Source organism: Brachyhypopomus gauderio, chromosome 9 (assembly GCF_052324685.1).
Source record: "Brachyhypopomus gauderio isolate BG-103 chromosome 9, BGAUD_0.2, whole genome shotgun sequence".
NCBI lineage: Eukaryota > Metazoa > Chordata > Actinopteri > Gymnotiformes > Hypopomidae > Brachyhypopomus > Brachyhypopomus gauderio.
The window spans coordinates 26151310-26295488 of NC_135219.1; the positions used below are offsets into that span (position 1 = coordinate 26151310).

The 144179-nt window shown below is 42.2% G+C and overlaps 5 protein-coding genes across 7 annotated transcripts; all 5 read right to left on the minus strand.

Annotated features, from left to right (window-relative positions):
- Positions 1–11863: 11863 nt before the first annotated feature.
- LOC143523591 (cholesterol 24-hydroxylase-like) lies at positions 11864–19441 on the minus strand. Of its 2 annotated transcripts, XM_077018147.1 has the most exons (15): positions 19199–19439; positions 18954–19031; positions 18695–18776; positions 18535–18608; positions 18030–18116; positions 17805–17943; positions 17365–17478; positions 17108–17264; positions 16877–16948; positions 16139–16211; positions 15936–16020; positions 15723–15833; positions 15123–15211; positions 14958–15024; positions 14579–14840 (listed from the first exon to the last, which is right to left on the minus strand). In XM_077018147.1, the coding sequence occupies exons 1-15, from the start codon at positions 19345–19347 to the stop codon at positions 14688–14690; spliced, it is 1530 nt and encodes a 509-aa protein (XP_076874262.1). In that variant the 5' UTR covers positions 19348–19439; the 3' UTR covers positions 14579–14687. The 2 variants fall into 2 exon arrangements, with proteins under 2 accessions (XP_076874263.1, XP_076874262.1); XM_077018148.1 differs by lacking the exons at positions 14579–14840; positions 14958–15024; positions 15123–15211 and adding an exon at positions 11864–13210 and having other exon boundaries at positions 19199–19441.
- Positions 19442–23770: 4329 nt separating this feature from the next.
- On the minus strand, positions 23771–25048 carry LOC143522602 (uncharacterized). Its single transcript, XM_077016314.1, has 2 exons — positions 24730–25048; positions 23771–24540 (listed from the first exon to the last, which is right to left on the minus strand). The coding sequence occupies exons 1-2, from the start codon at positions 24916–24918 to the stop codon at positions 23890–23892; spliced, it is 840 nt and encodes a 279-aa protein (XP_076872429.1). The 5' UTR covers positions 24919–25048; the 3' UTR covers positions 23771–23889.
- Positions 25049–27000: 1952 nt separating this feature from the next.
- Positions 27001–47723, minus strand: sptlc2b (serine palmitoyltransferase, long chain base subunit 2b). Of its 2 annotated transcripts, none has more exons than XM_077018149.1 (12): positions 47491–47723; positions 43191–43385; positions 41991–42145; positions 41544–41692; positions 39450–39574; positions 34463–34556; positions 33227–33332; positions 32723–32942; positions 31839–31965; positions 30166–30301; positions 29827–29956; positions 27001–29064 (listed from the first exon to the last, which is right to left on the minus strand). In XM_077018149.1, the coding sequence occupies exons 1-12, from the start codon at positions 47608–47610 to the stop codon at positions 28945–28947; spliced, it is 1677 nt and encodes a 558-aa protein (XP_076874264.1). In that variant the 5' UTR covers positions 47611–47723; the 3' UTR covers positions 27001–28944. The 2 variants fall into 2 exon arrangements, with proteins under 2 accessions (XP_076874264.1, XP_076874265.1); XM_077018150.1 differs by lacking the exon at positions 47491–47723 and adding an exon at positions 47201–47329.
- Positions 47724–63216: 15493 nt separating this feature from the next.
- Positions 63217–70092, minus strand: snw1 (SNW domain containing 1). Its single transcript, XM_077018151.1, has 14 exons — positions 69935–70092; positions 69258–69411; positions 68637–68798; positions 68455–68550; positions 68172–68278; positions 67976–68080; positions 66786–66855; positions 66627–66692; positions 66392–66508; positions 65985–66126; positions 65459–65561; positions 64948–65065; positions 64588–64751; positions 63217–64257 (listed from the first exon to the last, which is right to left on the minus strand). Exons 1-14 carry the CDS (start codon positions 69946–69948, stop codon positions 64065–64067), a joined length of 1611 nt encoding a protein of 536 aa, XP_076874266.1. The 5' UTR covers positions 69949–70092; the 3' UTR covers positions 63217–64064.
- A 37245-nt stretch (positions 70093–107337) lies between these two features.
- LOC143523594 (intelectin-like) lies at positions 107338–117705 on the minus strand. Its single transcript, XM_077018152.1, has 6 exons — positions 117032–117705; positions 116632–116879; positions 116344–116502; positions 109712–109832; positions 109495–109598; positions 107338–109403 (listed from the first exon to the last, which is right to left on the minus strand). Exons 1-6 carry the CDS (start codon positions 117213–117215, stop codon positions 109251–109253), a joined length of 969 nt encoding a protein of 322 aa, XP_076874267.1. The 5' UTR covers positions 117216–117705; the 3' UTR covers positions 107338–109250.
- Between the last annotated feature and the right edge of the window lie 26474 nt (positions 117706–144179).

Below are 144179 nucleotides of genomic sequence, written 5' to 3' on the forward strand. Positions count from 1 at the left end.
TACTGTATATATCAGACCCTGTATCATGCATTCCGAGATTACTAGATCTGTTTGGTGAATTCGGGAAACTTTCTGGTTATAAAATACATTTCTCCAAAAGTGAACTGATGCCAATCAATCAACTCACCAAGAACATTTCTTTTAACACAACTCCCTTTAAAATTAGTACCACAAAATTCAAATATTTAGGTATATGGATCACACATGATTACAGTACAAAGATCTTTATAGGTCTAACTTTCTCCCTTTGATATCTAATCTGAAAGAAGATATTAGACGCTGGGAATTGCTACCTCTCTTTGGGAGGGAAGATCAATGTGATTAAGATGAATGTATTACCTAAATTCCTCTATTTATTTCAGAATCTTCCCATTTTCTTGACCAGCTCATTCTTTAAATTCGTAGATACTCTAATATCGGCTTTTATCTGGAATAAAAAAATCCCACGTATCAGAAAATGTATACTACAGAAGCCTCGCTCCCAGGGCGGCATGGCACTCCCAAATCTCCGGCTCTACTACTGGGCAGCTAATATTAGAGCTCCTTTGCACTGCAGGGAGAATATGGACGGTCCTGCCACCCTTAAATGGGTAACCCTTGAAAACTCTTCATGCAATTCCACCTCCTTGTCAGCATTACTGTGCTCTAAACTCCCATGGGAAAAACCAGTCTCTTACTAAAGCAACAATCCTGTGGTTATACACTCAGTTAAAATTTGGAACCAATTCAGGCGATCATTCAACCGTAACAAACCTTCTATATTTAGTCCAATAACTAATAATCACATGTTTACTCCCTCAACAATAGACATTTACTGAATTTTATCAGTAAATGACGTCTATCTCGACAATACGAATACGAATACGAATACTTTAATGTCATTGCACAATGTACATGTACACTTGTTCAACGAAAATAGGATCCAGCCTCCATCATGGTACATATTAAATACAATGGTACAATATGCTATATACACTAAAATAATAAAATGTTATCACTAATATAATAAAATGGATTTAAGAACCAAAATAGAATAGTCGGAACCAAAAAACAAACAAAACAGAAGAAGCAGCATGTTATTGCACTTGTGAATTAAGTTGTACATTTCCCATTAAAGTTATCATCTTAAATTGAAATTGAATCTATATATTGCGCAGTGCCCGAATAAATAATTTAAGAGTTTAACAGAGCGATAGCCCTGTTGTAAAAACTGTCCCTTAGCCTATTTGTCCTTGCTTTGAATTGCCTGAACCGTCTGCCTGATGGCAGCAGTTTGAATATGTGATACCCTGGGTGTGTTCTGTCTTTTATTATTTTATGGGCCTTTCTGCGACAACGGGTGTTGTAGAGCTCCTTAAGTGATGTAAGAGGGTAACCAATGATTTTCTGGGCGGTGTTGATGACCCTCTGTATGGCCTTCTTGTGTTTAGTGTTACAGCTGGCGAACCACACAGAGATGCAAAATGTTAACACACTCTCCACGGAGCAGCGATAGAAAGCCATCAGCAGTTCTTTCCTCAGGTTAAGCCTCCTGAGGATCCTCAGAAAGTGGAGGCGCTGTTGGGCCTTTTTCACTACCGCTGAGGTGTTTGTGCTCCATTGGAGGTCTGCGTCCAAATGCACCCCCAAAAACTTAAAGCTGGCTACCCTTTCCACACACTCCCCATTGATCCAGATTGGTCTCAGGTCGGATTTTATCTTCCTGTAGTCCACAATCAGTTCTTTGGTCTTTGAGGTGTTAACGACTATGTTGTTGTCTGCGCTCCACTCCACAAGCCTATGGACATCCTCCCTATATGCCGATTCATCGCCATTAGAGATAAGCCCGACTAAAGTGGTGTCATCCGCGAACTTGATTGTGACATTGTTCTGGTGTTTACTGACACAGTCGTAAGTGTACAGAGTGTAGAGTAGTGGACTAAGTACACACCCCTGTGGTGTCCCAGTGTTAAGTGTGAGGGCTGAGGAAAGATGTGATCCTACTCTGACCTTCTGTGTCCGGTCTGAGAGAAAGTCTGTAATCCAGTTGCAGATGTTGGTTGAGATACCCATGTCCATTAGTTTGGGAGTCAGTTTGTCCGGGATAATGGTTTGGGTGGGAGACATGACACGATGTGATGTTTTACCAGCTTCTCGAAACACTTCATGACTGTTGAAGTCAAAGCTACAGGTCGGTAGTCATTAAGGCTGCTGATGCTGGTCTTTTTTGGCAGAGGTATGATTGTGGCTGCCTTCAGACATTGTGGGATCGAGGACTGAGAAAGAGAGGCATTAAAATTTTTGTAAAAATCCCAGCTAACTGATCAGCACACTCTTTGAGGACCCTCGCAGGCACTCCGTCAGGTCCGGCAGCTTTCCTGGGGTTTACTGCTTTCAGTGTACACCTCACCTCATGTTCCTCTAACACCAGGTTGTAGCTGTTGCAGTTGGATGGCAGGGCTGCTGCTGTTACTGGTCTCACCACATCAAAACGTGCAAAGAAGTGGTTTAACTCTTCCGCCAGTGCTGGGTTGTCTACAGCCATTGTGATGTTGCTGGACTTATAGTTGGTGAGGTGCTGAACTCCCTGCCACATTTGCCTGGTGTTGTTGCTCTCAAAATGGTTCTCAATCTCCATTTTGTATTCCAACTTGGCCCTTTTGATGCCTTTCTTCAGTTCAGCTCTTGCGGCACTGTACTGCCTGCTGTCTCCAGATTTAAAAGCAGTGTTCCGTTGTTTCAGTAGGACCTGAACTTCTTTGGTCATCCAGGGTTTACGGTTGGAGTATGTCCTAATTTGTTTGTCCACAGTGACATTTTCAACGCAGAAGTTGATGTATGAGAGCACAGCTGTGGTGAAGTCCTCAAGGTCCTGATGTTCAAAAACACACCAATCAGTGCTCTCAAAACAGTCTTGCAATTGAAGTGATGCTCCTTCTGGCCAGATTTTAACTGTCTTTTTGGCTGGTGGAATCCTCTTTCTGCAGGGTGTGTATGTGGGAATCAACAGTATGGAAATATGATCAGACAAACCCAGATGTGGTAAGGGGGTTGACCTATAGCCTTTGCTGATGTTGCTGTAAACTTTATCTAGAATGTTATTTCCTCTTGTAGCACACTTAATATGCTGTTCGAATTTAGGGAATACTGTTTTTAATTCGGCGTGATTGAAGTCCCCCGCAGTTATGTGCACTGCGTTTGGATACAAGTTTTGTTGAATGCTTATGGACTTGTGTAGCACTTCCAGAGCTCGGTTAGCATTAGCATCCGGTGGAATGTAAACAGCCGATACCATAGCGACGGCGAACTCACGAGGTAAATAGAATGGTCTGCATTTAACAGTAAGAAATTCCAGGTCCGGGGAACAATGACTGACTACAGTCTTTGAATCAGTGCACCAGTTGTTATTTATGTAGATGCATAGTCCCCCTCCTCTGCTCTTACCGGATGTGTCGATGAGCCGTGTAGCATGCTAGCTCGATAGCCGAGTCCGGTATGGTGGGTTGCAGCCAGGTTTCTGTAATTACCGCAATGCTGCAGTTCCGTAAAAGGTTATTGTTGGCAAACTGTAGTCTTAGCTCGTCAATCTTGTTTTGCATCATTCGAACAACTGAAGGATAGATTCAACATTTCTAGATCCCATTTCTTCAGATACCTACAAACACAGAGTTTTGTCACAGAGCAATTTGACTGCTTTCCACTGCGCCCCCCCAATTCACTATCAGATTCTATTCTTGAGCTGGAAGTAAATTCCAAGCAAATTGTTCGCAAAATATATATACTACTCAGCACATACAATTTGGCCACTCTGGATGATCTCAAAAGCAGATGGGAAGGAGATCTGGGCAATCAGATTCTGGTAGAAATCTGGCAAAAAATTATTCAGAGGATACATACATAATCTATTTGTCAACGACTCTCGGTTGTGCAGATTAAGGTGGTACACAGACTCCATTGGAGCAAAGTCAGACTATCTAGATTTAGATCAAATTTGGACCCCATATGTGATAGATGCAAACAAGACCCCGCAAGTTTATTACATATGTTTTGGACATGTCCAAGATTACACAAATTTTGGAAGTCCATTTTTGACACCCTCTCGAAAATTCTGGAAATTCAATTGGACTACTCACCTTATATTGCACTTATATTTGGTGTCCCTCCATTAAATGTTCAACTAAACTATGGCGTTAAATTAGTATCTTTAATATGAGAGCGCAAAGATAATGTTAAATCGAGCAAGTCAGACACATTGAGCACGCAAAATCAAGGAAACCGAGCAAAAACAGTGACAACGAGAGCAGAGAATCAAGAATTGCGTGGTTAAGCGCGCTCGTTTCTCGCAGCCACGCGAGCGCTTCACTGTTTTCAGCGCGCGTTTCAGTTTTTTGCTCGCTTCTAAAACTTCTGCTCGCTTCGTAATTACAAGCGGGGATACGTCACAGATTGACGATGATCCAGGCTTGGTAGAAGATTACCGGAATCATCGATCGAAATTGCCAGTGAGCCTTATGGAACAGGTAAATTCAGAGTGCAATGTGTTTTTTGTTTTTAATTGATATGTTATTTCAAAGTAGGTTTCAGTGTGTATTTTATTGTCAGTGTTGGTTGGTGTTATATATCACATTATAGTTAATTATTCAGCACCCCCGCCGTGAAATGCATCCCCTTCTTGTGAACGCGCACAGTACGGTCTGCTTTCGAAAACGGGTACAATCCGCTTCGATATCGATATTCTTCCTGCAGGCAGGTCAAAACCTGTTTGTCTTATATGCTTAGAAAGGGTTGCATTAATTAAAAGTGGAAATGTGAAACGCCACTACGAAATGAAGCACAGCTCTTTTGAGCAAAGTTATCCGCTGAATCCGAGCAGAGAGCACGCAAATTAACTGAACTGCAAGCCCATTATGACAGATCCCGACTCATCACACATACTTTTACAGCCCAGCAACGTGCAAACGAATGTTTACTTTTGGGGCAACATTAAAAAAATATTTAATAACGGGATAGACGTGAAGGAGTGCTTAAATGCTGTTGCTGAGACATTATTTGATGGAAAACAAAAAGATGATATATGTGAAAAATAAAACAAATCCCTATATCAGCTTCAACAGCAACCAGAAAATCAGAAATATTAGCAGGTGATGTACTGGCTCAGATTGATGCAGCTATTCAGAGCGCACAATGCATATCTCTGGCCATTGATGAGTCTACAGATGTTACTGATAATGCCCAGTGTGGTGGAATTGATGGCACAGAATTCGAGGTCTTATAGTATATTAAGCAGTATTTATTTGATAGCAAGAGTTACAATATAAAAGTATGATGTGAAGCTTGCGCTTCATGCAGTAACTCTGAACTGTCTCTCAGTCCAGATTCTTATAGTCAAAGTGTGTGTGTAGAAAAAACTAAGGATGCTGCTTCCCAGGAGCAGTTATCAGTTTCCCTGGGATTCAACCTTGGGTGCTTAGAAATGGATAAGCAATATTATCACCAACTCTGCTGCTGCACAGAAAACTTCAGTCTTACAGAAAAACATCTTCGATATGGTTACAGTTAATTACTAAGCAGTACTTTTCACACAGACTGTGCTATAGTGTCTGCATGGACATGATTAACATGAATCACACATGAATATAATCAATATTTCCTTCACACCAGCTTTTAGTGTATGTGAGATTTTATCATAAAGATAGGAAGGAGCTCTGTGAGGATCTGCTGGGTCTAACCACTGGAAACACATACAAGAGGAGATGATATATATGCAGCAATAAAAGAGATGCTGAGAATAAGACACATAGATCTGAAGCAGGTTGTTTCTGTTCACATGACATCCTCCTCGACAGACTCTCTTCTTTAGGCATTGCAAATATACCTCTTCAATGGTTCCACTCTTATCTCTCTGGCCGCACTCAGTTTGTTCAGTTAAAATCATTTATATCTCACTCTGTTTTGGTTACCTCAGGTGTTCCTCAGGGCTCTGTCCTGGGACCCTTGTTATTAATTATTTATCTTCTTCCCCTGGGATATATTTTTCGTAAGCATGATATTCAGTTTCACTGCTACGCGGATGACACCCAGCTGTACTTTTCAACCAAACCTAATGCTACACTCCCACCTTCATCTCTTACTGATTGTCTCCTTGAAATAAAACATTGGTGTACCCTCAACTTTCTTAAATTGAATTGCAATAAAACAGAATTTCTACTGATTGGCACTAAATCAACATTAAGTAAATGTCATAATCTCTGCATTTCGGTTGATAATTATTCCATATCTCCCTCTCCTCAGGTTAAGAGTCTGGGTGTCATCCTTGATAGCACTCTTTCTTTTGTTTCTCATGTTAATAATATCACTCGGTCAGCTTATTCCGTCTTCGAAATATAAATCGTCTTCGCCCTTCTCTTAATCATCACTCTACTGCTATCTTGGTTCATAGTCTGGTTACTTCTTGTTTAGATTACTGTAATTCTCTTTTGTTTGGTCTACCTCAGAAAACCCTTCATAAATTACAATTAGTACAAAATTCAGCCGCTCGTATCATTTCACAGACCCCTACAATGCATCATATCACTCCTGTTTTACAGCAGCTTCACTGGCTTCCCATTTCTCATCGCATTCATTATAAAATACTCCTTTTAACTTTCAAAGCTCTCCATAATCTTGCCCCTTTATATCTTTTAGACCTCCTTCATATTGCTACACCAGTTCGCACCCTTAGATCTTGTTCTTCTATCTATCTCACTATTCCACCTGTCCGTCTTGCCACTATGTGGAACAGAGCATTTAGTTGTGATGCTCCACGCCTTTGGAACTCACTTCCAGCTGATCTTCGCAACACAGATTCATTACCACATTTTAAAATCAAACTTAAAACTCACTTGTTTAAAGTTGCCTATGACCTGTAAATTTTACTTGCACGGTTTCTTTTTTGTACTTATTTTTATTGTGTATTTTTAATTTGTTTGTTAAATTATGTAAGGTGACCTTGAGTGCCAAGAAAGGCGCCATTAAATAAAATTTATTATTATTATTATTAACTTTTTTGTTAACTTTTTACTTGAACTGTAAACCTTCAATTCTCGAGGCTTGGACTTCTTCATTTTAAGAGAAAAAATTTAATTAGGTTCTGTTTGCACTTTTAAAATGTACTTGATTTTGAGGTTTCTGTTTTCTGAAATAAAGGTTTTAAAGTTATTTGCCTGGGACTATTTTATAGATTGTAAAATAGCTAGTTGTATACCTTAGTGCCATTTGTTAACAGTAAACATGTAAACATACAGGTGAACAAGACCATAAGGCAAAAGTTGGACTTTTGTTCGGACCTTTTACTAGGAAGAAATTTTAGCTCTGGACCTCAGTGTGTTTTAATTGAGTACTCCTGATCTATATACTTCTAACTTAGAATTTCGCCATTTATGCTCTAAGATTTGCACGGCTCGTTTGAGACGACGCATGTGCTCGCTGTACCAAGGCCCCATTCTTCTCTCACTTAGTCTCTTATATATCGCAATTGCGCCAGCTTATCAAAAGCTGTATGGAGAGAAGTCTTGACATGCTCGGTAATCCGCTGTAGCCCTTCCAAAGCTACAGGTGGATCACTGTTTGTCAGGTCTGGTAAAGTATTAATGAGAACAGCTATGGTAGTAAATGTAATAGTTTGTTTAATCTGGTAGCGGGGCGCCTGATGAATACCGTCGTTCTCAGGGTGCTCAGCCTTATGGCTATGGCACCAAAACGTCACCCATTTGCCCCGCTACGAGGGCTCTAATGCTGGGGGCTCGCTTGCTACGGCTGTGGCAACCAGGCCTGCTACACTAGATGCTGCTTACTCTCTAGGACTGTCTAGAGCCCGGATGTGCTCCTCTAAACAAGAAATCTTCTTCGTCAGGCTAATGATTAATCTACACTTTTCACATACAATATTACCACTACTGAAGGAAGAAACCCTTCTATAGCCCTTCTATCTTGTAAAACTATACACTCAGCACAAGCAACAAGGAACTCAGACATGATGAAATATTTAGCTTTGGTTAAGTTGTACGTTGATGTTTTTGAAGGCAGAAACGGTCTTCCGATGGCTCGTGGACGTTGCTGGTATCAGAGTGATGAGTAGATATATCCGAAATTCTTAAGATTTTCAAAATTTATAAGTAAAGCAGAGCCGGAGTGGCTAATCGGGAGATTCGGGAGGATTCCCCATGGGCCGGTTCATGTTAATCTCTAGTTTGGGCCGATTGGGAGGGAAAAATAATTTTGGGCCGGATTTGGTCATAAAACTCCCGGGCTGAAAAAGTGTCCCACTCCGGCCCTGAAGTAAAGTAACTAGTGTTGTTTAGGTGGTAACACTAAAAGTAACTCATTTAGCAGTATGGCAACACAGTGGCATTCACGAATAACGGATAACACAGACAAACACAAACTACAACACACACACAGCAATGACCAAACATAGATGAACATACACACACATGCCCACCTGGAGAGAGGGGTCAGGGGCTGTACCGTGATACTATTGATGTGTATTTTCCAGACATGTGAACAAGTCACTAAGTTGCAAGTAACAAGTAAGTCTCAAGTCTTCACAATCAAGTCTCGAGTCAAGTCCCAAGTCAATACAATCAAGTCTCGAGTCAAGTCTTAAACTTCAAGTCCTAGTCAAGTCACCAGATGTAATTTCAATATTTAACACAATTGATGCAGTCGATTAGTAGTATATTAAGTTAGTCAGACTAACTAACGTTAGGCGTTTGAGTGTTTCAGTTCGCTTGAGTGAGATGTCGTCGCAATTGTCATCACCTACAGCCCACCCCCCCCTCCCCTCCTCAGTGACTTTCGTTAATTCGTTCGTTTTTCCATCCGTTCCCCCCAGTCCCCACTTTAGAATTATCGTTGGTGCGGACCGCTCACACAAGTCAAGTTGCTCATGTGGACCCTTGTAAAAGTTTACTTTCAAACCCTGAGTTATCACATCCCAGCTTCCTAGCTAACCGTTATAGCATTATGTTAAATATACATAGCAGAGACTTACTTTTGTTTGTGCAGCCTCAAATGTCGAATAAAGTTTGAAGTGGTTGCATCTCCATCTCTTATCCTGACTCCACATGTCTTGCATGTCTCAGTTCTTCTTTTATTCACAACAGCATAATCTTTATAATTGAACAGGATAATTTTTGGGAGCATTTTGCTTGTCCTCTCTGCACAAAGTTGGTGGTGTGAAAGGACCACCAACATTCAAAAGTGACCAAAACATCAGCCAGAAAGCATAGGTACTGAGAAGTGGTCTGTGGTCCTCATCTGCAGAACCATTCCTTTATAGGGGGGTCTTGCTAATTTCCTCTCATTTCTATCTGTTGTCTATTCCATTTGCACAACAGCAGGTGAAATTGATTCACAATCCGTGTTGCTTCCTAACTGAACAGGTTGGTTTCACAGAAGTGTGGTTGACTTGGAGTTATATTGTGTTGTTTAAGTGTTCCCTTTATTTTTTGAGCAGTGTATATATCATATAATATAACCCATCTCTGCATTCAAAATTGCTCCCTATCACAGAAATAGTGTACTATTTACCATTAGCTGACACATTATAGTGAACTATTTCTGTAGTAGGGGGCGAACGCAGAGGAGTGATCTTGTGATCTGCCATGCTTAATTTCTTATGCAATCATGTAAAAGTGAGTCGTCATTTCCTGGTCTCAGGGATGAGATCGGTCTCAGAGAGGAGGTGGCCTGAGAGGAGAGATTTACGGCCAGACGCTATTGCAAGATTAAGCAGCTGTAGCGGATACATATGTTAGTTTATGGATTATGAACGGGGCACCATCCTGATTGCTCAGGAACCAGTATTGTGATAATAAAATAGGTGGAATATGGTTTAATCAGTCTCATTACTAAAGGATTAAGTTCTGGTTCCGCGCAGTGACCTAATACCATCGACCAAAATATGTATTTACCACCATGACCAGATTAATGAATAAATGTCCAAATTTATTAAATGGTTAATATTACAATTGATATGAAGAATAGCATATGGAATGATTTGGCTCAAAATGAAATAAACCTATATGTGAATCTACTAATCAAAGACAACAAAGAATAGAAAATTAAACAACAACAGCGAATGATAAACAACTGTCGGTGATCAGTGGCGTGCATACATAAACATCAGGTGGTGCTAAAGCACCACCAACTCTGCCCTTTATCAACAAAAGTGCCCTTTTGAAACTTCGGTTTTCATTTTACTGAGGTCGGTTTGAAATGATCTTTTGAAAATCTGAGCGACTAAAAACAATGCCCTGAAATGCGCCACCACCTCGCACACACCCGACCTCCCGACCTCTCTCTTCCTTTAACACCAGATGCGCTGCAGCAGCAGTTCAGTTCAGCGAGTGGAAGGAAGCGTCTTCAGCACAGCACGCACGGTCACAGATAGACTTCTACTCCTGTCCCCACCAGCCAGGTCACATACACATCAAGTCAAATCGTACCGTTTGCACTCTAAGCCCAACGTGAAATCATTTTGTTGTGCAGTAAAATGTCTCATACAGCACCAAACTACTAAGCATTTTTAGCTGACTGGTCACCTGATAAACTAGTCGCTCTAGCCCAAATCAATGATAGATAACGTGAGGACGACCACATACAAATAATTAAGGTAGCGTTTGCAAATCTATGTGTTAAGCTGAACGTTTTCTGATGTATAGGTTTTGTTAGGCAACATAAATTAACACATTCATTTGTGAAAGAAGAAACGGGAAGTTCCCCATTACCTGTGAAAAATGCCCATCTGCATTCATGTAATGACAACACTCAGTAGCCTATAACTCCTTCTCGTACTTTTTGGTCCTTTAACTGTCTTAATTGTAGGCCTATATTGATTTACTATATTACTATACTATACTATATACTTGCCCCCCAAAATGTCTGTGCACGCCACTGTCGGTGATCATTAGATTTAAATGGATTATATGACTACCCTAAGGCTTTCCTAACTAACCTAGGACCCAGGGACGGACATGAGAGAATAGAGAGAGAATAGAAAAGGCGAAAGAGAAGGTTTGAGCAGGTTAATGGTAACAGTATTTACTATTTCGGACTCTGGGAGAAATAGAAGTTGGCAACCCCAAATCAGCATATGAACTGAGAGTCTTATTTCGAAGAAGAGGCGTGGTTACGAGGACCAACCGGTGCGCGTTCACGGTTCGTTTCTTGAGGTGACTAAGTCTGATGGAGCAGGTCACGTGAGACGGCTCGAATCGTGGAGACTTAGGGGTGACGTCACACCGCTGGAGGGCACAGCCAACTTGTGCAGATAACTTTACTGAGAAAGAAAATGCGCTCGACTTGAAAGACTAGACGAAATAAACGTAAAAGAAAGAAAATAAAATATAGAAGAATCTTCTGTTGGACTCAGTAAGAGCTTGTTGCTGTCTTTTGGCTTTGCTCCGGTGGACTCTGCGGTGTTCGGCGTGAGTCCAGGACTCTGTTGGTCGCGATGATTTGGCGTGTTTCCAACGAGTTCGAGTCTCTGGGTCTCGGCGAGTCTGGCGAAATTCTCCAAGTCCTTTCCAAGTCTACCAGGCTGCCAAGCTCCTTGTCTGTCTTCGAGCGAGTGCTCTTAAAGCAACTTTTGGGCGTCATCGTAAGGCACTTTCACGTCATTGACCATTGGGCCTGTATTATTGAATATTCATTACCTATGCCCGGACAGGGAAGAGAGAGAGCGAGGGGGGGTCCGTCTCTCCAGGTCTAGTTAATGACTTAACCAAAGAAGACAGATTATCACAATTTGAAGACAAAGGGAATTCCCTATTCCTAAATAAACTGGCTTACATACTCTGCCTAAATAAGTATCAATTTGGTTCTATTAGTCTACACATTGAGCCATTCTTAATTTCCACTTTTGGACAATAAATGACACATAATGCACAGACAGGCATGAATGTGAGGTCACATAAGCACACATGAGAATGATTACATTCAATGAGTAACATACAAACTAATACATAGATATGCATATGCCTAATATAGCACATTACATGTTGATATTTGGTTATATATAAATCTAAATTAATATTACATTGGAATACAAGTGTATTTATATATCTAAAATAATGCAGCACAGGAATATGTGAGTACACAAGTCTCTATGACTAACACACAGAATTAATGAGCATGTATGTTTAAACAGCAGAACACACAGTAATATACACTGCTCAAAAAAATAAAGGGAACACTTAAACAACACAATATAACTCCAAGTCAACCACACGTCTGTGAAACCAACCTGTTCAGTTAGGAAGCAACACTGATTGTGAATCAATTTCACCTGCTGTTGTGCAAATGGAATAGACAACAGGTAGAAATGAAAGGCAATTAGCAAGACCCCCCCTATAAGGAGTGGTTCTGCAGGTGGGGACCACAGACTACTTCTCAGTACCTATGCTTTCTGGCTGATGTTTTGGTCACTTTTGAATGTTGGTGGTCTTTTTACACTCGTGGTAGCATGAGACGGACTCTACAACCCTCAGTGGCTCAGGTAGTGCAGCTCATCCAGGATGGCACATCAATGCGAGCTGTTGCAAGAAGGTTTGCTGTGTCTGTCAGCGTAGTGTCCAGAGGCTGGAGGCGCTACCAGGAGACAGGCCAGTACACCAGGAGACGTGGAGGAGGCCGTAGGAGGGCAACAGCCCAGCAGCAGGACCGCTACCTCCGCCTTTGTGCAAGAAGGAACAGGATGAGCACTGCCAGAGCCCTGCAAAATGACCTCCAGCAGGCCACAAATGTGCATGTGTCTGCACAAACGGTTAGAAACCGACTCCATGAGGATGGTATGAGGGCCCGATGTCCACAGATGGGGATTGTGCTCACAGCCCAACACCGTGCAGGACGCTTGGCATTTGCCAGAGAACACCAGGATTGGCAAATTTGTCACTGGCGCACTGTGCTCTTCACAGATGAAAGCAGGTTCACACTGAGCACGTGACAGATGTGACAGAGTCTGGAGACGCTGTGGAGAGCAATCTGCTGCCTGCGACATCCTTCAGCATGACCGGTTTGGCAGTGGGTCAGTAATGGTGTGGGGTGGCATTTCTTTGGAGGGCCGCAGAGCCCTCCATGTGCTCACCAGAGGTAGCCTGACTGCCATTAGGTACCGAGATGAGATCCTCAGACCCCTTGTGAGACCATATGCTGGTGCGGTTGGCCCTGGGTTCCTGTGTGTCAGCAGTTCCTGCAAGATGAAGGCATTGAAGCTATAAACTGGCCCGCCCGTTCCCCAGACCTGAATACAATTGACATCATGTCTCGCTCCATCCACCAACGTCACATTGCACCACAGACTGTCCAGGAGTTGGCGGATGCTTTAGTCCAGGTCTGGGAGGAGATCCCTCAGGAGACCATCCGCCACCTCATCAGGAGCATGCCCAGGCTTTGTAGGGAGGTCATACAGGCACGTGGAGGCCACACACAATACTGAGCCTCATTTTGACTAGTTTTAAGGACATTACATCAAAGTTGGATCAGCCTGTAGTGTGTTTTTCCACTTTAATTTTGTGTGTGGCTCCAAATCCAGGCCTCCATTGGTTAATACATTTGATTTCCATTGATGATTTTTGTGTGATTTTGTTGTCGGCACATTCAACTTTGTACAGAACAAAGTATTCAATGAGAATATTTCATTCATTCAGATCTAGGATGTGTTATTTGAGTGTTCCCTTTATTTTTTTTGAGCAGTGTATATATGCATGACTGCATTCACTATAGAGTTCAAGACTACAAGAACAGGTATATCTAACTACTGATACACAAAGTAATACATGAATATGCATCAATGTGGTGTGTTTATACAATAACCGGTATTCTAATAAGATCAATTAATACTGAATACATGAAAGATCATAAGTTGTGTCTTTATCAACCACATGGCACAGTGTTCACATTTAGAGGCACATGGTCCTGTGGTCCTTTGTTTTTAAGGGCTGGAATGTTGAATACTGGCCTTCAAGAATAATTTGCCCTTTCCCTGGTTGGAATGTTTGGTCTTTTTAGACTCAGTTTGCCGATCTAGTTCCAGTAGGCTACGTCCCAATTTCATGTACAGTTCGGATTTGGAGTTACAGAGATCTCGTAACGTAACACTCGTGACGGAGTGTTTTTTCAATAGCCCTGAAATAAATGCTCCGGTTTAAAATTAATTCTCCAGTCAAAATAAAATTTTTTTTTAACAATTTATTCTGGGTCCGTATGGGACCGGATTGGGTCCGTATCCGGACCGAGGTCCGTTGGTTGCGGACCACGGAAATAGAAATTTGCAGAGTTAATCAGGAATGAGATTGGGTCCGGACAGGACTGCGTTCGGGTCCAGATCCGGATCGCGGTCCGCCTATTAGTGACCTCTGCTATACTGTATATTTATATTTTGACTGATATGTACAACTGAATATCATCAGCATAGCAATGCTGCAATACATGCATAGCACCTAATTGTTCTTTAAAAGTTATAAAGTATACTGTCATACCGGACCTGAACCAGCTGGTGGCGTCATGGAGCGATTAGAGGGTGGACACTGAGACACTGGGCCTTCTGAGACCAAGTCACTTGGTTTATTTACAGCACAGGAATACTAATCTTTTTTTTTTTTGGAATATAATGCCAAAAATCTAAAGAGTAAATACAGTGCACAGGTTAGTTCCTGAAAGCACACAATTTAAGATGTACTTTTAAGACAGTGTTTGATAGTGCATAACACTCCACTTCGAGGGCGAAGGGTTCCTGTGTCTTTTATGTCAAAGGACTGCCCAGGCACAAGACTGAAGTCAAATCTCTGAAGAAACTTGGCGAGCACGACTTTAGCCTCCATCTAAGTAGAAAGAGATTAGTGTGTTGGTGTTGATTTGTCAATGCACATCTTGGCCTGATTGCTTTTATTATATAATAATATGAAAAGAATATGAATGCATATGATGTGAGATCTCACTTGTGAGAAAGTCTGCCCAAGACATGAGCGTGGCCCGAGAGCAAATGGATAGTAGCAGAAATACGGCCTTTTGCAATGAGAATACAAGTTCATATTATCATATTCAATAGGCCTAAGGCAAATCATTATTTGGACAATAATAAGAATAATAATAGGAAAACATACTTGCTGGCATTTGGATTAAATCTTTCTGGATCAAACGTCAAAGGATCTTTAAAGAATTTTTCCATCCTTGATGTGATGTAAGAACTGAACTAAAGAGGGAGAGTAAATAGGACCTCTTACCTACACACTAATTGCCCAGAAGAAACACTCATTAGAAATACTTTGCAGTTGTAGAGTGTGAGACTATAGCTCATCTGTTGCCATGCAAGGTCATGCTCCGCCTCTTCTCTAGTCATCAATAGGACCAGTGTTGGCTCATGTAAGAACTCCAGCAGCACTTCTGCAGGAGACTCGTACGTTTCTGTGCTTGTCGGAACTGCCGCCATGTCACAAATATGTTTCAACTAATGTGTGTAAGTGAGGAACTGAAACTATTGGTGACTATAGGTTAGAGCAGGGTAATCACCTCAGCATCGCAACACCAGCACTGCAACATCACCATGTATTGCACCACAGTGAAAGTTTTAGATCACTTACTGATAAATTACAAAATTTTAAAACATAAAAAGGCAATCAATAAAAACAAGATAGTTCCAAACAAAAAATCTAATATATGCTAAATATTACTAATACTAATATCTGTCACCAAAACACACTCACAAGAACAGAACATCCTGCTGGGATTTTAAATCCACTGATGACCATATCCTCATGAAGCCAACGAGATGTTCCAGGTGCAGTTGGGTAAACACGGAGGGTTTCCTTCAGAACCTAAGCCACAGACACAAAGAACATGTTCTGATTCCCACAAATAATTTTGTCGCCAGAATATGGTCTCTCAAACGCAGATTAGAAAACTACTCATTGACTAACCTGAGTCAAGTAGGTGAGTTTACCAAGATCCTCATACTGTATATCATGTCTTGTACCGAGAACCTCGTCCACCTCCTCCTTAGCCCTAAGGATTTAGAGCAAGGATGCTATATAGCTAGCCTTCCAACAGCTGTAAACCTATATATGATGTTATTATTTAATAATCTAGTTTGGATTGCTTTGGATAACCATTCTTATTTTACCTTTTCAGTATCTCTGGATGCCTGCCTAACTCCATAACGGCAAAGGAGAGTTGATTGGCTGTTGTTTCTTGACCTAAACAACATAATCCCAAATGGTTTAATTAGCATAAGCAGACAAAAACAATATCATACTATGTCAAATAGTAAGTAATCACACTTAGCCCTGACCCCACCTGTCTGTCATGTCTTTGTCTGTCAACACAGAGACACATTTCCCCCTTGGTGGCTCACACTACGCCTCCTCCCCTTATCACACTACGCCTCCTCCCCTTATCACACTACGCCTCCTCCCCTTATCATTTGTTATGGGAAGCTTGTGTGGCAACCTGTTTCGCATTTGTTATTGTTCTGTGTCTGAGTGCCTACCCGATACGAACTCTTGGACTGTTTAAAGGACTCTGATAAGAGCGAGATTTATTACGGGCAAATCCATGACCAGTGTTTCGTCTGCCTCAATACTGCTCAATAACTAAAGCGTCACAGCAGTTGCTATACCATGTCAATTTACCTGTATTTAAAACATTACAGTAAACATAATACAATAAATATTAGATACACATTTACAAAATAAAAGACAGTAAACTATGAATATGATCAGTGGAACAGTTAAAGTAAAGTTAGTAAGAAGTGGTGTAGTAGGACCTCACCTTTGACACCACTGTAGTGGTACTGGAGTATTACTAGGCTACATAACATGATTCAACATTAACTAATGAATTGAGTTAGAAAATAACTTACCGGCAATAAAGAAAGTTACAAAATTGTCAAGCATCAGTTCATGGTCTTCCTCACCATCAACTTTAAGCTCCTCTGCAGGGTAATACATAAATCAGTGCTGCAAGGTGTTGCCAGCAAAGTCCTGAATTAATTATATTTATATCAAATTTGGAGAGCTCTCCAAGATTGAAAAAAAATTATTATTGACTACAAATACTATGCAAAAGGCTTGATTCACTGGGATTTGTTTACCAGCTGTTTTTAGTATCTGGGTTAGAATGTCTTTTGGGACATCCTCGCCATTTTCCACAGCTTTTCTCCTTTGGTTAATCCACTTGGCTCCAGTTGTGCGCAGTAGTTTGACAGCATCTTGTATCTCCTGCACTTTCTTTTTGTTCCAGGGGGAAAGCTGCAGACAAAGATGAAATGTATTACTTTATCATCATCTTAATAAATTTTGGAATGACAGGATCTTGTGTCAGGTTTTGAAAAATAAAGGTTGTTCTCACTCTGAAGAAAGGATCTCTAAAGTAGTGCAACATGCCCTGCAAACAGAGCTCTATGGCGTTTGGGAACGGGGAGTCGGGATTTTTCAGTAAGTCTAAATCAACCCCAAAGGCCACCTGTGAATTAAAAGCAGATAAAAAATTATTTAGTTATTAAGGAACAGTAGAGAACAACTCCTTGTATGTTGATATATGTCACTGGGGGTAATTTGGTAACTTCGTAATTTGGGTAACCTGCTGACTTAAAAAAAACAAACAAAATAATAGATCTGATCCCCCTGTGCTGGAGTATTTATCGATCATCATAAAATCAAAATCATATCCAAAAACATATACAGAAAGAAAAAAACAATACATTTCCTTCTATGTTACTGCTTTGCCAGGAATAACTTAAATAATTGGCAATATTGGGTGTTGGGAGAGAGTGCAAATAACTTCAAAACCTTGCAAATAACATCCAACGTGACGCAGTTGACCAGCCGGTGCATCTTGGCAATTGTACCCTCTTCAGCTATCTCCTCCAGATGCTGCATTAGACACTCAGCCCTCTCATTGAAGGTGTCCATTAAACCTCGAAGATAACTGTAAAGTTTGACAAGATCAGCTATGGTGCATCTGCCTTGCACACTCAGGCCATGATAAACAGAGGAGTGAAAAGCAGGACCCACGAGCTGCTGAAGGCAGGGTCCATGATCCTGCGCTGCTTATACCACACGTCATGGTCCATTGCGGTCACTAGTCCATTTCCTAAGAACCTGCAACAAGACTGTTCTGAATTTAGCTTTCTCCAGGACTGATACTCTGACCCAGCTGCTATTCACACCGCACTCACCCAGCTCACGTAAACCGAGTTTGGAGAAAATGTGTTATATAATTTGAACTAGCAATCAAACATTAATGGCATAAGAAACTTATCACATTTGGATTTGGTTATGGAAAGACTAAAAAGCCTACATATGTATTAACATCAAAGCAACAGATGAGCAATGTTTACATACAATAAATTCAATAGATAGACAGTCTGCATTAATAAATACACATTTAAGCCAATCCATATTATATGAAGCATCCCACCTTAATCCAAACAAGTTGAATACAATAAATTCAATAGATAGACAGTCTGCATTAATAAATACACATTTAAGCCAATCCATATTATATGAAGCATCCCACCTTAATCCAAACAAGTTGAATATGCGTTTGTAGACAAGGGGGTCTTTGGTATACTTGGGAGACATTAAAATCTCCTAAAGAGACAAAACAGAGAATGTGTGATGTTGGGTTTACACTGTGATGTTTGTTAAGTCAGGGTAAAATGTGTAGTAATGTTCACCTTTGTAGTTTCAGGGCAGGTAACCACTATTGTCACATAATGAAAGCCATAAAGTCTGTACACTGGGCCATATTTTTCTGTCCTGTAAAATAAGAAAAATAAGTACAAATTACAAGGTGCTTTTACAGATAAATTAACAGAAATGAATAAAACTGCAACTTTTAGGTCCAAACACTCTTTTTCTCCCTCTGTGTGTGTGTGTGTGTGTGTGTGTGTGTGTATTATGAAGTGAAAGTGCCTTCGTAAACAATGAGTTTACCATTCGAGGAATCTGTCATGTATAACAAAATCCGACGTTGTTGCTTTCCGCAATGTTGGTATATGGCCAAGGAGAAAACTGAAAAATGTGATTTAATAGCCTGTTAACATTGCACGTAAAAGGCTGATACTGCATTATACTGATCCTGACAAATGGACAAAGCGTATGAGCTAATTAACAACATAGACATTTTAAGATCCCGTCGTGATCTATAGCCTAAGTAACAGATGAAAAAGAATTCTTACTTGTCCCTTGGCGGTCCAGGTATGTGGTCATATTTCGCATGAATATGTCTCACATAAAGACAATATGCAATAAATGCAATAAAAACTGTGCAAATCGCGTAAAAAGTTAGATCAGTCGACCATTCCGCAACTGCCTGATAGATCGCCATGATCGATGTGAATGACGCTCCAGAATAATTCTACACCGACCTACTTGCGTTATATATTTGATGTCGAAAGTGTCTGGACTTCCGCATAGGCCAGATAGGTTACTAACAGCAGGGGGCACTGTTTTACAAATCGTGTATCTTAAAGTTACAAAAGTGTATATATATATATATATATATATATATATATATATATATATATATATATATATATATATATATATATATATATATATATCCATGCTGCTTCAAAGCCAACGCCATCGTCCCAATACTCAAAAACTCCAACCCATCAAGACTCAACGACTCCCGCCCGGTAGCCCTCACCCCCATCATCACAAAGTGCTTTGAGCAGCTGGTCCTAGCACACCTCAAAGCCCGCCTCCCCACATCACTGGACCCCCACCAATTTGCTTACCACCAGAATAGGAGCACTGAGGACGCAGTCTCCATAGCACTGCCCCCTGTCCTCTCACATCTGGACAATATAAACACCCCTGTACTCTCACATCTGGACAATATAAACACCCCTGTCTTCTCACATCTAGACAACATAAACACCTGTCAGGATGCTGTTCATAGACTTCAGTTCAGCATTCAACACAGTCGTCCCCTCAAACTAATCCCAAAACGTACAGACCTAGGCATCAGTTCCCTCATGTGCAACTGGTTACTTCCTGACCAACCAACCCCAACATGTCAGGTTGGATAAACACTGCTCATCTACCATCCTTATAAACACTGTGTGGCGAGTCCCTTCCTCTACTCCCACTTCACCCATGACTGCAAACCTGTTGATGCTTCTAATACCATCATCACGTTTGCAGATGACACCACAGTGATTGGCCTCATCAAAAACAACGCCTACAGGGAGGAGGTGGATCATCTGGTTGAGTGGTGTGACACTTCTGCTCAACACTGAGAAAACCAAAGAGCTCATCATGGACTTCAGAAGAAACACTGACCCACATCCACCCATCCACATCAAAGGGACGGTGGTGGAGCGTGTTAACACCTTCAAGTTCCTAGGTGTCCACATCTCTGAGGACCTCACCTGGATGACTGCCTGCTCCAAGCTGGTAAAGAAGGCTCACCAGTGCCTCTTCTTTCTGAGGACTTGAAGGAAGAACCACCAGACATCCTGGTGAACTTTTATCGCTGCACCATTGAGAGCATCTTGACGAACTGCATCACAGTATGGTACGGGTGCTGCTCTGCCTCAGACCGGAAGGCACTGCAGATGGTGGTGAAAGCTGCCCAACGCATCACCAGAGCAGCACTTCCTCCCATAGAGGACATTTATGGGAAGCGGCGTCTGAAAAGGGCTGGGAAAATCACCAAGGATCCCAGTCAACCAGCATACAGACTCTTCACCCTCCTGCCCTCTGGGAGGCGCTAAAGAGCCTCCAGACTAAGAGCACCAGGAACCGGAGCAGCTTCATTCCCACAGCTGTCAGACTCCTGAACTCTGCCTCCTGATATCAGAACAATAACCATGGACTGTGTCCTAATACACACCCATAACACACGGACTTAAACACAACTCACAGACTCTTTCATCTGTTGTATATACTGCCTGCTATTGTATATACTGTGTAAATATGTTCATAAGTACATACTTATATTATTTATTATACTTTTTATACCTTTCATATTTATAACCTGTCCATAGCCTGTACATTCACAACCTGTACATACTTATACTTCAGAGAATACTCAAGCTGTACATTTGTAATATACATATTTTTGCTAGCCCTTCTGGATGGATGCAAACTGCATTTTGTTGCTCAGTACTTGCAACATGTGCAATGACAATAAAGTTGAATTCTATTCTACAAACCAGATTCCAAAAAAGTAAACAAATAGTGAATAAAAACTGAATGGAATGATGTGGAGATGGCAAATGTCAATATTTTATTAGTAATAGAACATAGATGACAGATCAAAAGTTTAATCTGAGGAAATGTAACATTTTAAAGGAAAAATATGTTGATTCAAAATTTCAACAAATCCCAAAAAAGTTGGGACTGGAAAAAGGAAATTGAGCATATAACAAACAGCTGGAAGACCAATTAACACTAATAAATATTTTTTTTTAAAAAAGAGCTTCTCAGCGTGTCAGTGTCTCTCTGAAGCCAAGATGGTAAGAGGATCACCAATTCCACCATTGTGCAGAAAGATCATCAACCGTGCAAAACATCATCAAAAGATTCAGAGAATCTGGAACAATCGCTGTGTGTAAGAGTCAAGGCCATAAAACTCTACTGGATGGTAGTAATCTCCAGGCCCTTAAACATCACTGCACCTCAAACAGGAATGCCACTGTCAAGAAACAGACATATAACAGAATGGGCTCAGGAATACTTCCAGAAAGCATCGTCAGTGAACACAACCCACCGTGCCATCCGCTGTTGTCAGCTGAAACTCTACAGTGCAAAGAGGAAGCCATTTCTAAGCTTGCTCCACAAGCTCAGACATTTGCACTGGGCCAGGCGTCTTTTAAAATGGAGAAAATGGAAAAATGGAAGACTGTTCTGTGGTCAGATGAGTCACGATTTGAAGTTCTTTATGGAACACTGGTACGCCATGTCATCCGGAACAGAGAAGACAAGGATAACCCAAGTTGTTACCAATGCTCCGTTCAGAAACCTGCATCACTGATGGTATGAGGTTGCTTGTGGCATGGGCAGCTTGCATGTCTGGAAAGGCATCATTAATACATAGAACTATGTTCAGGTTCTAGAACAACTATGTTCAGGTTCTAGAACAACATCTGCTCCCATCTAGACGTCGTCTCTTTCAGGGAAGACCCTGTATTATTCAACAAGATAATGCCAGACCACATTCTGCAGCAATCACATCATGGCTACGTAGGAGAAGGATCCGGGTACTGAAATGGCCAGCCTGCAGTCCAGATCTTTCACCTATAGAGAATGATTTGGTGCATCATAAAGAGGAAGGTGTGATAAAGAAGGCCCAAGATGATTGAAAAGTTAGAGGCCTGTATTAGACATGGATGGGAGAGCATTCCTATTTCTAAACTTTTTTTTTTTGTTTGCAGCCGGGAGAGGACCGGGCACGGCACACACCAGACCCAGAGCCAGCTGTCCTCACACATACCCTCAAACTCATATACATTCACCCCCCATACACCCCTACATACACCTACACACCTCCCTATCCACATACATACATACACACACACACACACGTACATCCACCCCAACATACATTCCCACACACATTCACCCATACCCATATACACTCTTATGGACATATATACACCCCCCCAATGTACTTACACATTCACCCCCATATATACACACACACACACACACACACACACACACACACACCCCCCCCCAACACGTACTCATTCATCCACCTATACAAAAAGAGACAAGGACAAAGACATTCATCCAAACTAACACACTCTCTGCGGTGGGGGCAAATGGCTGGACCAGCAAGGATCGGCAGCAGCCCCAGGACAGCACCAGCCCAGTCCCGCACTAGCGACACCCCCCCCCGGCAGGGAGCAGGAAACAGGTGAAGTAAGGCCTTCCCACCCCTCCACCCCCAGTGCTGTGTTGTGTGTAGGTGTATATGCATGTATGGTAATGTGTGATACTATGGTGTAGTTAAAATTGAGGGGACAGTTGCTGGGACAAACGTGGACAAGGGCCTGGGCCACTGGTCAGTGTTTGTCCACACCGTCCCCTCAAAGTCTCTAAAATACAGTAAAAACTGAGGGACAGACAGTGGTGAGGAGACGGGTGAACCATGGCAGCAGGCCCACCTCGTCAACCTCTGGGTAACATGCCTGCCCCAAGAATCCTAAATGTATGAGTACTGTGTGTGTGTGTTTGTATGTGTGGGGGGTGAGTGGGTGGGTGGGAATACATGGGTCCAGAGGAAAGGGTCCTCTGGAAGAGGAGAGCCAGCTATCTAGCTGGCTCATTGGGCACCGAGCTTCGCTGCCCCCCCCCCCCCCGCTCGAGGCAGGGAGTGGTCGACCCGGGGGACACCCTACTCCGCCACCGCATCCAAGCCCAGACCCCCACCACAGAGAGCGGCCGGTCTGGACATCCACATTTACCTAAACACATATTCACCCACACATCCCATATATCAAATATATTTGTATAGCACTTTTCACAACACATGTTGTCACAAAGCGCTTTACAGGATTATACACCCACACACATACACCAATACACCTTCATCCCATATGCACAACCATACCAATCGCACAATAATCAAACATCAACACGGTGAAGATATGCTGGTCTGAGTCTGGAACCCAGCTCCCCTGGCCCACCCCAGATACCCCCCCCCCCAACAGCCACCGCCTCACTCCCACCACCCAGGCACCTCAGAGTCCCACGGCCCAGACCCGACACAAATGTAAGCCATTTCTACTGTATGTAGTATGCTGCAAAAATGTAATGTTCACCTATGTAAGTACAATGAGAAACATGACGAGGAAAATCAGTTCCCATACAAAAAGGTAACAAATGTATTTATTGTAAAATGCAAAGAAACAGATCACTGTTCAAACCTCTGATCTCGGTCAGGCCAGAGGACCTCATCTACATCAGCTGCAATATTCTCCCTCGCCAAACAGCGGGGGAATAAACGCCTTGCATGGCGAACCCATCCTTGGCAGTCATCTGCGTGGATGTCATCACATGCCTCCTCCATTGCCTGAAGTAGCGCCACACGGTCGTGGGGTCTACGTTCGTACACTTTCCACCTCCATGCAGAGAAGAACTCCTCTATTGGATTCAGAAATGGGGAATATGGTGGAAGGTGCAGCACAACAAATTGTGGATTGTTAGTGAACCAGTCATTGACCAGAGCTGCCCGGTGGAAACTTATATTATCCCAGATGAGAACATAGGAGGGCTGCTCTGGTTCTTCCTGTGGGAGGTTGAGGAGGTTTTTGAGTTCATCGAGAAATGATACCAAACGAGGAGTATTATAGGGCCCAAGTTGTGCGTGGTGATGCATGACCCCATGGTGACCAATGGCAGCACACATGGTGATGTTTCCACCACGCTGCCCAGGGACATTGACAATGGCACGGTTGCCAATGATGTTCCTCCCCCGCCGCCTGATCTTATGCAGGTTGAACCCTGCCTCATTAATGTAGATATATTCATAGGGAACAGCACTGGCACCCAGTTCAAGCACTCTCTGGAAAAAAGGAAAATGACCATTAGACCATGGGTCCCCAACCACCGGGCCGCGAACATTTCAGACACGTAACCGGTCCATGGCGCAAAAAAGGTTGGGGACCGCTGCATTAGACAAAAGGCCAACCTAGCGACACTGAGGTAAACAGTGACCTGTCCAAAAAGGGTACCGAGAGGGTGCTGTACTCACATGCACATATTGGTATCGTTGCTCCTTTACATGGTCAAAGTTGCACTCAAATGGAACACGATATACTTGCTTCATACTCAGCTGATGACGTTTTAAATCACGTTCAATTGTGGACAGGCTGACCTGGTCAATGTTTGAGAAATGAACATCATCTTCCAGGCCTCTGTCCCTGATTTCCCTCAATGACATTGTTTTCCAAAACCAAGTTTACTATGGTGATCTCTTGTTCAAGTGTGAATTTCAGGCATCTGCCGCCTCTTGCTGGCCATCTTTCTATTCTGATAAAAGTATATAAACACACACACACACACACACACACACACACACACACACACACACACACACTATAGATACACATTTCACTATATTGCTACATACTGTAAATGTAAAGATAAACATTGAACTACAGTGCACATTTCTGTGAATACTACAGTAAAACCATAAAGTGGTTACTTACCTATTCTCTTCTCTAAAAGCCCAAATAACTGAGGCTACTGTAAAGCGGCTCAAATTTGGCTGGACTCGACGCCCAGCTTCAGTCATGGTTAGGCCATGATTCAATACACGGTCCACTAAGGTATTTCATTTGAAAGACTGCCTTGTCGTTGCCTTCCTCTTCGGCCTGCTAGGCCTGCTAGGCCTCCTCTTACTCTAACTCTTCCTCTGTGTTCCTGTTGCTCCATTATCTCACCTAACACCTGTATCAGTCACTTGAGGCGTCTTTTAAACTCTGACAAATGATTGAAACATTCTGCTAATTAAGTTTGCACAGGTGCAACTTGTGTGAGATTATTTGGTAATTAGGGTTTTGTATTTGAAAGTCAGTGATTCTTAGGTGACCAAGGTGTACTAAATGATGCTATTTGTGTTTAGTGATTTGCAAAGCTGTGATTTAGATTGATATTCGAGTGAAAACATATAGAATTGTGTTTAGAGTTTAGCAGTTTGGGGTCACAATGTTGACACATGAGCTTCATGTTTTTGGATTTGTGTGCATAGTTCCACATTTTGTGTGTATACATTGTGGAAAAACTGTAAGACGTAATGGTTTTGACTGAGCCATCTAGAATGGCGAAAGCGCGTTTACGGATCTGGCTCCATCCATTGACAAGAGAGGTTAATAATGTTTTTCAGCGTGACATTATCGTGAGAGAAGTCGACAGGGAAGAGCGTTTCACGAAAGGCTTGCCGTGTGAAAGCTACTAAGCTGTTGCTATTATGTTGCTATTATTTTTTGTCGCTGCTGTAGCTTTTGTCACCGTTTTGCTACATTCACAAACATAGTATCTACTACTAGTTACTCGCTCCTCCTGTAACGTCCGCTAGCGTCCCTGCGGGTCTAAAGTGAGAAGTAAACTAATCTGCACTCTGCATTCCAATGGCCACTTTTCAGTTTTGCTTTAATTTTGGTATTTTTACTATTATGGATCTTACTATATACTATTTGCTATATTGGGGCAGTCATGGCCTGGTGGTAGGGAACTGGTCTTTTGACCGGAGGGTCGTGGAATCAATATGTTGTACATCTTGTGTCTGTATTTCACGTCCGGCGTCCAGGGTTTTTTTTTTTTTAAGTGAGGAAATGTCCTGGTTTTTAAATTACCTTCATCGGGTCATTAATTCTACAGGCACTAGGACCCTGAGCACGGCGCTGCATGACACGGAATCCCTGAGCCTCATCAGTTGAGCCTCATCGTACTCAACTGGCCGACCACGGTCCGGATCCGGGAGAGACGGGAGAATTAATTTTAAAGCGGAGTGTTATGTTCCCCCCCCCCCCCCCAAACAACTTACACACAGTGTCCTGGTTTTCCCAAATAAAAATATGGTCACCCTATGTTTTCAGCCTCGAATGAGCTATTGGCTAGAACTTGAAGGCGTAAAGCTTGTCGCTTTGCAGTTCCTTGATACCCCCCCCCCACTCCCTTCCCTCTTTATACCTCGCCAGGCAGAGTAAAAAGTGTAAAAAGCTGTAATTCAAAACCACCACCCCCTCCAGGCCAATAAAAACTACAGAATTCAAAACAGATGTAGCTTCGCAATGCGAGAACAGATTACGTTACGAGCACTGTTTGTTGTTCTCAGCAAAGGAGAGGATTGTGTTTTTATTAGATGTTGTGAGACACTTGTAAAGCTGCTTTGTTACAACAACTGTGGTAAAAAAAAAAAAGCGCTATATAAATAAAATTTGATTGATTGAAATGTAGTTACTGGACTGGTGCCATTTCAGCTGTCAAGTTAGAGGTCATCGTAGAAGAAATACAACAAGCCTTGACATGCTTTGCTATACATAGTATGCATATTGTTTAATTTAGTTATTTTGGAATAGAATAGTAATTCTCACAAATCACATTCAATAAATATCACAGCTTATTCAAAAACATGCTTGTTGAAATGAGACATCAGCTGAAAAACTAAATGAATTTGTAAATGAGTGCACTTCAGTGTCTACGTCATTCACACCACAATGTTCATCAGTAGTGTTCATCTACAACATATTTAGAGCTGCTATACAGAATAAGGCTTCCATAAATGAAGTAGAAGGAATGAATAGCAGTAATAAGTCTATATATCCGATGGGCATTCTCAAGCCATCATCATATGTACAGATGGAGCACATAATTCTCACAGTGCTGTTCATCAATAAGCTCTTACGTCAGGCATGTCCAAGTCTGGCCCGCAGGCCAAGTGCTGCCAGTGTTTACATTTCCAGCAGCCTGCACTCAGTCATAACATTTATAACATGCAGCCCTCCTGTACTGTTGACCACAGTATTAAAAACATGTGTACAAAAAGCCATTGTTTCACCACAAGATGGCTTTATACCTGGCCTATACTACAGTCAAGATCTCAGCAAAAAATTCATTCATTCATTTGCATTTAATGCTAATGCTTCCAAGAATGACTGGCTGAATGGTCGGACCCCTCACACCTTCACCATCAAATCTGGCCCTCTTTTTAAAATGGTTGGAGACCCCTGATTTGAGTGGAGACAAGTGACAGTAGACAACTAACAGGAAAGGTCTCAATGTCTTTGCAAGGCTGTGTCCACTAACATGTTAATATCAGAAGTTCTTGGGTGGTTGTTTGAGCTGATTAATTGGTTCTGATGCTTCAACGATGGATATACCATTCAGCTTAACCTGCAGACTAACAAATTTTAACAGAGTAAAAAAAATAAATAAATAAATCATCAAAACAATCAAACTGTAGAAAACATCACATCTACATCACTGGTTCCAATATTCTAAACAGAAGCAGCTTAGAAGCAGAATCTACCAAAAGTACTAACAAACTGAAAATATTAGTTAAAAAAGTAAAAGTTTTTAAAACCTTTCTGCCAAAACAGAAGGATTAAATTGACCTCGCCCCCCAAAATAAGTGGCCAGAAAAGTGACATGAACATTGAGGCCTTTACATAATCCTGAGAAATGTGATCATACGTTTAGTGATGCCACTGCAATCCGTTTATACCACATATAGTGCTGGGGGGGAGAAAGAAAAAAAATGAGTACATGCTTTGATTTAACCTTTCTGAAACATACAGCTGGCAAAGGTGGCAAGCAATCTTTGGCTCTCAACAGAGCCTTTCAAATCATTACAAAGTTATTGACCTCATAATTTCCCAGTTCTTTGTCTTTCAGTGGCTTAGGATATATTGAGACAAGGTAAAGTGTAGTACAAACTAAGCTCCTTGTCAGTTGTTATCCCCCCCCCCCCCCCCAGAATACATGCAATGCTGATGGATGCCACATTCCAATGCCACATTCTCCTTCACTTGCCCCCCCCCATACATACACAAAGGCACGCACACTTTGAACTGTTTCACAATAAATACTACATAGATTTAACAAAATACATGTATTTTTGCAGATAAACAAAACTTGTAGTTTATTCCCTGCCTTAAATGGACACTTTGGTTAAAAGCTGAAGTCAAAGAACACGTTTGCCTTCAAGTGATAATGTGTAATTCTGAAACACAGGAATACACTAGCTATTAATGAGTGATGATGACCTCAAATAACACTCAACATACGGTCAGTTCATGGAGGACATTTATGTGCACCCATCCTATTAGAACAAACAAACAAATAAATAATTTACAAATCAGAGAGGACATGCCACTTTGTTGTATCCAACTAGTGGCCAACAGTACAAAGCAGGCCAAGTTACGTGGTCAGTGCACCTTAGGATGAAATCAGCAGACTGGCGGGGTTAGTCCTGATAACTCTCCAGATACGAGAAGTGATGGCCCTCCTCCTCGCTACACGGCCTGGGCTGCCGAGAGTACTTCAACTGGAGCAGATCTCCCACTTCACTGATGGCATTTAGTGCCTGGTGGGCAGAAGACCACACAGGTGGGTCACTAATGGCTCGACAGCATCTTGTTGGCTTTACTGGCATACGAACAGTGAGTAAAGGGATGAAAATGGGTTTAGAGTCGGGCCAATTCAGTTTTTGCCCGTTGGGATAGTTTAGAAGCCTAAGGACTGTGCTCCTGACATGTTCAACTTGCCAATGGTGGCAGTTTGCATACAGAGTAGGCAAATGGCAGTGGAAATCCAAAAGGTCAAACTGCTTAAGGATTGGATGAAGGGAAAGAAAGTAAATTTGCCATTTCCATCCATTAGCATTTAGCAGACGCTCTTATCCAGAGCGACTTACAAAGTGCTTTGCATCTGATCACAGAATTCATCCTAGATAATAGTACAGATAGGCCAGAATTCAAGATACCATTGAGTCAGACTACCACTAAACTACAGGAGTTAATGTCATTACCTAGTGTTTAGCAAGTATCTTGTATTTAGCAAGTATCTTGTATTTAGCTTTCAGATCTTTTTTGTCGAGTCTTGAAATACTGCCAGCCATCTGGAAGCAATTCGCTTTTTCTTCACTCTAACCCTTTCTCTCTCATACCTCAAATGATTTATAAATTCATGAATGAAGGAGAAGAAATAAAGAGAGAGAATGAATATCTGAAAGAATATAGTAGAAGAGATCAGGCCAGCACCCTAAAAGAAAAGCTAAAACTTGTGTACTTGCAAACTTGACAAAATTGTACAAGAGTGTATTGTTAGATCGGGCACGGTGACTCACAGTGTCCAGCATCTCTTTACTGTGGGCAGCAGACACACAAAAACGTGCTCTGGACTCAATTATGGGTGTGGCTGGGAATCCAACAACCACTGTGCCAATGTTCCTCTTCAACATCTCCCTCCCAAATGCTCTGCAGAAGAGAAGTACAAGGACAGTGTGTGTAGATGGAACTGCAGAACAATCACAAAGAAGCAAAAGCTGAATGGTCAAAGTGATATTACGCAAATACTTCCTTTACTAATGACAAATGAACGCTATAATGACCATTTGATATTGAGCATCATGTAATCTTTCCTGTTGTCTTGGGGTTTTTCCATTAAAGACAAATTAAAGACACACCCAATTTTAGCAGGCATGTAGAGCATCAGGGGCACCACTGGAGAGTCTTCATTTCCATAGATGATGAAGCCCATTTCGTGAAGCCTCCTGCGGAAGTATGCTGTGTTCTCAGAAAGCTGACACAGTCTCTCTCGTCCTAATCATTTGAAAATTCAAGAGAACAAAATTGAAACGAACAAAATGGAACATAATTGACATATGTAAATTCTCTCTCAACAATTCTCTCCACTCTCTCTCTCTCAACATTGACGGTGTACGGATTTCACCTGTTACCCTCATCCAGAATCTGGGTGTCCTCCTCAATCCTACCCTTACATTCACTGCCCACATAAACTCTGTTGTAAAAACTTCATTCTTCCACCTGCGCAATATAGCAAAGATCCGGCGATGCCTCTCTCAGTCATGCTTTCATTTCAAGCAGGATAGACTATTGCAATTCACTGTTGGCTGGTATTAGTTCTTCCTCTGTGCATAGGCTTCAAATGGTCCAAAACTCTGCTGCTCGTCTCCTCACTTACACCCGTATGATCACATTACACCTGTTCTCCAGGATCTTCACTGGCTCCCTGTTACATACCGGATTCAATTTAAGATACTCTTACTGACCTACAAACCTCTAAACAACATGGTTCCTCCTTATCTGTCTGACCTCCTACTTCCCTACAGACCTTCTAGATCTCTTAGATCTTCTAAAGGTACCATCATCTAAACTCTGTAGCTTTGGTGATCGGGCTTTTTCCAGACTCGCTCCTCAACTGTGGAACCCCCTTTCAACTGTGATTAAACAGTCTCCCTCTCTTTCCACATTTAAATCTAAACTTAAGATTCACCCCTTCTCTCTCTCCTATGATCTCCCTGCTCCATCATTTTCTTTGTACCGTTTTGTATGTTTTGTATTATATGTTTGTTTCCTTATGTATTGTAAGCGTCTTTGGGTTACAGAAAAGCGCTATATAAAAATAAAAGTTATTATATTATTATTATATTATATATATTATTATATGTGATGTGAGCACAGTGGTACATAAGTACAAATTGGAAATACCACAATCAGGGATCTTATGTATAAAAAAAAAGCTGGCTATGCTGTCAGTGTGTCATCATCTTGGGACATACTGCAATTACAATACGCCTCTTGTGCAGATAGCAATATTATAAAAATGGTGGTGAACTGTTTGCCTGCATTACTTTGAGAGTATTATTTAGATTTGCCTATTCAAGTAAATATATCAAAATCACCCATAGAATCTGGAATGTCTGAGGATTTGTCCTCAGAACATAAAACATTTACTGATTTGTAAAAGTGCTCACTTTCAAACCATAGTTGGCTGCACCATTTCTTTTGTCAAGGCAGGTTCTGCAATAATATTTAAAAATATATTCTGCAGACCTAATTTGGATGCTACAAAAAGGAGGCAAATTGGTGGTAAATTGGTTTTTCAAAAGCTTCAATCAAATTAAATTTAGTTATGGGGAAATGGTGTTACTCTGATGACTTTTCAGCTCTTAACTGCAGTACATAAAGACGATACTGCTTAAGCAAATACTTTCTTTTAATACTCTTCAGGGTAATCTACTCTGCATACTAATTATGTTTGTTTTGTTGTCTGAAACATCAAGAGGTGCATGCAAGAATCAAGAGTATGCAGAAGACATCTTGGCAAAAACATTACCTAGTGTCGTGCCATCCTCTCCCATAATGCATTTCATAGAAGAAATGATTTGCTGAGCTACTGGAGGAGACATGGACGTGGCATAGATGGCACTATGAGAGTGTGTGCGCAGGTAGCCAATCAGCTCCTAAAAGGAAAAATGTACATATGACCCTAGAATGAGCTTACAAGTAGATATACTCCTAGACCACATCAGAATACATAGTCTGCATCTACAAGCTTAACAGCTAAACAATGCACAACATAGCATAACCAGGGAACAGTGCACCCCCAACACTGGTGTCATTAATGGAAGGCCATGGCTGTTTGTTCAAGAATGTGCTCTTTACTAAAGTCGTCAGTGAGTATATAATAAACGTTTGTTTTGCTTCTTCCATTTATTTTTACACGGGTCACATGAATTTCACATGAAATTGTCATAAAAATTCATTGGGTGAGATATTGGGCAGCTTGTTACCAAAACAATCAACTTCTGTTTACATAGAGCAGAACAAAGCTGCTTTGAGTACAGCTAAAGTGTATCTTAAGCAAGTATATAATCCCAAATAAATCAGCAAAATGTGCCTTGGAACTGGATTTCAACTACAAAAGATCCATGACCACACAGAATGCCGATACAAATATTGAACCAAATATGAATAATGAAAGGTTTCCCATACTTTATCAACACTCATCTACATCTATACATGAACAGTTGCGAACAATTACCTATAAAAATAACCTTCACTGACAGTTAAACTGAGCAAGTATGTGGACAACATGCTAATATGTTTTGCTACAACTACCACAGCCTACAGGAAGGGAAAGTATCAAAGATTCCCATATTTACAGGAGCTCTACTAGTGTCTCTGTTCTGACATTCTTAGTTGGACAGCTTAGCTTACCTTTTTTCCTCCTATGTAGCCACCAGCAGCACCAAAGCTTTTTGTGAAGGTCCCCATCATGATGTCAACATCACATGGATCCACACCAAAGTAGTCCACCACTCCCCTGCCCCTTGGTCCTAATGCTCCGATACTGTGGGCCTCATCCAAGTACAGGTAGGCTTTATACTTCTTCTTCAGGGCAATGATCTCAGGCAAGCGCACTATAGAGCCCTCCATACTGAACAAATAAAGCAGACACACAGACACAGCGAATACTTATCCAAAATACTAACTGTATGCCATATTGCTGTCAATGTTGCTTTAACACCAGTTTTGCTAGAACTAGATTGATTATGAGCTCATTCAATCACTGGGGCATCATATCACTAGTAAATGATGTCAGAGATGGCATTGACATCAGAGCCATGTCTGCTAAACACATTTTCTGAAAGTCTTAATCATTAACGTATAATGTATAAGAATGAACATTTGGCTTTGAAAATACATAAAGACGTGTTGTACCTGTAAATTCCCTCAACCAGAATGAGAATCTTCTTCCATGGCCGGTGGGTCCTGGGCTGCCCATGGACTATAGCATCTCGCAGTAGCTTTTCCAAGCTCTGCATGTCTGTGTGTGAGGGTTAAAGAGAAGGAGAGGCGCCTTTATATATATTAGTGGTGGGCTGTTAACGACGTTAACGGCGTTCGTTAATTTGATACTCTTATCGGGCGATATAAAAATTATCGCCGTTAATCTATTCTTAAAGTTTGGTTGGGAACTGGGTCAAAATATGTAAGCAAACTATGATGACTTTCAACTTGATAGTTTAGCTCTGCTGTATTCCTAACCAAATTGCACAGTAGGGGCGAGAACGAGTTTTCAAACCTGTGAATTACAAATCGGACTTGTGTTTACATGGATGCAGCCACGAAGTCGCCAGGTTTGTTTCATGGAAAATTCATTTTTAGGAACGTAAAGTGTTAACGGAGCGGAGCTCGGAGCGGTCGTTTTCTGCATGGTCCTAGCGCTAGATTCGTCGCTATTTAAATATTACTTTTTAACCGTTAAAACTGCAGAGGACCAAAACCGGCTTTTGAAAAAGTCCCCCCCAAATTACGTCCGTGAGTCTAAATGTACTAAATGTTGGCTTACATTTCAAATATCATGTTTAGCTGAATAAACATGTTGTTATCAACCCCTTTTAAATGTACAGTATATAGGCTTACAAATTCATGTTTAACTGAATAAACCGTTGAACACAAGTAGCCTACATTTTATTGAGCATGTTTTTTTTTCTTCAAGTATCAAAGTAGAACAGCTTTCTCAAGCAGTCATTGATGCATTTTGGAAACAGGAGATGAGCCCCTGGTCTAATGCACCCTCTGTATTAAGAAACCCTATCTCAAAAACTGACTTTGTCATTACTTGGGTAGCACGCATATGAGCCATTTTAATATAGATTAATATAGATTAATTTCAAGATTTCAGTGAGATTATCTAGATTATCTATGCACACCCCTAATATATATATATATATGCGCAGATAAAAATGGTCTGCAAGCAAGTTAAATTTCATATTATATACAATAAAAGGCACATCAGCATATACAATACATAATTCCCTGGAATCTTCAAATACAACATAGCTGTAAAGTTGAGAAGCTAGCAGCTTTGATCATATTAATGGAATCCTGGACAAGGTACCATTTAGAGTTTTGTCAATCCATGCAAAAGGATTGAAAATGAAGTGAACTTACTGTTGTGCTTGAACACCCGAATAGCAGAACCAGAGAGACGTGCGCCCAACACCAAAGATGCATGGTTTAGCTCATCACTTAAAATTAGACAGCCCTACAGAGCGCACACACACACACACACACACACACACACACACACACACACACACACACACACACACACACACACACACACACAAATTTTTAACATTTAACAAGTGGTGAGAAACACAGATAATGCTAATTTATACTAGTGATGGGCCGATCCGGTGTTTTTCAGTTCCGATCTAATATCGATATATAACTGCCAATACAGATACAGATACAAATACCGATATACAGGCTCTTTAGTTCAGGGGTTCTCAACTGGTCTCGGGACCAACAGTTTCTCAGTCATCAAGTCCCGACCCAGTTTTATACAGTACAAATGTTAAAACAAATTAAAAGGGTAAACTAATTTACATATTAAAAGGAGCCAGTAGGTCCTAAAAGAAGAAGAAGAAAAAAAAAACAGACACCAATAACTTTTTCTAGGTGCCATAATATACAAACTAATAAGCATTGCAACACACATCAGATCAGCTGTTATTTAGGATCTCTGCCATCCAACATGACTGATGTCTTTCTCTTCCTTGTAACTGTGGTTAAGCTGGTTTCATGTTCGCATATTCGTAATTAGACAGGTCATTTTAAATGTACTGCTGTCACCATCTATAAATTACGTTAACATTACGAAATACTGTACAGTATTTGTGCACCGATATATATTGTGTAAATATCATCTTGGTTAAAGTTCTACAATGACTGAACATTTAACTGAGATTGTCATCTCTCAATTTGCCCTCACAAACAACTTTAAACATGGAGAGGCCAGATTTACGATTAATTAAATAAATTGAATCTTTCCCTCTCACAATAATTTCTGTATTCCTCAGACAGTATTTTATTGTAGGTGTTGTGTGTGTTAGAATATAAATGGGCAACAGCATTAAGGATGGAGCAGAATGCAGGGAGAGCAGAACAGGGCGCGAGCTACTTCACAGCCTGCTAGCCATGTTTCCCCTTCATACCAGTTTCGCCAAAATCCCCGGTTATATTCTTTTCCTCCCTTTTGGACACTTCACTTGTTTGATGTTTAAATTTGGTCTCGGTGGCCCTAATTCCTTAGTTGCTAGTTTATCTTGATTATTACGACGACAGAATGGCACTTCTCTTAATGAAACGACTGAGTTGTTCTGAGTTGAAGTAACGCTGGCCGTATTGAGCAGATTAATTTCCCTACGTTACGTCTGACGTAAGCATGTATGGGCACGCCCTGCTGGAACTCATAGACATTGCATTGCAGCGCCTACACTTAATAAAAAAAATAAAATAAAATAAAAAAACTTTAACATGAGTCTACCAGAGCAGTCTGGGCGATTTTCAGTTAGACTAAAATCGCTCCAAAAAGGGGCGGTACTACAGGTAATGCACCTCAACGCTGATTGGACAGTGGCATTCAGAGGCAAACTGTCCAGAACAGGCATAGGTAATTAAATACCGTGATAGAATGTGAGGAAAAAAAAAAAAAAACATCTTTTTCATCCTTTCGTAGTGCGTTGCCCAATCGCCCTAATTAACAAACCGCCCATGTTTATACATTCACATCTCTTGATCAAGTTAAATTGTGTACCCTGGAAATACAGTGCCTTGTGAAAGTATTCGGCCCCCTTGAACTTTTCAACCTTTTGCCACATTTGAGGCCTCAAAGAAAAATATTTTTGTGAATTTTAAACTTTCTTAACAAATAAAAAAACTGAGAAGTGGGTCATGCAAAATATTATTCGGCACCTCTACTTCAGTGCAGCAAACTCACTCCAGAAGTTCAGTGAGGATCTCTGAATGATCCAATATTGTCCTAAATGACTGATAATAAATAGAATCCACCTGAGTGTAATCAAGTCTCCGTATACATGCACCTGCTCTGTGATAGTCTCAGGGTTCTGTTTAAACTGCAGAGGAATTCTAGCAAGTTTTCCTAATTAAATAGAATATAAATAATAGAATTCTAGAATTAGGAAATCTAGCAAGTTTGAGCAAAATCCTGGTGAGGACTTTTAAATCGCGGCACCTGGAATTGACAGCACTAATTTGGCGTAAAAGAAACACAGCAACACAACCTGTTGAAGTCTGCAAAAGACCCAAGACTGGGACTGAGATTTATCTTCCAACAAGACAATCATCCAAAACATAAAGCATATCCTGGGGCCTCATGTACGAACAGTTCGTACGCACAAAAACATTGTGTACGCTATGTTTCACGCAAACGGTCAGATGTACAAAATGTGATTTGAACGTGAGAAAGTGCGTACACCCACGACAACTTCACCTCTGGCGTACGCATGTTTCTAATGTGTTTGTCAATTAGCAACACTTAAGCCTGCTTTATACCTCCGGACACGGACGAATTTCGTCCGTCCGTACCAAACGTAGCTTCCGTAGGGGGCCACTATACCTATTTCCAGTTCCAACGTTGTTATGATTTTTTTTAAATACATCCTCTAGAGGGCAGTATAGTCAAATTTCCGGCACCGGCGCACCAGCAATCTCCTCCCAGCTGTTTTTGCATCGCTGTTTATCGCGATGACCTGGCACCGTAGCAGAATGTAGCCTCTAACCAACTCGCAAAGTTTCTCTTCTAACTCGAGCGTCATTTTTTAAAGTCCAGTACTCTTCTTCATTGATTTTCCCGAATTGGTGTACGTCCGATGCTTCTGACTCTCTACTGCCCCCTGATTTCCGGTTTATATTGCTCCGTTACTACGGATTCGTAAGCGCTCTGGCAACGGACCCACTGACGGAGGAAACGACCTCCGGAACCGGACGAAAGGGTCCGTATCCGTAATTACCGTAGGGTGTGAATGGGCCTTAAGAGGTGATGCATTGAAATTACAACTATTAAGATATCCTTCACGCACACATTGTAGTAAGCCCTTATTGGGAAAAATTAAGTAAATGAATGAGAAAATTAAACAGTAAATTAATCAGACAATTTCACTGCCTTACTGAAATAATTATTCAACGTGTTTCCACTTAGCCTAGATTATATAAACATGCATTAAATGTTGCACTGGAGTTCTTGGGAGATGGCTGCATTGGCATTACTGGAAGATATTGATAATGGCCGAATTCGCAGAGAGCGCGTTTTCCGTGACCATTATGATTCTTTAGCCCATGATGAAGAGTGGCTTATAAGCAGTTTCAGATTTCCAAGAACTGTCCTCTTGTGTTGAGTTGGGTCCAGTTTTGGAGAGAGAAACGCGAGGAGTTGCGCATTACCAGCGACAACGCTCGGCTTCCTGGCTACTGGCTCGTTTCAAAGAGAACTGGCAGACCGGTCGGGGATATCCCAGTCATCTTTGAGCCGGGCCATGCCAGCTGTTTTGGATGGGATCATCTGAATGTCAGCTAGGTATATAAAGTTCCCATATGAAGTGGTTGACCAGGCAAACATTAAAGCGCAGTGATAGCCGGTTTCCCTAATGTAATCGGAGCAATCAACTGCACACACATTTCTATAAAGGCACATTTCTATGACGGGTGGCTTCTTGGTTAGCAACAATATTTAAGCATTTAAATAAAAGCATTTGACATTTCCAGCTTAGAACAATTCATTTTAAAAATGGGTAATTGTTAAATTACTTAGGAAACAGCAGCTATGTGTTCAAGACGTGGCTAATTACCCTTTGTAATCCACAGACTGACCGGGAGAGGAGATACAATTCTCTGGCCGGGGGATGCTCGTGTATCGGCCAGAGCAGGCCTCAGCGCAATGAACAAAGTCATGTTTGCAGGGTTCAATTCAAGCGCTTGTACCAATATTTCCCAACACGTTAAACTTAATTAAGTTAAATATTTATACATATACTCGAAATGATTCGAAATATTGCGCTTTTAATCACATTATTTAATGGTTGTTTATTTTCAAAACGCCCAATCTTAACGTCTTCACGTTCTCTCGTGTTTCGTCCTGGAATTAGAAGAGTTAACGTAATAACGTAACGTGCATTTTTCTTAGCGTCTTCACGTTCTCTCATGTTTCATCCTGGAATTACAAGAGGCTCGTATTTGTTAATGTAATACAAGAAAAGTGTCCAGTCAGACAGATATTTGTTGTGAAACGAAGTAGTTACAATTTCAACATTTTCAAGTACTTTAGCCTAAATTGCAGCACTTTTCAAACCTGAAACACACTGAAACACAAAGCAGCATTAAAATTGGTCAGGTAAGTGTTCATTCCCCTGTTTTGAGGGGTGTTTCTTTTATACTACCACATATAGTTTCGGACAACACTGCAAAGCGGAAAGTATAAAGCCTCCACCGCTCGCGGAGGTTCGCGCGAGGTGCGCGCGGAGTCTAGCGCTATGGTCACTCAACCAGGCTTTAGCGCCCTTCGTTGAAATGTTCCAAAAGCACCGCTTGCAAACGGGCTTGTTCATATCCTTCGGTTTTCCATCTGTATCTGCTTCGAATCCAACAGCACTGCGTTTGCTTTAGCTGCCATATTAGCATTACAAACTGTCCTGTGCATTACGGCAGCTTGGGTGGGTCAAACGAAAGCGCATTTTATGTAAAAAGAATCGATACTTAAGGGAAACGAGTATTGTACCATTTCTAGTTTACTAGTATTTCTAGAAGAAGTGTTTTTCATAAGTGAGGAAAACAAGTTGGAATGTTACAAAAAGTTCTGGAACAGGAACGTGCACAAAGGAATGATGACTCATCCTCCAAACTACTTTAACAGGAAGCCTGGGTGCCATGACCCAGTCTCTCTATGTGCAAGGACAATAGAGCATCCTGCATCAGTCATAGATGTACAATGTACGGACAGAAAGAAGAGGTTGAGAGACCCTACCCCTCCACTACCCTCAGATCCCTGCAAATCCATAAAAAACTATATAATTTGGTCCTCAAAATATATCTTTTGATTTCCTTTAAAATGGTTGAACTACAAAAAATTCTTACTTACTTTGCCTGCAAGAGCTGGAATATTCATAGAGTTGGTAGCAAAACCCATTCCAAATGCCATAGAGGACTCAACACCCAAGAACCTGGCCACCAACTTCTCAAGTTCCTCATGTTTATCAAGATTACCTTGAAGAGTTACAAGACACTACACATTACTAAGACAAATATGATTCAACTACATGCATAAATAAAATACATAAATTACTTTCATAAATCCAGATGCCGTAACGGCCAGTTTCCTGGGTGCAGATTAAAGCAAAGTTGCACCATAAGAAACAAAGAAATATATTCATATATATAGCATATATGTATGTATGTATATGAGGATATATATATATATAAAACCTTGTAAATCCTGTAAAGCGCTTTGTGACAACATATGTTGTGAAAAGCGCTATACAAATATATTTGATTTGATATATACACTACCGTTCAAAAGTTTGGGGTCACCTAGACAATTTTGTGTTTTCCCTGAAATCTCATACTTTTATTTATCTAATGAGTTGCAAAATGAATAGAAATATAGTCCAGACATTGACAAGGTAGAAATAATGTTTTTTTTTTTTTTTATATAATTTTCTACTTTAAACTTTGCTTTCGTAAAAGAATGCTCCCTTAGCAGCAATTACAGCATTGCAGACCTTTGGCATTCTAGCTGTTAATTTGCTGAGGTAATCTGGAGAAATTTCACCCCATGCTTCCAGAAGCCGCTCCCACAAGTTTGATTGGGTTAATGGGCACTTTTTTCGTACTATACGGTCAAGCTGCTCCCACAACTGCTCAATGGGGTTGAGATCTGGTGACTGCGCTGGCCACTCCATTACCGATAAAACACCAGCTGCCTGCTTCTTCTCTAAACAGTTTGTGCATAATTTGGAGGTGGGTCATTGTCCTGTTGCAGGATGAAATTGGCTCCAATCAAGCGCTGTCCACAGGGTATGGCATGGTGTTGCAAAAAATGGAGTGATAGGGATTTTGAATAAGGAAGGCTTTTACCTTGTTCAAATCTCCCACTTTACCAGCACCAAAGCAACCCCAGACCATCACATTACCTCCACCATGTTTGACAGATGGTGTCAGGCACTCTTCCAGCATCTTTTCAGTTGTTCTGCGTCTCACAAATGTTCGTCTGTGTGATCCAAACACCTCAAACACCTCAAACTTTGATTCATCTTTTTTCCGATCTTCCTCTGTCCAATGTCTGTTTTTTTTGCCTATATTAATCTTTTTCTTTTATTAGCCAGATATGACTTTTTCTTTGCCACTCTGCCCTGAAGGCCAGCATCCCGGAGTCGCCTCTTCACTGTAGACGTTGACACTGGCGTTTTGCGGGTACTATTTAATGAAGCTGCCAGTTGAGGACCTGTGAGGCGTCGATATCTCAAACTGGAGACTCTAATGTACTTGTCTTCTTGCTCAGTTGTGCAGCGGGGCCGTCCACTTCTCCTTCTACTCTGGTTAGAGCCTGTCTGTGCTCTCCTCTGAAGGGAGTAGTACACACCATTGTAGGAAATCTTCAGTTTCTTGGCAATGTATCGCATGGAATAGCCTTCATTTCTCAGAACAAGAATAGACTGTCGAGTTTCAATTGAAAGTTGTCTTTTTCTGGCCATTTTGTGAGTTTAATCGAACCAACAATTGTAATGCTCCAGATTCTCAACTAGCTCAAAGGAAGGTCAGTTTTATAGCTTCTCTAATCAGCAAAACTGTTTTTAGCTGTGCTAACCTACTTGCACAAGGGTTTTCAAGGGTTTTTTAAATATCCAATAGCCGCCTTACAGAGTTAGCAAACACAATGTACCATTAGAACACTGGAGTGATGGTTGTTGGAAATGGGTCTCCATACATCTATGTAGATATTGCATTAAAAACCAGATGTTTATAGCTAGAATAGTCATTTACCACATTAATAATGTATAGAGTGTATTTTGATGCATTTAATGTTAGCTAAATTGGGGAAAAAAAACAGCTTTTCTTTCAAAAATAAGAACATTTCCAAGTGACCCCAAACTTTTGAACGGTAGTATATATATATATATAGTATATATATATATTTGTGTGTGTGATCTGAGAAAAGGCGAGGACAGCGGATTACCTATCTCATGTCTACAGCCACTCACTCCCACCCCGTATTTCATTGTGGCCTCTGCAGATGCATCCGCACATGGCCCAGAATTCTCCGCAAAGCCCAGGTAGTTATAGGAGCCCATGTTAATTACATTTTTCAAGACCATACCGGTGTGTCTGTGGAAATAAATTGTGACAATTTAATTAAATGGGGAACAGCAGAGGAGTTTGGGAAATAATGAAAAATTGTTGAAAAGTATGCATACATCACCCTGTAATTAAACCAACTGTAATAATGTTCACTAAAATGTTTAAGTTGGGAGATGGGATCCAATCCCCAATTCTAAAATGCTTAAGTTACTAATAATATATAACTATTAGTGGTTGCAGGACAGCACTATGCAAAGAGATAGTATTGCAGAGACCAGGTTGAAGAGTCACTGTCTTTTATTTCAAGTGTCTTTTGTTTACTTACTCAAAGGTCCAGTTATAATCATGGGTGACTCGCTCCACAACATCCATCTTGGCCCCTGGAACACTGCATATGGGCCTGTTCCAATTATCCCGGATCCTCATATACAGATTCCTTGTGTAAAAGTTCTCAAAGTCCTGGTACAGTGGAACAAAGTCCTGGAGACAAAGCACACGCACACATCAAACTTTTCAGAGGAAAGAAAAGTGTACTTGCTTTTGTACACTATTAATTTGTTATCTAATATAGGCAGTGTTGCGAATAAATTAAATAAAGTGTTGCGTTAAAAATAACGGCGTTAGGTAACGGCGTCATTTTGTCAGTAACGGGATAATATAATAAATTACTTTTCCTGTCGTTACAACGCCGTTGACGTTAATGGTCATTAAAAGCGGTGCGTTACTATATATTGATATACGAACAGTAATGTGAGCAGACCGCTGCCCAGGCTAGTGAGGAGTAACAGATCTCGATAGGTCACAGTTCTCGGTGTAACACCTGTTTAACTTAACAAGTCAGTAAGCGATTGGCTAAGGCAGCGTTATGGTAGCCAATCAGATCCAGTGTTTTTACACGCGTGCCGAAGCACACGACACAAACGGAGAAGAGGCAGAAATGGCAAGTCAGGATCAAGCCGAAGAAAAATGAACATTTTCAAGGTGACGATATAAACATTATTTAAGAAAATACTTGAAGTTCCTGAATGTCTACCAGACTGGGTGTTTGATTTATTTAATTAAGAATAGAGGTTTTATTGTTAAGTTTACTTCTGTTGTGAACAAACCAGTTGTCTCAGGTTGAGAATTTAATTTAATTTGATAGATGTAAATGCACTTTATATAGTGTAACTGTTTACTTTTGCTTTTTTTCCCCCAAAGATTTGGGATTTTAAAGGATTTTATCCTGCACTTGTCTGTTGATGTGCAATAAATATCAAAAGTTAAACACCTTTATGATCTACTAATTTCAACTGACTGAAAACTGCTTTTTCAAAAAAATCCTTATTCATTGGCATATAACTTTTTTTTACTGTAATGCAAATAGTTACTTTCCCTGGTAACGAGTTACTTTTATTATAGAGTAATTCAGTTACTAACTCAGTTACTTTTTTGAACAAGTAGTGAATAACTATAACTAATTACTTTTTTAAAGTAACGTTCCAAACACTGAGTATAGGGAACTAAAGTCAGACATCTAACTCACTTTATGCTTCTCTCTCTCACTGGCCACACGACACTTCTCAATCTTCCAGTGGCGGAGGAAATCTCGCAGGTAGCCAAACAGAGTGAGGATGCCATAGCCCATGTATGTGAGCACAGCCACGAGCAGAGGAGTTTCCTCAAAGGACTCCACAAATGGTTTATTGTAGAATACAGCATTGTGCCCTACAAGGTGATTCTGCAAGTACAAAACAGAATGATACACAACTTTGTAACAATATCCTTACACAAAAGAGAACGAAACCAATCAAGCCACAGACACAATCAGGGAGGCAAATACATTGATGAAGAAATGCAAAACAACTAAATGCTGATAATATTAAATCCGTGTATCATTCATTCATTTGATATTCAACTGAAAATCAAAATCGGAAAATCAAAAAAAAAAAAAAACAGTTCATTATTTTGTTTTTCGTTTTGAATATAAAAACAAATCAGGCTTGTATTTTTCTGTTTTTTATTTGATAATCCAAACAAAAATAGCAAAATAAAAAAACGGATTCGGAGCCGAACTTGATTTTGATTTTTTAACTTGACCCATTTGTGTGACCCAGAAGTTACTGGTTTGTGTATTCTTCGTGGGCTTTGTTTGTGCGGGAGTGCAGTGCAGTGTTACTTGTTCTACTCTGATTGTAGCCTAGACATTGGAACATCGTCTATATTGTTATAGACAACATGACCGGACTGGAACCACATGCTAGTTTAATTAAAGATTTATTTGAAGGTGGTAAGACGCGTGCAGAGATTTCGTGCACGTTGCATCAAATACTGCGGTAAAGTTGGTTTCACGTTCGTATATTCAGAATTCGTTCTTCAATATTCAGGTGGTTCATAAACAACCACCTACAACTCAGGAATAGGCGTATTTTACATTGGGAATAGGCGTATTTTAAATTTTAGATAACATGTTATTTAAAATAACTGCTGTCACCGCTGCAACGTCTAAGGCACCAAATTCCGAATACGCGAACGTGAAACCAACCAACAGTGGTGTTCCCTTGTGTATCTAGTGGTCCAGGGTTATATGTCATTGTGTTTTGTAGTGCTCGTTTACTTGAATCTCTGCCGTGTTTTCTGTGCCTTGTATTATTTCAGCATTCATACTTACATAAACGTGTTTTCCTTTCATAATTGCTGTGGTCCTTTATATTCCTTCGTGAGTGTTTCTGTGAAGTGTGTTCTCAGTATGCCTCGTAAGTCGCACACTCTCCGTATGCGCGCGGTTCACTTAGAGGAGACTAGCTCCGTTAAAGTAGGTGCCAGCTCTTTATCGCGATTGTGTCCAACCCTGACTCCCACCACGTTACACAGATATTGGTAGGCCTATATCATTTATTTCAGTAATTTCATTTAAAAGGCTAAACTTGTATATACTCATTCATTGCACGCAGACTGATATATTTCAGAAAATTTGAATATTGTGAAAAGGTTCAAAATTGAAGACAATATTAAATAGCTAATGAAATAAAACTGGTCTCTCAGTCTAGTTCTGTATGCTACACAGAAGAAAAACAAGTAGTTTTATATTAAGTGCATCCTAAACAACAACCTACAACTCTTACATGGGTATTTGTACCTTGCACCAATATGTACTCAGCTGTTGTCTTATTATTTCAATAGCTTTTAAATGGTCCATCAGAAGACCACCTAAGAAGTTGTATTACACAAAGTGCATCCTAAACAACAACCTACATCTCGGACATGGGTATTTACAGGTGCTATTCATAATATAAGAATATTATGAAAATCTATTTAAATAATTAGATAAAAACTCACCACCACTATTAGGTAAGGGCAGTCATGGCCTGGTGGTTAGGGAACTGGTCTTGTGACTGGAGGGTTGTGGGTTCAATTCCCAGACCTGAAGCCATGACTGAGGTGCCCCTGAGCAAGGTCCTTAACCCTCAATTGTTCACTTGTATAAAAAAAATGTAAAAAAAAAATGTAAGTTGCTCTGGATAAGGGCGTCTGCCAAATGCCGTAAATGTAAGAGGTAGAAATACCCATATCTGAGTTGTAGGTTGCTGGTCATCATGGGCTTAATGTAATACATCTTGTTTGGATGGACTGTTTAAAAGCTATTGAAGTTATAAGATAAGAACTCACCACCACAAATAGAGAAGAGGTAGAAATAACCATATCTGACTTGTAGGTTGTTGCTTAGCATTGCGCTTAATATATAAGAACTTGTTTTATGATCTTATGATGCACCGTTTAAAAGCTATTGACATAATTAGACAACCACAAATTGGTGCAAGGTAGAAACACCCATATAAAAGTTGTAGATTATTATTATATAGTAGGTTATTAAGGATGCACTTTGTGTAAAACAACTTGTTTGGTGCTCTTATGATGGACCATTGAAAAGCTATTGAAATTATTGAAAAAAATAAAAACAGAGTGTGCAGTGCTCTGGGGCCTTTACTACCGCCGCTTGCATCAGTAATAACCACGTTAATGTAATTTGTAGACGGTGCCTTAGAGGTTGTAACGGTCACAATAGTACATTTTAAATAAAATGTTGTCTACAACTTAAAATATGTATATTCCTGGCGTAAACAAAGTTGTAGGTATTTGTTTTGTTTGCCAGAAACGAGAATTTGCACATTTTGGCACTTTTGCTGATACTGTCTTAAAATTATTGAAGAAAGAATTCCGAATATGCGAACATGAAACCAACTTTACCGCAGTAACAAATCAGTGACTTTCGGGGCACACAAATGGGTCAAGTTAAAAAATCTAAATCAAGTTAGGCTCCGAATCCGTTTTTTTTATTTTGCTATTTTTGTTTGGATTATCAAATAAAAAACAGAAAAATACAAGCCTGATTTGTTTTTGTTTTTATATTCAAAACGAAAAACAAAATAATGAACTGTTTTTTTGATTTTCCAATTTTGATTTTCAGTTGAATATCAAATGAACGAATGATACACGGATTAATATAGGTAGAGAATAAAACAGCCTGTCCCACTGTACAGACTAACTGTGGATATCAAATATTTAGGGGTGTCTTAACAAACCAATGATCATGGCTCAGCACAGATTACATTACAGATTAAACCTTAGGCCACATCATCTGAAGGTTTATACCGACCAAGGAACCAAAAATCACTACCTTGTACTGTAATCCATTAATCCCTCTAGCCAAATTTAACGAGTGAGACTACTGTACAAGCTTGTGAGTGATTCATTAAACCATTCCTTATATTTAGCAAATACATGCAACTTAAAGCATGTTCCTCTCTGAAATATCTATAGGCCTATATTGAATCACTTGGTTTAACATGTGCTAATAAGATTACTACTCGTATGCATTTAACTTTTCAAGAGTAAGGAAATGCTTAAAGATATTACAGTAGAAACTTTTGAGCACAATTGGTTAGACTCAATAAAGGAAACCTAGAGAGCAAACACTAAGTGGAACTTTTCACTATGTGCATATTCGAAAATAAATAAATAAAACTACTTTTCATGTGTTTAAAATAAAGCCATATAGTCCAACAATCCAAGTTCTACTGTGAGCAATTAGGTAGGTTCTGAACGCAGGTTTACAAGCACCTACTGATATGCTTCCCATGCCTCTACACAAGTGTGCATTTTGTCAGCTCAGCTTATGCTCACAATTCTTTCATACAGTATCCTGACACTTATATTAATATTATTACAATATACCAGTTAGAGAAAAAGGTAAATAATTAAAAAAATGTATCGTATCGTATGTATTATTGCTGAACAAGACAATTGCATAAGACAAATTAATTTAGCTTTTAAGGAAATATTCGCGTGGTTTTCAGACAAAAAATATATGAGCTTAAATAAAACCGATAACGGAGGACGTGGAGTTAGTTAACGAGGTTTAGGTCTAACGCCAGCGAAGTAGCTATTCAGAAAACCTCAAAACGCTTAAACGCTTAAAATCAAATCGCCACGATAACCATGCCGAACAAATGAGTTTGTTAGCAACATCACTAGCTAGTAATTAACAGAACTTACAGAACTTAAAGTCCGACACTTCAGTTTGAAAGTATTGCTTGAAAAGTACATTAATGACGGTAATTTTACAGACAAGTTTAAAAAATGTTGTTAGACGTGACTATGTCAACAGAAAAGAGCGTTTCCGGGTAGGTTATATGGGAACACAAGTGTTGGTGTAGTCACAGTCACAGTCTCACACACACACACACACACACACACACACACACAGCCTCACCTCCTCCATACACACACACACACACACACACACACACACACACACACACACACACACACACACAGGGCCTCACCTCCTCCCGTCTCTGCTCCGAGTGTTTCTTCAATAAGCCGTTCCTTCCCGGTTTCTTGCCGTTGCTAGTGTGAAGACAGATATCTCCATTCAAAATCTTACTCGCAGAGTTTTCTGCCATTTTAAACGCCTTCTGATGGAGACCGTGTCGCTCACAAGGATATCGGCTCTTCTCGTTTAATCAAAGTTATGTACAGCGTCCTACTCGCCCAAACGTAAACCCACCACTGCCGAAACAACAGGAAACACACGCCCCCGAACACAATTATAAACCAATGAGATTTGTACACGTCACATAAAGGCGGGGTTTACATTATTCACTTTATTCACAGGGTTATTCGTTTTATGGATGATCTTTCTTAATCCGAGTACAGCGGCGTGGAGCCAGTTTTACCGGGTGTACGATAACTATCGTATTTGTACGATGTACGATCAATAATCCCAAAAAGGCCAAATATACGATAATTTTACCATTCCGTGAATGTGTGGTCGCAAATGTCTGTCGGAGTGTTTTTTATGAAGCCTGAAGGAATCTATGGGCTCCTGATGATGGATCAGGGGGGTGTTCCAAGAAGCGGGTTAAGCGAGAAAACCCGGGTAAGTTAACTCAGAGTTCACGGAAACTCGAGGTTTTCCGTTCCAGAAACCAAGCTTAGAGAGAACCGGAGTCAGTTACTATAGCAACTTATGCTCTGAAGCTAACCTGCTCGCTGGCAGGTTAACTTGGACCTGACCCAGAGTTACAAACACGTCATCATGACGTGTCCTTTCCTCGAAGATCATGTGGATATTGAAACTAAGTTTATTCGCTGAGTTCTTCGTCGGGAACGCCTTATAAAACCCCGAATAGACATAGGCCTACTATCATTTTCGGATTATTTTTTAAATGAACGTTATCGTTTTCAGCACAATCCATTACTTACATCAATAACTTTATTAATATAATAACATTTCAAATATTACACTTTGCGGATCAGCCCTAAATTCTCCCCCAGATTGTTATATATCGGTCTTCGTTTTTTGCTAGTGGAAGTTTTCTTTATAGTGTAGGAGATGCGGAATCTCTCAGCAAAGCTACTGTATGTCGGTCTGTCCGAAAACTATGTCTGGCATTAAAATTGACTAGTACCCAGTTTTGTGGTGTTTCCTGGGCTTAAGCCAGTTATGGACATCAAAGAGGAATTCCACAGCATCATTGGTTTGTCTTTAATTCACACGGACAATAAAGAAATTAAGCAAAGGAGAGGCAATATATAACGAACTTCATTCCATTTACATTTTAAGGATTTCCTAGAGTGATTGGCTGTATTGATGGCACCTACATATGCTACCTATTCCAGCACCTAGGGTTGCAACTACATACTTTCTGAGGTGTATGCAAACATACTATCGGCGCCCCCCGCACTCCACCCCCCACCCCCACCAACTCGGCAAATAATTTTCTGGCATCACTTTGGCGCTCCTATGCGTCGCATACGCTGCATACCCCCTTTTTGCGCCACTGCCAGCACCATTAGAACATGAAAATTCATCCATAGCATTAATGTACAGGTACTAACCTTCATAACCTTTAAATTAATAATGTACTTATCTTTAATGGTAACAAAAATAACGTAGCTATTGTAACTGACCGTTCTTCCCATCAAGATCATATGTGATGCTTCCCACCTCATCACAAATGTTGAAGCCAGATGGCCAGGATCCGTGTATGATTCCACACTGTACAACAAATCTGAACAGAGTAGGCCTGCGGTAGTTTTGCTAGTTGTTCACATGCAGTGTAATAGTTAAATCATTGCAAACCCTAGTGTGATTATAGGACATGACGGCCTCCTTCATGGAGACAGAGGGTATCCCTGCCTGTCCTATAGGCCTATCTTATGACTCCCTATTCAGATCCTGCACCTGGACCACAGTCCCGCTACAATCAGGCCCACAGCAAAACCAGGGCAAGAATTTAAATGACCCTAGGAATCCTCGAGGCCAGGTTCCAGTGCCTGAAGGGGCTCAGAGTAACCCCTGATAGGGCGTGCCACATAATAATGGCATATGTGGTATTACACAACATTGCAACAATGAAGAGCGACAGCCTACCATCTCTGACATGCCCACAGACGAGGAACCTTACATGCATGTGGGTGACAACAGAGATGGTGGAGTTGTCAGAGACTCCATCCGCAATCACTGCTTTCCACATTAAATCATGCACCACCACCCACCCCACCATCCACCCTGTAACCTTTTAATATACATTACAGTCAAATTCACTGTTATGTTTCATTATTTCATTTGATATTTTATAAATACATTTTATAATATATTTTAAGAATAAGATATAGTTATGTACAGCCATACCACTTTGTACAATATTCTTATACTTCATTTTTATCTGATGCCATGTGTGTTTCACACCACTCAGATTAGACCTGGAATTAGTAAGTGTTCAATAAAAAAATATTTTAAAACTCAATACAGTATTATAAAGGTGGAGAAAATAATAATATAATCGCACCCTTCTGCTAAATATAAAAATATCATTTTCACTCACGCATTAACTCTGTTGGCAATTTTTTTGACATGCTGACTGCCTTTCTCTAGCAGCTACCGCAGTATTACATTTACGTTTAATAATATCTAAATATTCTGCATACGCAGTCATTAATACTTCAAGCTACAGTGGTGTGAAATACGATGTTCGGCTGATTTTCGCGTTTAAGTCCATGATAAATCCTATTTATCTGCGTTCCATTAAGAATGCCTTTCATAGTTACGCGTGAACGCGCTTCTGTCTGGGTCAACCTACTCAGAGTTGAGCGACCCTGATTACTTAACTCCGATCCGCCGTTTTGGAACCGAAAACTCTGAGTATGTCAGATCATATGGAGTGATTTTTGTTTCAATAGTTCCACAAAAGCAAAAGTAAATCCAAGAGCAGAAAGTATATGTTATGAATGCAAAACAGAAAACAATATATCAAAAGTACATATTTTTTATATAATTGGTTATTTGAAACTTATTTTCGTTTGCATTTTGACAAGTTTTTGGTTCCATTGTTTTTGTTTTTTTGGATTTTCCCAGTAAGGTCTTTTGCTTCTGGAATCTCTTTGCTTCTGCTTCGTTTTTTGCTTCTGACTTTTGGAACACATTTCACGTGTGGGAGGGTCTTAGATGAAGGCGTTCCTCTGCAATCTCCATTGGTCACTGATTCCGGACTGACACAGAGCTCTGAGACCGCCTCTGGGACCAAGCCACGCCCACCCCACCAGCTTCCTAGCGTTTTCAAACATGGCGGAACGTGGTGGTTCTGTTTCACAGTAGCATGTAAACTAAGTTTTACCATAAAAGTTTATACAAAGGTTATAATTAATTGCTAAATGGTCTGTAGATATTGCAAATGTACACTGTATAATAACTACATTAAGCATGCTCACCAGCACAAGCTTTTTAAAATTTTAGTGAACTGGATGGAGAGAACATTGATGTGTGGAAGAAATATGAGTATTTGCAATATCTGGTATGGCGACAGGTGACGGCAGGTGATGGCTACTGAAACAGAACCACCGCGTTCCACCATGTTTGAAAACGCTAGGAAGCTGGTGGGGTGGGCGTGGCTTGGTCCCAGAGGCGGTCTCAGAGCGCTGTGTCAGTCCGGAATCAGTGACCAATGGAGATTGCAGAGGAACGCCTTCATCTAAGACCCTCCCACACGTGAAATGTGTTCCAAAAGTCAGAAGCAAAAAACGAAGCAGAAGCAGAGATTCCAGAAGCAAAAGACCTTACTGGGAAAATCCAAAAAAACAAAAACAATGGAACCAAAAACTTGTCAAAATGCAAACGAAAATAAGTTTCAAATAACCAATTATATAAAAAATATATACTTTTGATATATGTTTTTCTGTTTTGCATTCATAACATATACTTTCTGCTCTTGGATTTACTTTTGCTTTTGTGGAACTATTGAAACAAAAATCACACCATAAGATCGGGGTAAGACAACTCCGAGTTCAGGGTTAAGTTTAGAGTTTGTTAAACACGCTTCTTGGAATACCCGCCAGGTCCGTAGGCCTACTGCCTTCACAAAGCTGAATGCCTGTTAGACGTTACTCAAAACTAGAGTGACTTTAGTGCATCAACATACTTGTTATTTTGGTTATGACGGATGTACGATAATTTCACTCAAAAAACGATAATTGTATGTCTCTGGTACGATAGTCATACATTTCTCACCTGGCAACACTGACGAAAACATGTTAGAGCACGCTCGAAAACTCGATTTACTTGAGAGACGATTCATTTAAGAGGAGTGCACGCAATTTACGCCTGTAAATATATTGTTGTCTTATTTTCAAGTCAGTCAGTCAACGTGCAAGGCCTAAAAGAAATAGGCATAAACAAATAAGATCTGACTTTGTATTACTTACACAGCCACAAGTCAAAAAGGGAGATTCAAGTTAGTAGTAGACTGAAAAAGGTAGATTCAAGTTTTAGTGGTGACACTTCTAGGTCATATACACAATAATGCTGTGCAAAGAATTAATGGTGATAGCTAAGCTGTAGATATGCCCTATTTCTTTAAAAAAAAATGCAGACTAAGATTGAAATCTAAAATTAGCATGACCTAATTTATTAAGGTAATTGGGCGATACAACTGTTTAGTTGTAGCTCAGTACCCCAATTTTACATACCGATTATTCAAAACCCTTTTACATCCCAATTATGCAAACCATCATAGATTTTTATATGATTGCAATGTACAAAACCACATTTTAGATTGCATAATGCAATCATTTGTTTCTGTTTAAAGGCCAGTTCACACATTTCACATGACTAAATGATAAAAAACAATGAAAATCGGCGAGTGTAAATTATTAGCTGTGAAGACAGTCAAATGCGTGTTTTCCACTACGCCGGTTTTAAAAGTATTAGCAGCTCGCTAGGCTTGTAAACTAACCGTGCACCACGAAAATGTAGCAGTGTGTCGCCCCGTTTGTGCAGGTGAGCCCGCGGACCGGCTGGGGAGCCGCATGAAACCAGGCAAAGAGCCGCGGGTTGGCCACCCCTGTTCTAAATCAATAGATGAATAATTTTATCAATGTTCCAAATCCTAAAAACATGCTATTATCGCCATGTCTTAAGTGTGTGAATGTACTGAATACTTTCTGTATGACACAAACAATGTCATATACACTAATGCTAAAAGTATCTCTATAGGCTTTGTAGATCTCAAATGGTACAGGCATGGCTGGATTACTGACCGGGCCAGTGGGGCCAGTGCCCAGGGGCCCTTGAGGTCAGGGGGGCCCTGGCCGAAAACTTTTTGCGATGCCTATCAACATTTATGGTACAATATATTTTTATTTCCGAGGGCCCTCCATTTTAAGGATCCTCTGACTATTAGGGACTTTGACCCCAGGGCCTCTTGGGGGCCCTAGCCATGCTTTTGGGCCCTAGCCATGCTTTTGGGGGCCCTAGCCATGCTTTTGGGCCCTAGCCATGCTTTGGAGGGCCCTAGTCATGCTTTTGTGCCCTAGCCATGCTTTTGGGCACCTTAGGAAAATGGATGAGGCGTTGTGGCACTGCTCTGACTTCGACTTATGGCTATTAGGGGTCCTAGGAAAGAGGGGGGCATATTTTTAGAGGGCCCTGGTTATGAGAGCCCCTACCAGGGGGCCCTAGAGAAGAGCAGGGCATACCATTAGAGGGCCCTTGATCACGAGGGCCCCTGCTACGGGGCCCTTGACTTCCATAGAATTCGTTTACCATGGCTCCTTGACTTTCTAGGGACCTACAAACTCAGGCCCTTACTTAATGCTTCTGAATTTGTATTGTTTCAAAATTATTATGTTCAATTTCTCTTAAGCGCAGAGACACAAATTAATTTAGCAATTTTGCAATTATTTAAATTTAAGACAAGCAATTTGTCTGATGAATGCTATCTTTGACACTGATTAAATTGAGTGAATTTGGCCAAGGGTGTGATTTCACTTATGTGAAAACAACAAGCCATTTGACTAGTTTCATGTTTCCCCTTTAATAAACAACAGTAAAGAGACCAGTGGTCACTCTAGTTCTGAAGGAATGCACGAAAGGAAAAGTGCCTTTTCATACAACAGAACTGCAAGCTAATTTTACTGAGTAGCACAATTTTGGTTTGGTGACAGATGAAACAGCAAGTGGTTTTGTTGTAGTTGCTGTGGCTGCGTATGCGTGTAACCCTGATATTTAGTTTGAGGATTATTTATTGGAAAATATATTTTATTCAGCTTCTTATTCAATGACCATTCAATGACAGTTTGGCATGACTTGACATGCTTCAAGGCAGTGTGAAGGGGTCTTGACAATACTGAAACTTGATTTAATATCATTAACACAGCATTTTTAATATACTCAAAACCTTTCCCCTGTCTCCCTCTCTCTCTCTCTCTCACACACACACACACACACACACACACACACACACACACGCTACCCCTCCCCCACCCTCTCACTCAGTGGTGAAAAATTGTTACATTGCCATAAATTCCCATGGGGGCTGAGCCAATCAGGTGTTGCGAGAACTTCCAAGTGAATATGCAAGATCAAGACGGGGGCTGAGCCAATCAGGTGTTGCGAGAACTTCCAAGTGAATATGCAAGTTCTATATAAAACCCCCTGCCAGTATCAAAACTCCTCACATTCAGACAGTTCAGCTTGTGAACTTGCTCTGTGCTTTTACTACAACTTTTACCTTGCTATTACCAGATCAGCAACCAACAGCCTTTTTAAAGGCTTATTGACCTTTATACTGCAGTATATTATTTTATAATATATATAAATATTTTTATATTATATTATACTATACTATATTGCATATATTCTGTTACATTCTTTTTATAGTCTTTTCAAAGGCTTATATATTATATTACATTACATGATATAATATTACATTACTATATTTACTATTGTCACGTTACGGTCCCCGAACCCTTCCTTTGGGGCGTGTGTTAACGTTGTCTGCGTCTATTCGTCTGTGTCAGTGTATCTCCGTGGGTGCGGGTGTGTCTTGTAATTATCTGTCTCACCTGTGGCTCGTCTCATCATCACGTGGGGTTGATGTGGTCTGTCTATTTAATGTGCGTTCGCGCAGTGTCTTGTGCTCGTCGTTGTCTAAAGTCTGCACGTTGAGTGTATGTGCTTCAGTGTTCTCGTGCGCCATTGCGCAATATCTGTTGTTATTAAACGTAACGTTTGCTACGTAAGCGGGGATTCCGTGTCTCGTCCTTGGCTGCGCCCGAACGTTACAACTATATTAAACTTTGAAAGGTTCATAGCCTTTTTCAAGGCTAGTGTAACGTTGCTAACTAGCAACTCACAGCTTTTTAAAGTTTATTGTTATTTGCATATTACATTATTGATAATAGTAGAAGTGTAAGCTTTATAATAGTAAAAAAAAGTGCGCGTGTGGAAAAAAAATAAATAAAATTGCACGTGTGAGCATGCATGTGTGAAAAATAAAAAATGTGTATGAAAAAAAAGTGCGCGTATAAAAAAAGAAATAAAATTGCGCGTGTGTGAGCATGCACGTGTGAAACAAAAAATAATAAAATGCGCGTGTGGAAAAAAAATTTTAATGCGCGTGAGCGTGCGCATGTGGAAGAAAGTTTGTGTGTGAAAAAAAGGGGCGCGTGTGAAAAATATATATAAAAAAGTGCGCGCGTGAAAAAAATATATAAAAAATGGCTGTGAAAAAAATAATTAAAAAATGTATGTGAAAAAAGTTCGCGTGTGAAAAAATAAATAAAATTGCGCGTGAGCGTGCGCATGTGAAACAAAAAATAATAATAAAATGCGTGTGTGAAAAAAATGCGCGTGTGAGCGTGCGCATGTAAAAAAAATAATAAAAAATGTGTGAAAAAAAAGTGCGCGTTTAAAAAAAATTTTTTTATTGCACGTGTGTGAAAGGGGGGGGGGGGGGGGGGGGGGGGGGGGGGGGGGCTGTGCAACCCTTTGCCCAGGGGCCCAGACTATCCTTAATCTGTCCTTGGGTATAGGTCCTTCTAAAAGAATTAGCATATTGTGATAAAGTTCATTATTTTCCATAATGTAATGATACAAATTTAACTTTCATATATATTAGTCATAGAACACCAACTGAAATATTTCATGAGCATACAGCTCATGAAAACCCAAATTAGCATATCCTGAAAGGGTTCTATAAACGAGCTGTTAACCTAATCATCTGAATCAACAAATTAACTCTAAACACCTGCAAAAGATTCCTCAAACTCCCAGCCTGGTTCATTACTCAAAGCCGCAATCATGGTTAAGATTGCCAACCTGACTGCTATCCAGAAGGCCATCATTGACACCCTCAAACAAGAGACACAGAAAGACATTCCTCAACGAATAGGCTGTTCCCAGAGGGCTGTATCAAGGCACCTCAGTGGGAAGTCTGTGGGAAGGAAAAAGTGTGGCAGAAAACGCTGCACAACGAGAAGAGGTGAGCGGACCCTGAGGAACATTGTGGAGAAGGGCAGATTCCAGACCTTGGGGGACCTGCGGAAGCAGTGGACTGAGTCTGGAGTAGAAACATCCCGAGCCACCGTGCACAGGCGTGTGCAGGAAATGGGCTACAGGTGCTGCATTCCCCAGGTCAAGCCACTTTTGAACCAGAAACAGTGGCAGAAACGCCTGACCTGGGCTACAGAGAAGCAGCACTGGACTGTTGCTCAGTGGTCGGATGAAAGCAAATTTTGCATGTCATTCAGAAATCAAGGTGCCAGGGAGACTGGGGAGAAGGAAATGCCAAAATGCCTGAAGTCCAGTGTCAAGTACCCACAGTCAGTGATGGTCTGGGGTGCCATGTCAGCTGCTGGTGTTGGTCCACTGTGTTTTATCAAGGGCAGGGTCAATGCAGCTAGCTATCAGGAGATTTTGGAGCACTTCATGCTTACATCTGCTGAAAAGCATTATGGAGATAAAGATTTCATTTTTCAGCATGACCTGGCACCTGCTCACAGTGCCAAAACCACTGGTAAATGGTCTACTGACCATAGTATTACTGTGCTCAATTGGCCTGCCAACTCTCCTGACCTGAATCCCATAGAGAATTTGTGGGATATTGTGAAGAGAAAGTTGAGAGACACAAGACCCAACACTCTGGATGAGCTTAAGGACGTTATCGAAACATCCTGGGCCTCCAAAACACCTCAGCAGTGCCACAGGCTGGATGCCTCCATGCCAAGCTGCAGTGAAGCAGTCATTTCTGCAAAAGGATTCCTGACCAAGTATTGAGTGCATAACTGAACATAATTATTTTAAGGCAAGGGTTAAAGCAAGAAATTTTCATTGGATTGTCCTGGCAAAAGACAATGCCAGCAATTACTGAAAATGTGGTGTAGTTGGGACACAGCCTCTTTTGCCTAACTCTACACAAACTAAACACATTTATAAAGTATATTAATCTAATCAGCCTATGTAAGGAGAGAAGAGAGAATCTATGAAGCGACAAAATACAACACCTGAGCAATAAATGTACATAAATGTTTATATACTGGAGTTATCTGGGGGTCCTCCTCAAATTTAGTGAATCCTGGTGAGTTTTAAAAGGTATGAAGCTCTCTTGTTTTTATCAAATTCACTATCGCAAAAACATAAGCAGTAAGATTACCTGCTTTAAGTAGGTATGTTACAAAAAATTAAAAGTCCGAAAATGGCAAATTCACACCACTGGATAGAGCCTTTATACAAACAGAACACCACCATCCATGTTAAGATTGGTTTAGAAAAAAAAAAAAGAAGAAAAATGCGCCTTTTTTCTCCGACTGTATTAAAGCTAAATGAAGAAAAGTCTGTAATCGGTGGAGAGATTATTCAATATAAATAACCATAAATTCTATATTTCTGTCACGTATGGCCTCGCCCCCTCCCTTGGCTGTCACTCCGGGTTCCCTCGTGTCTGTGTTCCTTGCCTGTTTATCCCGCCCTGCTCGTTGTCTCCGTGATTCCTCGTTTGTTACCACGCCCCGTGTCATTGCCATCACCTGTTCCTAGTTTAGTTTCATGTATATCAGTCCCTGCAATTCCCCCGTCTGGTGATCTGTGGTTTTGTTCATGCTGTTGGTTTGTGCTTTCCTGTTTGCTGTTTCATATTGCTCGTGAGTTTGCTCTGTATTTCCCCGTCGTGTTAGTCAACCAAGGACACAGCGAGAGAGCGAGACTCTGGTGAGTTCGATCGCTGTAATGAGATGTTGGCTGGTTTAGTTCGGTTTGACTCTCCAGTATTACAGCAAGAACGAACCAGAGACAGGAATACCCCTGGCGCTGTGGGAACAAGGAGGTCTCGTCGCAGACCTAAGAAAGCGCAGCCACTTTCAGTATCGGCTGGCTTTTGCGACGAGACTCCTATTGAGCGCTGTGAGTCTGCCTGACTTGGCGAACACCACAGGGAGGAGCAACCTGTGATGCAAGCAGCGGGCAGACGGAACGAGCGCAAAGACGAGCGTTGGCTTAACCCTCGGTCGGCTCTCGATGGCTGCTGCGAGCTCCCGACGCCTCAGAGGAGGCGGAGCCATCGCAGAGAGAGCCACCGAGGGGCTTGTGTGTCTGTGTGTTCTTCCAGGCTTGCCCAGGACCCCGTGGAAGAGGACCTTCCTCCGCCGATCCCAGAAGCCACTCCCCGAAGGCTCCCCAAGAATTTGGCCCCCTCCCTTGGCTGTCACTCCGGGTTCCCTCGTGTCTGTGTTCCTTGCCTGTTTATCCCGCCCTGCTTGTTGTCTCCGTGATTCCTCGTTTGTTACCATGCCCCGTGTCATTGCCGTCACCTGTTTATTTGTATAGCGCTTTTCACAACACATGTTGTCACAAAGCGCTTTACAGGATTTACAAGGTTAACAATACTATTGGTCCAGAACCCTAATGAGCAAGCCAAAGGCGACAGTGGCGAGGAAAAACTCCCTATGATGGTGGGGAATAGGAAGAAACTTTGGGAGGACCAAGACTCAAAAGGGAACCCATCCTCCATTGGATGGGTTCTTTTAGATGAACTAAATCATTAGAATCAGTTCACTTAAAAGGTTCGTTCACCGAATCGTTCAGTGGCGAGTGTAAATTGTTGGCGGGGGGTTTAAAATGGATTATATTATAACGCGATCGCCAGTAGATGAGCGAACGAGTAACTCATTGAATCATAGGATCAGAGGTAAATAAACAAGATTTTTTTCGGCATGAGAAATGCGTGGCGTGAGATGTGTGGCGTGAGAGCGTGTGAAAACAGTCAAATGCGTGTGTCTCATGCTCATTGCGTGAGAGTTGGCAACCCTGCAGATAGCTATTTGTTGTGAAACTAAGTAATTACAAGTTCAAGCATTTTCAAGTACTTTAGCCTAAATCTCAGCACTTTCAAACCTGGAACACAATGCAACATTAAAATTCATCAGGTAAATGTTCATTCCCCTGTTTTTGAGGGGTGTTTCTTTATACTACCACATATTGTTTCGGACAACACTGCAAAGAATATGACATGTCAGGTTCGCGTTTCCGAGAGTAAATATGCACTATTTACTGTAATGCGTACAATTTTATTATTTATAACATTCCTTGTTAATTGTTAGAATTAATACTTATAATATATTTTTATACATTTTGAGATTTTGTCATGTAAAAAATCATAAAATATATATTTTTTCCGCCGATCGAATTCCACAGACAACCGGCGAAAAAGTGATGACACGCGAATTATTTTTCCCATTAATATCTTATAAAAACCTGTGAAAGAGTGAATTCACAAAAGCTGAAGCACGAACTGGAGCAGGATCACTAACATAATACAAAAAATAAGTATGAACTAACCTACAACTGAGTGCAAAATAAATATTAAGATAACTACATTCAGATGAAAATATCAACTTAAATGTGCAATCAAAAAGAAAATGTGAGTGAGTGGCAGCGCAAATGTGAATTACGTCCTTAGCAACAATTCTCTGAGTGACAGTACGTTCAGTGAACGAATCAGAGAGTGAACGAGAGCCCTCAGTTCAGTGAACGAATCAGAGAGTGAACGAGAGCCCTCAGTTCATGAACAAATCAGAAAATGAACGAGAGCTTTCAGTTCATGAACGAATCAGAGCGTGAACGAGAGCCCTCAGTTCATGAACGAATCAGAAAATGAACGAGAGCTTTCAGTTCATGAACGAATCAGAGTGAACGAGAGCCCTCAGTTCAGTGAACGAATCAGAGAGAACGAGAGTTTTCAGTTCATGAACGAATCAGAGAGTGAACAAGAGCTTTCAGTTCATGAACGAATCAGAGAGTGAACGAGAGCTTTCAGTTCATGAACGAATCAGAGAGTGAACGAGAGCCCTCAGTTCAGTGAACGAATCAGAGTGAACGAGAGCCCTCAGTACAGTGAACGAGTCACTGAACAAATCACTGAGCATGCGCAGTTCCCTCGCAATGAATGTCTCCACCTCCAGATTTGCGGGTGATTTGGTGATTCACATACCACACTGCAGTTCCCCTGCCAGCCTGCACGGTCGCTGCTGAGCTCAATTACTGAACTGAAAAAGGAACGAATCGGCTGAGGAAGTGATTCGACTTGTGTATTCGTCTGTATTTGTTTTTGTGTAATTTGTGTGTTAACGGGCCGCCCAATGGAGGATGGGTTCCCTTTTGAGTCTTGGTCCTCCCAAGGTTTCTTCCTATTCCCCACCATCTAGGGAGTTTTTCCTTGTCACTGTCGCCTTTGGCTTGCTCATTAGGGATTTGGACCCATAGTATTGTTAACCTTGTAAATCCTGTAAAGCGCTTTGTGACGTGTTGTGAAAAGCGCTATACAAATATATTTGATTTGATTTGATTCAATTCAGTTCGTTCACTCAAATGTTTGGTCATTTGAACGAATCGTTCGCGAACGACACAACACTAGTAAATGGGAGATGTGTTGAACCACAAAACATCGTAACTCGGGAACCTCGTAACCGGGGGACCGCCTGTATGATGTTTATGTTGATTGAATCGGAGCATTAATGTCTTCGGCATGACCAATCAAGTTGAAAACACAAACTGACCAAAACAAACTGGACTTAAGGCAGGACGGAGGTAGCTTTTCTACTTAATGTCTGAAAATCAGAAGGCGGGATGACCCCCATATATGTAATGCTGCAGGCCAGAGCCCCGGTGGGCGTGGGTAAAGGGTGGAGCATGTGTCAATCATTTTCGACTGCAGCCAATCAGATACTAGACTTTCGTTGTCAATCAAATTTTATTAAGCCAATTATCAGCCAGAGTTAGCTGTCAATCATTTTTTACTGCAGCCAATCATCTTAACAGATCTGCCAAAAGAAGGCGGAAACTGCACGGAGAAGCTCTTTCAACAGAAGTATATGCCGCTCTTACACAAAAGTAGCTGAATAAAAACATTAAAAGAGCCATGACTTTAGACATTTTTAAATTGAAGTTTAAAATACACTAGGGGTGTGGGGAGACACTCAGCTCACGAGACGAGACGAGACACGATATTGTGTTCACAAGAACGAGACAAGACTTTAAGAACACTAAAATTACAAATTATATGACTGGACAACAGACTTTTATTTAACGGAGTTACACATGCATTTTGAAATGTTTTATTATAACTCTTAACATGCATTATGTAAGCATGAACTTTTAATAAACTTCTACAAATTGAAAAAAAAAAATATTAATTTTTTTTTTCAAGCGCAAACAATATTACAGTGAGTCCCCGCTTAATGATGGTGTTAGAGACTGAAAAGTCAGTCGTAAAGCAGTTTTCGTCATTAAGCGTGACCCTAGATTTAGATACGCTTTAATCGTAAATACAGTAAAGAAAAAAACGAACAATGTTCTTGTGCGTACAGCGTGAGAAAGAGCGATCGCGTTGCCGAGGTGGGCTTATCGTACACTATACTCCACTGCTCCTCCGTGCACCGCGCAAAATAAAATAAAATGTCGGTCATAACTCTGGTCCGTCGTTAACCAGACCCGTCGTTAAGCGGGACTCACTGTATTATGTGCAAAACAAAAAGTTCATCTCTGTCAATACAGAGTGCAAATAGTGCAAACAGAGCCTGACCAAGTATGTCACTGAATTTGCTGCAACTACACTGCCATGTTCATTTTTAAGAATATTAACATCGCCACACTGCTCCCGATATCCTGCTGTCTCAACTTGCCAAAGCGCCGTTCTGTCCTGCTACCAAGTGAGATATGTTGATCTGAGTACTGAGCTGTGGTGGTGCTGTAAATGTCTCTGTATCGTGCTCGTATTAGCCGCGGTGTACGACAGGGGCGTGGCCTGGGGTGGGCTTCCAGGGCTTCAGCCCCGAACCTTTTCGCTCAGCTGTATTTAATGAGGAGGCCAATGCTGCTGTGAGAATAGGAAATCTCTTAACGCCAATCATAGTGCCGCTTCAAGGATAAAGTTCCGCCTTTCAGGAGAAACAGCCAATCAGCTTGCTGGTGTTGCGGGCGCAGAGGAGAGCCCACCCCCACCCCCGTCGGGGAGCGCACATGCACTCTAGCCATTTTGGCAGCAGGTTGCAGGTAGCTGACGGTAAAAGAAAATGGATTGACATACTGTTTTGCATACTTTATTGAGGAATGGATTTACTGAAGGAATATACCTGGTCCATGTCCTTTAGTAAAAGCTCACTATCTTTAGGTCACCAACAGTCATTCTGCAGAATTTGTGCACCCTTTGTTATATATATATATAATTAATTTGGCTGAGCCCCGGATCTTTACATACCCAGGCAACGCCCCCGGTGTACGGCATTATTTTCATACAATGTTTGCATATGGTCCGTGTCTTATCAGTCACTCTCTCAGTCAAAGTGAAATTCGTGGGCAGAGTTTAATTACATCTTTGCGGGAGTCATTTAGTTGGATTAACACTGATTTGATCAACTCTGTCCGATAAACTCTAACACTGAACATCATTTAAATCTAACAGTGTTAAATTACTCTTTGGGAGTGAAAATCAACTCGGAAATGTTTAACTCTTAAAATTTAACACTCCAGTTTTTGCAGTGTAGGAGAGGACGTAAACGCCATTGGCTGCAGTAAAAAATGATTGACAGCTAACTCTGGCTGATAATTGGCTTAATAAAAATTGATTGACAACGAAAGTCTAGTATCTGATTGGCTGCAGTCAAAAATTATTGACACATGCTCCGCCCTTTACCCACGCCCACCAGGGCTCCAGCCTGCAGCATTACCCTTCTCGGATGACACGCAGGTCAATCAAGTGACACCGCCGTCATCCATCCAGCGCTGATGATCCAGTGAGAGGATCGTATTTCGGCCTCAAAACAGATAGCACGCGCGCGGTTTATTATGATTTGACGGATTTTTTCCCCTAAAAGATTAAAATGACGGAAATCCGTCGTGTTGACGGAGAACTTTAACCCATGTTTTAAGGTTGACTTTTTTTGTATTAAAAACACTTTTCTTTTATTGGTCAGATGAAATATACAAATTGTTTTGTATTTTTGTTCTTTACTTTTTTGCCAAAATCATCAATATAAAAAAAAAATAAAAGGCTGAACTGAACTTCAGTTGTGTGTAACGAATCTAAAATATATGAAAGTCTAATATAATCAGTACATTACAGAAAATAATTAACTTTATCACAATATGCTCATTTTTGGAGAAGGACCTGTATTTGCCATGCAAATACACAATATTCTGATTTCATCAATTTGTTTCATCAATGCTTCTTTTTTACTAAACACTTTATTTCAGGAGATATTATTCATTTAAAATAAGGATACAAAAAATGCCCACAATTGAATGTCTAATGTGACTATTTTGCAAGCAAGATTGTGGATATATTTAGCCCACATGAATTCTGACTGTATAATGCAGTTTCCCTATACTAAATATGATGTGCATGAACATTAATTTTGTCCTCTAGTTAGGACTCAGACTAAGTTATGACTCATTACATTTGAGCTTTAAGTCTTTCTGACGAGTAGAAGTGCAAAAGGTGTGACCCACCAGACAAGCAGGTTCAGGAGGTTATTGCCTATTTTGTCCATTAGTTCAAATAATTTAGATACATATTTTGACTCTCACCCAAATAAGGTGAAACACAGAATGATACATGCATGCCAGCTTAGCATTTCACAAATTCCTTCTCCTGTCCTCCAAACAATTCACATCACGTCCAAGTTTTCTTTTGGCAAGTGCAATATAATGAGATACTTGATCTAAACTAAAAGCATCAGTGTTACTACTGTACACAGAAATGCCATATTTACATTATGTTAAAGTAAGGAAAGATAGTAAGGTAATTATTTCTCACAACTTTATTACGTTGAGTTGAATGTTCAAAAAAAAAAAATCTACACATTTCCTGCATGTTAAAATGAACACAAGGAATGATATTGTGTAGGATGCCCATCACTTTTTACAACATACCTAACAGCCAAGTAAAAACACATTATATACAGCTACCAAAGCTGTACACACCAACAACTGCCTTAAAAACAAAAATGTATGTCATGTTAGTCACCAAATTAGACATTACAAAAATCATTTTCCCCATGCCCTGAAATTATAGGTATTGGAGGCACATCACTCCTTCCTGCGCTTTTTCTCATGGTCATAGTCCTTAGAGCGCCCACTGGTGGATTGCCTTTTGGAACCACCATGCTGCTTGGCCTCTTCCAAGAACTTGTCAAGGCCGAAAGGATCCTCCTCGAACTGGACAGGTCCATCCCTGCGCGGGCCGTGGTCAGTGCCAGAGAACTCCCGATCTGGCACAAACCTAACAAGAGAAGAATAGCTTACACAATTGCTGACTATCCTGTGACTATTAAATGAGGTATGAGTAAAATCATACAATTCTCCATTCCCTATAATGATAAAAAATAAATTTATAATCTCATTTATTACCCACAAGTCCTCACATTTAGTGATTTCTTATGAATCACAAATTCTTCAACTTTTTATGGCCATTACCAAAGTTTGATTACAATTTCTCTGACAACCTACTAGTCAATTCAGGTCATTAGTATATACAGCATAGTCATCACAAAATCATGAATGTTTTACAACAGCTACAGCCACAGATGATCTTGGAATCTCCCGATGGTACCTGCTGCTCTGCATGAGTGTATCCAGGTCATCTCCATACATATCCTTATCAGCATTCTTGCTGGGCCTGTAGAGGTTCTGGGCCATGTCTCTGCCACTCCTGAATGGCTGGTCGTACACATTATATGTCTCGTCCTCTCCTCCAGCGAAGCCACTGTCCATTCCCTGAGACACACACAGAGAAAAGACATAGTTCTTACAAGAATGAACAAAAACCTCAATCCTGAGACTACAAATATTTTTCTTTTCTACTTCCATCCCAGTATTGCAGTATAGATAAGGGAGGGACCCAAGAAAACTGCACTTGGTTTCAAGTCTCCATCTATTAGCATATTTGAAATCAGTCAGATATTTTTTTTACCCTGCTCTGATTGAAGAGCCTCTGATCATATTGAGCCTCACTGGAGATGCGGGGATTGGGTTGTCCCAGGGCAATCATCTCACTGACATCTCTATCCTGATCCCTCTGCAGTTTAGACCTTGGCAAGATAGTAAAAAACCAACATCAACACACATCCAACAACAACTCAAGCAGAGGAAGCTGCAATGAACATGACTCACAAATAAGCAAGAACACATGGCAGAACACGGTTTGTTTTGCAAATACCCATCATGTTACAATAGCTAAACATGTGGGAATATGGGATAAACACATTGATAAATATAATCTGTTCAGTTTGGTTCACATACCATACTTTTAATGGTCTAAAAAGAAAAAAAATGGTCAAAACGGTAGGCATATACCGGCCACAAACATATAATCTTGAATTTGACATTGAACGACAACACTACATCATATATTTTAAACTGGCCATGGCTTGACTGCCTAGTCCATGAAAGATTCAGTGTGGCGGAGAAACAAACACACGTACCTCTTATCAGGGGCGGCTCTGGAGAGGTTCCTATCATGCTGTCTCTCTTTCCTCCTGTCATGACGAATGTCATCACGCTCCCTAACCTCTGTCTCCTCACCACCTACCAGGAAGGGAGAGACAGTGCGAGTACGTGTGAAGGGATATATGCACATGTACATAAGAGAAGGTCTTAATCAGGAACACATGTGCAGGCAAAATGAAACCTAGGCCACTACACTTTTGTGGTGTTACCACTATTCCTAATTAAGGGCACAGGACATTCTGAAAGCCAAGATCAGCACAATGTAGCACTATCAATACCATCAATAGTAGTTAAATGTGATTTCTTTTATCCAGTTACAAATAGCCATCAGAAAAATATTTAAACATAACCGATATAGCATTAATATACCCAGCAAAGATCTATTCTGTGACGGTAACAGGTCAGGGACAAAGTCATTGAAAACACAACATTCTATTATCAGTCAAACTTTAGTTTCGCTACAAAATGCAGATGAACATCTCCACCATTAATGATCTGTACCTTTGTCTGCATGGCTTTTGATTCCTGCTCTCCGGTCTCGGGCCATCTTTGCCAGCTCCCTCAGTTTCTCCTCTTTCTTCTCTTTCTCCTTTTGCGCCATCTTCTTTTCCACCTGAGCTCGCATCTCTACTGCTTCTCTGGCCTAGGGACACATCAAGAAAATCTTGAACACAGGATAAAAAAAACAAACAAACCACAAAACAAACACCACACCCTACATTTTACCAAAATGCAAACAAGTCTAGTACCTAGCTACATAAATAAATGTGACTGATAATACTTTGCTATCTAGTGTTTGATTTCCTGGAAGTCTAAGCAAGTACCACATGAAGTAATTGCAATTGTAAATACCGCTCATGTGCACCCAATAAAGGTGTTGTCACCGCTTAGCTTTTACATTACTTTACCTTCCTGTCTGCAATATAGAGAGCCTCTGCTAACTTTGCAAAATTTTCATTAATGTGAACTGTCTGAAGGCCTCGTCCATCAGCTGCAAGACGTTTATCAAGTGGGATTGTGTAACCCTGAAAAATAGAAAAGAAAAACAGTGGGTGGGGGTCAACGCATTCTGGTCTACAGAGACAAACTATTGAAAAATTTATGTGTTTTGTGAGGGGGGTATGCTGATGTAAATTACTACACCTTTGCATTCTTCCAGTTTGAAATACAAGGAGGAATCTTCCACTCTTGTTGTTCTTTTACAGTCATCTGAGGGAAACAGAAGTAAAGGGTTCCTGCGGTGAATAAGTGTGCATATTCAACACAAGTAGTAGCTTTGGGTAAAATCCTACAAAATCCTACCTTTCTACTGGGGGAGTGCATGACTGGGACAGGAGGGGAGGGAGGGCCACGAGGAATCTTCTTATTAATCCTATTGAAAGTTAAGGCAAAAACAAACAAAAATAAAAATAAATAAGTACTACATACATACAAAGAGTACATTGTGTTCTTTACTCTGAATAATTAATTAATCAGTCCCACCAGGATTTCGCGGGCCTTTTTTGTGATTGTTGCGGGCTAAAATGTTTGATGTTGCGGGTGTTTTTCAAAAAAATTGCGATGGAAGTTGCGGTGTGTTTTTGCTTTTTTGTGAGTACATTACAATAGGGAGTAAATGTTGTATGGTTTCCTCTATTTAGTAGTCCATTTTAATTATCTATTTACCTATTTATTCAGGGTTGCCAACTTTTCAAGATCGCTTGAAGTGAGATTTGAACCTGGAGGGGGTGGCGAACGTTAATTGTTGACGGGGGGGCGGGGTTAGCGAACGTAAGTTGTTACCAGGTGGCCTGTAAAATGGACACAAATTAAGTATTATATCGAGATCGATCGCCAGTGGTTGGCGCCAGAGCGAACTAGTAACTCATAGATATGGATCAGAGATAAATAAACTTTATCTCAGTTTAAAGTTTAAACTTATAAACTTTATCTCAGACCCTCGCCACTTGCGTGCGCTGCAGTGACTTCGCGGGCTACCGTTGCATTGTGGTGAATGTAGTGTTTGTGCGTGCAAAACACCATCGGGCGGCTGTGGCCTGCGGGCCGGTTCTAATAGTAATTAAATATCATCCAGGGGGCCATAGATAATCAATTCGCGGGTCGGATCTGGACAGTTTATCTCCGCTTTCATGTAGTGTACCGGGATACTGCTTTTCCCGTTCTTTTTGCCGTTATTTTCGTCGCTCATGCTGCTTTCAGTCTGCTCCTCTTGAACGTATATACGGAAGTAAGGCGGGAGTTTGTCGACGTCACATCAATACGACATCAGTGATTGGTCAAATTTGCGGGAAAGTTGCGGTGATTGGCTGAAGTTGCAACACCGCCCTGAATTCGCGGGGTTTGCTTGAAGTTGCGTTGAAGTTGCAAATCGCAACATCGCGACTTTCTGGAGGGTCTGATTAATTCCCACTACCAGGGATCAGCTAGCAAGACTGTGCTTGCATAACCCTAGACCCTCCTTGCTTTTTTATGGAGAATTGGTTGTGACCTACTTAAAACGTGGTGGCTCCATCGGGTCTTTCTGCATTTCCACCATGCGAATAACTCTTTGCTTGGCACCCGAGTTGAAAGCCACTCCCTGCTGAGAGGGTGTGTACCTGTTAGAAATAGGAATCACACTGAATTAGGGATCAGCTACATCACATACGTTACTATGGACTGACATCATAATGAGACTTTTGGTCTTACCGTATATACTGTGCTGGGGCCTGTTTATCTGCCGCACGTACTGGCATGGCAGCAGCAATCTTCTGGGACACCTGCTTTTCCAGAGCAGCTCTGGTCTTCTCTGTAAGCTGAAAATAAGCCAATTAATTTTAGAATTTTAGAATAGAAATGCATATACACTTATTAATTTATAAAATTTAACCAAAATTAGGGGAAAACACCATTCTGACTAAAATTATTTGTTTGTGACATTACTATTTTATTGTCTTTACTGATGTTTGTAAAAAAAAAAAAGAAAAAGTACCTCTTTAACAGCTTCCTCATCTGGTCTTTGTAATTCTGGAGCATCATCATTGAGAACCTCCTTAGGAAGCAGGTCTGTATATTTACTGAATATGACCTGTTTAAAGAACAAGAGGTGTGAGCAGACATCTCAAGAAACACCAGTTCATCAACAACTTAAAATTACATCAGCACAACACTCACCTTATCCTTCCCTTGTCCTTGGCGTGCAATGGCATCGTATTTTATTTTGCCCTCAGCATCCACCTGCAAAGCGAGGGCATTGGAGGTCTTTTTCTTCCTTCCCATTTCAAGTGGGTATTGCGCCACGTGGATCTCTGGGAATGCCCCTCCATCGCCAAAATCCTTTAAAAACACACAAAAAGTACAACTAGAATAATAAGTTGGGATAATAAGCATATCCTCAGAATTCCACATAATCAAAGTCAGAAATTAGTCATGGTCCGGTGGTAGGGAACTGGTCTTGTGACTGTAGGGTCGTGGGTTCAACTTCCAGGCCTGGGGCCATGACTGAGGTGCCCTTGAGCAAGGCACCTAACCCCGACTGCTCCCCGGACGCCTAGTAACCACTAGTGTGTGTGTGTGTGTGTGTATTCTAACTGCACAGATGGGTAAATGTGGAGGACAAATTTTGATTGGGGTGAAAATCACAATTGAGAAATATGGCACATTTATATTTAAATTATAGATCTACTAATGGGTAGGGTGACCAAACGTCCGTATTTTCCCGGACATGTCCGTATTTCACGCCGGGACATGTCCCGGGAAATACGGACGTTTGGTCACCCTACTAATGGGCAGTACCTCAAGACTGCGGGGCACCCATCCTTTTCGGGAACCATAGGGCAGGGGTTCTCTGCGAGTGGACACTAGTGCTGTGGACTGAGACCTCTGCGCTCTGACCCTCTCTTCTGCCTCCAGCTGATCCTGGGACAGCTGAGTTGGAGCGGGTAGAAAGCTGCACGAAGAAGAGACAGAAAAAACAATATATACAAGTTCTCGCACGACGATTTTCCGGCTTGTGCCGAGAACGTTTCAGATTTTATTCCCAATAAAGCAACTCCGCATATCTAGATGATGCGCTTGGGTGAAATGTAGAAGTTAGTAACTCTAATTGTTAGCTACATGCATACATGGCTGAGACCAACACGAGAAGACGTTTTATCTAGCCAGCTAGCTAGTTAACAAGACAAGTTATATTTGAGAAAACGATTCACAAAATCTTCATCTGTTTTTTTTAAGCTAAATGCAGCTATAAATACAGTGAAATTAACAAGCTAGCTGAGTGAGTTAGCTAGCTAGCAGCCTGGCTATACACCTAACTAGGCCTTTAAGTAATCGATTAGTCAAAACGACTAAAGATAACATTATAAAGATAACCACATTTTAAAAGATTAAACACAAGATTACACAAGTAATGAAATGCGTATGTTTGTCGATTTCTAACAGTATTAAATGATAAAGTTAGCGGAGCCGCTCACCTCGCGAGCGACATGATCCTCTCCTACCGGCAGTGACGTCACGGGAGACGCGGTTGAGGAACAAAGACTCTTACCGTAGAAAAACCACACACGCCAAAGACTCTTACCATAGAAAAACCACACACGCCAAAGACTCCTAGAAAAATCTCGTGAAACATTCTCTAGTTTTTAATTCATCCATTAATTATGATATAGTTTTTATTTCATTTTATAAAAATGAGTTTCGACAAAATACACTTGAAAACCTTCTTGTAAACTAAAATGACCGGCTATAACTCTGAGTATGAGGCGTACTGCAGACACTAGGCACAGATTTGGGGAATGCGACTCCCGTGTTATTCAGATCATGGGAACCCCTCAATAAACAAGCATTAATTCTTCGGAGAATAAGTCAGCAAATTAATTAGGAATTAAATGAACATGTGTAATGTTCTGGTTAATATAACACGTTATTATATAACTCAGTACATCTATTGAATATACCACATTAGACACGACTACATGTAAAAGCACTGTATCGTAGTGTATTTGTAGTGTATGCGTATTCTCCTTATCCTTTCTGCCTACCGTTCTACATCACTCCTCGATCGGTCGCTCCATCTAGTGGCTTGGAGTGGCATGACACTACATAACATGTCAAGGTCGTGCAGTCCAGTGCTGCACATTCCTGAGGACTACGCGCCTCCTACACGAGCTACACGCTGTTGTTCTAAACTTTAGAACAACAGCGTGTAGCTCGTGTAGGAGGCGCGTTAACATTAAAAAATATTAAAAATATTAACATTAAAAAATAACTACAAACGGTTCACTTTAGAATCTAAAGTGAACCGTTTGTAGTTATTTTTTAATGTTTTCTCTTCAGGAAGGTAGTTACCAGCTAGCAAGTGATAGCGTCAGTTACCCCATCTCTAAACTCATTAAAGAAATTTATGAAGCAATGCCTGATTATATCAAAACAATACTGGTCTTCAAACTTTATTTGGATTATGTCACGGGTTTTGTGTGTACAAATGATGCAATACGTGCAATAAAGGAAAAAAAAACATTAAAGCGCCGTTCCTGAATAACAAGTGAGAAGTATTTTAAACTTTGATTTAAAAATGTCTACAGTCATGGCTCTAATGTTTTTATTCAGCTACTTTTGTGCAAGAATGGCATATACTTCTGTTTAAAGAGCTTCTCCGTGCAGTTTCCGCCTTCTTTTGGCAGATCTGTTAAGATGATTGGCTGCAGTAAAAAATGATTGACAGCTAACTCTGGCTGATAATTGGCTTAATAAAAATGGATTGACAAAGAAAGTCTAGTATCTGATTGGCTGCAGTCGAAAATGATTGACACATGCTCCGCCCTTTATCCACGCCCACCGGGGCTCCGGCCTGCAGCATTACCCTTCTCCATTTTTCAAAGTACAGATTTGGCACGTTGCATCACGTCACATGGTTAATATACTGCCACAATTTTACAATACTGTCATCATACTGCCCAATCCTAGTAGGTGCTATTATTAGCTTAGCTCAGCAAGTTTTTAAAATAAATATATGTTAAAACACACGAGCTCCTCGGTTCCGAGCCACAGGTGAGTCCACAGACGCAGACGACTAGACGTAGACAACATAAACACACGACCAGAGGGGAGGGGTCAGGGGCTGTAGCGTGACAATATGGTAATATTTATAATTCATTTGCTTTTTATATGTTTCTGTAATACAATCAACCTGATGACAGGGGGGCACCAACCAAAAATCTCACCTAGAGCACCACATTGGTCAGGGCCGGCTCTGGCGACAGGGCTTGCGATTTTCAATGAGTGAGCACTTTAACCTTGCAACTCCAGCAGGGGCAGCTCAGTTATTAATGTGACAGGGTAAAAGGACGTGTCAGTTGAGATCAATCATACACACTCAGCAGGGATAAGCACACTTTAAATAGATCCAATCATTTTCAGACCTCTTCCCTGCCAGTAAGTCATTATCAAGGGTATCCTACTCAAAGTTGTGCTTCTTACACATTTTCAATACAACTACAGGGTATACTATATCCTATGCTCACTAATTTTATGACTTCTGACAAATGAATGTTTGAGTCTGGAAATCAAACATACACAGGGAATCTTTACACCATTTTAGAAAATAGCCAGCAAGACATGATAGATTCTTATCAATGCCATTAAAATATATATGTGACGGGCAAGGAGTGCAAAATAAAAAAGAAAGCGATCACACCAGTCTCAGGGAAAAGGGGGGAATTAATGAAGAAAGTGCACAACACAAAACCCGTGACTTAATCCAAATGACGGATACAATAACCAGCAGTCAACTGGTACAAAGACAAGACATACTGTCAGTGGCGTAAAAAGGGGGTATGCAGCGTATGCGACGCATAGGGGCGCTGCACTAGAGGGGGCGCCAAATCGATGCCAGAAAATTATTTGTTGAGTTGGTGGGGGTGGGGGGTGGAGTGCGGGGGGCACCGATAGTATGTTTGCATACACCTCAGAAAGTATGTAGTTGCAACCCTGCATACTGTATCAGGGTTGCCAACTCTCACGGAATGAGCGTGAGACACACGCATTTGACTGTCTTCACACGCTCTCACACCATACATCCGATTTCTCACGCTGAAAAAAAATCTAATTTATTTATCTCTGACCTACATCTATGATTCAATGAGTTACTAGTTCGCCAACCACTGGCGATCAATCGATCACGATATAATACGTAATTTGTGTCCATTTTACACCCCCCCACTAACAATTTACACTCACCCCCCCCCCCCCCGTCAACAATTTACACTCACCACCTCGTCAACAATTTACACTCGCCACTTCCCCGTCAACAATTTACACTCGCCACCCCCGTCAACAATTTACACTCGCCACCCCCCCCGTCAACAATTTACACTCGCCACACCCCCCGTCAACAATTTACACTCACCACCTCGTCAACAATTTACACTCGCCACCCCCCGTCAACAATTTACACTCGCCACCCCCCGTCAACAATTTACTCAATTTACACTCCCCCCCCCCATCTCACTCCAAGTGATCTTGAAAAGTTGGCAACCCTGCTGTATATATACAGACAAACAACCCTCAGGTGTCGGGAAACCTAATGGTCCACGCTCACCTGAGGGACGAACACAATGCAACAACAGGACATGAACTACTGCCACTGTGGATGGAGGCAGGCAGTAGGGGGCCCTCGTATCGTGACGATTGTTGTAATATTGATTATTTATGAATAATTATATGGGGCACCACCCTGAAATTTCAGGAAAATATGTATTTTTGTACCTGGAATAGATTCAATGTCTTATTACCAAAGGTGAAGCTCAGAGTCTGTGCAGTGACCCAATACCACTGGTTGAAATATATTTGCCACAGTAATTGGTTTAATGAACAAATCCAAATTTTATTGATTAATAGATATCAACAATTAAACGTGATAATACACATGACGTGTAACGACCACTGTTTGGTCAATGAAGCAGTCAGACACAGGGGCTTGCTTTCCACTGTTTATTCTGAAACTTTAAGATGCATCTCCTCTTGCATAAGATGGCTGCATACTTCACAAGCATCCATCCCAGAGCTCTCACTCGTCTGATGGAGGTACGGTAACAGCAGAGGGACACAGTCTGCAGTGACATCAGAGCGAGAAGAGAAACGCTTCCCAGAACCATTGTGAACCTTTTTATAATAATGAAGCCATTTTGGTGAAACTCACTATATTATTAATTTTAACCCTATTACAGCCACATAAGGTCGAAAACTTGATTTAGGTGAAAAGGTTCTGGTCCTTTTGATTGGTCCATTCAGTCCTTTCACATTCCAAGACAGGCATCTTACCGAATGTTCTGCTGCTGTAATTTTAACAGTATTAAAAGCTTACAAAATCATATACATGTATAAATTGCCTTCAGATATTCAAGATTTAACACAGAGTATAAAAAATAGAGACAAAAGCTGCAGTAATTATCCAATAAAACTCCCAGTCCCTTAGAAAAACAAAACATAACCATTAACTGTGACGGCGAGGTGAAGGAGGCAGGCACCACGCCGTTGACGGTGAACACACAACGTTTATTGGCACAATGTGAAGCTCCGGGTGGAGCGCGAGCAGCACAACAGACACACTCACGCAGACACGAAACTTTAGACAAAGACGAGCACAAGACACCGCGTTAACGCACATTAAATAGGTGAATTACACAGACCCACGTGACCTCGAGACAAGGCACAGGTGTAACCACGAACACGCTCACAAACAACCCACACCCACGGAAGTACAAACATGGACATAACGACACGCAGACAACATAGCGGCACGCCCACAGGGAAGGGTCCGGAGCTGTTCCGTAACAGAACCCCCCGCCAGGGGCTTGCTACTCCCGGAGCGGGAGTGCCCCGAACAAACACCGACGGGCAGGTCCCCCGGGATCACGAGCCTCCGAGAGCAGTCACCCCCGACGGCGGGACCGCCGCGGACAGCTCTAGCACACCCTCCCTGGGAAGACAGGGGAAAATACGTTAAACAATGGCACGCTGACAAACACACACACAGGTACATGGAACACGAAAGGCACAAAAGGGAAAAGGAGATTAGGGAACAACAACGGGACAGACAAACAGACGGGTACAGGCAGCCATGGGACCGCTAGCAGGCTTGCAGCTAGCGGCGCATATCCCCCAGGGGCAACGGGATAGACCGGAGGTGTGATCCCTCCGGTCGGAACAGTCCCTCCAGAGCACGCAGCGCTGGGTGTTGCTCCGGGCGCACTCGCGCCCTCCTGCGGTGGTTGCGGCGTTTTTGCCCCGCCTCCAGGCGCCACCGGAGGAACCCTCTGTCGCCGCACGCTGACGGCTCTACGAGGCGGCGGTCTTGCAGCTGGTCTGGGCACCACCGGAGGTCCTCCCCGTCGCCTTGTGCTGGCTGCTGCACGAGGCGGCGTTTTGGCCGCTCCTCTGGGCACCACTGGAGCTCCTGTCCTCTGCCGCGATCCGGTGGCGATTCGAGGAGCCCCAGTCGGCGACCTCACTCTCCCCTCCTGACCGCTGGCAAAGCCAGTCTCCCCTCGTGCCTCTCGGGGTGGCGGCTCCACCTCCCCTGATGTCTCCATTTCCTCCTCCTCGGAGAGCTCCTGGTCCACCGCCATTCGCTCCTCGGAGTCGGGGTAGCGCGACCAGCTCATCTCGCTCCCACCCGAGGGAGCACGAGGGACCTTCTCTCCGTCTGGGCACCCCTTCTCCGACCTAACGGTCTCCTCGGAGCTGACCAAGAGGCTGTCTTCCTTCTCACCGTGGGGAGCGGTGGGCACCGACCACTCGGACGACGGAGGGCTGACGTCTTCTTTCCCACCATAGCAGATGGTGGGAACGGAGTACTCAGATGATGGGGGGCTGCCGTCTTTCTCTCTCTCGTCATAGCAGACGGTGGGAATGGAGTACTCAGATGACGGGGGGCTGCCGTCTCTCTCTCTCCCCTCGTAGCAGACGGTGGGAGTGGAGAACTCAGACGGCGGAGGGCTAACTTCCTCCTCTCTCCCGTCGTAGCAGACGGTGGGGGCGTAGCACACGGATGGCATGTAGCGGGCTTCGTCGCCTGACTCCTCCTCTCCCGATTCCTCACTCTCTGTGTCGAGCTCAGGAGGGGTCGCCGCTACCATACCCGCGTACACCACCAGAGGGCCCTCTTCGCCCTCTTCACCGCTTGCCGGAGGGGAGGACTCCCTTCTCAATGCGCGGAGTCCCTCTCGCCACGCAGCTTCAAAGAAGGGGTCCTCTCTCAAGTCCTCCTCAGGGTACGCCGGGGGTGGAGAGCGGTGCCTCTCCATCCACACCCGTCTTGCGGCCAGCCGGAAAACTTCCGCCCCTTCCTCATCTCCGGCTGTCAGAGCCTGATGCAGCATGTACTTGCTGACAGGCTCCTGCAACTCCACCCCTACTGGGACGGGGGTGTCGCGGTGGCGTGCGGGGGAAGAAGAGTGGTGGTGTTTCACCTTCTTCTTCCCCTTCTTACGCGTAGATGTATAACCCGGCATTTCTTGGGCTCGTCTTTCTGTGACGGCGAGGTGAAGGAGGCAGGCACCACGCCGTTGACGGTGAACACACAACGTTTATTGGCACAATGTGAAGCTCCGGGTGGAGCGCGAGCAGCACGACAGACACACTCACGCAGACACGAAACTTTAGACAAAGACGAGCACAAGACACCGCGTTAACGCACATTAAATAGGTGAATTACACAGACCCACGTGACCTCGAGACAAGGCACAGGTGTAACCACGAACACGCTCACAAACAACCCACACCCACGGAAGTACAAACATGGACATAACGACACGCAGACAACATAGCGGCACGCCCACAGGGAAGGGTCCGGAGCTGTTCCGTAACATTAACCCTAGACACCTAGATCTATATCCCCAACCGAGGCTGATAGCAGGTATTATAAAGCAAAAAAACTTCCAAAGCATTCCTATATAACAATTACTATCCTACATATGGAAGTGAATGTGAGTGGCTCCCATGTGCATAGTTATTAAACCTGTTCTACATAGTTAAACCGAGTGATAGTTCTGAGAGAAGCTGGCATGGCAAGTGAGTGCATCCGAGTGGCCTCGTCCTATTACTCACTGCATCCTCAGTCGTAAAGGTCTTTGGCTGCCTCTGGGGTGTCAAACAAATGTATTTTACCTTCATGAGTCACCTGAAGTTGAGCAGGATATAAGAGGCCAAACACCTTGACCGTATAGCAAAGATTTTACCTCCTTAAACGCTGCTCGTTTCTTCCCCAGTACTAAAATCCTCGTGAAAAAACACGCGATGTCCTCTGAATTGGAACTCCTTTTTCCAACTGGTAATGATGTGATGTTTATCTTGAAAATATTGGAAAAGGATCAAAAACACTCTCGGTCTCGGAGTGGTCGTGAAAAGAAGTCAGACCCCAACACTTCTTCCCATAAACGAAATGGGATCTGACCCCTCCAAATTCTCCGGAATGCCCACAACTCTCAGATTAGATCTCCTCAATCGGTTCTCAAGATCATCTAATTTTTCTTTCAGCCAGGAGTTTTCTTTCTGTAGAATTGAAATGGCTTCCTCTGCGCTCACCAGTCGGTCACTTTGGTCATTCCGGCCGTCTTCGAGTTCGTGAATGCATTCATCGTGCGATTCATAATATGATTTAACTAACTCAGCCCCCCCCCCCCCCCCCATCACCACCTCCATCCCTCAGACCATCCATGAAGAAGCGTCCCACACCACCTGTGGCACTCCAACTACTGCCAGAAAGGCAGCTACGCTCGCTGTCCCATCGCCCAAATGGACCCCCACCCACCACCACCATGGCAACATGGTGGCTAGGTGGTTAGCATGTTTGCCTCTCAGCACTGGGGGTCTTGGGTTCAAGTCCCTATCTGAGTGGAGTTTCCATGCCCCCCCCCCCCCGTGTCTGTGTGGGTTTCCTCCTACAGTCCAAAAACATGGAGGTTAGGCAATATTTAGCCGAATTGTTTGAATTCCTCGAAAAGAAAAATGATTCGTATTCCTCCTCTGCATTCCAAAGAACACATCGCTGTCATTAGATGAGTACTACCAACAGGGTGGTTTATATACAGGGTTAATTTTATCACATTGAAATACACTACATTTAACAGATGCTTTTATCCAAAGCAATATGCTAGTACCCAAATTGCAATCTGTGGAGATGCTAAGCGCCAGTTTAACACAGGAGACTCCCACATCAAACATTAAAGCCGGGGACACATAGACGTGAATTTGGCCAAGCGAAGTGAACTTCGCAATTCATGAGGGAGGCGAAGGCAAGCAAATATGAGCGAAGCGAAGCTAAATTATTACAATTATTATTATATTAATTATTATTAATTATTCGGCCAAGTTTAATATTATGAGTTCAGTTGGTTGGGCTGCACACAGTTCTAGTTCTAGATGCTAGAGCTTCTAACTTCCCTGTCCTGCCATGTGGTGGACAACGTATAACTTCAGAAAAAGTCCCCCAAGCTAGGTCTGAAGTGGCTGGTTCGAAATTATTGTTCTGTTTGGTGGTGAATAATGTTTTCATATTAAATGGGTTGTCTACTTGTCTACATTTCTAGTGTGAATTATTAATATGGATAAAGTTTGGAAATTAATGTTGTGAGGATAATAGGCTAGTTTTGAATATTTTGTGTTTGCTAGGCAAATGTAAGGCTGTTTCCTGTTCACCTGTTGATTGAGTGAGTAGGCCTAGGGGTTTTGATGTGACGCTAAGAAAAAAAAAGTTTTTACTTTTACTTAAGTATTTTTGAAGGCAGACACTTTTGTACTTCTACTCAAGTAAAAAAATTAGGTGAATACTTTTACTTGAGTAATATTCAATGCAAGGTAACTGTACTTTTACTCAAGTACATAATTGGTGTACTTCGTCCACCACAGAGTAGAAGTGAGAAGGTAGGGAGTCTAGTGGCTGTAGAGTGGTGGAGACCAGAGAGAACAAGGCCTGTGTGTTTCCATCACAGGCTCTAATTAATTGTGTGAAGACTGTCTTTATAGAAAAGATGATATAGATCCTTGTGTATTGTGAGGCCAGTTTTCCTGAAAAGATGCTCCAACTGGTGCCCTGTAGTTTTAAGCTGATGCAGGTGAGATGAGAACCAAGGGGCAGAATGAGTAAAAGAAACAGTCGGGGTTTTTAGTGGAGCAAGTGAGTCCAGGAGAGAATGAAGCCCAGTGTTATAGTGATAGACCAAATCATCAGCAGTGTCTGAAAGGCTAATATTAGGAAGACTGTCAATACCTGATAGAAGTGAAGTTATATTCATATTTTTAATATTACGATAAGTGATGACACGTGGTACTCTACATTTAGACAGAGTCATGTTGATACTGAATGAGATTAACAAATGATCGGAAACGGAGATCTGTGACAGTACAGTACAGAGTTACACCTGAACAACAAACTAAATCCAAGGTATGACCTTTAGAGTGTGTTGGGAAGTTGATATGTTGATGTATTCCAAAACTGTCCAGGCAAGATGAAAAATCCTTAGAAGTGGTGCAGTTTACATTGTCCATATGTATATTAAAATCACTAAGGAGAATAATGTGAACAGAGGAAGACTGAAAACTCGTTTATAAAATCCGGGTTGGGTTTGGGAGCACGATAAATAGCAGCTAAGACAGTGGGCTTTAGGCCACGCAACTGTATGGCTACTACTTCAAATGAATGATAAACAGGTAAAACAAGAGTGGAGGCTTTCAACTGTTCACGGTAAAGTATTGCGAGACCACCTCCTCGACCAATGACACGCGGCTGACAGATGCACACAAACCCAGCTGGCGTTAGCTCATTCAACTGGGAGAAGTCACCAGGTTGTTGCCAAGTCTCCGTGAGGCAGAGAAAGTCAAACTTACGGTCAAGGAGGATGTCACGGAGAAGGAGGTTTTTGCCTGTGAGAGACCGAGTGTTAAAGAGCCCGACATTAACATTAACTTCACAGTGGTCCGTAGGTGGAATGATGTTAGCCGACCTAGCTATCCTGGCTACGACAGCACGGTCAACTTTCCTACCAGAGTTTCTTTGAGGGCGACGAGTTTTAGACCAAATGGTATTTATGGCTGTCATGTCGTCGATGTGGAAGTTCCGTGGGGACCCGCGGTGGATGTATCGGCATTGAAAGGTCCGAACGATGTCCGTGTAAGTGTGGAGTACGGGTGGCTTATAGGACAGTTTGAACCGCAGCTTGAGAAGTTCAGCAACCGAATACTGGTGTAAGGCTGTCGATGGTTGAAATACCATCAACAATACAGCCCAAACAAGGACAACCCATACAACCAGGTGGTTATTCCACATGATGGAGAGTAGCATAGGGAGGCAGCAGGTAGCATCTGGGAGCAGAGCAATTCAGGTACACCAGTCAGACCACACTAACACTAAACATACAGTGTAGTGGTTTTGGTAAAGGACTGGGTCGGAGACCTAACTAGTTAGTTAGTTATGCTGCTATAGATAAGCCTGCTGGAGCCACATGCTAATCACTGACACATGAGCTATTTATGTCTGTTTATATTGATGGTTGCCTAAAGTGATGGCTTGCCAGTGGATGTGCCAATGCCATGGTTGGATGTGCCATTGCCGCAAGAGGATGCGTTGATCCCAACTACTACCTGAGGCTCACCATCTGCACTGAAGGGACTGTGACTACTCTGCCTGGAATTAGAACTATAACTATATAACTATATGTGAACTATAAATACGGACTTCTGCTAGCGGGCCACCCAATAGAGGATGTGTTCCCTTTTAGGTCTTGGTCCTCCCATCTTAAGGAGTTTTTCCATGCCACTGTCACCTCTGGCTTGCTCATTAGGGATCTGGACCCATACAATTGGGGCTTGCATTGCTTTAGAATAAATTAGAGCGAGAGCTCCGAGAAAAAGGCACGCCCTCGCCAATAAAAAATGGAAGATGTCTAAGATCTCCAGTATAAATTTTCCTAAGCAAGGAGATACACCACACAGAACATCGACGGGGCAAAAGAGGAAGACGGGCAACATATATAAAAAATTTTTAATAAAAAACATATGGCATTTTTACACAGCCTTTCATCAGTGCGTGAAGAGTGAACTTGGCATTTCTTCAGTACCATACATGCAAATGAGTATTTTTATGATTTGTATGAAGAGTATGATTTGGCTTGCTCACTGGGGGCTAGGACTCGGCACTTGTAAAGCTGCTTTGTGTGTCAGGGCTGGCCCCAGCGCAGGGACTGTATAGCCCATAGCAACAGGCCCCAAACCATATATTCCCAGAGCATCCTCCCAGAAGGGTCCCCGAGGAGCACAGTGGAATGCCTTCTCCAAATCCACAAAGCACATGTGGACTGGTGTCCACATACTCAACCTGTATTGTATATATTGTATATCTCTACCTAAGATGATTGCCAGTGGATGTGCTGATGCCGGGGTTGGATGTGTCATTGCCACAAGAGGATGCGTTGATGCCAACTCCTACTGGAGGCTTGCCATCTGCACTGAAGGGACTGTGACTACTTGGCCTGGAATTATAACTATAACTATAGTATTACATTTAAACTCGAATTCGAACTATTCGAAAACTTCTGCTAGCGGGCCACCCAATGGAGTCTTGGTCCTCCCGAGGTTTTTTCCTAATCCCCACCATCATAGGGAGTTTTTCCTTGCCACTGTCGCCTTTGGCTTGCTCGTTAGGGATCTGGACCCATACAATTGTAAAGCTACTTTGTGAAAACATGTGGTGTAAAAAGCGCTATATAAATAAATTTGACTTGACTTGACTATTGGTTAGAACAGCTTTCAATCACTTCGAAGGCATCAGCTTGTCGCTGATGAGGCTTCTTGGTTGGCCTCACCTCACCAGGCAGAGGTAAGAAAGCTGTCATTCAAAGTCACCACCTCACTCCACACTAGAGGTCTGCGCGGGACTGCTTTTTTAATCCCGCTCCCGCCCACTCCCGCTCCGGCCCGCTCCCGCCAAAAAATCGCTTGTTTTAATCCCGTACCCGCCCGCCACATACACATTTGTGTCGCCCCCGCCCGCAATCCTAATATGAATTGAATTAATAAAATTTAGTACTTTCAATTTTCTTATGTATTTATTAAAACAGCAATATAGCGATGGATCACGCTGTCTTATTTCTTACCACAGTCCAAACGTGCCGTCAGGTGACGTACACCAACACTTTGACATCTATCACAACAAGCAAATGGTAGACAATTTCCATCTCGATTAATTACAATGGAATATGACCTCCATACATCAGACTTTCCTGTAGTTGGCTTAATTGTGGTGTATTCGCCAGTTTTAATTGAATTGTCCACACACTTTCCACCTGGTTGACCGTCTACAGTCTCTGCCATTTCAGTATCAAAATGACGCACACTTCATGTTCATGTGATCAGTTGCTTAGCCAATATTTTGAATTAGTTTATTGCTTACTTACTGAATGATTAGTTGTTTTCATCCTGTTCCTTATGCATGGAAATCATTGCGTTGTTATTATTATAATTTTCTAGACTATTTATTAATTTGTGGGATTTTTCTATATGTATGAATATGCGGTCCCGCTCCCGCATCGCTTGGACTAATTAAACTCCCGCTCCTGCCAATAACAATTCAATTCTGTCCCGCGCCGCAAGATATTGTGACGGGTCTCGCGGGATTACCGCGGGAGTGCAGACCTCTACTCCACACCTCACGCAATTAAGTGAGCAAGCAAATAAAGGTATTTACCAACAGTTTTTATTTATTGGAAAAAAAATTTCCAATAGTAACATAAAACAGGAAGATGATAAATCCTGCACCTAACATCCGGAGTCATGCAACAGGCTTGGCTAGGATGTATTAACCAACCAACAACCATGATCTAATAATACCTACACAATACTACTGGACAAGATAGATTTCACACACCCTATGCACACACTAGTTGCTTGAACAGAACACAGCAGCAGCTACAATCTGATACTGGCTCGACAAGGATCCAGAAGCACAGCGCACTATGTTCATGGTCCATTGCCTCAACTGCCAAGTACTCAGACCACAAAACAAACCTGGACTGACCTTCAAAACAAAGTGACATGGACACACACAATACCTTGCAAGCTTTTCCTTGGGGTCATCAGGAAGGCACCTCCCTTCGTTGGTGTTTCGATGAATTGAGCCCCCAACACCTCCAGAAGGCTCATCAGTGGAGTCTGGCGTCCCAGACCCACCCCCCTCCAAGCTCACAATGTAGCCCACTGCAAAATTACCAACAACCCTGCTACCCGACGGCTATCGGAAAAGCCAAGTGACAATCCTACCCATATCTCAACATCACACCCACCAAACAATTTATCTCTTCAAGTACTATCCTTACCCCACCTACCCTCAGCCCTTCTTAGCCACACCCACTGACTAGATCTCTCAGCTACCTCTGACAACTCCTTTACCACTGCTCTCATCACACAGCCTCTAAATCCAAACTCAGCCAGTAGTCTTGTGGCAGACTTCGCCACGAAACCCCTAGCCCCTACCTCTACAGGTCTAATATATGCTTGCCAGCCCCGCTCTCTTACCTCAGCCACCAAATCTGCATACTTCAACCTTTTCCTTTCATATGCTGCATCAACTTCGTCCTCAAATGGAACAGTTAGCTCTATGAAATACACTATCCTCTTACTTTCAGAGTACAACACAACATCTGGCCTCAAGTTTGTGACAACAATACACTCTGGAACCTGCAATTTACAGCCTACATCAACCAACAGTTTCCAATCTCTTGCATCAGCCCACTTATCGCCAACTTTTGAAACCTGTGCTGGCTCCTTGCTATGCTGCCCCTCACACACAAACCTAATTACTCTATTGGAACTAGCAACTGGCATGCCACTAACTTCCAACCGCTTCTTATCAAGTGCACCTGCCAGTGATTTAAGTACCTGATTATGCCTCCATGTATAACGTCCCTGTGACAAACTCACCTTGCATGCCGACAGGATGTGCTTCAATGTACCACTTCCTGCACATAGCTTACAAGTTGGATCCTCACCTAACCACTGCCCAAGGTTTTGTGGAGTTGGAAGCACATCATAAGTAGCTCCCACAAGAAACTTTATACGACTTGCATCCAATGCCCACAACTCTCGCCAGGTGATTCTCCTCTTCTCTACACTTTCCCATTTCATCCACTGACCCTGCTTACTCTGTCCTGCAGCTTTTGCCCGTCTTACTTCCTCCTCCTGCTCTCGAATAAAACCAGTCACCATTCGTCTTCTCTCAGGAGATGTGGCCTTGCTGAATGCCCTCCATGTATCACCTGACCCTAGTCCTGCCCTACCATTTTGCACCTGCCCTACAACATCTCTATGCTCCAATGCCCTCTTTGCTGCCTGAGTTGCCTCTTGGGAACTCCACTTTCTTCCTGTACGTGTCACTGGTGCCGCTGCTTTGATCAGTGCATCTTTCGACCCCATCAACAACATTTCTCTGCCTACCTTGGCACATTTAAACTCCTCAACTAAGCTTGTTAGTGGCAGTTCTAGTACTCCTCTCCCAAACCATGCCACACTACTAAGACAATGTGGAACCCCAAGCCATTTTCTTACAGCCTTATTAACAATCCTTTCTAGCCTCTCAACTTCAGTCATTGGAATATCATACACTGTTAGTGGCCACCTTAGACGAGGCAACAATCCAAACTGCAAACACCACAACTTTAATTTACCTGGCAAAAAGGACTTATCGATACTATTAATAGCCTCACCCAATTCCTTCCTTAACTCTACAACCTGCTCTTTGTCGTTCAGTGCTGCGGTGTACCACCTACCTAGACTCTTAACTGATTTCTCCAGAATAGACGGTATTACTTCTCCCTCCATCACATACTTTTCTTGTGTCAACTTCCCTTTCACAATTGAAACACTCCTAGACTTACTGGGTTTAACCTTCATCCTAGCCAGCCTAAGATTATCACCTAGCTTCTCCAACAGCCGCCGAGTACATGGAACAGTTGTCGTCAATGTAGTCATGTCATCCATGTATGCCCTAATCGGTGGGAGCCGGGTGCCATCATGCAGCCTCTCCCCACCTACAACCCACTTAGAAGCCCTAATAATCACCTCCATTGCCATTGTAAAAGCCAATGGTGAGATTGTGCACCCTGCCATTATACCTACTTCCAGACGTTACCAAGATGTAACAAACTCCTCTGTGCTGAAACAAAACTGAATGTCTCCAAAATAAGCTTTAACTAACCTCGTAATCTCATCTGGAATCTGAAAAAATTCAAATGCTTTCCACAACAGAGCATGTGGCACCGAACCAAAAGCATTAGCCAGATCCAAGAATACCACATGTAGGTCTCTTCTCTCTGCTCTCGCTGTTTGAATCCGGTGCCAAATCATGCTACTATGCTCTATACACCCTGAAAAACCTGTAATCCCTGCTTTTTGCACCGATGTATCAATTAACTTATTCTTTTTCAGAAACGCTGCCAACCTACGTGCAACTACACTAAAGAATATTTTACCCTCCACATTAAGCAAGCTTATGGGACGAAACTGCTCTATGGCTACAGAATCCTTCTCTTTCGGAATAAGAACACCACCTGCCCTTCGCCAGTCCTTTGGGATAATCCCCTTCTTCCACACTATAATCATCAACCTCCATAACAATTTCAAAACATCTGGCGCACTTTTATATAATCTATATGGAACTCCATTAGGCCCTGGTGCTGAACCAGCTTTTGCACACCGCACTACATCCTGTACCTCACTCCACTTAAGGGGATTAACATCCATCTTCCACTGTAGGTCACCTACTGGCGGAATATCTGCTGGCAGTTCCAACTCACTAGTCCTTTCCTCCCTTGAGTACACCTTCTGAAAATGCCCCTCAAGCTCCTTCTTTCCTACCTTTAGGCTCCCTGACTTCTCCTGACTAAACAACGTTTTAACAAATCTAAACGGATCCTTAAAGAATGCCTCTCTAGCGCACTCTTTCTTCTTCCTTCTTTTCCTCATAGCTTTTGCTCTCCGCAATTTCCCTAACTTACTTTTCAACTCGTCTTGCAGTAACTCAATGCCCTCTCTTTCCTGCCCATCACCCCGCTTCCACTGCTTCCTCAATAACCTTGACTCCTTGACAAGTTTTCCTATTTCTACCTGCCTCCTTGATTTACAAACCGCCTTACTCATTCCTTTCTTCTGCACAACACCAAATCTTGCAACACCATAATCATAGATAACTTTACCTAGCCTGTTCAACTTACTTTCCGCTGTTCCCTTTAACCCTTCCAACATCCCTTTCAAATCATCATTAACACTCCTCCACAACATTTTATCACCTGCCCCAGGCCATTTAACCTTCGATCTGTGCCCTAACCCTTTCTCTCTTCCCTTTTGCTTTCCACTAACACCTGGCCCATCACCGCTATCCTCCTCTCCACCTCCTGTGCTTGAGTTGGCCTCTATAGTAACAAGGGTGTTGATATCCTGCGGACTGTGGTAACTAACCTGCCGCTGGACTTCAGCCGACTGACTCGAACAATTCTGTGCAAGGTATTGTTCAATGCGGGGCCCCTGCACTCCTTCACTCAAACATTTCATCTTCCCTTGGTGAATCCTCAGCCCTCTCACTGACGTGACTTTGCGCCACCCACACACGCAAGTCTGCAGCGCCTTTTCCCCTACCACCCTGCCTGCCTGTATGCTCAACCCACTTCTCGTAGTCATGTCCGTTCCAAAGTCCGTAACCGTGTTATCCACCTGTGAGTCATCTTCCACCCCTGCTCTCGCTGACTCTTGGGGTATTGCTTTTTTACTCCTCAATGTAGCTTACTTGGTTGCACACACATGGGTACCATGGTGGCTGCTGCCATGAGTTGCTAGCCCATGGCAGCACCGTTAGGGTCTGTTCCCTCTTGTCAGCTGTCTTTCCAAGCTGTCACAGAGTCTTTCCCCTGTTGTCAGCTGCCCTTTTCACAGCAGTCACTAGTTTAACTAGACACCAAGTAACATAAAACAGGAAGATGATAAATCCTGCACCTAACATCCGGAGTCATGCAACAGGCTTGGCTAGGATGTATTAACCAACCAACAACCATGATCTAATAATACCTACACAATACTACTGGACAAGATAGATAAATGTTTAATATATTATTTGACATCGAATTCAGGGGTGCTTCTGCACAATAGGGTTGAATAAATAAACTAGGATACACTTACAAATTAAGAAAATGGACCACATTTTCTAAACATATCAAGTTTAGCCACACAATGCAAAAACCCAGACATCATGAAGTTTGGTGCGATTAAAACCCATATCACTCGACCAAACAGGGTGAACTATGAACTGAAAGATATCCACACATCCACAGGGTGAACTGAGAGATATCCACACATTATAGTGCTTGTTAGGGAAACCAGTCAGCCGGATCACTCCTCTGTTAACAGAATTATAATGGAATGTTCAAAATAAAAGCGCTTGCTGGTTAGCTGGTTTTAACATCAACGCACAAAGTGAACAGAAAGTGAACAGAAACATTGGGTATCACTATCTGACATCTTACTGAAATGTAAGTGTTATTTTATAGGGCCATGTCATAAGTGTGGTCAAACATTTATCTTTCCATACATACATACAAGTGACATATTCCAGACTCATCACTTTAATCAGGAAGCGCTTTAATCAAGAACTGACTTACTATACTGATCATGATATTGAGTGATCACGAAACTCTGGCTTCTTTGGCTCTGCATAGAATCTCCTGATAGTAATGCAACTTAGCCACTATGACATGAGGTCTGCCACCAGGTGGCATAGCCTGGGGGCTATGGTGTGTGCTCTATCCACCATAATCTCCCTTTGCATACGTAGGCAGTCCCACCAGGATTTCGCGGGCATTTTTTGTGATTGTTGCGGGCTAAAATGTTTGATGTTGCGGGTGTTTTTCAAAAAAATTGCGATGGAAGTTGCGGTGTTTTTTTGCTTTTTTGTGAGTACATTACAATAGGGAGTAAATGTTGTATGGTTTCCTCTATTTAGTAGTCCATTTTAATTATCTATTTAGCCTACCTATTTATTCAGGGTTGCCAACATTTCAAGATCGCTTGAAGTGAGATTTGAACCTGGAGGGGGTGGCGAACATTAATTGTTGACGGGGGGGGCGGGGTTAGCGAACGTAAGTTGTTACCGGGCGGCCTGTAAAATGGACACAAATTAAGTATTATATCGAGATCGATCGCCAGTGGTTGGCGCCAGAGCGAACTAGTAACTCATAGATATGGATCAGAGATAAATAAACTTTATCTCTGACTTTAAACTTTATCTCAGTTTAAAGTTTAAACTTATAAACTTTATCTCAGACCCTCGCCGCTTGCGTGAGCTGCAGTGACCTCGCGGGCTACCGTTGCATTGTGGGGAATGTAGTGTTTGTGCGTACAAAACACCATCGGGCGGCTGTGGCCTGCGGGCCGGTTCTAATAGTAATTAAATATCATCCAGGGGGCCATAGATAATCAATTCGCGGGTCGGATCTGGACAGTTTATCCCCGCTTTCATGTAGTGTACCGGGATACTGCTTTTCCCGATCTTTTTGCCGTTATTTTCGTCGCTCATGCTGCTTTCAGTCTGCTCCTCTTGAACGTATATACGGAAGTAAGGCGGGAGTTTGTCGACGTCACATCAAGACGACATCAGTGATTGGTCAAATTTGCGGGAAAGTTGCGGTGATTGGCTGAAGTTGCAACACCGCCCTGAATTCTCGGGGTTTGCTTGAAGTTGCGTTGAAGTTGCAAATCGCAACATCGCGACTTTCTGGAGGGTCTGCGTAGAGCTTCTTTTAGCAACTTTGAAATGGCGACAGGAGAGCATGAGCCCTGGCCCTCTGTGACATTCAGTATATGAATATTCAATCTCCTCATTGGCCCTTTCATGTCAAGACATTCAAGGCTGGATACTTCCAACTCAAGCTTGTGTACAGCTCCTTGCAAAGTGGTAACCTCATCTGAGCATGTGGAAAGGCCATGCTCCAAGTCACCAATTGATTTTTTCGTAACTTCTATATCAGAACGAATCAGAGCAATACTGCCACCACTTCCTCCTTCACCACCTGTAGCTAAGACTTTACACCGTCAAAGTCTTTGAGGAGATCAGACGTTACCTCTGACCTCAGCAACACAACAATGTCCTCTTTCAGAGACGACAGAAACTCAGATTTTATCTCCGCCAAAACATCTCCGATATTTTTGCTAGGTCTGTTAGTGATATTCTTGCCCGTGTATGTGTAGTGGTGCAGATACTTGGCCATTTACCAAATAACACAGGTTGCAGACACAAATTTTACGTGATCCCACACACACCAAGTTCTTACGTGTTTTTTGCAAAACACACCAAAAATTTTACTTAAACTGAAATATAGCTGCGGAGCTTCCAAGTTTCCAACTCACTCCGTCGCCTGCTTGTTGGTGCCCCCCGGGCAGGTATAATTCGATAGAGGCAAACAATTCATAATTGGTTTCTGAATGTTAATTGAAATGTTGCCTGTTTGTGTGTTTTACACCACGACCATCCCCAGCATATTGGTGTGGGGGGATGTGGGAGGAAACATTAATCTGAATGATGCATTTTACAATTGTGGAGTAAAACTTCCTAAATATTGATGTTAAATTTGTTCTTTTATTTTTGATTTATAAAAGTTTATAAAACAATAAGTTCTTTAAGGGTGGGCTGGCATTTCATGACTTTTAGAAAAAGCTACATGCCTCTAGTGGATTAAAAGTGTCCTTACAATGAACCTGTGACTTTTAGATATTTGGGACACTGCTGGCTTTTTAGTCATTATGCATACTCTAACTCAATGTACTTAATCTATTATAAATAGTACAAAAGGTGAAGAGTAATTGTTATTTATGGGTCGATTTATATAATAATAATAATAATAATAATAATAATAATTTCCACTTATATTGCACCTTTCAAAGTACCCAAGGATGAGTTACAGAGAAATACAAAAAAAGAACAAAGACAAGAAAAAAACGGACAAAAATAAAAACAACAGAAAGAAACAGAAATCCCATAGAACAGACCTAAGTTGAGGAAGTGTTGAATGTGTTGAGAGATGGTAAGAAATGGAGGGAGAGGGGAAGAGAGTTCCAGAGGGTCGGAGCCGCAACACTAAAAGATCGATCACCCATGGTGCTCAACTTGAATCTGGGAACAAGAGTCCAGTGTCAGATGACTGAAGCCAGCGAGTAGGGACTTAGCGGTGCAAAAGATTAGCCAGATATATGGGAGTCAAGCCAGAGTGTGCTTTAACAGTAAGTACTAGAATTTTGTACTGGATTTGGAGATTTATCAGAAGCCACTGAAGACGCTCTAATAATAATAATAATAAATATAGCCGCAAGCGGCGATTGGCGGGTTCACACACAAATAGGCATATTTTGGCCTCAATAGGCAAAAGGAAGCCCAAAAGGTCCTTTAGACCTAAAAGTGAAAAGAAGCTGTTTGGGTTTGGCCAGTGTGTGCTCTACAGATAGTGTGTGATGACATCTGCGTGTGTCAGAAAGGGAGACACAGAAATAGCACATCTGGCTAGGGCTGCATCTATGTGAACAATATAGGAAGGCCTATATTGTGTCTATACATGATTGGGCCTGTATATTACAGACAGAGAGAGATTGAGGGTGCCAGAGACTATGCTTTGTTAATTCACTCCTTGCACACCTTGCACGCCTAACATGACTGCCCGTGTATTCAAAGTATGAATGTAGTCTGCAAAGCCTGGCATTACATGACTGACATGACTGGCATGACTGACATAACTGATATGACTGAAATGACATCACTGGCATGATGAACAAAAGTAATATGACTGATATGACTGACATAACTGGAATGAGTGACATGACTGGCATGACTGTAATGACATGACTGATATGACTGACATGACTTATGTCTGACATGACTGGACTGACATGACTGATATGACTGGACTGAAATGACTGACATGACTGGACTGACATGACTGTTATGACTGGACAGATATGCATACAAACTATACATACATTTAGGTAGAAGTGTGTGTGTGTGTGTGTGTGTGTGTGTGTGTGTGTGTGTGTGTGTGTGGTAGTGTATGTACTGAAACTATGACAACATATACTAATACATACATACATAAGTATACATAGAAACTATACATACATATAGGTATAAAGGTGTGTGTGTCTGTGTGTTTGTGTGAGAGAGAGAGACAAAAAAGAAGCCAAATATCAGTTTGTATGAGCATGTGTTAGTCACTGAGATATGGGTGGGTATGGCTAGGGAAGTGTCATTGTGAATGCTATAGGAAGGCCTGCTTGTGCCTGTATGTGTGTGTGCCTGGTTAATAGACACAGAGAGATCTAGGTAGCCAGAGCAATGTTTACTTAGGGCACAGAGATGGGAGGGGGAATGTGGGTGAGAGTGTGAGAGAGACTGAGAGTGTGAGTTTCAGCTTGCGTGCGTGTGAGAAGGAGAAGGTGACAGAGGGACTTTACATGCATTCTTATGCATTGTATATAATACTGCACTGTAGAGCCATACGATAACCGATTTAGATGAAACTTGACAAATTTGTTCAGGATGGGATTCTGAATGGGCTTGTGCATTTTGGTCAGAATTGGGTAAAATATGAAAGAGCTTTAAGAATATGAATATTATATGTATCGATGCTGTCCATTAAAAAAATATTTAGCAGGTATAAGTGTCCTCAAATTCAAAGTCTTTGGATTGTTTTTTGATTTCACACTCTGTAGAGTATTATAAGACTTTGCTTGACATGATAGTATGAAAATCCTAGGAGGAGTATGAAAAATGATGATTTCAAACTATTATTAACTGTAAATAAACTGCATTTTTTAATAGGACATGTAATGGGAAAGTTGTTCGCACTACTGCAAGGAATCAAAAGAGTCCAATTGCATGTTCCCAAGTGGAATTATGTAGGGGATACACTTGCTTTTTTTGCAATAGCGCCCCCCAGTGGCCAATCGACACCCGGCTGGATTATGTCATAGGGGGCGTGCACTTGTCCACACCCAAGAGGTTTCGTGCAGATCGACCAATGGTAAGCCTGTCAAACGCGTGCCGATCACTGATTGGCCGATTACGTCAGCCATTTTGGAAGTATGGCATGTCTGCTTTAGGACCTGGTTTCCAGAGGCCCATAGATGATGTCTGTCAAGTTTCATGTGGATCGGCCAATCTGAGTGCATGGGGCAAATTTTTGCATGTTATAGCGCCCCCTAGCAGGTGAGGTATGGCAACCACTGCGAGCTGCCCCAGACCCTCACACGGAAGCTGTCTGTGAAGTGCCATCTCATTACATGCAAGTTTTCTTAAGTTAGAGTTCCATATGTGCAAAATTTACTATTGAATTTACGCCCCCTCATTTGATTGGCTTATACTGACTAGGTAGTGAAGAAATTAGCATTTTTGTTGGATACATTTTAAAGTTCAGACTCTTCTGAACGTTTTGATACCACATATGTGCACGTATGTGAAAAATCCAGGGACTAGTTCGCGCTCAAAGATGTGTGTGATTTTGCACATTATGCAAATTAACTCGAAATCTAAGTGGGCGGAGCTTAATGGTTGTATATTAATTGTCCTATTGGATTTAGTCAAGGAATGCATAGGAACTGGAATTTTGGTTCTAGGACCTACGGTGTAGGAGATATGGACAAAAAGTCAATATGGTCTGCTATAGCGCCACCATCAGGCCAATTTGGGGTCCCTGTATGGGAATCTGGTCCTTGGAGGTAACTGAACCTTTTTGCCAAGATTGGGTTTTCTAGGCATTACGGTCTAGGCTGCACGATGCATTTTATGTCAAAAAATGGGCAAAAGAATAAGAAAAATAAGAAATATAGCCGCAAGCGGCGATTGGCGGGTTCACACACAAATAGGCATATTTTGGCCTCAATAGGCAAAAGGAAGCCCAAAAGGTCCTTTAGACCTAAAAGTGAAAAGAAGCTGTTTGGGTTTGGCCAGTGTGTGCTCTACAGATAGTGTGTGATGACATCTGCGTGTGTCAGAAAGGGAGACACAGAAATAGCACATCTGGCTAGGGCTGCATCTATGTGAACAATATAGGAAGGCCTATATTGTGTCTATACATGATTGGGCCTGTATATTACAGACAGAGAGAGATTGAGGGTGCCAGAGACTATGCTTTGTTAATTCACTCCTTGCACACCTTGCACGCCTAACATGACTGCCCGTGTATTCAAAGTATGAATGTAGTCTGCAAAGCCTGGCATTACATGACTGACATGACTGGCATGACTGACATAACTGATATGACTGAAATGACATCACTGGCATGATGAACAAAAGTAATATGACTGATATGACTGACATAACTGGAATGAGTGGCATGCCTGTAATGACATGACTGATATGACTGACATGACTTATGTCTGACATGACTGGACTGACATGACTGATATGACTGGACTGAAATGACTGACATGACTGGACTGACATGACTGTTATGACTGGACAGATATGCATACAAACTATACATACATTTAGGTAGAAGTGTGTGTGTGTGTGTGTGTGTGTGTGTGTGTGTGTGGTAGTGTATGTACTGAAACTATGACAACATATACTAATACATACATACATAAGTATACATAGAAACTATACATACATATAGGTATAAAGGTGTGTGTGTCTGTGTGTTTGTGTGAGAGAGAGAGACAAAAAAGAAGCCAAATATCAGTTTGTATGAGCATGTGTTAGTCACTGAGATATGGGTGGGTATGGCTAGGGAAGTGTCATTGTGAATGCTATAGGAAGGCCTGCTTGTGCCTGTATGTGTGTGTGCCTGGTTAATAGACACAGAGAGATCTAGGTAGCCAGAGCAATGTTTACTTAGGGCACAGAGATGGGAGGGGGAATGTGGGTGAGAGTGTGAGAGAGACTGAGAGTGTGAGTTTCAGCTTGCGTGCGTGTGAGAAGGAGAAGGTGACAGAGGGACTTTACATGCATTCTTATGCATTGTATATAATACTGCACTGTAGAGCCATACGATAACCGATTTAGATGAAACTTGACAAATTTGTTCAGGATGGGATTCTGAATGGGCTTGTGCATTTTGGTCAGAATTGGGTAAAATATGAAAGAGCTTTAAGAATATGAATATTATATGTATCGATGCTGTCCATTAAAAAAATATTTAGCAGGTATAAGTGTCCTCAAATTCAAAATCTTTGGATTGTTTTTTGATTTCACACTCTGTAGAGTATTATAAGACTTTGCTTGACATGATAGTATGAAAATCCTAGGAGGAGTATGAAAAATGATGATTTCAAACTATTATTAACTGTAAATAAACTGTGCATTTTTTAATAGGACATGTAATGGGAAAGTTGTTCGCACTACTGCAAGGAATCAAAAGAGTCCAATTGCATGTTCCCAAGTGGAATTATGTAGGGGATACACTTGCTTTTTTTGCAATAGCGCCCCCCAGTGGCCAATCGACACCCGGCTGGATTATGTCATAGGGGGCGTGCACTTGTCCACACCCAAGAGGTTTCGTGCAGATCGACCAATGGTAAGCCTGTCAAACGCGTGCCGATCACTGATTGGCCGATTACGTCAGCCATTTTGGAAGTATGGCATGTCTGCTTTAGGACCTGGTTTCCAGAGGCCCATAGATGATGTCTGTCAAGTTTCATGTGGATCGGCCAATCTGAGTGCATGGGGCAAATTTTTGCATGTTATAGCGCCCCCTAGCAGGTGAGGTATGGCAACCACTGCGAGCTGCCCCAGACCCTCACACGGAAGCTGTCTGTGAAGTGCCATCTCATTACATGCAAGTTTTCTTAAGTTAGAGTTCCATATGTGCAAAATTTACTATTGAATTTACGCCCCCTCATTTGATTGGCTTGTACTGACTAGGTAGTGAAGAAATTAGCATTTTTGTTGGATACATTTTAAAGTTCAGACTCTTCTGAACGTTTTGATACCACATATGTGCACGTATGTGAAAAATCCAGGGACTAGTTCGCGCTCAAAGATGTGTGTGATTTTGCACATTATGCAAATTAACTCGAAATCTAAGTGGGCGGAGCTTAATGGTTGTATATTAATTGTCCTATTGAATTTAGTCAAGGAATGCATAGGAACTGGAATTTTGGTTCTAGGACCTACGGTGTAGGAGATATGGACAAAAAGTCAATATGGTCTGCTATAGCGCCACCATCAGGCCAATTTGGGGTCCCTGTATGGGAATCTGGTCCTTGGAGGTAACTGAACCTTTTTGCCAAGATTGGGTTTTCTAGGCATTACGGTCTAGGCTGCACGATGCATTTTATGTCAAAAAATGGGCAAAAGAATAAGAAAAATAAGAAATATAGCCGCAAGCGGCAATTGGCGGGTTCACACACGAATAGGCCACTTGGTTTCAATAGGCAATAGACCCAATAGGTCCTTTAGACCCAAAAGAAGCTATTTGAGTGGAAAAAATGCACAAATAAATCAATGTGCAAAAAAAGGTTCAATTGGGGCACTAAAGGCCCAAAAGGATCAAAATAATGTGTATTGGGAAATTGAGTCAGATCACAGAACTAAATCACATGCTGAGATCAGCTTTGTGTGTGTGTTTGTGTGGTGTTTCATGTGAGCAATAGTTTTCAGTCCGTTCCGATGTTTGGCCACTAGATGGAGCCCAAGTACTACCATACTGATATCTCATTAATCTCAGTAATGCAATATGACATTTTGGTGAATTAAAAGGTTCATTTCTGGTCAGGCAGTGCACTTTTTGTTATAAGATGCAATTGCAATGTTATAGAACTTATTGATCTGGATCATACAAGACCAATTACTTGTCTGTATTCTGCATAACAAGATTGCAGCATGAGTTTATATGTTTTCTTAGGTTTTTGGGTACTGTAGCGCCCCCGACAGGCCAATTTAAACCAAACTTGGCATACCTCACAAGGACTTCAGGATATAAAAGCCTTTCAAATTGGGAGTTGATTGCATACATGGTTTATGAGTTATAGCAATATAGGTCATATATGGCATGGCCACAATGATATAATGGGAAAATGGACCAATCAGATAAATAAAAATCCAACATTTTTTTAATCAGTTTTTACCTACAGAGTCTACTGATTATGCTCATAGCAATTTTTCCATAATTGGATCAAATTCCTACGACTAGTTTGTAAATAGCTATTTTCAAACAATAGATGAATGTGACAAAAGTATGCATTTTTTAATAGGACTTGTAATTGCAAAGTTGTCAGGTCTACTGCAAGGAATAAAAAGAAACAAGTTGCATGTTCCTAAGTGAAAATTTGGAGGAGTTATGCATGATTTTCACAAATAGCGCCACCTAGTGGCCAAATGTTTTAAAACTGCACAGCATGACACATAGTCCTGGGATATGCACAGTGGTGAGGTTTCATGTTGTTTGGCCAATGGTAAGTCTGTCAAATGGCCAATTAATTCAAATAAAAATTAATTGGCTCATGGCGGCCATGTTTTTTGAGTGATGATGTCATCATTGTGTGTCTTGATATCACTTGGGCCCCTGATGATGCCTGTAAAGTTTTGGCTTGATGTGACTTATGGTTTCTGAGATACAGTTTTTCCCATGTTATAGCGCCCCCTATTGGACAATCGTGGCCAGCTTTGACGTATGACCTCGTAGTCATGTGCCCTAACAACGGTTAAAATTTTATGAAGATCGGTCAAAGCGTGGCTGAGATATGGCTGTTTAAGTAAATTTGGCCACGCCTTGGAGCTATTGATTGACATGTGACAACCAAACTGTATGCAAATCTCAAAATGTTTTTAAGCAACTTTGATAATGAGACTCTCCTGAATATTTTGACACCAAGCTTGTGGTGATCCGATGAAAAACCAGGGACTAGTACAAAAAAGTAGGTTTTGCATATTATGCAAATTAGCAAAAAATCTAAGTAGGCGGAGCTTAATGGTTCTTGAGGCTTTTTTGTTTGGCTTGAGCCAAGGAATCCATCAGAAGTGGAATTTTGTTTCTAGGCCCTACGGTTTGGGAGATATGGGCCAAAACGCAAAATGGTGCGCTATAGCGCCACCATCAGGCCAATGTGGGTCTCTGTGCTTTAGCACGGTCTCGCAAAGAGACTACACCATTCTGCCAAGTTTGGTGTCTCTGGGCCTTACGGTCTAGGCTGCAGTATGCGTTTTATGCGGAGAAAAATAATAATAAATATAGCCGCAAGCGGCAATGAGCGGGCTCCTCGCAAGTGGCATAGGTACCGACTTGCATGCCTGGGGCGAAGGCATAGTAGATATGGCTAGGCCAGTGTGTATGTAAAACCTATTGGTAGGCCAGTGCATGTGTGTGCATGTGTAATAGAGAGAGAGAGGTTTGGAGTGATAATGTTTGTGTTCATGAGTTAGAGCTGTGTATGTCTGTGAGTGATTGCGTATAATGGGCAGTCTTAGTAGTCACAGGGAACTCACATGTCTGACATGACAGTGTATGTGCTCAATCTGTGATGCAAACACATAAGTAGGTGTATGTGTGTGTGTGTGAATTAGGTGTTTTTATGAGTTACTCTCTAATGTATGGGTAAGCATGGCTAAGGCAGTGTGTATGTGAAGCTTATAGGGAGGCCTGTTTTTTTGTGAGTGCATGTGAAATAGAGAGAGGGAGGGGGAGACAGAGACATGGGTTGTTAAGTGTTAGAAGGTTGGGGGAGTGGGGGGTGGGGAGTGGATGAGAGGGGCACTCTGCGTCTGCGAGAATGAGAGCGTGCGTGCCTTCAAACGGCTCTCTACCGCTCCTTGCACTGCTGAGTATGGAAATTGAAAATATTCACTGTAGAGTCATTTGTGGACGGATTTAGCTCAAACTTGGCACATATCACCTCAATGGTCATCTGAATGTGCATGTCAATTTTCATAAACATCGGACATACTATGGCAGAGTTATTAAAATGTGAATTTGATGTGTTATGATGGTACCATTGTGATGCATATGAAAAATATAAATTTGTGGAAATCTTAGGATTTCTTGCACAACATTTGCATGGCATAGTCTGCTGAGTATATCAAGGTGTGATTTGAGGTGATGGAGTGAAAATCCTAGGCGTAGTATGGAAAGTGGAAATTATACATATTTGATAATATGTGAAAATCCGTACATTTTTGTAAAGCACTTGCAATTACAAAGTTGTTAAGGGTTATACGTAGAATCATATGAGTCCAGGTTTGTTTTTTTATGACATACTATGTGGGCGTAATTCAGGAGTTTCTAGTATAGCGCCACCTAGTGGTGCAATTGCCATCATACCCCAGTATGTCTTAGAGGGTGTGCACCTGAACATGCCATGTGAGTTTCAGGTCAATTGACATATGTAAAGCTTGTAAAGCTTGTGAAATTGTATACTGACAGCTAATTGGTCGATGGTGGCGGCCATATTGGACATATGATGGTGCAGACCTAGGACCTGTCTCAGAGGTGCATGTAGATGATGCATACCAAGTTTCGTGTTATTTGGCCAATCGGTGTGTGCAGGAGAGTTTTTTGGCAGTTATAGCGCCCCCTAGGTGTGAATGTGTGCCAAAATGTATGGGCAGGTGTAGACGCCCAACAGGTACATGTATATGAAATTTGGTGTGAATATGTAAAAGTATGCATGAGATACAGCAGAAAATGTGCATTTTTGGCTGTGAAATTTTTGCCCCTTGACTTGTGTGGCATGTGGCCACGCCCATGTGCAGAAATGTGCATTTTTTGTTAAAGATTATTAAAGTTCAGACTCTTCTGAACGTTTTGATACCACATATGTGCATGTATGTGAAAAATCCAGGGACTAGTTAGCTCTCAAAAATGTGTGCGATTTTGCATATTATGCAAATTAGCTCGAAAACGAAGTAGGCGGAGCTTATGGGTTCTTGAGGCTTTTTGGTAGGTTTGGAGACAAGGAACATGTATATGAAAGAATTTTAAATTTAGGACATACGTGGTACTGGCAATTTACTTGAATGCGTTTGCGTGCGCTGTAGCGCCACCTATGGGCGGATTTGGCTGGCGTCTTGCGCCTGAGTAGCGGGAGGGACTACTACCTATTGACCAAGTTTCAAGTCTGTAGGCCTTACGGTTTGGGCTGTGTGAATCGTTTTAAGGCAGAAAAAGAATAATAATAATAATAATAATAATAAGGAGAAAAATCCTAACAATTACAATAGGCCTCCAGCACCTTTGGTGCTCGGAGCCCTAATAAATATAGCCGCAAGCGGCAATTGGCGGGTTCACACACGAATAGGCCACTTGGGTTCAATAGGCAATAGACCCAATAGGTCCTTTAGACCCAAAAGAAGCTGTTTGAGTGGAAAAAATGCACAAATAAACCAATGTGCAAAAAAATGTTCAATTGGGGCACTAAAGGCCCAAAAAGGATCAAAATAATGTGTATTGGCAAAATGATTCAGATCACAGAACGAAATCACATGCTGAGATCAGCTTTGTGTGTGTTTGTGTGGTGTTTCATGTGAGCAATAGTTTTCAGTCAGTTTCGGTGTTTGGCCACTAGATGGAGCCCAAGTACCATCATACTGATATCTCATTAATATCAGTAATGCAATGACATTTTGGTGAATTAAAAGGTTCATTTCTGGTCAGGCAGTGCACTTTTTGTTATAAGATGCAATTGCAATGTTATGGAACTTATTGATCTGGATCATACAAGACCAATTACTCGTCTGTACTCTGCATAACAAGATTGCAGCATGAGTTTTTATGTTTTCTTAGGTTTTTGGGTACTGTAGCGCCCCCGACAGGCCAATTTGAACAAAACTTGGCATACCTCACAAGGACTTCAGGATATAAAAGCCTTTCAAATTGGGAGTTGATTGCATACATGGTTTATGAGTAATAGCAATATAGGTCATATATGGCATGGCCACAATGATATAATGGGAAAATGGACCAATCAGATAAATAAAACTCCAACATTTTTTTAATCAGTTTTTACCTACAGAGTCTACTGATTATGCTCATAGCAATTTTTCTATAATTGGATTAAATTCCTATGACTAGTTTGTAAATAGCTATTTTCAAACAATAGATAAATGTGACAAAAGTATGCATTTTTTAATAGGACTTGTAATTGCAAAGTTGTCAGGTCTACTGCAAGGAATAAAAAGAATTAAGTTGCATGTTCCTAAGTGAAAATTTGGAGGAGTTATGCATGATTTTCACAAATAGCGCCACCTAGTGGCCAAATGTTTCAAAACTGCACAGCATGACACATAGTCCTGAGATATGCACAGTGGTGAGGTTTCATGTTGTTTGGCCAATGGTAAGTCTGTCAAATGGCCAATTAATTCAAATAAAAATTAATTGGCTCATGGCGGCCATGTTTTTTGAGTGATGATGTCATCATTGTGTGTCTTGATATCACTTGGGCCCCTGATGATGCCTGTAAAGTTTTGGCTTGATGTGACTAATGGTTTCTGAGATACAGTTTTTCCCATGTTATAGCGCCCCCTATTGGACAATCGTGGCCAGCTTTGACCTATGACCTCGGAGTCATGTGCCCTAACAACTGTTAAAATTTTATGAAGATCCGTCAAAGCGTTGCTGAGATATGGCTGTTTAAGTAAATTTGGCCACGCCTTGGAGCTATTGATTGACATGTGACAACCAGTCTGTATGCAAATCTCAAAATGTTTTTAAGCACCTTTGATAATGAGATTCTCCTGAATATTTTGACACCAAGATTGTGGTGATCGGATGAAAATCCAGGGACTAGTATAAAAAAGTAGGTTTTGCATATTATGCAAATTAGCAAAAAATCTAAGTAGGCGGAGCTTAATGGTTCTTGAGGCTTTTTTGTTTGGCTTGAGCCAAGGAATCCCTCAGAAGTGGAATTTTGTTTCTAGGCCCTACGGTTTGGGAGATATGGACCAAAACGCAAAATGGTGCGCTATAGCGCCACCATCAGGCCAATGTGGGTCTCTGTGCTTTAGCACGGTCTCGCAAAGAGACTACACCATTCTGCCAAGTTTGGTGTCTCTGGGCCTTACGGTCTAGGCTGCAGTATGCGTTTTATGCGGAGAAAAATAATAATAAGAAAATATAGCCGCAAGCGGCAATTGGCGGGTTCACACACGAATAGGCCTCTTGGCCTCAATAGGCAGAGGCCCAAAAGGTCCTTTAGACCCTAAATGTGAAAAGAAGCTATTTGAGTGGAAAAAAATGCACAAATAAATCAATGTGCAAAAAAAGGTTCAGTTGAGGCACTAAAGGCCGAAAAGGATCAAAATAATGTGTATAGGGAAATTGAGTCAGATCACAGAACTAAATCACAATGCTGAGATCAGCTTTGTGTGTGTTTGTGTGGTGTTTCATGTAATAGTTTTCAGTCAGTTCCGGAATATGGCCACTAGATGGAGGCCAAGTACTACCATACTGATATCTCATTAATCTCAGTAATGAAATAGGACATTTTGGTGACTTAAAGGTTAATTTCTGGTCAGGCAGTGTACTTTATTTAAAAAAAAAGATTCAGTTGAGGCAGTAAAGACACAAAAGGTTCAAAATAAATTGTATTGGCAAAATGATTTAGATCACAGAACTAAATCACATGCTGAGATCAGCTTTGTGTGTGTGTTTGTGTGGTATTTCATGTGAGAAATAGTTTTCAGTCCGTTTCGATGTTTGGCCACTAGATGGAGCCCAAGTACTACCATACTAATATCTCATTAATCTCAGTAATGCAATATGACATTTTGGTGAATTAAACGGTTCATTTCTGGTCAGGCAATGCACTTTTTGTTATAAGATGCAATTGCAATGTTATAGAACTTATTGATCTGGATCATACAAGACCAATTACTTGTCTGTATTCTGCATAACAAGATTGCAGCATGAGTTTTTATGTTTTCTTAGGTTTTTGGGTACTGTAGCGCCCCCGACAGGCCAATTTGAACCAAACTTGGCATACCTCACACGGACTTCAGGATATAAAAGCCTTTCAAATTGGGAATTGATTGCATACATGGTTTATGAGTTATAGCAATATAGGTCATATATGGCATGGCCACAATGATATAATGGGAAAATGGACCAATCAGAAAAATAAAAATCCAACATTTTTTTACTCAGTTTTTACCTACAGAGTCTACTGATTATGCTCATAGCAATTTTTCCATAATTGGATCAAATTCCTATGACTAGTTTGTAAATAGCTATTTTCAAACAATAGATGAATGTGACAAAAGTATGCATTTTTTAATAGGACTTGTAATTGCAAAGTTGTCAGGTCTACTGCAAGGAATAAAAAGAAACAAGTTGCATGTTCCTAAGTGAAAATTTGGAGGAGTTATGCATGATTTTCACAAATAGCGCCACCTAGTGGCCAAATGTTTCAAAACTGCACAGCATGACACATAGTCCTAAGATATGCACAGTGGTGAGGTTTCATGTTGTTTGGCCAATGGTAAGTCTGTCAAATGGCCAATTAATTCAAATAAAAATTAATTGGCTCATGGCGGCCATGTTTTTTGAGTGATGATGTCATCATTGTGTGTCTTGATATCACTTGGGCCCCTGATGATGCCTGTAAAGTTTTGGCTTGATGTGACTAATGGTTTCTGAGATACAGTTTTTCCCATGTTATAGCGCCCCCTATTGGACGATCGTGGCCAGCTTTGACCTATGACCTCGGAGTCATGTGCCCTAACAACTGTTAAAGTTTTATGAAGATCCGTCAAAGCGTTGCTGAGATATGGCTGTTTAAGTAAATTTGGCCACGCCTTGGAGCTATTGATTGACATGTGACAACCAGACTGTATGCAAATCTCAAAATGTTTTTAAGCAACGTTGATAATGAGATTCTCCTGAATATTTTGACACCAAGGTTGTGGTGATCCGATGAAAAACCAGGGACTAGTACAAAAAAGTAGGTTTTGCATATTATGCAAATTAGCAAAAAATCTAAGTAGGCGGAGCTTAATGGTTCTTGAGGCTTTTTTGTTTGGCTTGAGCCAAGGAATACATCAGAAGTGGAATTTTGTTTCTAGGCCCTACGGTTTGGGAGATATGGACCAAAACGCAAAATGGTGCGCTATAGCGCCACCATCAGGCCAATGTGGGTCTCTGTGCTTTAGCACGGTCTCGCAAAGAGACTACACCATTCTGCCAAGTTTGGTGTCTCTGGCCTTTACGGTCTAGGCTGCAGTATGCGTTTTATGCGGAGAAAAATAATAATAAATATAGCCGCAAGCGGCAATTGGCGGGTTCACACACGAATAGGCCACTTGGCTTCAATAGGCAATAGACCCAATAGGTCCTTTAGACCCAAAAGAAGCTGTTTGAGTGGAAAAAATGCACAAATAAATCAATGTGCAAAAAAATTTTCAATTGGGGCACTAAAGGCCCAAAAGGATCAAAATAATGTGTATTGGCAAAATGATTCAAATCACAGAACTAAATCACATGCTGAGATCAGCTTTGTGTGTGTGTTTGTGTGGTATTTCATGTGAGAAATAGTTTTCAGTCCGTTCCGATGTTTGGCCACTAGATGGAGCCCAAGTACTACCATACTGATATCTCATTAATCTCAGTAATGCAATATGACATTTTGGTGAATTAAAAGGTTCATTTCTGGTCAGGCAGTGCACTTTTTGTTATAAGTTGCAATTGCAATGTTATAGAACTTATTGATCTGGATCATACAAGACCAATTACTTGTCTGTATTCTGCATAACAAGATTGCAGCATGAGTTTTTATGTTTTCTTAGGTTTTTGGGTACTGTAGCGCCCCCGACAGGCCAATTTGAACCAAACTTGGCATACCTCACAAGGACTTCAGGATATAAAAGCCTTTCAAATTGGGAGTTGATTGCATACATGGTTTATGAGTTATAGCAATATAGGTCATATATGGCATGGCCACAATGATATAATGCAAAAATGGACCAATCAGAAAAATAAAAATCCAACATTTTTTTAATTACTCTTTACCTACAGAGTCTACTGATTATGCTCATAGCAATTTTCCCATAATTGGATCAAATTCCTATGACTAGTTTGTAAATAGCTATTTTCAAACAATTGATGAATGTGACAAAAGTATGCATTTTTTAATAGGACTTGTAATTGCAAAGTTGTCAGGTCTACTGCAAGGAATAAAAAGAAACAAGTTGCATGTTCCTAAGTGAAAATTTGGAGGAGTTATGCATGATTTTCACAAATAGCGCCACCTAGTGGCCAAATGTTTCAAAACTGCACAGCATGACACATAGTCCTGAGATAAGCACAGTGGTAAGGTTTCATGTTGTTTGGCCAATGGTAAGTCTGTCAAATGGCCAATTAATTCAAATAAAAATTAATTGGCTCATGGCGGCCATGTTTTTTGAGTGATGATGTCATCATTGTGTGTCTTGATATCACTTGGGCCCCTGATGATGCCTGTAAAGTTTTGGCTTGATGTGACTAATGGTTTCTGAGATACAGTTTTTCCCATGTTATAGCGCCCCCTATTGGACAATCGTGGCCAGCTTTGACCTATGGCCTCGGAGTCATGTGCCCTAACAACGGTTAAAATTTTATGAAGATCCGTCAAAGCGTTGCTGAGATATGGCTGTTTAAGTAAATTTGACCACGCCTTGGAGCTATTGATTGACATGTGACAACCAGACTGTATGCAAATCTCAAAATGTTTTTAAGCAACTTTGATAATGAGATTCTCCTGAATATTTTGACACCAAGGTTGTGGTGATCCGATGAAAAACCAGGGACTAGTATAAAAAAGTAGGTTTTGCATATTATGCAAATTAGCAAAAAATCTAAGTAGGCGGAGCTTAATGGTTCTTGAGGCTTTTTTGTTTGGTTTGAGCCAAGGAATGCACCTGAAGTGGAATTTTGTGTCTAGGCCCTACGGTTTGGGAGATATGGACCAAAACGCAAAATGGTGCGCTATAGCGCCACCATCAGGCCAATGTGGGTCTCTGTGCTTTGGCACGGTCTCGCAAAGAGACTACACCATTCTGCCAAGTTTGGTGTCTCTGGGCCTTACGGTCTAGGCTGCAGTATGCGTTTTATGCGGAGAAAAATAATAATAATAATAATAATAAGAAAGAAAAAACCCGACAATTACAATAGGTTTCCCACACTACGTGTGTGAACCCTAATAATAATAAGAAGAAAAAACCCGACAATTACAATAGGTTTCCCACACTACGTGTGTGAACCCTAAAAAGAAAGAAAAATCTGAGCAATTACAATAGGTTTCCCACACTATGTGTGTGAACCCTAATAATAATAAGAAGAAAAAACCCGACAATTACAATAGGTTTCCCACACTACGTGTGTGAACCCTAAAAATACCAGCAATTACAATAGGGTTCCCACACTATGTGTGTGTGAACCCTAAAAATACCAGCAATTACAATAGGGTTCCCACACTATGTGTGTGTGAACCCTAAAAAAATAGGCATATTTTGGCCTCAATAGGCAAAAGGAAGCCCAAAAGGTCCTTTAGACCTAAAAGTGAAAAGAAGCTGTTTGGGTTTGGCCAGTGTGTGCTCTACAGATAGTGTGTGATGACATCTGCGTGTGTCAGAAAGGGAGACACAGAAATAGCACATCTGGCTAGGGCTGCATCTATGTGAACAATATAGGAAGGCCTGCATGTGTCTATACATGATTGGGCCTGTATATTACAGACAGAGAGAGATTGAGGGTGCCAGAGACTATGCTTTGTTAATTCACTCCTTGCACACCTTGCACGCCTAACATGACTGCCCGTGTATTCAAAGTATGAATGTAGTCTGCAAAGCCTGGCATTACATGACTGACATGACTGGCATGACTGACATAACTGATATGACTGGCATGACTGAAAAGACATCACTGGCATGATGAACAAAAGTAATATGACTGATATGACTGACATAACTGGAATGAGTGACATGACTGGCATGACTGTAATGACATGACTGATATGACTGACATGACTTATGTCTGACATGACTGGACTGACATGACTGATATGACTGGACTGAAATGACTGACATGACTGGACTGACATGACTGTTATGACTGGACAGATATGCATACAAACTATACATACATTTAGGTAGAAGTGTGTGTGTGTGTGTGTGTGTGTGTGTGTGGTAGTGTATGTACTCAAACTATGACAACATATACTAATACATACATACATAAGTATACATAGAAACTATACATACATATAGGTATAAAGGTGTGTGTGTCTGTGTGTTTGTGTGAGAGAGAGAGAGACAAAAAAGAAGCCAAATATCAGTTTGTATGAGCATGTGTTAGTCACTGAGATATGGGTGGGTATGGCTAGGGAAGTGTCATTGTGAATGCTATAGGAAGGCCTGCTTGCGCCTGTATGTGTGTGTGCCTGGTTAATAGACACAGAGATCTAGGTAGCCAGAGCAATGTTTACTTAGGGCACAGAGATGGGAGGGGGAATGTGGGTGAGAGTGTGAGTTTCAGCTTGCGTGCGTGTGAGAAGGAGAAGGTGACAGAGGGACTTTACATGCATTCTTATGCATTGTATATAATACTGCACTGTAGAGCCATACGATAACCGATTTAGATTAAACTTGACAAATTTGTTCAGGATGGGATTCTGAATGGGCTTGTGCATTTTGGTCAGAATTGGGTAAAATATGAAAGAGCTTTAAGAATCCTAGGAGGAGTATGAAAAGTGATGATTTCAAACTATTATTAACTGTAAATTAATTGTGCATTTTTTAATAGGACATGTAATGGGAAAGTTGTTCGCACTACTGCAAGGAATCAAAAGAGTCCAATTGCATGTTCCCAAGTGGAATTATGTAGGGGATACACTTGCTTTTTTTGCAATAGCGCCCCCCAGTGGCCAATCGACACCCGGCTGGATTATGTCATAGGGGGCGTGCACTTGTCCACACCCAAGAGGTTTCGTGCAGATCGACCAATGGTAAGCCTGTCAAACGCGTGCCGATCACGGATTGGCCGATTACGTCAGCCATTTTGGAAGTATGGCATGTCTGCTTTGGGACCTGGTTCCCAGAGGCCCATAGATGATGTCTGTCAAGTTTCATGTGGATCGGCCAATCTGAGTGCATGGGGCAAATTTTTGCATGTTATAGCGCCCCCTAGCAGGTGAGGTATGGCAACCTCTGCGAGCTGCCCCAGACCCTCACAGGGAAGCTGTTTGTGAAGTGCCATCTCATTACATGCAAGTTTTCTTAAGTTAGAGCCCCATATGCGCAAAATTTACTATTGAATTTACGCCCCCTCATTTGATTGGCTTATACTGACTAGGTAGTGAAGAAATTAGCATTTTTGTTGGATACGTTTTAAAGTTCAGACTCTTCTGAACGTTTTGATACCACATATGTGCATGTATGTGAAAAATCCAGGGACTAGTTCGCGCTCAAAAATGTGTGTGATTTTGCACATTATGCAAATTAACTCGAAATCTAAGTGGGCGGAGCTTAATGGTTGTATATTAATTGTCCTATTGAATTTAGTCAAGGAATGTATAGGAACTGGAATTTTGGTTCTAGGACCTACGGTGTAGGAGATATGGACAAAAAGTCAATATGGTCTGCTATAGCGCCACCATCAGGCCAATTTGGGTCCCTGTATGGGAATCTGGTCCTTGGGGGTAACTGAACCTTTTTGCCAAGTTTGGGGTTTCTAGGCATTACGGTCTAGGCTGCACAATACATTTTAGGTCAAAAAATGGGACAAAGAATAAGAAAGAAAAATCCTAACAATTACAATAGGGTTCCCACACTATGTGTGTGTGAACCCTAATAATAGAATTTTATTTATAAGCGCCTTTCAAATAACACAAGGACACTTTCTATAACAGCAAAGGAAAAACATTTTTAATAACAGTACTAAGAAGAAAATTAATAATAATCATGATCATAAAAGCAGCTAAAAAACATTACAATGAGATAACAGAGTATAAAAGAACTAAGCATTTAGAAAAGCAATCTTAAAAAGATAAGTTTTTAGATGTCTCTTAAAAGTAGATAATGAAGGGCATGTGCAAAGATGGATGGGAAGTGAATTCCATGACTTAGGGCCAACAACACTGAACGCTCTTTCACCATATGTGCGAAGCCTAGAGGGGGGTATAGACAGTAACTGAGCATCGGCAGATCGAAGTGAGCGTGTTGGACTAAGACAGGTGTTATAAGATTACGTGCAACAGGGGATGATTTGACCTGCATACCAGCAACAGTAAGTGATGTATTGGCAAGGGAAAGGGCCACAGATTTAGTACCAATAATAAGAAGCTGTTATGGGCATATAATAATATAATAAAAGAAAATTAGCATGTAGCCAATTTGTAACAGGTTGAGTTCAAAGATACATTTAGTGATGGATGGGGGTGGGAAAGGGGCATGAGGTTTAAAGCAGAGATAAAGCTGAGTGTCATCATCATAGAGATGGTATTTTAATCCATACTGTCATAACAACTCAGCGAGTGGCAGAATATAAATGGTAAAGAGCAGTGGTCCTAGCACCGAGCCCTGAGGAACACCCTGAGCAACCAGAGCTAAATCTGATTTACAATTACCCAAGTGTATGAAATGAAGTCTATCCGAAAGGTATAAAGTGAACCAAGAAATAACGGTACCAGAAAAACCAAGATCATGGAGTTGTGAGAGCAGTATTGCATGATTGACGGTATCAAAGGCAGAAGTGAGAATGAGGAGTAAAAGAAGAGAAGCATAGCCATTATCAGAGGAGAGAAGAAGGTCATTTAGCACATAAACAAGAGCGGTCTCAGTGCTGTGCCGAGCACAGAAACCAGACTGGAAAATATCAGAGAATATTGGAAGACATGTACAGAAGTAGTTGGGAGGCCACCATGCATTCGAGGATCTTTGAGAGAAATGGCAGATTAGATATTGGGCGATAATTATTTAGAACAGTAGTGTCAAGATTCTGTTTTTTGATAACCAGAGTGATGGCAGATGTCTTTTAATCGAATGGAACGGGACCAGAAACAAGAGAAAGATTAACAAAATGACAGATAGAGGAGGATAGAGAAGAGATGCCTACAAGCAGAGATGTAGGTATAGGATCAAGAATGCAGGTAGTAGGTTTAGAACTGGCGAGGAGTTTAATTATATGATCATTGTTAACTAAAGAAAAAGTGGAGAATGACAAAGAGGACGAGACATCTGGGAGGAAGTGGAGAAAGAAGAACTACATGCTTGATCCTTCAGCAGATCCTGGTAGATAACTGAGACTGAGAAATGTGTTACATTGATCAGATGTAGGGGCCAGAGGAGATGAAGGGGGACGCAGAAGATTATTAACTATTTTAAACAAGGGTTGCTTGGGGTCAGAACCAGAGTTATTTATTGCAGACGTGTAATATAGAGCACAGGCTGAGTTTAAGGCATCCTTATACAAGTTATTTTTGTTAAAACTTGTAAATCCTGTAAAGCTGCTTTGTGACATGTGCTGTGAAAAGCGCTATACAAATATATTTGATTTGATTTGATTTATATTTGGTCAAGTGGTCATTATAAGCCTGGTGATGAACAGGCAAACCAGTTTTCTTATATAGCCATTCAAGACGCCTGCCCGTAGTCTTTTAGAACATGTAGGTTAGGTGTAAACCAGGGTGATACATGGGTGGAGGGAACATATCGAGTTATTACAGGTGTAAGGGCTGCGTGACAGGGGTGAAGTCTAATTCTGAGAGGACTGAAAATTAAACCTAATTTTGAGAGTACTGAAAAAAGATGACTCAGCGATAAAAAATCAAAACTGCTGCCTCTGTCATTTCTTTGGATGCACTTTTTCCAGTGTCTGGTCCATAACTGTCTGAGTCAAAGCCAGTGAAATCCCCACAGTGAGGGGTCGCCTTTCCTGGAAAGTGTCCTCCTCCACCAATACAGTACTGCAAATTGTACAAATATACATTATACTATTATTAACACATAAAAAACATTACTCATTACATCCTTTTGTCAATGCTTTGAATAACGTACATGTTCAGTATGGCATCCAATTGGTTTGATCCCAGAGCAAATAGCCATAGCTGCCTTCTTCTCATTGAACACTCTGAAGGTGATGAAACCAGACTCAAACTGATCTGATACATAAAAAGTGCAAAGCAAAATATAGATTAAATTAGTTAAACACCAGTTTTGGTGTTATCCGTGTGGCCATCACAATTGATACCTAAAGGAAATACCTCTTACATACCTCTTACAGATGGTCCATAAAGGGTTTCTGTTGAGTGTTTGTCTCCAGTATCATACACTACAGGACTAGTAGGCCCGACATCTTTGTTACATTCTCCTATCCCAAACCTCACAGGATATTTCTATAATATAGAAATTAATATAACATCATTAAAGCAGAAAAAGGACAACTTACCCATTTTAAAGCATTGTTTCATTTGAAGTGGTCCTAGATTTCATTTTTACTGCAGTGCACTCTAATTCTTACAGCTCTTTTCAGGATAGTTCTTTAAAAAGGCCAAGTAGAGTTGCAACTATTGATATACACCCTAGCACAGGGGTCGGGAACCTTTTTGACCGAGAGAGCCATGAACGCTACATATTTAAAAATGTAATTCCATGAGAGCCATACAATATCAGGGTTGCCAACTTGCGAACGTAAGTTATTGACGGGGGGGGACGACGACACGAATTAAGTATTATATCGCGTATCGCGATCGATCAATCGCCAGTGGGTGGCGCCAGAGCGAACCAGTAACTCATTGAATCATAGATATGGATCAGAGGTAAATAAACTAGATTTTGTTTCAGTGTGAGAAATCGGATGTGTGGCGTGTGAAGACGGTCAAATGCGTGTGTCGCACGCTCAATGCAACCCTGCAATATGTTTAAAAAAATAAAAGACCAATCCTTTTAAAGTATAATAGGTCTCGGAATTCTTTTTTTAACGTTTAACGTTGTTAAGCTGTTAACAACGACTAATGCGACTAATGGTTTTGCTGATGGTTGGTAGTCTGGTTGATAGGCTACGTGGTGAGTTTAAGCTTCATGCAGGCGTTGAGACTTCCATCCGTTAAACGTGATCGTAGGTTGGTCTTAATGTTTTTTAGATGTGAAAACGACCGCATACGTAAAGCCAAACATTGTCAGTACAGCAACACTCACATGCTGCAGTGTGTGGTATGATGGGAAGCGCGTTCCAGGTTTGGAAAATCAGCTGGTCCGCGATCCAGAAAAATCTCTGACTGAGACACCGGGGATGTAACTCAGGTCAGCGCTGTCCACTGCACACTTGTGTGGATGGGTGATAAATTTAAAAAGACAAGTACGCACACGAAAATCTCCAACGCGCGCTTTAAATGACTGCAGAAGTGATTGCCACCCGCAAACGTGAGCGGCAAGAAATTAATGGATTGAAATACGTTTATATTTTAGCATTATTAGTTTTAGTAAAAAATTGTCTCTGAGCTATATGCAGCCATCAAAAGAGCCACATCTGGCTCGCGAGCCATAGGTTCCCGACCCCTGCCCTAGCACGTGTCAAACTCTAGGCCAGCAGACCAAATGTGGCCCGCTGCATCATTTTATGTGGCCCACAAGACCTTAAAAAGCCTAATTATCCTAATTAATAATCTTAAAGGTAAAAAATGTGCAATTATTTTCCACAACAGCGTCTGGCCGTAAATCTCTCCTCTCAGGCCACCTCCTCTCTGAGACCGATCTCATCCCTGAGACCAGGAAATGACAACTCGCTTTTACATGATTGCATAAGAAATTAAGATCATGGTAGATCATGAGATCACTCCTCTGCGTTCGCCCCCTACTACAGAAATAGTGTACTATATTGTAAATATAATGGTAAATTGTAAATATGGTAAATAGTACAATATTTCTGTGATAGGGAGCAATTTTGAATGCAGCAATGGGTTATATTATATTAAGTGGTGGGCTGTTAACGGCGTTAACACCGATAACGGCCGACCACTACTTAAATTTAACTCGCTTGCAGACCATTTTTATCTGTATACATATATACATATATTAAATGTTAAATTTAATTAGTTGTCGGCCGTTATCAACGTTATCGGTCCTAATTATATTATATTATATATATATTTTTAGCAAACATCACATACAGTCGTATGCAAAAGTTTGGACACCTCTTGTCAAACAGAGTTAAATTTATTATATATAATATTATGAATAATATTATAATTAATATTTATATATAAATAAATATTTATTTGCAAATGTTTTCATATAAATGTATATATAACCATGTGTATGTAACGGGGCTCGCGCCCCGGAGCGAGGAGACGGACACAATCGCTGAGAAGAGCGAGATTTATTGAAGGGAATACCAGAATCGTTGTTGCTGAGCCAGGCATGGTCAATAACGGGAGGGCAGTCCGAATAACAGGCGAACACGGGCATAACGACGACAGGGGAACACGAGAACAGACAATGAATCAAAAACAAGAACACACTAAGGCCAGGTATAACGATCCAACAGACAAACATCCAAAACAATCAAAATACCAGACAACGGACAAGGGAGACTCAGGGGTTTATATACATGGGACAGAAAACGAGGGACAGGTGTGAACGATAATACAGGGGCGTGGTAACAAACGAGGAATCACGAAGACAAACGAGCTGGGCGGGATGAACAGGCAGGGAACACGGACATAAGGGAACCCAGAGTGGCAGCTACGAGAGGGGGCGTTGCCCTACGTGACATAACCCCCCCTCAAAGCGTGCCACTCCAGGGCACGCAAGGGCAGACAGGACAGGGACACCGACTAGGACAGGACAGGGAACTACGGCACACGGCGAGGGACAGGAACAGCAGACACAGGACAGACCAGAGGGACAGGACCGGGCAGAACAGGACATGGGACCTGGGGCATGGCAGGGACAAAGACAGGGGACATGGAGACTGGCCAAGAGCTGGACAGGGACGTGGTACGACACGGGACACAGGGGGGCAGGACAGGGCCAGGGCGAGGCACAGGAGCAGGACTGGACAGGACAGGACTGGGGACAGACACGGGAGTCGGGCCAGGGGACAGGGCAGAGGAGAACACGGAGGCAAAGACAGCATGAACAACAGAGACGGGCACAGGCACAAGGTGGGTGACGACTTGAGGAACAGACATGGGGACGGGGACAGAGACGACACCACAGGAAACAGACACGGGAACAGGAACACAGACCTTGACAGACACAACCACGGGGACAGGGACCAAAACAAAACCAGGGACAGGACCAGGGAGCAAGGGGAACACGGGCAACGGAACATAGGAGGCACAGGGCGGAGCAGGGGGAACACAAAGTCCATGCCCAACAGGGGGCAGCACAGTCTCAAGGGCAACAGGCGGGGACCGCTGGCGTGCAGCGGGAACAGGCGGGGTCCGCTGGCGGGCAGCGGGAACAGGCGGGGTCCGCTGGTTGGCAGTGGGAACAGGAGCCGGCAAGGACGACCCCTCCTGGGTCACGGAGACAGGAACCGGCGTGGGTGAGACGTCCTCGGGGGGCGGAACCACCATCGGGCTGACGTCCTCGGGGGGCGGAACCACCATCGGGCTGACGTCCTCGGGGGGCGGAACCACCATCGGGCTGACGTCCTCGGGGGGCGTGTCCGCCATACTGACGTAACCGGAGGGCGTGTCCGACATACTGACGTCACCAGGGGGCATGTCCGCCATACTGACGTCACCGGGGGGCGTGTCCGCCATACTGACGTCACCGGGGGGCGTGTCCGCCATACTGATGTCATTCAGGGTTTCAGCCAGCCACTCCTTCGTCGAGTGGCTTGTACGACCCCAAAAAAAATTCTTGGGGAGCCTATGGGGCGTTGTTTCCGGGGTCGGCGGAGGGAAGTCCTCATCCTCTGGGTCCTGGGTGAGCCTGGCAGAACACACAGACACACAAGCTCCTCGGTTGCTCTCTCTGCTGCGGCTCCGCCTCCCTTGAGGCGCCGGGTGCTCGCGGTGGTCAGAGAGAGTCAACCGAGGGTTAAGCGAAAACTTGTCTGTGCGCTCAGACCGTCTGCCCGCTGCTTGCACTACAGGGGTTTTTTCCCCGTCGTGTTCGCAAAACCGGGCAGACACACATCGCTCAGATGGAGTCTCGTCGCGAAAGCCAGTAGAAAGAGACTGTGCTTTCTTTGGTCGGCGACGAGACTTCCTTGTACCCGCAGCGCCAGGGGTATTCCTGTCTCTGGTTTGTTCGCACTGAAATACCGGAGAGTTGAACCGGACTAAACCAGCCGACATCCATTCACAGTGTTTGAACTCACCAGAGTCTCGCTCTCTCGCTGTGTCCTTGATAGGTCTGGTATTATGTAACGGGGCTCGCGCCCCGGAGCGAGGAGATGGACACAATCGCTGAGAAGAGCAAGATTTATTGAAGGGAATACCAGAATCGTCGTCGCTGAGCCAGGCAGGGTCAATAACGGGAGGGCAGTCCGAATAACAGGCGAACACGGGCATAATGACGACAGGGGAACACGAGAACAGACAATGAATCAAAAACAAGAACACACTAAGGCCAGGTATAACGATCCAACAGACAAACATCCAAAACAATCAAAATACCAGACAACGGACAAGGGAGACTCGGGTTTATATACATGGGACAGAAAACGAGGGACAGGTGTGGACGATAATACAGGGGCGTGGTAACAAACGAGGAATCACGAAGACAAACGAGCTGGGCGGGATGAACAGGCAGGGAACACGGACATAAGGGAACCCAGAGTGGCAGCTACGAGAGGGGGCGTTGCCCTACGTGACAGTGTAGGAATAGCGAGTTTAAATCATTCTTACTTTCACTCATATATATATATATATATATATATATATATATATATATATATTTCATTTTAAAAATAAATAAATACTAACAAAAAAGGAAAAATAATACTACACATTTTAAATTGAACGGAGTAGAAAGATCATAACCATTTTTGACAGTGGCATTTAAGCACATGTTAAACACATCCTATGGAGAAAATCACAAATAGATTTTAATTTTAATTTAAGCAGCAGTGAAAGATCTTTTTCAGACAACAACACTTGCTATATACAGAACTGTCAAATTTGTTTAATGCCTATGTTATTTGTTTGATTAAGTAAATGCAAGAAACCCAAATTTAACTCAGTAACGTATTAAGCAATAAAGACCAGGGAAATAATAAAAGCAAACTTGATTAGTGAATTATTTACAAAAAATATTATTTAGAATCAAAACAAAGATTTCAAAGGCAATAAAACAAATAAAAGCTTACACTGAATTGTTTGTGAAGAACTCAAACTTAATGGATAAAACTATTGTGATATCTGCTTGTTCAAATCAAGCTCATAAAAAATTAAGCAGCTTCATGCTCAAGAGAAAACAGTAAAAGCCAGCATTCAGAATGAGCAATAAAATGCATTATTTTACTCATTATTTTACCCACGAAGTGACGGCATCTCGACACTGCAGTGTTTCCATATCGATGTGATTTTCCCAATAAGCAGGCCCGTTGACAGTCTTACTGGGGCCCGGGACAAGAAAGTTTCATGAAAGTTTCAAAGTGCTTACGTAATTTGAATTTCCTCTGTAGCAGACAATCCTTGTGTTAGGTCATATAGTATATAATATAGCCACACATCAAAGCTGTTTCTGACAGCTGACTGGTTTATACTTGACGCGGCGCGGTGAGAGGGTCCGCGCGGCAAATGAAATGAAAATGAGGGCCTCACGCGCTGTCGATTCGCGAGGTCGTGCACCTCTCGAATTTTGGAACTTAAATGAACAAAGTCATGTTTGCAGGGTTCATACACCTTTATAAGGTGGAATTAAAGCAGTTGTACGTCACTTTAAAGGTCCATTTCAATATTTCCCAGAACGTTAAACTTAAACTTAATTAAGTTAAATATTTATACATATACTCGAATTGATTCGAAATAGTTTGCTTTTTAAATTCACATTATTTAATGGTTATTTATTTTCAAAACACCCAATCTTAACTTCTTCACGTTAATGTAATGTAATACAAGAGAACTGTTCAGTCAGACAGATATTTGTTGTGAAACGAAGTAGTTACAATTTCAAACATTTTCAAGTACTTTAGCCTAAATTCCAGCACTTTTCAAACCTGGAACACAATGCAACATTAAAATTCGTCAGGTAAATGTTTTTCCTTTCTTTTCTGCGCTCCAGATTTCTGTTTACTTTAACTATCCACCACTGTATTTCCTGCTGTTGGGCAGGTACCTGTCGGCTACAGTCTGTGCTGGATCAAACCATTTTTCAGTGGGAGGCGGGGGTGTATGCACTTAATGGAAAATATGCAGATAGGTAAAAAGCAATTGAGCTTATTTTGAGTACAGAATTTTATAATAATGAAAGATTTTAAGATTATTTAAAATTATAGACTTTAAATAAAAAATAAATTGCTGGGCTCTTTGATGGGCCCCCCTGGCCCTGGGGCCCGGGACAACAGACCCGGTTGTCTCCCCCTGTCAACGGGGCTGCCAATAAGTATTTGAGAAATACAAATAATGATCCCAAAACGTTCAGGAAAATAAAAATGTATGCAGATGGAAGGGTGTTTCAAGAAAGATGGGAAAGTGAATACATGTTTGTGCTTCAAGGGGAAAAACCTTGTCAAAAAGTACAATCTACGCAAATATATCTATAATATTTGTAACTTGAATAAGTAAAAAATCAGTTATTTAACATTAAGGAGTAGTTACATTTATAAGTTACATGTGGCCACCAAATACATTATGCTGATGTGGCCCATGGTGAAAATGAGTTTGACACCCCTGCTCTAGCACATGACTGGAATGATTAACATGATGAGCTTAGAAGGGTTTGCTTCACCTTGAATAAGTGATACAGGCTTCCACCACTGCTACTGAGGAATTTGCTATCAGTGTGATAGCGTAGGATAGAGTCATTGGTCCAGTTTTGCAGCTGCACACCATTAGGAACATGCCACACTGATACATCCTCTGCACTGATATCATAGTAACCAGGACTCTGTGAAGTAAAAGCACATTAAGTAGTAGTAGTACCATTCAATAGCTTACTGCTGTAAAGACATGTCATATCCATCTTATTCAATATAACACAAGTTTTCTAATTTTAAGTGTACAATTAATAATGTACTTTATAATCATCACTGGTAGCACCCTCTGCAGTGCCAAAGGTGTCCATGTTAGCCCATGTTCCTTCACCATCAGGTCGTTTAGGGTCACTACCCTGTTGACTTGACCATCGGTCACCTAAAGTGCATTTCCCATGAATATTGTTCTCATGTACACTGGCTACCAATGTCCATCCACCACCCGCTGTGGTCATATCGCAGAAGGTTTGATACATCACTCCATTTGCTGTTGTTAGGTAGTATATGCCATCTGAAGAACAGTGTAGTGATCACTGTTAGAAGCAGAATAATACAGTGAAATAATACTAATACAAAATTAATGGTTATAAATAAAGTATATAGTAAATAAAATAATTTTTCCCCTAGTGGTTGAATGAATAGTCAGAAGGAGGAAGCACTCACCAGTAGTAGCTCCATACCTCTCTTTGATATCATGGCAGCTTCTACTGAGAACTCTCAGCCTCGCATGATACTTCCCAAGCTCAGAGTTAATATATGTGCCGTTTACAACAATTGGTTTAACTGTGACTACATTTCCGGTGACATGCAGTAGTTCCACTATCAATAAAATGAAACACAGCAACATAACTTAAAACGGAGTCAGTCAAATTAATCCAATTTTTATATATTAATTTAACTCAACTTAAATGGGAAAAAAAGACACAAGAAAAATTCCACGCAACGTTGAATAGCAATCTGTTATCTGTGGGCTTCCCCTGGGCAAACACTGCATTTGCTTTTTATAACCCATTTGCATTTACCCTTTGCTCGGGAACTTTCGTTACTCAATGTTTAGGCTTAATAATTAAATACAAAGTAAATTTACATTGTTTGCTTCCTGAGAATGAAGCTATGTGTAGTGCACGTTCTGGTAAAGTAGGACACCATTTGAATAATACTGGTTAATCATAAATGTAAGGGATTATCCAGCGGGACTCTCTGAAGTCTGATTGGTTGATAACCAATTGTATCGAGATATTTTGTAAAATGTTTACTGAAATTATATTTATGTAACTTCAGTAGTAAATGGTGCAGTTAAAAAAAACAGGTCATTTTGTATTCAAGTCCTTCACTAGCTACTTGTCTTTCACTAGTCCTTCAGTGCAATTTGCATTCAAGGTAACATGAACAGGTTTGAGGCAGACCTGCTTTGAGTGCTCTAGGTCTGAACTTCCATGTTGTAGTACATATTATCCAAGATGTACAAGAATAGAACAAATATAATGGGATTTTATAGTATCATTTGGAGGTAGTACATCTTCCTCCCGGAATTAATCTGTACATTAAACCAATTGGAAAGAACATCTACATTACAAATGACTAAAAGAGACAGAAACTGATTTCAGGGTAGTTTGCCAACTATAATTTAATCAGGTAATACACATTTTTGGCTTAATATTGAATGTAATGGAGAGTCTATTATTTAAGTGTTTCTTCAGGCCTATAGAGGGCGCATGTGTAGTTCATTGTGTTGACGCTGTGTGTAGCAACAGCAGGAGAAAAACTTGAGAGAGGCCAGGGAGCAACACTGGAGGTAAGTACTCGAATAGACAAAATAACTGAAACAAAGGCAAGGTGGCAAAACACCGTGAACAGACAATTGCAAAAAGGGCTAGAGGTTGACGACATAGAAGGCAGACAACTCAGAGGTGAGGCACTGCGTCTGTCGTCCTTATTATCCCAGGATTAGTGATGTAAAATTTGAAGCGATGCCTCGGAGCCTGTATCGAGCAAAAAGGGGAGTGCGTGTGTCATTACTGTAAAAATGGCGTGTGTCATTACCGTAAAAATCACGTGACTGATGACAAATGAGGCCTCGGATTCAGTGGGCTAGGTCATCGTTTCATTTTGAGTGTCACAACCAGAGACCAACCAGAGACCGTATATATAAGTGAACTGGACGACATGAGTGAAAAGTGAAGCCTCCGTGTGTCAGCTGCCCTCTAGTGGCTGGCTGCAGTACAACTTTTAACCCTGCCCATTCCCATGTAAGTGAATGGGCCGGACGAGAAACTTTGAATTTTTATTACACGTAAAATACGTTTTTTGAGCAATTATATTTTGTCAATTCTATAACACCCCATTGCGTTAGTATCTCTCCCAGTGTTTTTCTCTACAATAAACAGATTTTATAGAAGTTATTAAGAGTTATTTAAAGGGGTGTGGCGATAAGGTGATTGACAGTTAATAGCTGCGTTGGTTGACATCTAATACCAGGCGCTCAAACGTGAACGCGCTCAACATCAAATTCTCGACAGCAAAACTCTCGAGAGCAGTATTAAAGCCTTTTACCTTTGTTTATTTTGTAAAACGTCAAAAGTTTCTATACTGGTGGGCGTATCCTAACGAATGTCGGGGCAGAGATACGGTCTCTGGCGGAGATACTGTCCTGCCTACCGGTTCTAATGCGCATGCTCTGGCTCCAATTTTCAAGATGGCAGCGTCCGTGCGGCCATCTTGGTGGCTTCAAAAACTCACCCCCAACACTGTTAAAAAGCTTCTTTAAAAAAATAAAAATCAGTAATTTATATTTATTTTACGTGTTCAAAATCACATCACTCAAATAATAATATTTCCATGTAAAAACACACTTTTATATTCATTGGGCCGTGGCAAAAATATTTTATTTTATACACAGACATTCCAGTTTTCTCTGACTCAGAATTAATTGAGTCTGTCATATATCATTTTGCACAGCAGGTGTCACTAGTGAGAACGAGTCAACGAGGTTTCAGGTAATGAACCTTTTGGTGAACATTTTAGCTGGAAAGCCCCATTGGTTCATTAAGCCTCGTTTTGCCATCACTACCCAGGATGACAGGTGCATGCCATCACCGCTGATTAGCCTGAGGTCTGGCTCGTGGGCTCCTCCTGGTAGCCCCGCCCTGGGGCCAGCCCTGACATATTTATCCTATAGGCTCAACTAGTGCTGGGCGGTATGACCAAAATTCTATATCACGGTATGGTTGTGTACCTGTGTTCTGTCGAATTTTCCTACCGTGTCCGAGGGCATCGCGTATTTGTACATGTATCTCTCTAGAGTTTGTTTACATTGTGGAAACGTCATAATGTAGCGCAAATCAGCATTTAAAAGGTGGGATAAATTAAATTAAAAGTTTTATTTTGCGTATTCATGTATTGTTATTAGTGCTGTCAATTCCAGGTGCCGCGATTAAAAGTCCTCACCAGGATTTAGCTCGAGCTTGCTAGATTTTCTAATTTGCAATCCAGGTAAAATTAGTGGAATCAACACAATCCAGGAATCCTGAGCAAAATCCTGGTGAGGACGTTTAATCGCGGCACCTGGAATTGACAGCACTAATTGTTATTAATATTAATACAAGCAAATTGGATTGTTTACATCTTTGTATGAACATGTGTTTAGCCTGTGTGTCATTATAAACCAGCATTAAGTTCATTAACACTATAGGTAGGAAATTGACATATTTCAATATAAATGTCATTATAAAACATCATTAAGCCACCAAAATCATGACGTAATTGTGACTTGCGCATGCGCAGTAAGCCTAGGTAGGAATTTTCGACGGGTAGGAAAATTTGACAGAACACCGGTTATATCACGAGTGGTTAAGAGTACCGTATTTTCCGGACTATAAGGCGCACCTAAAAGCCAAAAATTTCCACAGAAATCGGACGTGCGCCTTTTAATACGGTGCGCCTTATACGTGTACTGAGTACCGCACGTAAACCAATCAGAGAACACTAACACTAACGTACCGTAGTATTCTCAGATTGGTTTACGTGCGTTCCGCACGTAAACCAATCAGAGACTGCTAAAACTAACGTACTGTAGTATTCTCGGATTGGTTTACGTGCGTTTCGCACGTAAACCAATTAGAGAAGACAGTATTCTCGGATTGGTTTACGCGCGTTTCTCACGTAAACCAATTAGAGATTACTACGTAATACACAGTACCGGTACTTAGGCTTACAGGTATGCTGCAAAACAACATTTGTTTTTCAACAACCCTTGAATATGGCACCAGTGAAGAGACACGCATACGAGGCACAGTTCAAGCTACAGGCTATCAGTTTTGCGGTTGTAAACGGGAATAGAGCAGCTGCGAAACAATTCGGCATAAATGAGTCTATGGTTCGAAAATGGAGAAAACAAGAAAACGAACTGCGTCAAGTAAAGAAGTCGAGACAGAGTTTTCGTGGTAACAACGCGAGGTGGCCACAGTTAGAAGACAAACTTGAGCAATGGATATGTGAACAAAGAGCGGCTGGGAGAAGCGTCTCGACAGTCACGATTCGACTAAAGGCAACAACGATAGCACAAGACATGAAGCTGGACGATTTTCAAGGAGGGCCTTCTTGGTGTTTTCGTTTTATGAAACGGCGACATCTTTCTATCCGCGCAAGGACTACTGTGGCACAGCGACTGCCAGCAGATTACGAAGAACAGCTGGCCGTTTTCCGTGCATACTGTCATAAAAGGATTACGGAGAAAAAGATCCAACCCAGCCACATCACCAACATGGACGAGGTCCCCCTCACTTTCGACATTCCCGTGAACCATACTGTGGAGAAAAAGGGGACCAGCACGGTATCGATACGTACCACGGGGCATGAGAGGTCAGCGTTCACCATTGTTCTTGGCTGTCACGGTAATGGACAGAAACTACCGCCTATGGTCATTTTCAAGAGGAAGACGCTGCCGAAAGAAAAGTTTCCTGCCGGAATAATAGTTAAGGCAAACCAAAAGGGCTGGATGGATGAGGAGAAAATGGGAGAGTGGCTGAGAGAGGTGTATGCAAAGAGACCGGGTGGTTTTTTCCACACATCACCGTCCCTGCTGATCTGTGACTCCATGCGCGCTCATCTCACGGACAACATTAAAAGCCATGTAAAAAAAATTAATTCGGAGCTTGCCGTCATTCCGGGAGGTTTAACTAAAGAACTCCAACCGCTGGACATTGGCGTTAACAGGGCTTTTAAAGTAAAGTTGCGAGCGGCGTGGGAGCAATGGATGATAGACGGCGAACACACGTTTACTAAAACTGGGAGGCAGCGGCGGGCGAGTTACGCCACCGTCTGTGAATGGATTGTGGATGCCTGGGCTAAGATTTCTGATTTAACTGTTGTCCGAGCTTTCGCGAAAGCCGGCATCATTGCTAAACAGCCGCTTGGCGATGAGACCGACTCAGACAATGATGAGCGGGAACCTGGACTGCTCGTTAGAGAAATCGCGCAGCTTTTTAATTCCGACACAGAGGACGAGGACTTTGATGGATTTGTGGGAGAAGAGTGAGTAAAAATAATGTGTTTTGTCAAATAGTAAAGTTCAATTAAAAAAACTTCAATTAAAAATCACCGTTTCGCGTCCTTTACTTTTCTTGTAGACCGTATGTTATAGCATGTGCCTTTATAATACGGCGCCGTACAGAATAATACGGTGCCGTACAGAAAGAGTCCGTAATTGAGCCTGCGCCTTATAGTATGGTGCGCCTTATACGTGTATCAAATACAGAAATAGAGCCCGTAATTCAGACTGCGCCTTATAATACGGTGCGCCGTATAGTCCGTAAAATACGGTACCCTATTTCACTGTTCCACCTAAGTATTACTTGTAATACAGATCTGCATGGCCTCACATGATCAGTTTTCAAATGGTAGCACTAAAGTAGTGAATGAATCATATAGCATGAGTTGCAGTAAAAATGTAAAACCTTTTATTTAAAATTTTTTTCAGACAACAAAACTGTAGGTTTATACAACTTATGTGAATCAGCTACACGTAATATTATAAATTGCACACCAGTTTGTTAATAACAAATAAGAGGTATTTAGACATAAAATAGATAGAGCCAATGTGCCAGTGTCAATGGTGTATTGTACTGAAAAGTCCCAAATATCTTACCTTTAATTAAATAACATAAATTTAAACAAATAAAATAATAACAGTGGTCAAATACTGGTGAGACGGCACCATCTCTTTTAATGTGATAAAAGAAGGTGCTGAAAAATATTGAAATTTGACCTTGAAAGTGGTGTCAGAGCCACTGCAATTGCGCCATTTTTGCCACGTTGACCCTCGCGCCAGTCGCAACACATCAAGCACAAGCAGCTTTAGGGGTGGTGCAGCAGATTGGTCTTGTTACCACCAGCTGCGACAACTTTTACTCTACAGTATTTGCAGTAAGTGACTGGTTCATGTCCGACCTTGAAAACCCTATATATCGTATTTACTATATAGTTTTAATATTATCTGGACTATAAGCCGCTACTTATTTTTCCCCACAATTTGAACCATACGGCTTATAATGAGGTGTGGCTTTTCTGTAGACTTTTCTTCACCCGTCATGGGACAGAGCAGAAAGTTAATCAGGTGGTAGGTCAAAGTTGTAAATCAAAGAAGAAAGTGCTCATTTTCATTTAGCACATGCAAGCTGCAGGCACGACGGAGAAATTTCTTCAAACCAACATGTGTTGTGCTGAATTCTGACTCCCCTCGTTTGCACACGCATAAAGACACTACAGATGCTATTCGGGAGTTACAGTGATTATAACTTAGTTCATTGATCACTCTAGTTTTGTCCTAACTAGATATTTAAACATAATACTGCTGTAATACTGCGAAGTCATGTGGTCAAAGGTGAACGGTATAGCCAGTGTGCATTTCATTTAAAATAATTAACACCCTTGAGCCGGTGTGGATTTGGACATAGATAATGCCGTGCCGTTTGCTGTGATGGATAATTAAAGTTAGAAAGCTAGATTTGCACTCTGTTGTATGTGTGCTTAGCGGCGCAGCAATAAAAAGCGTCCCTTAAGAAACAACGACCGTGCTGTGTTCCGGACACGTTTAGTCTATTTAAACCGGTGTGGCCGGTGTATGAAAAATTCTTATCAATTCAAAAATAAACACTGGTTTTCGGTGCGAACCGGTCTACCACCCAGCACTAGGCTCAACATTCTTTTGTCATGGCACCTCCCCTGAACCCTCTTCACATCTGTCTCTTGTCTTGTTATCATGTTCTGCACTTCTGTTTTGTTGTCGTCAGTGTATTTATGTATGTGTATTGTCTGTGTTCTTTGTCAGTCTTTGTTTGTGTAACGCGGGAGTACTGGGAGGTACTCACCGCGTATAGTGATAGAAGAAAGGTGGATCCAAGTGCCGTTTAACAGCACAACAGCGTTTGTCAGAACAGAACGCGAGTGCGAGAGTTAAAACACGAAACACAACCCAAATGAATAAATGAAAGCAACGCGGAAAAGTCAACGCGAGAAAATAAAAGGAAAGTCGTGGAAGCACGGTAAAACGATAAACAAAACCCAACGCGGAAAACTCAACGCGTGAAAAATAAAGCTCAACCGTAAGGAGACGGGAGAAACAAACAAAACAACAAACGTAACTTAAACAGCGCAGACACAGGCAACGTGAAAACGAAACTAAAGATGCCAGAGAAGGTGGCTGGCCAGCAGGCAGAAAAACACCGCAGCAAAACAAAACCCCCTTCCTAAAATATAAAGTCAGAATAAAGACAGGAAGAAAAAACAGACTTGGGAAAACTTGAGGTAGGTCAGAGCGACGCAGGAGATAGAATCTCGAAGAAGAGAAGGAGAGACAGAGAGAGAGCGGCGACGAGACACCTTGTAACTTGGAGAGTGCAACTTCGGGGAATGAAGGAGCAGGCTGATAGCACGAGGGCAAAACCGAATGAATCAGCAATGATCCGTTTCCCACAGCTTCCTTAAGAAGGCTTCAGACAGCTGAAACAGATCATTGCTGATTACGCCCCGCAAGTCTAGGACTGACTCGGGTGCCCCTCCTGGTGGTAGAGGGAGTGGCATCCGAGCCAGCCCTGACAGTTTGACTTAGTGCTTGGTTTCATTTTACTGTATTTTTGTATGCAAAAATAAACGTTTGTTTAAATACGCTCTCAACTAGACATTTTGTGTCAAGCTTCACTCATTACAGAAAGCCTTACCCCCCATGATATCTAAAGTCAAGCATGGCAGAAAGGGCAGGTGGTGTCATCCTCCCCACCCTACCAGCCCCCGGCGATAGAAGAGCAGATGCTTCTAAGGTAGTTTGGTTCGCAGAGGAGGACTGGCTGGCTTCCCCTTGGAGCTACACTAGACTATGATTTAGGGGAAGTCTAGCCAGCCAGCTTGCTCCCTCCGGAGGGGGAGCCCATCCTGGAGTATGCATCTGACGAGGGGGCGGAGCAGCCCTGGTGCCCCATTGGGGACTCCCCTGAGCCCTCCACTGATTGAGGAGGTGGAGTCCTCGCAGGATGGCGGTTCAGATATAGGGGGGATGAGAGAGGTCAGAGGAGAGGGAAATGGAAGAACACTCCTCCTCTGAGGGTTCGGAGATGGAGACTGAGGAGGAGGAGGAGACCATAGCACCTCCCAGCGTGACCAATGCCCACTGTCCTAAGGCCTGAGCACGTCATGGGAAGACGCAACCCTCCAAACTCAGGTACAGCTCCTCAAAAAGAGCGAGGAGCCACTGAGATAAAGGCGTGTTGGTAGACTTTTTTGGAAGAGTGCTGTTATAAACTAGTTTTGAGATTGACTTTGTTAAGGTTGTTTTTGGTGTATGATTGTGTTGCTTGGTATCTCAACGTTGTTTTTGCTTGCCCCTGAAAACTACATAAACACAATAAAGTGTGTGTACTGGTGGTTTTGTTGTGTGCACCTGGTGAGTAGTGATTGGCTGCTGTTTTGTTTGGGTTGTGGGTTTGTATCTGTTTCTATCAAGGGAGTCAGTGTAGTGTTGTGTATAACCCTTTAATAGTTAAACCCTTTAGTTGAACCCTGTTAGTGTAGTTTTGTCTGTTTATATCCAATATGAGTTTTGTTTGTTTTTTGGTCACTTCTGACATTTATTCTGCTGTTGCACTTTGTCCTGTTTATATGTTTTGCACCTGTAAATATTTGTAAATTCAAATACACCAGTTTGTATATACTGGAATCCTTGTGCACTGTGGTCCATCATCCATTCAGACCCCTGTATCCTAGATGAGGTCGTAGCAGAATTGTGGGTTCATCCTCCCAGTTTTTCCTCTCCTTCTTATGTTTTCCTGGTACTGCATTGGGTTCTGGCTTGTGCCTCTTTTGTGGGTGGGCATGTTGTGCTGTGCACACATTGTTGAGAGTTTGGTAGGATGGCTACATTTGATTTATTTGTGTTTGCTATCAACCCATCTTATGAGCTGTTAGATCATTGTGGTAAGGTTGGTAAGTTCTATTGCTGATTTGTTTAGCATTGTTGTACCTCGCTTTGCTACAAAGGCACATTTAAGAGTCATCTCTAGTTCAACATGGCATGCTGCCTATGCAGTCCTTAAAGAAACTACAACTTGTACAAAATGCTGCAGCTAGAGTCCTAACTAAGGCTAGAAAATTCGATCATATTAGTCCCACTCTCGCAGCATTACACTGGTTTCCCGATTAAATATCTAATTGAATTTAAAATTCTTCTGCGTTAAAGGCGTTAAATGGTCTTGCCACACAATATCTGATTGAACGCATTGCTTACTACAACCCATCTCGCCCTTTGCACTCCCAAAATGCTGGATTTCTCCTAGTTCCAAAAATTTGTAACACTACAGCCGGAGACAGAGCTTTCTCCTTTAAACCCCCTCAATTATGGAATAGCCTTCCAGCTCCAGTCCGAGATTCTGACAGTTCCAATCTTTAAATCTAGACTTAAGACTCACCTATTTAATCAAGCCTTCAGTTAATATTCTCCTTGTAAGGTGTAGGGGCTCGGGGGGGGGGGGGGATTTCTGGTGATCTGAGATGTTGATGCTGTCATCCAGCTGTGTCATGGCATCACTTTATTTGTGACTATGACTTGACTGGAAAGCAATGTCTCAGTGAGCCCTCATGACTGTGGTCTAGGGTTGCCACCTGTCCCGGTTTTCCCAGGCTGTCATGGTTTGTCCCGGTTTGTCCCGGTTTTCCTTCTTTTTAATATTCGGTCCCGGCAAAAAAATAATAATCATCAAACGACTAGTTTGTTCATCAAACGTTAGTTCAAACGACTATTTAGACTGTTTCTGCACACTTTAAATCCGTCTTTTTTTCTCGCTGTGTGTCCATTTTACACCCCCCCCCCCCCCGTAACATTTCACGTTCGCCACCCCCCCCCGTCAACAATTTACGTTTGCGTATGACAGAGTGTCCTTGTTTTTTGTCAGAGCTAGGTGGCAACCCTACTGTGGTCACATCCAAACCCCTCCCTTTATTTATGCTGCTATAGATTCCCCCACCTTCTCCCCACGACGTATACTGTTGGTTCCCATCTATCAGATATCTTGTGTTTCCTCCGCAACACATGATCTCCAGCATCAATAACTGAAGTCTTCACCTTTGTGTCCCATCTCTTCTTATTCAGCTGCTGTCGCTTTAAAGTATTTTCAGAAGCGAGGCGGTAGGCATGTCTTAGTTTGCTTTTCAGGTCACGCACATACTGAGAGTGCGTTTTACGCTTCAGCCCTCCAGGATTAATTCCTAGGCATAAATCAATCCATGGCTCTCTCCCAAACATTAAAAAGAAAGGGGCCTCCCTGGTGACATCATTACGGGTGCAATTGTATGCATGCACTAAAGGCCATATGTACTTTCTCCAGTGGTCTTTCTTTTTGTCAGTCAGAGTCCCCACCAGGTCTAACAGGGTCCTGTTAAATCTCTCCACGGGGTTGCCCTAGCTGCAGCCACTGTTTTCGTTGTCTGATCACGAGTTGGATAAACTCGTACATATTTACTGAAATGATCCGTCACTACTAAGATGTTTTGTCCTATGAGCTATTCCATATAAAGCACATCTCTATGTTCAACAAGGATTATTGTAATAAGTATATGCAATCGAGAGGAGTCGGAATTCGACACAACTGAATTAGTAAAGCTCTTTAAGATAGCTCTAGATAGCTAACTAGCTGTTTAGATGATAACTAAGGCTTAAAAATGTTTTCATACATATCCTGCACTACCCCCACATACATTTCTGCTATTCCTGACTTCCTCATACAATACCACAGCTCCTGTCTCGGTACTCTATCATAAGTACCGAGTAGCACCCGTGATAAAATTGCTTACTTATCACTAGGTAGTCGCTGCTTATATTATGGGTAAAGAGCTAAATTAAATGTAGCTGGCTAGCTAGATATTTAGACAAACTAAGGCTTAAAACCCCTGATAAAAAAATCCCATTTAACACAAATTAGTTTCTATCTAAATAGCTAGCTAGGATAATTAATTAATAAAGCGCTTTAAATGTAGCTAGCTAACTACATTTAAAGAGCTTTACTACTTAAATCCTGTTCAACAGTTGTATATGGCTAAAAACATTTAGAGACCCTGCATAAAAGAATTTGTCCAGAAATACTTCCGTTGTGTTGTGGGCTACTTCTGTTGTGTTGTGGCTGGTTTTGCAGCGTTTCTGAATTTGCAGCGCTTTTCTGAAATGTAGCACGTGTTGTCATTTTAATGCATTTGATTTGCATATTTGCTAATTTTATTCTTTTGCCATTTTTTTTTACATAAAATGCATCGTGCAGCCTACACCGTAATGCCTAGAAACACCAAACTTGGCAAAAAGGTTAATTTTGTTTCAAGGACCAGACTCAACTACAGGGATGATATTCCAGTGGAGGCATGGAAATGTTTGGGAGAGACAGCAGTGGAGTTTTTGACTGGGTTATTTAACAGAATCTTGGAAGGTCAGAGGATGCCTGAGGAGTGGAGACGAAGAATAATGGTGCCAATTTTCAAGAATAAGGGCGACGTTCAGAGCTGTTGTAATTACAGGGGAATAAAGTTGATCAGTCACAGCCTGAAAATCTGGGAAAGAGTAGTGGAAGCTAGGCTTAGAGGAGAGGTAGAGATCTGTGAGCAGCAGTATGGTTTCATGCCAGCTAAGTGCACCACAGATGCTATGTTTGCTTTGAGAGTGTTAATGGAGAAGTATAGGGAAGGATAGAAGGAGTTACATTGTGTGTTTGTTGACTTAGAGAAAGCTTATGATAGAGTACCGAGACAGGAGCTGTGGTATTGTATGAGGAAGTCAGGAGTAGCAGAAAAGTATGTGGGGGTAGTGCAGGATATGTATGAGAACAGTCTGGCAGCAGTGAGATGTGCGGTAGGAATGACAGATGAGTTTAAAGTAGGGGTAGGACTACATCAGGGATCAGCCCTGAGTCCCTTCATGTTCACAATTGTCATGGACAGACTGACGGACGAGGTTAGGCAGGAGTCCCCTTGGACTATGATGTTTGCTGATGACATTGTGATCTGTAGTGAGAGTAGGGAGCAGGTGGAGGTGAGCTTGGAAAGATGTAGATAAGCTTTGGAGAGCAGGGGAATGAAAGTGAGCAGGAGTAAAACAGAGTACATGTGTGTGAATGAGAGGGCAGACGGTGGACAGGTCCAGTTACAAGGAGTTGATTTGGTGAAGGTTGACGAGTTTACCTACTTAGGGTCGAGGATACAGAGTAATGGAGGAAGTGAAAGGGAGGTAAAGAAGAGAGTGCAGGCAGGGTGGTGTGGATGGCATAAAGTGTCTGGGGTAATCTGTGATAGAAGGGTGTCGGCTAGAATGAAAGGAAAGATCTATGGGACAGTAGTGAGACCTGCTATGTTGTATGGACTGGAGACAGTGGCACTGACAAAGAGACAGGTGAGGGAGATGGAGGTGTCTGAGCTGAAGATGTTGAGATTCTCATTTGGAGTGACGAGGAAGGATAGGATCAGAAATGAGTTTATTAGAGGATCAGCACATGTAGCATGTTTTGGAGATAAAGTTAGAGAAGCGAGATTGAGATGGTTTGGACATGTACAGGAAGGAGGAGAGGTATATTGGTAGGAGGGTCTTGAGGATGGAACTTCCAGGCAAGAGGAGGAGAGGTAGACCTAAGAGGAGATTTATGGATGCAGTGGTAGAGGATATGAGAGTGGCTGGCGTGTCAGTGGAGGACATTCAGGACAGGGCCAGATGGAGGAGTTTGATCCTCTGTGGTGATCCCTAAACGGGAATTGCCAGAAGAAGAAGAAGAAGTTGTATACAATAATTTTTTAGTAATATTAGCTTTGTTGAATATAGTAATCCTTATACCAAAAGCATCATAATAGGTTTGAATATACAGTATATGGGCTGAAAGTCAGTCACAGTCCAATTTATTTATATAGCGCTTTTTACAACACGTTGTTACAAAGCGGCTTTACAATCATATGGGTCGAGATCTCTAATGAGCAAGGAAAGGCGACAGCGGCGAGGAAAAACTCCCTATGATGGTGGGGATTAAGAAGAAACCTCGGGAGGACCAAGACTCAAAAGGTAACCCATCCTCCATCGGCCGGCCCGTTAGCACAAGTCTGTATGCTATATTTTTCTCTCTCTCTGGTTTGCCCATCACAGAAACTTGACTGATTTAAGAGAGGCTCCACGATGTCTCTCTCCGGTTTTCTTTATTAAGAGCATGCAAACTTTGGTACGACTAACAGCAAACAGCTGAAAGTCGGATTTCTTAATTATCGAGCGGTGCACTTTAACCATCAGTGGATCAATGTTACCGCGGCAACAGATTCACCAAACTACTTCCATCAAGCTTGCTAATGGGCAGTGTTGTGAATAATGCCGTTAAAAATAACGGGGTTAGGTAATGGCGTCATTTTGTCAGTAACGGGATATATGCAGCATTGTGTGTTATTTGCACCCGGGTGTACAATTAATTACTTTTCATGTCGTTACAATGCTGTTGACGTTACTGGTAATTAAAAGCGGTGCGTTATTATATATTGATATACTAACAGTAATTCGAGCGGACCGCTGCCCAGGCTAGTGAGGAGTAACAGATCTCGATAGGTCACAGTTCTCGGTGTAACACCTGTTTAACTTAACAAGTCAGGAAGCGATTGGCTAAGGCAGCGTTATGGTAGCCAATCAGAGCCAGTGTTTTTACACGCGTGCCGAAGCACACCAGTGACACACCAACAGAGAAGAGGCAGAAATGGCGAGATAGGAGCAAGCCGAAGAAAAGTTAGCATTTTCAAGGTGGCAATATAAACATTATTTAAGAAAATACTTGAAGTTCCTGAATGTCTACCAGACTGGGTATTTGATTTATTTAAGAGGTTTTATTGTTAAGTTTACTTCAAATTAAATTAAATTAAATTTGATAGATGTAAATGCACTTTATATAGTGTAACTTTTGCTTTTTTTTTTTTTTTTTTACAAAGATTTGGGATTTTAAAGGATTTTATCCTGCACTGGTCTGTTGATGTGCAATAAATATCAAAAGTTAAACACCTTTCTGATCTACTCAATGTGTGTTAACGGGCCGCCCAATGGAGGATGGGTTCCCTTTTGAGTCTTGGTTCTCCCGAGGTTTCTTCCTAATCCCCACCATCATAGGGAGTTTTTCCTCGCCACTGTCGCCTTTGGCTTGCTCATTAGGGTTCTGGACCCATAGTATTGTTAACCTTTTAAATCCTGTAAAGCGCTTTGTGACAACATAAACTTTGATTTGATTTGATTTGATTTGATTTCAACTGACATTTTGAAAACTGCTTTTTCAAAAAATCCTTATTCATTGGCATATAACTTTTTTTAAACTGTAATGCAAATAGTTACTTTCCCTGGTAATGAATTACTTTTATTATAGAGTAATTCAGTTACTAACTACGTTACAAGTATTGAGTAAATATAACTAATTACTTTTTTAAAGTAACGTTCCCAACACTGCTAATGGGCTTCACAGACATAGTTATTTGAGCTGTAAAACCTTCTCAGTGTTTTGTGTTCAACTTTGTTTAGATAATCTTCAAGATTTTTACATACAAAGTTCTCCACCTCGCAGGCGATTTCTCCATGTCATCCTCTGTTAATAATCGGCATAGTTTCCCTTGGCTCAGACATGCTATTTAATTTTTTAGTTATTAAGGCAGCACCATTACCCTTTGGAACACGTTGGAACAAACCATCTGAGCTCATTAACATACAGTCGCGCTGCTCTACTGTTTAAAGTCGGTGCCATTATAGTTGATTTGTTCTCCATAGGAGATTACAACTCCTGCCTCTTCAAACATGCGAGCATACACATTTACTACCCTCCTCTTCATCACATTCACACACTAGATGCTTCACACACTAGAGTCTTCACTGTAAATATACTGATCCTTGTAGATGCTGTTTGTGTTTTAGAATAGTTAGTTTTAAGTAAATGTATTACTTATTTTCAGCAAATTGTCTATGTTGATGTCATTCAAAAGTGGTTGTAGCCAAAACCTTTAAAGAATTCACAGTTAAGTCCTTCATATACCAAACCATTAATTACCTTTAGTTGAGAAGTAAATGTTGTGGTTCTGATATAATTAGAATATGAGACTGCGTCTAAGTTAATGACACTGATTAATAATTAAGGTAAAACACATCTACTTGAAAGGATTGGTAGGTGAATCCCCTACACTGGCCTCTGCCAGTTCAGCTCGGTGACATTCTGTGGCTGGCAAAAGTTCTCTATCCCTGCTTCCTTTCTGGGTCAGGCTGGACGCCTTCCTTGTCAATAATGTGGCCCAGGAACCGAACCTGGTTCTGTCTGAATTAGCATTTGCATTCGTTCAGCTTGAGCCCTGCTGCATCGATGACCTTCAGGGCCTTTGCTAGGTACTGGTCGTGGATTTCCTCGTTTTCTTCATGAATAAGGATTTCATCCATGAACAGCGCTACCCCTTCCAATCCCACTAGAGTCTCAACCATTTTTCTTTGGAAAATCTTCAGTGCACTTGTGATCCCAAATGGAAGATGCCGGAAGGCATACCTTCCTAACGGGTTGATGAATGTTGTGAGCTTTTTACTGTCTTCATGTAAAGTTATCTGGTAAAAAAAAAAAAAACTAGCTGCATCCAGTGTTGTGAATACAGTTGACCCGGTGAGTCTAGGCAGTATTTCCTGAACAGGCAACACATATTCTTCACGTTTCACTGCACAATTAATATACCATATAATGTCCATATCTATCTTGTGTGACCTGAGACAACAATATTAGTTTAACACTGCATGTTTTATTCTGCCTGTCATTACATTCTCCTAGTACTCTATCCAGCGCTTTTCCCAGAACCCCTTTTTAAGAAGTTCTTGCTCCTGGTAGGGTGGCCCGTGGTGTGTTGTTTTCAGTTCACCACGCGGTCCTCTTTGCCAAGGCGTTGCACAGTAGGGTTTTGATCTGTGTCTGACTTGTGTATTTTTGGGTACAACCGATTTGAGACATTAGTACATTACATTAGACATTAGGGCTCTCAGAGCTAAAGAGGTGTTTTAATGCGCCTTATGAGTGTTATGTGCTGTTACAGTCCTAACCAGACTTTGTTTTTTCGCTTTCTTTTCCATATTTTCTCATTAAGTTGTTGTTTTGTTTGTATTTTGTTGGGGATGAGTGCCTATTTATTTGAATCTTCCTTTTCTCCTGTTTTTGTGTGAGGATAGGGAGTTAGGGACGATTGACCTGTGTTTATTTGGTTATTTCTTTTGCTTTAGGAACGTTGGGAGGGGGGTGTTTAGATTAGATTGTTGTTGTTTGTTATTTTGGCACAAGCCCTTCCAAATGTTATCTTCCTAAGTTGCTTGTTGTTTAACCCCTTTGTGCAGCTACATTCCAGCGGCCATTTTTAAAATTCCTCAGATGCCCGACATAGTCCACTATAAAACTAGATATCTCAAGTTGTACATATATGAAAATGATCATTCATGGCTCAAACTGAAGTAGACAGTTGGGGGAACATATTGATACACTTCAATATCATATTCCTTGGTTTGTTTTATTTTTGAGCCTCTATTGCACATGCAAATATGCCAGGAATGTCAGAAATGCACACTTGAACTTGAGCATCACAAGCATGTATATTCACATAGTTATTCAATACGGTCTATAAATTTGCAATATATTCTGCTATGGTCTTTTCTAATAACACAGAAAAAATGAAGCAAATCCATGCAAGCATTGCAAAGTTATTCCACTTTGTTCCAAGAAATGTCAAGTTCACCACACCCTGTCCAAATATGCCACACCCGATACACACCCTTAGCCAACCAAGCTAACATGCTAACATGCAGGTGTACCGTCTCACTTCCGGGTTGGCGAAAATTCCTCATATATTCCATACAAAGTAATCCTTTTATGTTCGAAAGTATCCGCAATCGGAATAAAAATGAACAAAATAATCCACGGCTGCTTCAGTTTCGCCGAACAGTGTGTTCTGGGGAGCTTAGCTTAGGTTAGCAAAGGTTAGCTTATGTTGCTATGCTAGCGGACCGACATTGGAAATGAACGGCGACTTTCCGAGGGCTAGGGTTAGGGTTAGTAAAAATATAATTGACCAATCATGGCAAATGAGGGCTGGTTAGCTTCAGAAGGAAGTAAACTATTGGTTAGAACAGCTTTCAATCACTTCTAAGGCTCCAGCTTGTCTCTGTGGGCTTATAGGTTCAACCCCCCCGCCCCTTCACACCTCGCCGGGGGAGAGGTTGTAAAATCTGTCATTCAAAGTCACTACCCCCCTTCTGACCAATAATAACCACTCAAATCAAAGCAGAACCCCTTCAGCTTTGTAATAAGAGGACAAATCAGCTTTCAAAACGCTTCGGTGACGCTTAGGGGGCAGATTTGTCGGAGCGTCTCATTCAGGAAGTGGATTACGCAAAATTTTGCAGTGAGGTGAGCAAGCTTTTTAAGGTATTTATCCACAACGGATATACGATGTTAAGGTCTTAAATTAAAGCCTTATTAGTACACGATTTTTAGGTGACAAAACATGGTCATCTTACTTCGTATACTTTTAAAAAGTACAATTTAAATGGCGAGTCAAGTTGCACGTGTAAACCACATGTTGAAAACACGGTGTGTCCAGAAGGGGATTTCTTGAAAACAGTTGCTTTTAGATGGCTGAAAATCGGTATGCAGGATGTTATACTAGTAAAAAAAAATACAATCAGTGTGTTCTGTTTGCGTTTTAAGAATTTTCGGCGATATTAATTATTTTGTGTGGATAAACAGATTTTGCCCGGCGACGGGATCGCTAGGGGGCGCAAATTGTCAAAGAGGTTAAAAAGGGGTTGGAATATAGAAAGAACATAAAACAAATATAAAATTGATAGACGAAAGAACCTTAATTGTGTGGTATCTTGGTCTATTTATGTTGTGTCCTTTTATTATGAGCCACCTTACACCAAGGATTGTAACAAGTAATCATGCTGTCTCAAAACTGCGCATGCTCCGGTCGCGTCCCGCCTCTGCTGTTGCTTTCACTCAACACTTGAGCTTCATAATCTAGGTTCACTTGACACATCGTGACTGGCGCAAGGGTCCGCTTGGCAAAAACGATGTAATCGCGTTGCGAGGTCGCGCACCACTTGATTTTTGTGCGTGTGAAGTTACAAGGTAGAGAGACAGCCTACCTAGAGACAATGTTTGAGGAAGGAGACACCCCTGGCCCTACCTAGAGACAATGTTTGAGAAAGAAGACACCCCTGGTCCTACCTAGAGACAATGTTTGAGAAAGAAGACACCCCTGGCCCTACCAAGAGACAATGTTTCAGGAAGGAGACACCCCTGGTCCTACCTAGAGACAATGTTTCAGGAAGGAGACACCCCTGGTCCTACCTAGAGACAATGTTTCAGGAATGAGACACACCTGGTCCTACCCAGAGACAATGTTTCAGGAAGGAGACACCATTGGCTCTACCTAGAGACAATGTTTGAGGAAGGAAACACCCCTGGCCCTCCCTAGAGACAATGTTTGAGGAAGGAGACACCCCTGGCCCTCCCTAGAGACAATGTTTGAGGATGGAGACACCCCTGGCCCTACCTAGAGACAATGTTTGAGGAAGGAGACACCCCTGGCTCTACCTAGAGACAATGTTTGAGGAAGGAGACACCCCTGGCCCTACCTAGAGACAATGTTTGAGAAAGAAGACACCCCTGGTCCTACCTAGAGACAATGTTTGAGAAAGAAGACACCCCTGGCCCTACCAAGAGACAATGTTTCAGGAAGGAGACACCCCTGGTCCTACCTAGAGACAATGTTTCAGGAAGGAGACACCCCTGGTCCTACCTAGAGACAATGTTTCAGGAATGAGACACACCTGGTCCTACCTAGAGACAATGTTTCAGGAAGGAGACACCATTGGCTCTACCTAGAGACAATGTTTGAGGAAGGAAACACCCCTGGCCCTCCCTAGAGACAATGTTTGAGGAAGGAGACACCCCTGGCCCTACCTAGAGACAATGTTTGAGGATGGAGACACCCCTGGCCCTCCCTAGAGACAATGTTTGAGGATGGAGACACCCCTGGCCCTACCTAGAGACAATGTTTGAGGAAGGAGACACCCCTGGCTCTACCTAGAGACAATGTCTGTGTTTGCCGGAGTGAAAGAAAATTCCTATATGATGAAGTGTCTACTCCTAAAGAGTGTGAACTATTGACCTTCAAAAATTCCCAAGAAGGCACACCCGAAGGAGCTGAATGACTACAGGCCAGTTGCTCTGATATCTCACATGATGAAGACCATGGAGCGACTGCTGCTGTGTCTCCTCAGACCTCAGGTCCACCATGCTTTGGTTTGCCTACCAGGAGAAGGTGGGGGTGGAGGACACCATCCTCCATCTCCTGCACAGAGCTCACTCTCACCTGGACAAGGGGAGTGGTGTTGTGAGGGTCATGTTCTTTGACTTCTCCAGCACCTTCAACACCATCCAGCCCCTACTGCTGAGAGACAAGCTGATGAAGATGGAGGTGGACATGCACCTGGTCACCTGGATCACTGACCTGATCACCCATACCTTACGGGGATACCACAACATGTGAGGATCAGGGGCTGCTCCTATGAGGCAATGCAACACAGGAGCACCACAGGGTGGTGGAGAGACCATCCCCTCTCCAGTCCTGTTCACACTGTACACATCAGACTTCTGTCGGGGCAACATTTATATTTGGTCTTTCTGTAATCATATTCATCAGTATTCATATATGTATTGACCACTGTTAGTAATAAGAGGAAAGGAAATCACTTTATTAAGGTATATTAAACATATGTCAGGCCTAGGACACGTTGATCAGTGTATGCTCAGCAGGCCTGTAGTCTCTCTCTCTCTCTCTATCTCTCTCTCTCTCTACTCTTTCTAGTAGTACTCCTTGTGAGTTGAAGGCAGACAGTCCTGAAGGTCTCGAGCCTGTAGATAAGGGCTTCAGACGGCAGAATTGTAGTATATCTGATGCCTGGCGAACCGGAGGAATGAGGAGACCTTGGCCCGAAGACCCTGGCAGGGGAGGCGTGATACCTCACCCCATCACCTCACCTCATGTGATACCTCACTCCATCACCTCACCTCATGTGTTACCTCACCCCATCACCTCACCTGATACCTCACCCCATCACCTCACTTCATGTGTTACCTCACCCCATCACCTCACCTCATGTGATACCTCACTCCAACACCTCACCTCATGTGATACCTCACTCCAACACCTCACCTCATGTGATACCTCACTCCATCACCTCACCTCATGTGATACCTCACTCCATCACCTCACCTCATGTGATACCTCACCCCATCACCTCATGTGATACCTCACCCCATCACCTCACCTCATGTGAGCTTAGCACATGTCACAGAAGTGTGATGTAATCATGTAGCAGAATAGTATAAGAACTATGGTCTGTGAGAGGGGGACAGCTCTCTCTTGCAGACGCTCTTGAGTGTGTGTAACGGAGACCTCTGAATCGATCCATCTTTCTATTTTTCTGTCTTTTGTCTAATAAACTTTGTATTTTATTATGATACCATACCCAACTGCTGTTGACTGTTCTTGCTCACCATTAAGGTTCAAATTTCCATGACACTTCAAATACAACTCAAGAGCTGTGCCATATGCAGAAGTTCTCTGACAACACTGTAATTGTGGGGTGTGTGCGTAATGGACAGGAGACGGAGTACAGAAGCCTGATTGAGGATTTTGTGGTGTGGTGCAAAACAAATCATCTGCAGCTGAACATCACCAAAACCAAGGAGATGTGTGTAGACTTTAGAAGATTCATTCTCAGCAGTCAGTCTCCATCAATGGGGTCGATGTGGAGATGGCAAAGCCCTACAAGTTCCTTGGTGTGTACCTGGATGAAAGGCTGGATTGGTCAGTGAACACAGACTCTCTCTACATGAAAGCCCAGAGCAGACTATACTTCCTGAGGAGGTTTGTGTCCTTCAGGATCTGCCAGAAGCTCCTGCTGATGTTCTACCAGTCTGTGGTAGCCAGCGTCCTCTTCTATGCTGTAGTGTGTTGGGGAGGCAACATTAGCAAGAGGGATGCTGGACGTATCAACAGGCTGGGGAGGAAAGATGGTTCTGTGCTGGGTTTAGAGCTGGAGCCCCTAACACCACTGGCAGTGAGGAGAGCCCTCAACAAGCTGCTGAACATCATGAACAATGTTCACCATCCTGTGCACAGCACGATCACCCAGTAGAGGAGCTCATTCAGGCTGCTGTCCCAGTCCTGCTCCACCGACAGACTCAGGAAGTCTTTTGTCCCCCAGGCCATAAGACTGTTTAACTCCACTCAGCACAGCAGACTAAGAAATCTGTGACACTTTTATTCCAGTCACTCTAATGGACATCCCCATATCTGATGAAACATCCTCCTGGTTACGTTACTTTTATTTTTATTATTGTAACGATTGACAGAGGCAGATAAATGCAAATGCAGAAATGTTGAATTTATTAAAAAAATTAAAGTGAGACACTGAACATAAATAGATAACTTAGTCGTGCTCCGCCATCTTCTGAAAAGACTATGTACTGTGCTGTCACTCACAAAACCAGGAGTCATCAGCCAATAGCATTCACTGAAAGAAACTCCCATGAGCCCGCCCCAAAGTGCCAAAACCACCCATGACTCCGCCTCCAAAGTGCCAAAACCACCCCTTGTCAAAACTCGCACAAAAAACATCCGAAGCGAATGTGCTTGTCGCGTGAGCACCATTGTAAAATCGGGAAGGAAGAAAACACTCGAGCGTGAATAAAAATAAACAGTTTGAGCACGCGCACTAACACAAACGCGCACGCAATTTGGCTTTCTGTGCTCGTGATTGTCACATTTACGCTCGCGAAATGTATTTTTGTGTGCCCTAGTTTTGGCACGGAAATGACGTCATACTGCACGACTTCGCAAATCGACAGCGTGTGAGACCCTCGCGCACGGCTAACCAATGTGATTACGTCATTTTCGCCGCTGATTTTAGTTTAGCATTTTTATTTTTTTTTTAAGTCTCATGCACTTTCTGCCATTCTCACCGCTGTGTGCTGAGTAGCTGAACCGGAGCGGAGTTGCACATGCGCGGGTGAGTTTCTCTGCTGGATTGCCTTTTACCGGTAATAAGTAAACGCACACGGTATATATAACCGTGCATTTTAATACCGTGGTATACTGTGAAACCGGTTACCGCTGCAACCCTACACGAGAGACTAAGACTAACAGATATGTGAAGTATGGAACCAAAGCATAAACATAGCATAAACATGACAAAGACAATACTAAACTAGAATGATAACAACTAACATACATATATATATACACAGTGTTGGGAACGTTACTGTGACGCTGGGCGGCGGCAGACGGACGAGACACAGAGTCCTTGTTGTCACTTTTATTGTAACACTTAAACAACAACGAAGACGTGCATACATTAGACAACGACGAGCACAAGACACTGCGCGAACGCACATTAAATAGACAGACCACATCAACCCCATGTGATGACGAGACGAGCCACAGGTGAGACGGATAATGACAAGACGCACCCGCATCCACGAAGATACACTGACGCAGACGAGTAGACACTGACAACGTTAACACACGCCCCAAAGGAAGGGTTCGGGGACCGTAGCGTGACAGACGCCCCCACCAAGGGCACTACCCGTCCCGGGGTGCCAACAGGACCGAGTGCCCCGAACCCACGTCGATGGGCGGATCCGAAGCGCCCAGTCCTGCATCTGGGAGATGACCGCCCTCGGTGGAGAGTCCGCCACGCACAGTCTAGAACACCCTCCCTGGGAAGACGGGGGAAAACACGTTAGACACATTTAACGGGACATTCACAAACACACACACAGGTACACTTACACATAGTGGCACGAAAGGGAAAAACGGGTTAGGCACACAAATGGGAAGACTTACAAACACTGGTACACATAAACATGAAACAGGCGCCAGACTACGCGCCAGGAGTAGAGCGATAAGGGGAGAGAGATCGGGAGCTGCCGGTGCTGCAGCGGACGATCCTCCTCCGGTCCTCGCAGCGGACCCTCCGCGGGGTGCAGCGCGACCGGCGGACTTGCCGGGTGCAGCGCGACCGGCGGACGTGCCGGATGCAGCGCGACCGGCGGACGTGCCGGGTGCAGTGCGACCGGCGGACGTGCCGGGTGCGGTGCGGCCGGTAGACGCCCCGAGCGGACCGCCTGGGAGATCCCCTGCGGTCTCCATCTCCTCCTCCTCTTCTCCTTGGTCCCACTCCATGGACTGCTCCGGGCTGCCACCCCGGGAGCAGTCCATCCTCTCTCCTCCGGAACGATCGGAGGATGGGACCGTCTTTGGTGTCCACCTCCCCTTTACAGTCCCAGCGGAACACTCAGAGGGAGGCGGACTGCCTTCCTCCTCTGACTCGAACTCCTCCACCTCCTCGTCGTAGCCCATGGCTGGTGCGGAGCAGTCTGACGGAGGGTATTCGTCGTCTTCCTCCTCCTCTTCCTCCCCGTAGACCACGGCAGGTGCGGAGCACTCGGACAGAGGGTAATCGTAGTCTTCCTCCTCCTCTTCCTCACCGTAGCCCACGGCAGGTGCGGAGCACTCGGATGGAGGGTAGTCCTCCTCGTTCCCCTCTCCCCCACCATAGTCCACCGTGGGGGCGTAGCAAACAGATGGAGGGTAGTCCTCCTCCTCACCGTAGTCCACAGTGGAGGCGGAACAAACTGAGGGAGCCTGATCTTCCTCTTCCTCCTCGCCCTCTGATTCCTCCCCCTCGAACTCGCTCTCAGGAGTCTTCTCTGTGGAGCAGAGTTCGAGGGAGCCTACCCTCAGGGGCGAGAGGTCTCTGGTGGGACAGGGGTGTCGCTCCCTCCACATCCGCACCGCGGTCTGGCGGAAATACTCCGCCATTTCCACCGTCTTGGCCTCCCGAGACCGAAGCAGCATGATGCTGCATAATGGGTCCTGCTCCATCAGTTCGGGAGTTACGGTGGCCGCGCGGTGTTGGGCAGGAGCAGAGGCATGGCGGCGCTTGCTGGGCTTCTTGCCCTTCTTTGGCCGGGTGGTGTAGCCTGGCATGGCTTGTTGTGTCTCTGACGGCTCGTCGTTCTGTGACGCTGGGCGGCGGCAGACGGACGAGACAGACGTCACTTTTATTGTAACACTTAAACAACAACGAAGACGTGCATACATTAGACAACGATGAGCACAAGACACTGCGCGAACGCACATTAAATAGACAGACCACATCAACCCCACGTGATGACGAGACGAGCCACAGGTGAGACGGATAATGACAAGACGCACCCGCATCCACGAAGATACACTGACGCAGACGAGTAGACGCTGACAACGTTAACACACGCCCCAAAGGAAGGGTTCGGGGACCGTAGCGTGACAGTTACTTTAAAAAAGTAATTCGTTATAGTTACTACTTGTTCAAAAAAGTAACTGAGTTAGTAACTGAATTAATCTATAATAAAAGTAACTCGTTACCAGGGAAAGTAACTATTTGCGTTACAGTTAAAAAAAGGTTATATGCCAATTAATTAAGTTTTTTTTAAAGCAGTTTTTTTTCACAGTCAGTTGAAATGAGTAGATCAGAAAGTTGTTTAACTTTTGATATTTATTGCACATCCACAGACCAGTGCAGGATAAAATCCTTTAAAATCCCAAATCTTTGTAAAAAAAAACAAAAGTAAACAGTTACACTATATAAAGTGCATTTACATCTATGAAATTAAATTAAATTCTCTGAACCTGAGACAATTACTGGTTTGTTCACAACAGAAGTAAACTTAACAATAAAACCTATATTCTTAATTAAATAAATCAAATACCCAGTCTACACACGTGATTGCGGAGCCGGCCGGCAGTCTCTTTGTTTACAGCCGTGATCAGCTGTTAGCCTTTAGCATAGCAAGGCTACATCCAGGTGAACGACCCGAGATCCCCCGCGAGCTATGGAGGAAGCGCCGGCGGTGCCGTGCGGGGGTTCAGCGCCGGGCGAGGAGGAGATGCTACAAACCGGTTCTTCCTTCTGTCATCACAGGGAATGTAAGATCTCTCCCCAATAAGATGGACGAGTTAGCGGCGCTGACCCGGCACCAGAGGGAATACCGCGAATGTAGCCTGATGCTGTTTACAGAGACATGGCTAACGGCGCTAGCTCCGGACACGGTCGTCTCTCTGGACGGATTCCACCTCATTCGGGCGGGCAGGACAGCGGAGAGCGGTAAGAGGAAGGGAGGAGGACTGGCAGTGTTTGTGAATGATAGATGGTGTAACTCTGGGGACATCACTATTAAAGAGCAAACCTGCTGCAAAGACATTGAACTGTTAGCCGTTAGCATGAGGCCTTACTATCTCCCTCGGGAGTTCTCGCATACTATCGCTATAGTAATGTATGTTCCCCCTGATGCTGACGCTGCCTGTGAGATCCTGCACGCAGCTGTGAGCAGGATCCAGACCCAACACCCACAGGATCCAAACACAACACCCACAGGATCCAAACACAACACCCACAGGATCCAGACACAACACCCACAGGCTCTCCTTCTCATCTCAGGGGATTTCAATCACTCATCCCCCTCCTCAACTTTGGGCTCTTCTTTCACCCCTTCACTCGACCTGTTCTATGCCAGTACAGAGGGGGCATATGACTCTTCACCCCTCCCTCCCCTGGGCAGATCAGATCACAACCTGGTTCATCTCCTGCCTGTGTACAAACCCCTTGTACACAGAGAGCCAGCTGTCACTCGCACAGTGAAGAAATGGACTACAGAGACTGAAGAGGCTCTGACGGACTGTTTCAGCACAACACTGTGGGAGGAACTGTGTGATCCTCATGGGGACGACATTGAGGGCCTCACACACTGCATAACGGACTATGTCAACTTCTGTGTGGAAACACTGTACCCACGAGGAGTATGTGGTGTTTCTCCAACAACAAACCCTGGATCAACTCCGATATAAAGGCTCTACTGAAGGAGAAGAAGAGGGTTTTTAGACCGGGTGACAAGGAGGAGATGAAGTCTGTGCAGAAGGAACTGAGGAGGAAGATCAGAGATGGTAAAACCATCTACAGGAGGAAGATCAGAGAGGGTAAAACCATCTACAGGAGGAAGATCAGAGAGGGTAAAACCATCTACAGGAGGAAGATCAGAGAGGGTAAACCCATCTACAGGAGGAAGATCAGAGAGGGTAAAACCATCTACAGGAGGAAGATCAGAGAGGGTAAAACCATCTACAGGAGGAAGATCAGAGAGGGTAAAGCCATCTACAGGAGGAAGATCAGAGAGGATAAAACTATCTACAGGAGGAAGATCAGAGAGGGTAAAGCCATCTACAGGAGGAAGATCAGAGAGGGTAAAAACACCTACAGGAGGAAGATCAGAGAGGGTAAACCATCTACAGGAGGAAGATCAGAGAGGGTAAAACCATCTACAGGAGGAAGATCAGAGAGGGTAAAAACCATCTACAGGAGGAAGATCAGAGAGGGTAAAAACATCTACAGGAGGAAGATCAGAGAGGGTAAAAACATCTACAGGAGGAAGATCAGAGAGGGTAAAAACATCTACAGGAGGAAGATGGAGGACCAACTGCAGCAGAACAACGTTAGTGGAGTCTGGAATAGTCTCAACACTACTTCAGGTCACAAGAAGTCTGACTCACAGGCAGTGGGGGACCAGAAGTGGGTGAATGAACTCAATCTCTTCTTCAATAGGTTTGATCATTCTCCTGCTCCCCTCACTACACAAACACCACTGCTGGATTCTCCCTGTCTGGCACTACCAGCACACTGCCCTCCCCCCACTCCCACACCCACCCTGCTCTTTCTCTCTCCCAACTCTCAGCCACCTCCTGCTGACACAGACTCCAGCACTCAGTCCCCCCACTCCAGTCTGACGCTCACAACATCCCAGGTGAGATGTGCACTGAGGAAAATAAAGGTCAGGAAAGCTGTAGGTCCAGATGGCATCAGCTCAAGGCTCCTGAAGACCTGTGCTGATGAGCTGTGCGGTGTGACCCGGTACATTTTTAATCTCAGGCTGAGGTTAGGGAGAGTCCCACAGCTGTGGAAAACATCCTGCGTGGTACCGGTGCCAAAGACCCCAAAGACCTCAACAGCTACAGGCCAGTAGCAGTAACATCTCACCTGATGAAGACCCTGGAGAGACTACTCCTTGTCCACCTCCGCCCACTTGTGAGTTCATCAATGGACCCACTTCAGTTTGCCTACCAACCTGGCATCGGGGTGGAGGATGTCGTCACCCTCCTGCTA

Excerpts from the sequence above, each read along its gene's own strand:
- snw1 (XM_077018151.1), bottom strand. Across the intron at positions 68,081-68,171 it reads GCCCCAGCACAGTATATACG|GTACACACCCTCTCAGCAGG; the intron begins GTAAGACCAAAA and ends TATTTCTAACAG. Across the intron at positions 65,562-65,984 it reads CAAAAGCCATGCAGACAAAG|GTGGTGAGGAGACAGAGGTT; the intron begins GTACAGATCATT and ends CCTTCCTGGTAG.
- sptlc2b (XM_077018149.1), bottom strand. The coding sequence starts at position 47,610 with ATGGCAGAAAACTCTGCGAGTAAGATTTTGAATGGAGATATCTGTCTT. Across the intron at positions 39,575-41,543 it reads TGGCTGTAGACATGAGATAG|GTAATCTTGATAAACATGAG; the intron begins GTAATCCGCTGT and ends TAACTCTTCAAG. Across the intron at positions 34,557-39,449 it reads TTCCAGCTCTTGCAGGCAAA|GGCTGTCTAATTTTAAGTGA; the intron begins GTAAGTAAGAAT and ends TGCGCTCTGTAG.
- LOC143523594 (XM_077018152.1), bottom strand. The coding sequence starts at position 117,215 with ATGTTGCTGTGTTTCATTTTATTGATAGTGGAACTACTGCATGTCACC. Across the intron at positions 109,599-109,711 it reads TTATGGACCATCTGTAAGAG|ATCAGTTTGAGTCTGGTTTC; the intron begins GTATGTAAGAGG and ends TTTATGTATCAG. Across the intron at positions 109,404-109,494 it reads TTGGATGCCATACTGAACAT|TACTGTATTGGTGGAGGAGG; the intron begins GTACGTTATTCA and ends TACAATTTGCAG.
- LOC143522602 (XM_077016314.1), bottom strand. The coding sequence starts at position 24,918 with ATGTCATTGAGGGAAATCAGGGACAGAGGCCTGGAAGATGATGTTCAT. Across the intron at positions 24,541-24,729 it reads AACGATACCAATATGTGCAT|AGAGTGCTTGAACTGGGTGC; the intron begins GTGAGTACAGCA and ends CCTTTTTTCCAG.
- LOC143523591 (XM_077018147.1), bottom strand. The coding sequence starts at position 19,347 with ATGGCGATCTATCAGGCAGTTGCGGAATGGTCGACTGATCTAACTTTT. Across the intron at positions 18,609-18,694 it reads CCTGCCCTGAAACTACAAAG|GAGATTTTAATGTCTCCCAA; the intron begins GTGAACATTACT and ends TTGTCTCTTTAG. Across the intron at positions 17,479-17,804 it reads CGTTGGATGTTATTTGCAAG|GTGGCCTTTGGGGTTGATTT; the intron begins GTTTTGAAGTTA and ends TTTAATTCACAG.